The 123,306-nt window shown below is 41.6% G+C and overlaps 1 protein-coding gene across 2 annotated transcripts; it reads right to left on the bottom strand.

Annotated features, from left to right (window-relative positions):
- Positions 1–10,105: 10,105 nt before the first annotated feature.
- F13A1 (coagulation factor XIII A chain) lies at positions 10,106–76,326 on the bottom strand. 2 transcript variants are annotated; one of them, XM_032182264.1, is made up of 16 exons: positions 76,244–76,326; positions 75,116–75,280; positions 70,844–70,995; positions 64,458–64,646; positions 53,402–53,653; positions 46,820–46,938; positions 41,109–41,216; positions 38,726–38,900; positions 32,382–32,520; positions 25,611–25,714; positions 24,684–24,772; positions 23,579–23,732; positions 22,694–22,981; positions 18,870–19,030; positions 16,231–16,367; positions 10,106–12,342 (listed from the first exon to the last, which is right to left on the bottom strand). In XM_032182264.1, exons 3-16 carry the CDS (start codon positions 70,992–70,994, stop codon positions 12,198–12,200), a joined length of 2,211 nt encoding a protein of 736 aa, XP_032038155.1. In that variant the 5' UTR covers position 70,995; positions 75,116–75,280; positions 76,244–76,326; the 3' UTR covers positions 10,106–12,197. The 2 variants fall into 2 exon arrangements, with proteins under 2 accessions (XP_032038155.1, XP_032038156.1); XM_032182265.1 differs by lacking the exons at positions 75,116–75,280; positions 76,244–76,326 and adding an exon at positions 71,893–71,912.
- Positions 76,327–123,306: the final 46,980 nt, after the last annotated feature.

Here is a 123,306-nt window from a genome sequence, read left to right as displayed (position 1 = left end):
GGAACATGGAGATGTTTTTTCACTGTACCTGAGACACACCATTGCTAATTTGATCTACTCCTCTGGCAAAATTTCTGAGTCAAAGATAATACAGCAGTGTCTTAGTTCAGCATTTGCACTAGCATTAAATTAAATCTATCAAAGATTCATTTAGGATACAAGCATCCAACCTGGGCTAATTAAAAGTAGATCCCTGTTTCAGTCAAATGGTATTTCTTAGTCAATAAAGAGCATAAAGCCAAACCAAGACCTGATGTAAACTACTCCAACTCTTAACACCACAGCTACTCTCCCCCATTTTACTATGAACAAAACTTAGTTAATATTTTTTCTTTTAAAAGTTGGCACGTTATCATTGCTCTTGTACGTGCTTGGATAAGATGCATGTCTTCCTGAGAGGGGCAATGTACTTTCATTGAAGCCAGCTGGAGCTAAGCACTTTTTACTTGGTACCTTTCAGAAACAAGTGTCTTTTACTTCCTGAAAGACACCGATCCACGCTAGCAAACATTATGATGGCTGTAAAACCAGGGAATAGAGAGCTGAATAGAGAACTGACTTCCATGCAGATGCTCAAAAATCAGTTTCAGAGATAAGTCAAACTTATCCTAAACTACCTTTCAGATCCCTCTTTGGTTGATCTTACCACCTTCCTTGATTGAATGATTTATAAGCAAAAAAATAAATAAATATAAAAAATTCCCCTTTCTTTGGTCTCAGCAGTGGGTTCAGTTTTCTACCGTATGGAGTTATGGTCCCGCCCTTTTCACAATCTTTGATTTTCTTCCAATTAATGCCCTTGATTTTCTTTTTTCCTTTTTGAAATCAACCTAAAGTCAGGATATGTGACATCAAGGGAACAAACAGACTTCTGAAGAATATTTACCAGTTTTTCTTTGTGTCATTATCTATCTTTTCTGGTGTACACTGGCAAGACTATTGCTGCTCCTGTATCTGACTTCGATGACCCCTGTCCTTTACCAAAGGTGGCTTGCAAGAGTGAATGAGACCTCCTGTAGCTGAGTCAGGAACTGATAAAAGATCTCAAAATTTGTGATGCAGAAGAAACGAGGAAGAGGACATTCACTGATATGTTTTAATTATTTGATGTTCTTATATGTTTCTTAGTTTTTATTTTCACGGAACAGAGACAGAAGCCCAGAGTCCAAGCTCTCTCCTTGATGATTACAGTGATGGGTGTTTATGGCCAAGTAAATTGGAGGGGAATGGAATTTCTGATCCCTGTTGGGACAGGTACTTGCCAAACTTAATTCAGTTACATGCCAGACACAGTAACTTTTAAATCCAGGCTTCAACTCCATCACCACAAATTTCTGTCACAACCTAGCCCCAAGCTGGTAAGCTTGCTGTGGGGCTGAGGGACTGAACATCTCTGGACTCTGCTACATATGCTCAGTTGGACTGTGTGAGCCCGACAGCCTTGCCATTGATGACTTTCCCTAAGGAAGCTCACTAGGCTGAGATTTGTCTCAAAGTGCCAATCCTACTGGAAGAGAAAACTTCTACTTGTGTTATGACTGTCTGGATACATAAAATCTATGAATAAGTAAATAAAATAAAATATAAGAACCAGACAGAGTCCTTCTGAAGTTAGTTATTTCAATGGCCCACTGCTTCAGTCACTGTTATCACACCCAGAGCAGAATGGGATACTCCAAAACTGCCCCACAGACAAACTACACTGTGTGCATGCTGCCACAGAATTTGAGGGCTGAAAGAAGGGATAACATCACTGGAATCATGTCCACAGATATCCCATGCCTTGGCCAGGATTTCTGCCTTCTGCCCTTTATCTCTGTGACAACCCCTCCTTCTGCTTTTTGTGGGGACTGCAGCATGCCTGAGGTTTCTGCCCTGCATTTGGTAAGGCCGGGGAAGGTGAGGTAGCCTCAGTCAGGGCTGGGGGAAGGCTCCAAGGAGCACCACAAGCTCTAGCTTGCCCTGCTCCTCCTCCCAGACAGCTCTTCAAGCACTGCTCAGAAAGCAGTTACTCTCTCTTCGCTGGCTTTCTGTTGTACACCTCCTGAAAAAGTCCAAATAGCTCACAAATCTTCATGACCCAGAGTGGTGAGAAGTCAAAAGAGTTATCTTCAAACTTGGGATGCTCAGTTAACAGCAGATTTTTGAGAGGAGTTAGATTTCCTGCCGCACTTTATGGATTCAGTGTGTGACCCTCATTAACTTCCCCAAAGCAACGAGTATGCTGCCTCTGCAAACGGGAGCCCTGCGCCTGCAATCAATCACCCAGAGCTGCAAACACCTAATCAGTCATCCCAGCTGGAACCATCAGCCCTCCACCAGAGGAGGATGGTGGCAAAGAGCACACGCAGCCTAAACAGTCGTTACCCTCATCTTGTTCTTCTGCTAATCCCTTCCCTCACCCACTACATTTGCTCCCACCCCTGCAGGAGATGAGGTGGGGACTCAGCAGGCAGGGGCTGCGTGCACTTCACCATCCTCCTGCAGGCCCCACCACACTGTCCACCCGTCCTGGCCTATTTCTGGAAGGACTTTCTGGGGGAAAAAAGTGTGTGACTGACATGTACAAAAGCCATGATAGTGCTGCAAAGTGGCTGGCAAGATCAGTCATGCACTCTGGTTTCTGAGCACTTGAATTTGTAATCTGCTAATGTCTCCTGTGTAGATACAGAGAGATTAGGGGAAGGTGAATATACAGGAAGGGCAAATTTCCCAGACCCTCTACACATGCTTGGATCTGTCAGCTCAGAACTGCCATCCATGCACAAAACAGACAGAACCAGGGGGAACACAGCTGCTAAAATCTTGGGAAGATTGTAGCTTTATCCTGTGTCTGACTGGGCAGCATGTGGCCCAGCAGCACTATTATTTTAGCCTGTGGTTTGTTTCTCAGTGCCCCCTAGCTCATTCTTTCTGCAAATCCTATTAAATGTTGCTTTTCATAACTGCATAGGATCTAGTTCAAGATCTGATCAAGTAGCACCCTATTTGACAAATCAATCCACTGAGTAAATTGTGCAGTAGCATCCCAGTCAGCAGGTACAAATTGGGCTCTCAGCAGTTTATTTGATGCAGTAGAAAAGCCAGAACAGAAGCAGAAATCGTGCAACCTGTTTCAGGAGTTCTCAAACACAGGCCTGCTTAGAATCATGAAAAGCAGTGAAAGGAAAACCGAGTAAAATTATTGTTGTCACGGAAAAGCATTCACACAGACAAAAGGAAAATACACACCACTTTCTTTTGAATCCAAATTGGCCTATTAAGATCTGATGCTGTAGGTACTGCTGAATGTGCGATGCTGCTCTTGCTCTTAAAGCCAGAGCTGCCTCTCTTGGTGGTTGCTGCTTGGAGGCTGGGTAATACACATTCTGTGTTCGATACAGAAGATGTGATAGAGCAGATTCACACTGCTCTAACAAGCTGAAGTACTCAAGCTATCAGTAATGGCACTTGGCCAAAACCTTGCAGCCAATCTGCTTGAAAGCAAAGTGAGCACACTCCATGGGTTCTGCTACTCTGCTGTAATGTTACTGTTACAATGTTCTGCAATACAGTGGAAGAAACCTGAAATAAAATGAAACCACCTTCACCTTAAGACAAAACTTTCCCACACAGTTTACTTGATCAGAGAAAATCTTTAAAGATTTGCATTTAATTTTGGTGAGCAAGAAGTCCTCTGAAGTGAGTGAAATTGGACTTGTGCATCCACTCCAAATGTTGCACTGCTGGTGACTTGGATGCCTGATCTGGGACTTCCCAAAGCATAGTGTACTTCTGGCTGCAAAGGACCTACACTGGCACCGCCCAGGAGAGGAAAATAACTGTTAATGGAGTCTGGTCAGTTCCAGTGACTACTGAGCCATTGGAGCCAATCCCTACACAGATGTCCAGAAATAGGAATCCAATTAATTCCTGATATCAGAATTGCTGTCCTGGCAGCTGCCTAGTACCTCTCTTTAGAGGAGAACTCCAGCTCTGACAAGGAGAAGAACAATATTGCCAGGGTGGATTGCTTCCTATGTATTTCCAGAAGGCTTGGGGGAAAAACTGAATTTCTTCTCATAAACTCCAGTCCAAACCTATTATGTCATCTGCATGAAGAAAGGAGAAGATGAACGGGGCAGAAGGAAATAGATGTGTTTGCTATGCAAGAAGCTGTGTGAGCTTTCAAGTCCCTTTTGTGATTCAGTGAGAGAGATACCAATGTTTGGTGTCACTGGTGACATAAAGGAACCAAAGTTCACTTGGTGACAGATTATGGACATCAGAAATAAAACTGCATAACCAATTTGCCTGCTGACCTTTGTGTTGTTTTTCATACAATCTGTTCTGATCCTCTCCCCATTTTTGTCCCTGGTTGTATTATTTGTTCTCTGGCAATCAGTGACTAATACTTAAAAATCACATTGTATGGATTATCAGCATTCTGTGTCATATAGGATGTAACACCCAAACTACTGAACATGAAAAGAACAGAACCAAACATCTCAAGTTGGAAGGGACTCACAAGGATCATCAAGTTCAACTCCTGGCTCCACATAGGACCACCCAAAAACCAAACTATGTGTCTGAGAGTGTTGTCCAAACACTTCCTGAACTCCAGCAGGCTCGGTGCTGTGACCGCTGCCCTGGGGAGCCTGTCCCAGAGCCCGATCACCCTCTCGGTGAAGAACCTTTCCCTAACCCCCAGCCTGACCCTCCCCTGTCCCAGCTCCATGTTGTTCTCTTGGGTCCTGTGACTGTCCCCAGAGAGCAGAGCTCAGCTCCTGCCCCTCTGCTCCCCTCATGAGGAAGCTGTAGAATGAAAGCAAGACACCTCTTAACAACTGGCCTACACTGCAAGCTATTTTCTTGGGCCTTTAAAAAATGACTTGTCGTGAAGGGGTCTAGTTGGTCCTCTATACTGGCAGAAATCGTTTACTGACAAAAAGGCAGTGAGAAGGATCTCCTTCTTCATTGCACTGAGGTCATACTCCTTTAAGAAGAGTTGCAAAATATTTTAACTGGTGTGAGGAACTGGAGGTGCACCAGCCCCCAGCACACCTTCCAGTATGCACAGCCCACCGTGCCTCAGGGCAAACACAGGGTGCATGACACTGGAGTAGCCTCAGGGCCACACTGAAGAGACAAATTAAGAAGGAAGGAGCTGTGGGAAATGTGATGGAGAGAGAAAAGGATGGTTTCATTTTGCTTGTACCAGTAAGGTATTAAAGTACTGCAAAGATGAATGCAGTGTGTTTACCTTGACCATTAGTTCATTGGGTTTGCAGAGGTCAGGCTAATTAAAGGCTGAACAAACTAAATGCTCTGTCCTAGTAAAAAAAGTAAAAAAAAATAAATAAAAAAAATCCCCAAAATAACTATGTTTTACAATAGCATCCTGATGTTACACAACTTCACTAGAAAGACAGCAGTAAGACACTGCATATTTATTTTACTTTCTTATATCCCTGACCCCCCGCAGTGTGAAGTCTGCTTTCTTTTTTTTCCCCTCCTTTTTCCACTTAAATGATGGCTTTTCTCATTTGCCTAACCTCACACTTTCAGATGTGACCACAGTTGGATGCAAGTTAATTTGCAGCTTGATGATGACACTTCCCCAGTGCTAAGTGTCTCTGAACACAAGGGCAATTTTTTTTTTCCTTGGACATCAGTAAGTTTGATGAGGCCAACAGAGCTTTGGGAGCAGGGTTTATTAGTTAAAAGCTCTTCCAGAGCTAGCTGATTGGAGCACATTGTTTTATAATGCGAAAACTGTGTCTACCTTACTTAACCAGCTCAAAAGCAGAAAATAATTCACTAGCATGTTGCACTGGGATTTATAATGACCCTATGCGAAGCTTACCTTAGTATATGAAAATGTCTTTCTATAAACTAAACTGTTTAGGCAGCAGAGGCTTTGAAACATCTTTATAGTAGTAACTAAATTAGCTCAAGTTGTTTGCTGTATAAAGGACAACAAACCCAACAAACTTAGAAGTTTACCTTGCTGTTTGCTTAAAGTACCACTAAGGCTGCCAATGGGATTTGGAGTCAGTTTGCATCACTGTTGATGTACATTGTATTAGGTTAAAAGGAGGCAAATTCCCAAAAGATGCATCTTGGTACAATCACAATCATGGATACAGCTAGATTCATGTAAAGATGCCTTCAAAGCTCAAACTTGACTAGAGTATGCCACACTAGAACAGCATGAGGTTTTCCTGCTGATTAGAAACTGGACTTGTGGGAGAGTAGAGACAGTTTTCCTTAAAGCTGTGCTATTAAGAGTTCACACCATGGCTTCTGAACACGTGTTATGACTGTTGCTTACAGTGTACAGTCTATTTCTACCTCCTATGAAGTGAGCAGTAGTGGTATGAGTACCTCTGTAGCAGTACGCCTACACAGGAAAATATCAAAGCCTTCAAGACACAGACTGAATTGTCTGTACAGCTCTTGGCCATGCAGCTACCACAGATGATGGTCTCCTGGCCACCTCTCACACCTTCTGACCAGGAACATGTGTTTGAAGTAACAGTGTACAGTGCTGTGATTTGCATCAAAATGGTCTTGCAGCATAGATTTTTTCAGCTCAGTTTTGTCTGAAGAGGTGACTGAAGAGTGCACCAAAAGCTCTGCAAGTGCTGATAGCCATTCAGATGAGTCCAATAAGAACTCTCTGAAAAGCAGTATACCTATCAGTTTTTCAACGTGAGCTGATTCAGCCTACAGATCTGCTTCTGTTAATCTTATTAATGCAAATATAGCCTAAGCATACAAAGATTGACTTATATTTCCCCATAGTTACCCTTCACTCCATGAGGTCTTGACTGTTCAGTTGTCAGAAGTTCATATAGCGTATTACTATTATTCTGTAGGCTATTTCCAAACAGAGGAATTCTGTAAGGAGAAAAAAGCCACGTGAAGGACACCACACAGTCCTTGTGATATTGAAATGTACTTACTTTGAAGAAAAGCAAAATACAGGTAACATTAAGAGCATCTCAGAATCCTATGTATCTACACAGTGATGAAAAGTCAGATGTTTTTCAAATATTAATGCCCTATTTCTTACCAGTAAGTTGTTCTAGAAAGCTGACCCATGGTCTTTTCAAGGCAGTCACATTGGTGGTTGTGTGAGATAGCGGGGTATTTCATGAAATAATGCAGCAAAAGATTAAAATGTGTTCAACTCTGAGCTTTTAACCAGGGCAAGTTTTAAATCCATTTGTTTCAGCTGCAGTTTAGTCCCGGTTTAATCTAATGAACTTGGATCCCAACAGAACTGCCTTCTACCTGCACAGGTAGGCAACTCACAGGTAGGCTACTACTACTACTCATTAGTAGTGTCCTTTCAAAATACAGATACTCAAACCAGATTAATTGATTTTAAATGGTACTTAAAATTGCATGATGCCAGAAGAAGTTCCAAGGACAGAAGAAAGAACAATCACAGGTGTGGAACAGCTTCTATGCACAAAGTGACTAAATGAAAAACACTCAGGATTTGAGGGAAACACAGTATAAAAGCCTATGAAATTACAGACAGCAAGTCAGAGAGGGAAGTTCTCCCTGACTCTGCCATTACCAGAGCTACACAGTGTCAAAAGAGATTAGTAAGAGAACCAGGTTCAAAGCAAATATGAGATGGTTCTTTGTATCTCTTAGTAGCATACCTGGGGAAATCTTTGCTCAAGCATGTGGTATATGGTAAAAGCCAACTAAGCTACAAAACCTCACCAAAGGGAAAGACATCAAAGCTACTAAACCAGAGGCAACAACGCATTTGTGCCCAATAAGGGGGCTACCACAACATAAGCAAAACACCGGCATCTGCAATGCCACTTGCTGCTGGTGCAGTTTTCACTATACCAGACATTTCCTACTTCTCATGTTTCAGGGTGTCATGGTCCACTTGGGTCTCTCAAATTTACTGGAGACTTTACTTTGTAAATTAAGTACTTTGTAAATGTACTTTGTAAATTAAGCTTTATTTTATGAGGTTATTGGGAAAGAAAACAAACATCAGACAAGGGCTCAGTCTCCTTTTGTATGGACTAGTCTAATGTATTCTTTAACTCAGCACCTAATTCTTGAGGCTTCTAAATCACAAGTTCTGTAATTCATGTAACTCATGCACCTATGGGCAAAATAATTTCCTAGTTGAGAGCAAGAATGCTCATTCTTCTTCCTTCTCCCCTACCCACAGTTCAGGTATGCCCTGTATCCCACCAGGAAGCACAAAGGCCTCTTCTGTCCTGCTGCTGTTGAATCTGCTTCAGAAGATTTTTGAATAAGCTGACATATTAACACCTTCCAGTTTGGAAGTTGGTTTATACAGTTTCCATAATTTAGTGGATTCTGAAAAAAATGCCAGACAATTAATATGCAAGGCTTATGGCTGCAGGAGACAGCAAGCAGCAGTTGACAGTGGCTGCATAATAACCTTTAGACCTTCCTGTCCATCATGCCTTGCCTACATATTGCTCTGGCCTCAACCTAGCGCACGGCTCCCAGATTACTTCAGCTGTGTGTTAGCCGAAACCAGAGCAGAAGCTGTGTGAACAGTCACAGGGGATCACTTTTATTCCCTGACCAGTACTGGGGAGGCCAGAAAAACAAAACCACATTTGGGCTGGGCTGCAGATGACTTAGGGAAACTGCCAAGCCCAGCCTGGATCTTCTCCTAGCACATACAGCTGGTTTGCAACTACTGATTGCCTTGCAGTTCCCAGTTTTCCAGCCCCCAAGCCACCTTCTGAGTTTCCTTTCTCCATGTGATCTGCCAGATTTGCAGACAAAGCTTGTTTCTAAGCCTAGCTGTGGACCTCAGTGTGGGCTTGCAGACTTACCTGCAGAGGGGATGAATCCATGTGCTGCTAGCCTGTGTCCAGCTCCAGCGACTTCCAGGAGGTTTGCTTTCTGACACTTCTGCTGCTCTCAGTCACTCACTCACTGCTCTTTCAGAACCCTGCGATGAATCCCATCAGGACTCAAAGACTTATATGCAGGCCCCATAGACTTCTATGCATCCAGCTGGAGCAGCAAATCCCACACAAGTTTGAGGTTGACTGTGAGTTTATGGTTACCAAAACCATGGTACTCCAACATCATCGGTGTTAAAGACAGAGGCAAAGAAGGCATTAAATGTCTCTGCTTTGTTTACATTCCTGTTTGTGAAGTGACCATCCTCATCAAGTAATAGACCAACATATTCTCTAGTCTTCCTTTTGATGTTAACATATTTGAAAAAGCCCTTTTTATTGCCTTCCACAGTACTGGCCATCTTCAACTCTAATTGAGCTTTGGCCACATGAATTTTCTCCCTACAATGGCAAACAGCATCTCTGCAGTCCTGCCACCTCGCTTGACCTCACTTCCAGCGGCCATAAGCTTCTTTTTTCCACCTAAGCTCTAGAAGATCCCTGTTTGGCCAAGCTGACCTACCGGAGCACTCACTGCAACTCCAGATTTTAGTCAGGTACCAGCCCATGTACAGGGGATGAGTGGTTGAAAACCTAAAGGCCATCCTCTGTTTGTCCTTAGGTTTTTATAAGCAGCTCTCTTCCAAGCGAGCTGGCCAGCAGTGCTAAGAGCTGTTGACATCACTGGCCTCCTTCACAGTCATCACTGAACTTCTCTTTGCTCCCACATAACCCTCTGTAAACTACCTTAAAATATTTCCAATCTCCCAGTGAACTTTATTCGGTTTAATGACTGTTAGTAAAATGCCTCAAAATATTTAGCTGAGAAGAGCACACTTTAGAAGTGGGATGCAGGTAAGGTTTCATTAGGAGCACATCGGCCTCTTTAATGGGCTCTGACATGTTAAAGTAATTTCCAGGGGAAACTAGGGATTCTCTTTGCTGGCACAGTGTTGTGCTCTTGAAATCGTCAGCTCTTCCAATTCATTTGCAAAGGCAAATAGTCAAACCAAGCCTGTACATTTATTTATTTATATTTAAATAAAGCTAGGGCTTTCTCCCTAGCACCAAAAAGGCACCTTCAACAGCATGGCTCAGAAGCAAATTTTTCAACTTACTCTTACACTTAGGATGCAGCAAATAGTGTCTATAGTGCTATAGCACAGAAGAAGTGACTGATTAAAACACAGAACACATGATGCAAGTGCAATCAGATATGCTTTATTTTAAATTCCTATTACACTGTAGTAATAAAAAGTCTAGAATGGAAAGCAGGTTTATAGGCAAGAGCAAAAAATGGATAATTTTATTAGGTGATGTAGACTGTGGTAGAACTGCTTAATTACTTAACAGAGATTGTCACTGTGCATTTACAACATACTGTTCAGTCCCTCGTGCCCCAGAGGACTTCTGTAGGAGACACTGACATTGCAGAGCGTATAAACGTGGTCCCGTAAGCTGTACACAATACAGGTGTAACCATGCTTGAACAAAAGCCCCAAAAGGTCTGGTGTTCCTGGATCCGGGGTTACTCACTGAGCATGTGAGGTGGTGTGATATGAATCTTTGCTTTGCTCCACATACTTTAGCAAAAGAGCAGCTTGCATTTCTCCTCCCCTGGGCTTACTTATTTTTAACAACTGGTCACTGGTTTTGTAGAAAGCAATGTGTGGCAAGAAGGGGAGCAGAAGGCATGCCATCTCTCCTGCTCTCTCGCTAATGAGACCATAAAATGACATGGCCATGCACAATATAGCCACAGTGTTTAACGAGCACAAGGCTCCTTTTAACTTCTTTGAAAGCTCAGTTATCTCAACCACGTTCTTAGTATGGGATATGCTCTTACACACTTTGGCCAGGGGAGAGTCACCGCACCCGGGCATGTGACTGTGGCTTGCACATATTTGTCTCATTTGAAAAAATATCCTGAGAAGGATTTTGGGAGAGATAAGAAATGGCCACACATACACCCCTCCTTGCCTAGCACATGGGAGTTCATGGCTAAGGATGGAATAGCACCTACATGGGAGACTAATGGAAAACATAGATCCAGGACAGTCTCTGGGCCAGAAGGGCCTCAGGAAAGGAATGAAGCCATAGCAGGCCCTACTGCATCTCACAGAGGAATATGCTCCAAGCAAGGCAGGAAGCTGACCCAGCTTACAGAGTTTCTGCTTCTCAGGATGCATGTTTATTCCTGTAAGCTGAGCTTCTGTCCCTAAATCTTCCGGGGGTGTTCCATGTAACAGGTCCTGATTTTACAGTGGTCATGATTCCCAGGGAATGCTTGGGCATGATTTAATCTAGGTTCATCCTCAGGTGGCAGTTCCTGTGCAGGACATTTGTTAGGCTTGTGGGGCTGGAAAGCTGCCTCTCAGTCCCTTTCGCTCCTCTCTCCCTTGCCCCATGAACAAGTTGGTGGGGCCTGGACTGCTCTGCAGCAGGGGACACCCTCAACACACACATAGAAAATGGAACTATGAGGCTTAGGAGAGAAGAAAAGGCAGAAAAGTATGGAGAGCACAACCATATGCAAGAGATGTGACCAGGAAATGCAAGAAAAACTACTTATTTTCAGCAATCAAAGGAACGGAATAGCAAATTAACAGCATACAGGATGGGCAAAGGGCATGAAACAAAGTGAGTATTGTATGGGTGCAGGCATGCATGAAAGAGCAAGAGAAAAAGCATAGTGAAGCAGCAAGTGAGAACAGGAAGCTGGAAATACTTTGGAGATATCAAACCCTGAGAGATGATTCCAGCAAAGCATGCAGTCCATGAACTGGAAAATTATAACACTGTAGGATAAAGCAGTCCTGTTAGCTAGAAATACCTGTTTTTATTGCAGCCTGAATGATCTACCATAAGGTTGTGTAATTCACTCTAAGAATTTATAACACTGGGTTCTTCCTTTTTTCTTTTCACTGAAATATCAGGCCTTAATTAAAACTAAAGTTCAGACTACTTTGGTGAATGAAGCCTTTCAGATTCCCTTGCAGCACTAAAGCTAAAGTCCATAAATACAAGTGAACTACAGCAATAATATGTCCTAGAATTGCCTTTGATTACGTGTGTCTAATTTTGAATCATTCACCATTCAAATCCTTTTTCATTCTCTCTTCCCAGTGTTGTTGGTTACTTTTTCATATCAAATTTTGTGCAACACAAATGACGACCAAAAAAAAAAAAAAAAAAAGCAGATTTCTACCTCTGTCTCTATTTTGCTCCCTCTTATGTGATATTTTGAAATATAATAAGAGCTAAATGAAGGGATGAAGACAGCACCTTGGTTCATGGTTTCTGAATCTGGATGCTCAGCTCACCATACACATGCCTCAAAGCATCACAATTCAGGCTTGCAATCAGCTTTCGTAAACCTGGCCGTTTTGGGATACATTTTACTTCCCAGATCAAGGTAGAGTTCGATGGGATTTGCCTGTAGGTAAAAAGGAAAGTAACAATATTGTCATCAGTCAGCCAATGCTCTCAACCTGACCCAGGTTTGGAGAAACTGAAGTTGGGCAGTATTACATTTTTTTTTTTTTAATGTTTCACTCATTATCACAAATGTCCTATAAATTATTCTCTCTATTTTCCATTCTTCTCAGTGCTTACTCTGTCAAAACCTTTTCTAGCCTTTCCTCCAGGCTGATTTTAAATTTCCAAAATGAATCAGGGTTCCTCTGCCTCCTGTCACTTCCTCTCATGATCACTTTCAGAATGATCTTCTTTATAGGCATGATATATTTTTTCTACTTTAAAATTCCATTTTACCTGTATATTATAGACCACAGCCTGTTGGTGATTCCTTAAATGGTTAAATAAGTCCTCACTATGAAGTAGCAAGGGCATCCCCATTGTGCAAGTTTGGCTCAGTGCTGATGAGCTGCAGAGCCCCTCTGCCATAGGCACAACATCAGGGGATCTCCTTATTAGCCATTTCAGATGACTTCTTCATGTCCATACAAATAGGCTAAAGTGTTCTTGGGAGTCCTGCTGTTAGCAGTTACTCTTTTATATTATGTATGACTACTGATAAATCATAGTATAAATCAACTGTATTCTGTACTACTCTTGATTTTCAGTTCTCACTACAATCAAGACGCACAGAGAGCCTTGAATATTGGTATCTGTGTTTTCCCAGAGCTTTTACTACCTTGTGTGCAAGATTTCGAAGGCTGATATTGATTGATTATGTTTGGGGGATGTCAGGATACAGCTGCTCTAAGGGAACCAAAGGAAGAGGTAGTGTACTGGGGAGCTAGTTATAAAAATGAATGTTCTTTTCCTCAACATTAAGTAAGAGGATTATGAATTGAGCCAGTGTTTTCATCTCACATGGGTATGGTACTCTAAACGGCTAAATAAAGTGAGAGTAAAGTAAGCCTAAACTTTAGTCACAGTTGCAAATTCTCATCTTGTAGGATTTGGCTATTAGATGTCCTGTCCTATGCCAGGATCAGAACAGAAAGGACTGCTCAGACTTAGCACAAGTTGCCACAAGATAAGGAGACCTATTAACTCTAAATGAGCAAGCCTGGGATCCTCCCACCTGTATATTTGTTTCAGTGCATGTCTGTCCCTGCTAAAATAAGAGGCATTCTAATTCCTTAGAGGTTAGCATGGGTATTTCTACATGGCACTACATTGCATTTTGCATATACAGTCATAGGTATCCTGGGGCATGTACCCAGTTTTAGAAAAGAAAAAGCAGAGGAAGCTCACATTTTTAGTCTGCATGTGCAGACTGCTTCTAGCAAATGCCTCCCCTCTTTTTATCTCTGTTCTTAATGAGATATATTCTGTTCCCCTCAGCTGGCCTGCTTTATCAGATGCCCACTAAAATGATAGTATGATAAAGCAATGGCTTCAATTGCTGTGCAAGGTTAAATACCATTTTTAATTTAGAATTTATGGGAATGATCTGCAAGGGATGATCTGTACAGAAAGTGATGAAGGTATTAGAAGTTTTCCCATGCAGCAAGGTTCAGTCTACCTTCCTGAGCACTTGGGGGCCAGATTCTCTAAGGCTGGAGGTTTTCGACCACATCTTCCCAGTACCCCAGTGGGAGCAGTGCTATTGTCTCTGACTTACAGTCATCTCTATTATCTCTACATATGTATATATGTGTATATATATGTGTGTATATATATATATATACATATATATATCTGCAGGAAGACAACAGCTGTGCTGGGAAACAAATCCTACCTTTTCCCATTTCTCTACTGTCCTACTTATAAAACAACTTGCTTCTCTCTACAAATACTAATACTAGCTGAGGTCTGATATGTAGAAACACTCAAAGTGACTTACAATATATTGTGAATGCTTGCTTGCCTAAAATCCTTTTAACGATATCCATCACTGCCTGATTAATTCTCATCTGTCATGTAAAGACTGTGCCTCATGTAGAGACTGCTGCTGCCACAGGCTTTTCTGTAAGTTGTGTTCTTCATCTGCCCCCAGCTGATAGCTAAATATCACTATAAATACATTCCTTGTAAATAGCCAAGGCAGAAGCCCCCAGGCCACTTAATTCCTAGTATAAAGTTGTATCAGCTGGATCACACATCCCTATTTTATGTAATCGTCCATATGATATAGAAAAGCTACTTTAAAAATACAGTGAAGTCAAGAGTCGCATACCCACAAACAATTGCAAGAGATACATCCCATATATGACAGTCCCTGACAGACATGGAAGAAGTAGAAGGGAAAAGCCTAGAATAGGTTTAATTCTCTTTGCAAGTGTAGTAAAGCCACCCTAATCTGATTTTCCTGGGAGAGATTTCAGTGATGAATGGTTCTGTGTAATATGCTGAGCCATCACACACCGGAGCCATTTATCACTCCGAATGCACGGAGGCAAATGTGATTATTATTTAAATAAACTACAACTGCCCCCTGTTCTGTCCTCTGTGTGTATAACCTGCAGCCTTCATTCATCTCAGAGAAGTTAAATCACAGATTTTAAAATGACTAAGCTGATCCATTTCCATTTTAAACGATGCCAAGGGCACTACTACAAAGGGGAAAACATGGTGACTTGAGGGAAAATGACGTTTGTTCCATGAGTCATGTTTCTCCCTAACTTCTGTGCCTTTGATGCACCTGACATTTCCTGCATCCTTGAAGGTGAGAACAGCCCACTGCATCTTTTGGAACAAAAAGGATGCAGAACAACAGGGGAGGCTGGCACATCTGTGCAGCAATGAGGGCTACTGCTGCAACTTGTGTAACTCAGGTGGACCGTGCTGAGTCATGTTCAGCAGCATCTGTGACATACCACGTGCACAAAGCAAGCACAGTATGATGTCCTTCCACAGTCATTCTTCTGTCCAGCTCCACTCTGGAGACTGGTTTTGATCTCTTTATTCCTGGCCCAGGTGCCATCAGGCTCAGACCTCCCCTACTGGCTGCAGATAATACTGACAAATTATGCAGCTGCTGAAGCACAGGCAATTTTTCAAACTCCTTTTGCACACACCTGGGGACCATCAGCACAGGTAATGATAGATAGCATCACTTCAGCTGTCCAAGAATAAGCAATGGCTGCAAAATTTTCCAACGATCCCAGTTATACATCCTGGAACTGGCTAATGCCAAACTTATAACACTGAACTTAAATGGAAAGAGGGTATAGAGAACTACTTGTTCATCATAGGAGTACCCCTTTGTCAGCATGAAGTGCAATTGTGTATAATGAAGGCAGCTGACAGACTTTCTTTTTCCTTAGGCTTGGGAAAAAGTGCTTGCAGACCTGCTACAGCTATCACAGCAAACTCCTCTCTATCCAACACACATTTTGTGTCTTGACATAAGCTTGCAAAGATCATCTGAGGTACCTGAACATCTTGTATAATCATGATTAACATGAGTGAAGAAAAGCCCTATTTGAAAAGCAGCACTGGACTTGATTTACACATACTGAGTGAGTGGCAGTAAACACTTCATGTGTAGGATAAATCTGTCTTTCTTTCTTTCTGTGTTAGCAGCTCATAGGTAATATTGTCAAGCACTAAAAATTATGTAATACAGTGAAAACGTAAACTCTGTCTGCATTAGCAGCTACCCACAACCACGACACTGCTGTCCAACACCAGTACTGAACAGATGAAATGCTATCATTGCCCCTCATTGCACAAGGGACAACTTGACTCCTTCTGACTGTTGAGACCTATGGCTCCCCTGTGGATTGAATTTTAAAGTAAGGAGAGCATCTGCATTACTCAGCGCTGCATTAGTTAAGTGTCTCTTGTAAGCTGTCTCCTATAAGCAAGAAGGTGATGAACTCCCAGCCAGCTGTGCTTGCTTCCCTACCTGAACTCCTTTTTCATTGTCTTCAGCACTCCAGGTCCCTCGAGGCGGAGCGTGACGTCCTCCAGGGTTTTTTTCAGAGGATTGGTGAACTCCACAATCACAGACATTTCTTTATCGGCCACCATCTCACCTTGAGTCTGCACAACAAGGGAAAGATAAAGCTCCACAAGCTGATAATAATAAAATGTCTCATGGTGAAATAAGTGGGGTTAAATACACAGTACCTGCAAGGAAAAAAAAGGAGGGGGAATGAAGCATGTAGCAAAACAGCATGAGGCAGAGAAAGTCTAGTTAGAAGAAAATTGGATGGGCCCATAGGCTCTACCACTACAGGTGTTTCTACCCATTGCAATTTCCCTGCAAGGCACGTGACAAGTCAAGAGGCAGGCTCTTGTTTCCAGAGGAAAAACACAAATCTGCTTGCAGAGTCCTGTGGCTGAGGGTTCAACTGAGGGTTGAGGCTGGCTGAGCAGGGCCCCTCTCTCTTATTCTTACCCCTCCCCAGGCCCTCTGCCAGCCCTGAAGTACATGGCTCAGGCAGGGGTTTTCATCTGACGGCTGGTAGATCCCAGCTGGTCCATGAAAGACTTTAAAGGGCCTTCAGAAAGGTAGCTAAGGTAAAGAAGTATCTTTGCAATCAAATTAAAGCACTATCCTGGGGTCTTCATCCCTCCTGCAAATACTTACAGAGTCTCACATTTGCAAAAGCTGGAAAGGCTCTGGTCTAAGGGATTGTTCCATGACAAATACCAATAATACTGACTGGAGCAACAGATGAGACACTCACAGCTAAACTCTCAATAGCTTTTAGCCATGTGAGTTAAAACAAACAAAACAAAACATACAAACAAACAAACAAAAAAACCACAAGTGGTATATTCAGAAGTTCTAGCCCATTAGGGGCCTTATATCGTCCTTATTTCAATTGCCCATTTAGATATGTGAAGATCACTGATACATGGGGTGGATTCAAAATCATCCTGAATTCCCATATATGCAACTGAGAGCATGACCTGTATTTGCCGAACTTATTTTTGTAACCTAATGTCAAGCTAAATTATAAGGTGTAATTTCCTCAACTGCTAATTCTGACAATCTCTTCAGACCACCAGAGAAAGATCAAAGCTGTATCTGAAGACATGAGAGGAAATACGCTTTTCAATCTTCTCCCTTACTTTCACATTAAGAACTCCAATCTGACAAACATGCCCAATGAAGAAATCTGAGAAGAAACCTAGGAAGATAGTTTCCTCAGATTTCTTTATGAAGCAGTAAAGCAAAGTTTCTTATATAAATACATATGTATACACACATGCACACACAAGCATGCTTAAAAAAATCCATCTATTAAAATTTCAGATTGTATTCACACAACACAAAGAAGCAGAGAAGAAACAGTTTTACTAGAAGACATGGTTATTGCATATACTAAGCATCCTTTCTTCATAAAAGCAGGGAGGATAAACTGTTCTGAAGCTGAAACTGAGGATCCTGTATAAGATGTTCTGTTTACATAATGAATTGAAAGAACTTTCTACTTTTAACATTTGGTTATTGAAGATGGGTATTGAAGATAGCATTTATCTATCTTGTTCACCTCCTTTCTGGAATGCTCAGTTAAACGAAAACTTGTATTTGAAAATGCCAATAATCTGATCAGATCATTTCTGCAGACCAAGAAACGGAACAATTTTTTTTCAAACTTCGCTGTAGTTTTGACCAACATTCTTTTAAAAGCTTTTTTTCTGCTGAAGGATGCTGTTTCATTTTACTACATATATTATTATATGGAAACCTGAACACTGTTTCAAATAAATATATGGGAGACAAAAGCTGTATAAACTTAGATTCCTTTCAAGGTCTTGAGTTTTAGGGATCTGCACTCATGTTTATATAAAGTTTCCTGAATAGGTGTTCTGATATTATTAATTTTTTGTACTAGCAGGTAAAAAAATGACCCAAATGACATCATTCAGAGCAGATGAAGGCTCATCACTGTTGAAAATAAGGCATTCTATTTGGATGTCCAGTTATGAACTGAGAACTCAGCTAGACTTTTTGCAGTCTTTGCAATACAACACAGGGTCCTTGTCCTATCAGAATCACCACATTTCTGTAATTTCAGAGTTACCATGCCACCAACTGCAGAAATACTTGAAACTCCACTAGCAGTGCATTCACAGAGTGGCAGAAAGGAATATCATGAAAGTATCATTCCAAAGGATGTTACACACTCAATTTTGGAGGAAGCTTCCCCAAAACTTGCACAAGCCAAGCAAATTCTCCTCAGCAGTAGTGTCCTTCATTTTTCAGCAAGAAAAATGTACTGCATTGCTTTAAATATAACAGACTTTTCAAGTTGTCAAAGACTTGAGGAACTTGACTGAGTAATCTCTCTTCCAGGTTTTGAGTTCCTCCAACTTTCTCAGGCCTTTTCACCTCCTTCCTCCACTGAGATCACTTTAGCTCTCTATTATAGGTGACGCTGTCAGCCTCAGTCTTTAATGTAGACTACTCATACACTCCAGGTGGTAACTGAAGGTAACTGAAGGCAAAAACACAGTCCCCTATCCCAGAAGCCAACCAACAGTCCACGCACAGCATGGTGGTCAGTCCCCTTTACCGCAGCCATGAGATACCTTGATCCGCAGGGAAGGAATTTCGAGGACCGTTGCCTTCTGGGCGGCCAGGATCTTCCCTGTTTCATTGATCCGTGCTGTCACAAAGAAATGAAAGGAGGCTTGGTCCAGCAGATCACTGAGGTACTCGCTTGATGTGATGATAACATCGAAAGCACTAGCTAGGGGAGAAAAAGAAAAGAAAAAAATGCGTCTGAAGCAATCTAATGGCTAATTGCTCCTCCTCTCATGGCAGTTACATGAGTATCTCGGAGAAAGGCGGTCAAGCACCAAAGAAGGACTTTTCTTCTCTTGCCCAAACTACCTTAATTTCTTTACCTCATCATTCCCTCTCTTGTTTTTGTTCTCTTTGCAATTAGGCTGCTCCCTGAGGCAGCAGTTAGGTTTGTGTACAGCCTCTGCCCTTTGCCTGTCACTGCAGGCCCAGGCCACTTTGGAAGGTTCCCAGGCACCACCACAAAGTAAGTGATAAGCAACACTGGCAATAATTAGCTGCTGGACACAAAGGTCTAAAACAGTTTTTAAGTACTGTCCTTGTATATTTTTGCTTTTTCACTTCATTCCTGTACTTTCTCTGCCTCTCTTCCCAGCAGAGAGATGCCACCAGGAATGCCACCAGAGCAGCCATTTAGGGACGTGCAGACTACCTGGGAGACTACCTAGCTCTCCAGGATGTCTGGATAACTACCTTTGTCCTACACTGGGCTTGCCTGCAACATTTAGCAGGCAGGGCCTCCTGTCACCAGCACACCCTCCAGAGAGCTCTCATGTGCTCCCTGACAATAATTATTGGAAGGAACAAGTCCCCCTGGGCTAGATGGTTGAGATGCAGGGAATCATTAATTCTAACCATATTGAACTGCAATTCCCAGGCCAACAATGGTGTGAGAATGTGATGCAAAGAAGCAGATCTGCTAACTAAGTGACCAGGCAGGATATATAGATCTGGAGCTCTTGCCTCTATAAACATTCATTATAACCCTAGTAAACATATCAAAATCTCCCACCTGTTAACTATGATTATTACTGTTATCTGTTATTTGTATTGTATTTGTGACATACACTGTACACACTGAGATAATTGAACTCAATTGTGTAAATCACATTCACCCCTTTTCACTCTTTTGATCCACTCACTTCAAAAACAGTTCCTTGATTTGGTTTCAAAGCTATTCCCTAGGTAACCACCTGACCTGGATTTACCAGGCCAGCCTTAAATTTGCTTGATGTGCTCCCCCTCCCTCCCTATCACTCTGTATCTCTTTTAAAGGAATTTCCCATAATGCCACAAATCGTAAATTATAAATGAGGCAAGGTATTTTTCATCCATGTAAATAAATAAATAAATTAGTTACAACCTAAGTGGAATTTACAGTGGAAGGAAAGAAATTTTTCTGTTTAAATTTAATTCTTGCAGGAAAAAAAAAAAAAAAGAAAAAGAAAAAGAAAAGAATAATAGACTTCCATTTCCTTAGCACTGGCTGTGTTGGTAAGTTGCCAGTACCTCTCATTGCACCTGGGAAAGCCAGGGGAGACACAACACCAAGCTGCCTTACAGCCTCTCAAAAAAAAAAAAAAAAAAAAAAAAAAAGAGAAAACTAAATATAACTGAATAGATGTGAGAGCACCTTTGAAGGCACTGGAAGGTTTAAGCTATTCAAATCCTCAAAGATGTTTTCAACCCACACAGTTTCTTTAATCATTATTCTGAAAATCATGCATTCACTTCCTGTTTGAAAACTTAGTTTGTTTCATTTTTTCAGTAGCACAGTCTAGAAGAATGCCTTTAACACTTCTTTATTATATTGTAATAGTTTGATACCTCCAGATACATTTACCCTTAGTGCCATGAATGAAGCCTACAAATTCTGCTCAAGTGCCTCAGGAGGTATCCTACCACAACTCCTCTGACAGACTGTTCTCACACAGCTGCAAATGATCACACTGCCACCCTTCACAATGTCCATCTGCTCTGACACGATTCCTGCCTGTACACTCCTTTCCAAGGCAAATGCAAAAGAATACATGTTTGAGTTTTATGTAGCACCATCAGAGGTAACTTGTGAGGGATCTTTTTGTCCTGTTGCTGGACAAAGTGCTGTGCAAGTTGATGACTGTAGTTCAGCTATATGTTAATTTCCACTTTGAAAGGTGGTAGAAAGATGGTTTAATACCTTAAAATGTCACTTTGGCCAGAGACAGTGATGGGGACACACTTCTCTATACATACAAAATAAAAATAAAAAAAAAGTCATGTCCTAGTGTCTTAGGTGCATCTCTCTGGTCTGTGTTCACTCACTATCGGTCAATTTAGAGTTTACAGCACAGATTCAAAAAGCTTTTCAGAAACCATTTACTTAGAAAAAATGAATGATGTGGCTCAGTGATGCTTAAAATATCACCTATTCATTTCACTTCTTGCACAGAGGAGACAGATGAACCTCAAAACACTACAAAAGCTGTATTTCAGGTGATAATAGCTTACAGAGACCTTTAGTGCAAGAGCACAAAGACAGACCATTTCCAAACTACCTGCAAGTGAGTTGGAGGAGTTAGAAAGAACCTGACAGCAAGTAGCAGTCAGAGCTTTGAGGTAGACTGGAGGTGGAATTTTTATTAACTTTCACGTGCAGATCCCTATAAATGGACACCTAGCTTACGGAGATTAATAAACGCCAAATCAAAATGTGCAGTTTTAGAAAACACTTAAAGTGAGGGAGAAAGCAGAGGGGCTCAGAGGCTTCTCACTGAGATGAAACTGGGCCTCTTTGAGGTGAAAGGACTCACAGAGCCTCCAGAGCTGGGACAGATAGACAGGACAGGTGAGGAAGCTCAGAGGTCAGCCAGAGGTGCTGTGATCCAGCACCAAATCCAGACCAGGTGGCCCACCCTATGGGCTCCTGACATTTTGCTACTCCTGCTGTGCTCAGCAGAGATTGCATTTGCCCAGTAGCAGCATCAAGAAGGCAAAATCATTGCTCTCGACTTTCTCAGTAGAAAACTCAAGTGGAGGATTCTAAGCCTCTCAATTAGCTTGCTTAAGGGCATGCTTTTATTAATTTTGCTGAGCTGCAGGCACTGACCCAATAGCACGGGCCTGTCAGAAGAAAAAGAGATTGGCAATCACTTGCTGCTGGAGAAGCCAGGGCTCTGACACCAGCCTGCTCCATAGTTGTGGAGAACAACAGATCCTCAGTACTTACTGTTTTCCAAATGGGGCTGCCATGGCTGCCATGAAGTAGGTTGGTTACATCCAAAATAAAAAAGCAGAACATCCCTCTTCCCTACTTTAAGCAGTGCAAACTCCTTTCCTAAGCCATGTGAGCCAGGCTGCCAGGAACTGTTTTTCTCATGAGAAGAAGGCGGCAAGATCTTCCTTCAACAGTCCAGAGGGCACTGGGAAAAGCAAATGCTGCATATGGAAAGAACTCACCTAACTTCAGGGTGCGTGTGCAGCTGACAAATACCCCTGATGTGATGTATAGTGTCTTAATCCAGTTACAGATATACGTTTTAGATTGTTGTAAATATATAAATCCTGAACAACCCTGTCCTCCAAAGCCAGATGGACATTTGGGACAACTCAGACATGCAGCTCAGTGTAGGAGGGCATTATGCAAAGAGCAACAGCCTGAAGAAAACAGCCTCATCTCTAAATGACCCTGCTATTGGGGCCAGAGCTGGAAGCAGGGCTTTCTGATACCCGATAGTGTATCCTACCCCTAGCTACTAGAATTGTTTCTATCCATGGATAGAAAGACACTAGTGACAGTGACATAGATGAATAAAGCTAGCAGATTTGAAAACAACTATGTGAGCCTTACACATAAGGGGTTCCAGTTTCACAGTGAAAGAGTGCTTCTTGAACTCATTCTTTGTGACTCCTGTATAAAACACGATGTTGCCTGAAAGGTATGTAGTAGCAGTGTAGGAGTTGCGGCTCTTGTTCCTGAATGTTATAGTGACTTTAAAGTCACTGCCAAGGACTGCCTTTTGCACTTGGAAATCCATCTCAACATCCTTTTGTGGCTGATACATGGCATCTTGGGTACTTTGCTTTTTAACACCATACATAACAGCAGTCTCCAGAGCCAGTCTTTCCTCCTCTGAGCCTAGAAACAAAAGAAAACCAAATTAAGAAGAGAAGCAGAAGTAGTGCGTTAGTCCACTCACAAGGATTCATTTCCCACACCTTTTGGTAGTTGAAATGAATGGATGAGGTGTGAATGTTCTTGTGGTAAAGTTAGTGTTAGGAGAACTTCACAACTTCCAAGCAAGATGGGTCTTAAAGATTCAAGCTATATCCAAGAAACCGATGCAGCTTAATTGATAATAATGGAACTACACTGATTTACTTCATGCAAGCATCTGACCTTTTTTGTCTCAAGCCTGAGTAAGAGATGTCTAAACAGCTGTACGTAAAGCCTTGAATTGTTTTGTATGCTCAAGCTACCTCATGATTGCCCTTTGTTTTCACTACAGCTTACTCTTTCTGAAACATTTCTGACTAGCAAACAAGTTTTGTGCTCTTCTCAAGGCATCTGCAGTGTTGCTCGGGTGAAGCTAGGAAAAAAAAAAAAAAGAGTTCCAGAGGGCAAGTCAGCAGCTTTCCATGCAGCAACCTCAGTACCAGAGGTCTGTAAATTTACAGTTCAAGATCTGATTGAGGTAAATCTCTGTTGGTATGGTCCCACCTCATTTCAGGTTACCTTCTTGGAACTTGTACTCCTCAGTAATCTCTACCATTTCATCTGTCCCGACTCCTTTGGTCACAATCATCTTCCCAATATGGGTCGTGTCAATTTTTTCTATAATTTGGGCTCCATTTTTTTCCCTTCTTGAGTAAACAACATCACTATTCACCTACAAAATTAAACCAAAAAGGATTGAGATGCATGGAAGTATATGAAAGCAGGGAAGCCATTCTAACTCCCACCAAAACCATGAAATATCAACTTGAAAACCCACTAATTATTCACACTGAAATCCCATGTTTAAAATTAGACATATGTTACAATAATGACTAGATGCATTTTAGTATTTGTAACTCCAGAACAATAGCCTGTGTAAACCTGAGTAGGCTGCAGAGATACCATTTGGACCTGGGGATCATGATTACATATTCCTTGCATCAAAAAGCTTTATGCCAGAGGGGAACAGTTCATAGATAAAATATCCTTATTCTCTTCTGTCCAAAGCTATATACAATTCAGTTAGAGAGTTGCTCTACATCTGTTACAGTTCTGGGCACACCAACTCTGGTGGTGCAAGAGGTTAAATCACCATGCCAGGCTCTCTCACTGTTCATGGAAATATACTCTTCTCAGATCTACCAAACTGCCTCAGATCTACACACTGCAGCCAAAAGAAATGTGGTGAACAAGGACCTCTTTAAAGTCACCAAATTTTGACTGAAATAAGCAAGGAAGCCTTAACATAATCAGGTTTTCTGGCAAGCCTGAGAAGGAGGTCACAACTCCCAAAGGATGAAGATGAGTAGCTAGAGCTAGTGACTCATTTCCCAGCACATCTGGAATCTGGGAAGGATAGAAGACCACAGCCTGAAATTCGATCAGAACAGCTTTTTCTGCTTACTACATCGGTGAGCAGAGATTAGAGAAATCTCTGTCATTCATTAGAGCCATATCACACCTACTGGCCTGCATGTAAAAATATAATTATGAGATTTATTTTAAACTTGGTGCATATATCAAGTAACTTCTCAATCCACAAATTGCAGTGGAGCCCTATCTTCTGTCTCACCTATTGTCCCACTGATACCACTCAATGAACTAAAATTTTTCAAGTACATACCTCAGCAAAGACAAAAGGAGCATCAAATTGGAAGCAAACGTGACCATGTTTAATGGCTTGAACTGAAGCTGGGCCACATCTGTACATACCTGGTGGGGGAGCGCAGGGAGAAAGAAAGATAAAGTGAAAGTTATTTTTATAATTAAAAAAAAAAAAAAAAGTAAAAATATTATCCTTTCTTAAAGAAAAAGAATCCTTGGGTTTTGGTGAACACTTTCGATAGTTTACTGGAATTCCTGACCAAGAAGTGAAAAGCTTCATTTCTGTTGCCAGCCCTCTAAACAACACAGACTTAAGTCTGAAACTATATAATGACTCAGTACCTTAGTGACATCATGAAGCCCACTGTAAGTCTCAAGTACTTTAAATGAAGCTAAAGCTGGTTTTGGTTATAGCAGATAATTTTGGGAGAGATCAGTTAATCTATAGACAGAGAAAGATCTCACTTCAAATCTGCTAAAAATGTCTTTCAAGAACTGGAAAATTAAAGACTGGGAAGAAACAGCAGTGGCTTTTCACTTTTTCTCTCCTGCCCACAGCCTGCTCAGGCATTTTAACATGGGATGCAGAAACTGGCTGATATATAATGAAAGAGAACTCATTTGATTAGGCTCCTGTATAGGTTCTCTAAAAATTTGAAAGCCATCTTTCAGCAATGGAACTACATCTCTTCTGTACAAAGCAGGACTCTCCTCATGTAAGATTTTGTGCACGTGTGTCATGAGCAGTGTTGTAATAAGGACAGATCTATTTTAGAGCTCAAAACAATTCAGGAGAAAACCCTTAGTGAAGCTGAGTGTGATTATCTGGTTAAAAGTTTGTCACAGGCAACATACTGGCACTGGGTCAGCTATTGTCACCTCATCATTTGCCACAAAGAACCCAAGTGTTGGAAAGAGTGCTAAGGAGGACCTCAAGCAATATTACCATCACTGGTTTCTTGGGGTGTCCCATCAACAGCCTGCCATCCTCCAAAACCAACAGGAAGATCAGGTCTGGTCATCCAAGCTTCATTCCAGCAATGATAGTTCCTTATAAGAGATGAGACCAAAATATTAAATTCTTGGAAAGAAGCATACACACCAAAATAAACTTGTGTCTTTATGATCTGCCATTGCTTCAATAGCAACATGTGCCAATTTAGATGTGAAAAAGTCTTCTCTTTTTAAAGAATATATTTTTAAGTCTAACAGTTTGAGATCTCTCAGTTAAAACATGAAAATCCTTCATTATAGATCCTTGAATGTAAGTTGAAGAAGATTTTTCGTTCTTCTATTGTGTGTTGAATGCATATATCTCTGAGAAAATATTCCAGTGCTTGGAGGTTGTTGGGGTATATGAAGAACTACACACACTACAATCTCTTTCCAGCCAGATGTCCCTAAAAATGGAGCTATGAGATGGCTATAATCTTTTCTATCTATGGAGGCCATCTCTACTTCAACTTGCTCTCCAAATCAATCTTTGAATCTTCTTCAAGCCATTGAAGTTTGTTCTGCTTTCTAACTAGTAAGACTAAAGCTTTGGTACCTTCACTGAAGAGATTTCAGGATCAACTCAACAGTATAGTGTGTACCTTTGTTTTCATGGTTGATAACAAACATGCTCAACTGGTTTCCATGTTGTTTGAGAAAAAGACCTCACACAGGCTTCATAAGTCTATACTCATTGTGGATTTCTTATAAGGCCTCCCCAGTCTTTCACACCAATTAAAGAGGGCAGATCTAGAATGCACAGCTTTCCATAACACCCACCTGTTACTATCATGGACCAGGTGTTCAAAAAACCTTTAGAGACCAAGACAGTACTGCTGGAAGGTGTATTTATCAGAGTGATTAATCTATGCATTCAGTCTGTAAATGCCCTCATCTGATAGGATGCTCAGCAAAAGAAAAAAACACACTACAGTGTCATCCCAGTTTGCCCAGAATATGTCAAAGATAAATGGACAGGACAAATCTTGTCACTCTCTTCCTGCAATGTTACCCATGCTCAAGGGAGAGCACGAGCTAAGAAGAAAAGCAATGTACAAAGAGGGTCTTGCAGTAAAGCCAGCAAAGTGTTTTAATTTCATTACTGCAGGGAAAAAAAAAAAAAAAAAAAAGAGAAGGAAGAAGTAGAGAAAGGGGCAATTTTGCTTGCAAATTATACATATCCTACAGCAGATATGAATAAAATTACATCTGTGTAGCTGCTGATACAGCCCCTAGTACATGCAATGATATTAGCAACAGAAACGGGGATTGTTAATCTCTGACCATTTCATTAATAATAGGTGAAAACCAGCCACAAAGCAGAGTCAGAAGGATCTGAAGCTTGTCTAACAAGACTTTTCAAAGTGGAAATGAAAGCTTGGATCAGGGTAAAACTTGTCAGTTAAGAGAGTTAATGAAGCACCACTACAGAAAAAGGAATTATTCAAGGAAAATGACGCACACTCAGAGAATTTTTGATGCTGCTGAGAGTAGTCAATGCTGAATCATGCTCACAGAGCTTAGCTGAGGGCTACCAGAGGATGGGGATGCACTTTATGGTAGGTGGGTTTTTGAAAGCTGTTATGCCAGCATGTGAGAAAGACAATACCTGCCCTGAAGCACTCACTGGTTCACTTTGAATCAAACTTAGATGTGTCATTGGTTTTATGTTCTGCAAAAGAACAACCTGAAGAGCAGACAGGAGGGAAAGATGATAAAAACAAGGTGGGGGGTAGGAGAGGTGGGGAGAATAACACTGTGGAAAAAAAAAAAAAAAAAAAAAAAAGCAACTCTGCTTCAATTCTGTAATTAGATAATGCAGTATCTTATCATTCTATATTCTCTCTAGGGGATTGGCCTTTCTCACTGGTTTCTATTGGTGCAGTGTTGAGTGCGACAGGACAGCAATCCTTCTAGGTCTGCTGCCATGCAAATAACAAATACACATCAGGATATTGAACGTGAATGGACAGAAATGCACTGTTTGTAAAGCACAAACATTAAGGAAATGAGGATGAGGGGAATATTTCCCTCTCCAAAATGTAGCAGAAAATTCACTTTGGCAGAAATGAGCACAGCTGAGGATCTGTCTCTGAAGCCATAATTTGTTAAACTGAACCTGTAGTTCTTGTATTCTACAGCAATCCTGAGACATTAAAGAAAGCAAGAATGGCTATACAGATCAATGTAGTGACCATTAAATATTTACAGAGATAATTACGAATAGACTAAACAAAGCAATGGGGAAATTAATAAAAGATGACCGGGTGGGTTTTATGCCTGGAAGACAATTTAAGAAAGGTACTTGGTATTGCTTATGAGGCAGCCACATGCTGGAAACAGTTGTTGCCCTTTCATCAGCTAATAAGCTTGGGCATTGGGATTGAGATAGACTTTAAGAGAAAAGTGAGTTGGAAGTGAATGGGAAAGCAGAGATTTCAGAAAGGCTCTCTCACAGGACATGGGTGAATACACATGGGGCTGGGTGACTTCTGAGGTACTGATGTTGGTCTGTTTGAACTTCACAGTAGGAGTGAGTCTTGATTTCCATCCAAGAGAAATATTCTTTAAGTGTCTTTCTATCATCATTAAGAAAGACAAGGAGAACAAAGTAAGGGGACAGAAGCAGTACTGATGGGCCCAAATCCGGCCAGCTTTATAAAAATAACTTTTTGCAAAGTCTGTGTAATTCTGTATTTGTGTTTTGTTGTTGTCGTTGTTTCCTATCCCAAGGGAAAAAATGCTCTTTAATAAAAATAAATAAATGTCAGATAGCATTCAGAGGGAGCCCCACACTCAGAGATGGATTGGACTGAGAATTCTGGCTCCAAGTGCTCCTGAAGTCTGAGAGTATTTAAAACCTGAAGACAGATTAGCTTCAGCAGTACAAAGCAATAGAAATGATATATTAATAAAGAAAAAGAGTTTTGTTTCCAGATTGCAAGAGATTATAAATAAAAGTGAGAAATCCATTAAAAAAAATCATTATGAATCCCTTGACCTTGTCTTCTTAACAATAATAATAAAAAAAAGTAAAAGAGACATTAAAAATAAAATCAAGGTTAAGACACGAGCCATATAAGAGTCTGCATGTGGGCAACCATGGAGTGTTACAGAGTAATGAAGAGAAAGGACACAGAGGAGAAATGAAAAGAGGTATGTAATATATTAAATTATGCCCAAAGGGTTATGTGCACCATGTACTAATAAATGCATCATGAGGATAAAAAGGAATGAACAAGGCAGTTCAAAAAGTAATCACAGAAAAAAAAAAAAAAAAAAAAGGAGGATGGGAGGGCAAAATGCTGGTGTGAAGTTGTATATGGATTTCAGTGGAACAAGGATGACTTTGGGTGATCTGTCCCTGCCCCAAAAGAATGGAAAAATACAGGACTGAATTCAGAAGCCTTGGAAAAAAGCTAGGAAAAGGAGAGGTAGGGAAGGACAAGGAAATGTCAAAAGTGGGTCAGAGTTGTTTCATGAATCAGTTAGGAGAAGGGAAGAAGAAGAAGAGGTAAGATAGTGAAAGTCTGAAGTATGGCAGTGATCCATTACTGGGTGTATACAGTCTGAATGGTGAATCATTGCTTGCTTCACATCATTTTTAGGCAGGTTTAAATGATTTTAAATGATTGGCTGTTCCTTTACAGCTCTTTGAGCCATAGGAGGACCAGCCTCATGAGAAATACTGAGGTCCTGCTGCCACACAGACCAGATAGAGCTTAGCAGGCTGGGAACCCCTAAGGATCCTGAGAGGAACGAACAAGTCAGACAAGATAGCAGGACCACAACCCTGGACTTCAAGAGAGCAGATTTTGGCCTGTTTAGGGTCCTGCTTGGAAGAATCCCATGGGAGGCAGTCCTGAATAGAAAACTGGTCCAAGAGAGCTCATTTGTTTTCAAGGATCACCTCTTCCAAGTTTAAGACTGGTCCACCTTCATGTGCAGGAAATCAACCAAAAGTAACATGAGGCCTGCAAGGTGGTCTGAACTAAACTTAAACATAAAAAGAGAGTGCATGAGCGGAATCAGGGACTAGTTACCCAGAAATAATGTAGAAACACTGTCTAAGCATGCAGAGACAAGTTTAGGAATGACAAAGCACAAATCAGAGTATGTCAAATCAAACAGATGTGAAGGGCAACAAGAAAGGCAAGTGCATTGGTAACAAAAGGAAGACTACAGAAAACTTGGGTCCACTGTTGAATGAGGTAGCAGACCTGGTGACAGTGGACTAAGAAAAGTCAAAGTACTCAATGTATTTTTTTTTCTTAGTTACTGCTAAGATTTGCCTTCAGGAATAATAGGCATTTTGAACCCGCTGTGGAAAGTCTAGTGCAATGATCCTCTATCAGCCACTGAGGAGGATCACAGAATGGTTAAGGTTGAAAAGGACCTCTGCAGATCAGCTAGTCCACCCTCCTTGCTCAAGCAGGGTCACCTAAAGCATATTGCACAGGATCTTGAATATTAAAGATTCAGACAGGTCTTGAATATCTCCAGAGAAGTAAACTCTGGACAAAAAAACTCTTGTAAACTACTCCTCTGGAGAAGTAAACACGGTCTCTCTGGGCAATCTGTTCCACTGCTATATCACTGTCACTATAAAAAGTAAAGAATCAAGTTTGGGAATATTCAGACAAATTCTGTGTATACACACAAGTCCAATTGACCTGATGGGATGAACCCACAAGTTCTGAGGGAGCTGGCTTGTGGCACTGTGAGGCCACTCACATTTGCCTTTGAAATGTCTTGGTGACTGGATTGGTTCCTGAGGACCTTAAGAAAGTAAATAGCACTCTTTTCTTCAAGAAAGAGAAACATCATCAGCATCCAGGGAACTACAGATGTATAAGCCCCTTGATCCCTGGAAAGGTGATAGAGCAAATTCTTCTGGAAAATGTTTTAAAAAATAGTAAGGACATGATGATTGGCAGTAGTCAGCATGCATTTACAAGGGGGAAGCCATGTCTGACCAACCTGATTGCCTTCTGTGGTAAAATGACTGAATGGGCAAGGGGAGGCCAAGCAATAGTTATTGGTTATTTTTTGTTTGTTTGTTTGTTTGGTCTTTAGCACTGTTTTCTGTAACATCCTTGTGGACAAACTACTGAAGTATAGACTAGACAAGTGGACAATGAGGTGTACTGAAAACTGCTGGGTTCAGAGGGTTGTGATCAGTGGCATGAAATCTGCCTGGGGCTAGTCACTAGCTGTGTGACTAGGGTCAATGCTGGGTCCAATAATGTTCAACATCTTCATTAATGGCCTGGATTATGGGACCAGCTGCACCTTCAGCAGGTTTGCAGATACAGAAAACTGAGAGGAATGGCTGATACATCAGAGGTTGTATATCAGAAGAGGCTTAGAGGGCTGGGACTGTTTGGCCTGGAGATGGAAAGTTTCAATGATAGTCAGACCTTCTAATCAGGTATAATATGGCTCTAATCAAATATAAGTAACTGATTAGAAAGAGAGGGTGCTTGGGCGGAAGACAAAAACAGACTCTTCTCAGTGGCCCCAAAGACAAGGCAAGAAGTAATGCACAGGAAATTTTGTCTGAACATAAGGAAACATTTTTACTGTGAGTATTTGAACACCGGCACGGGTTGCCCCGTGGATGGAGTGCCCATCCTTGCAGGTTTTCAAAACCCAGGTGGAAACTGCTCTAGCAGACCTTGCTTTGAGCAGAGTACTGGATGAGATGACTTTCAGAGGTCTCTTCCAGTCTCCCCTATTTCCAGTGATGGTGTGATATAGGCTACAGATGTAAATGAACCTTAGATTGCATTTTGGTAACAGATTATGGAAATTACTTAGTTACAGCAACAAGTTCAGTCATTTCATCCACCACAGAATGGATTTATTACAGTTTTAATATAAAGACTTCCAGGGATTAAGTTGTTAATGAAACAAGCTGATGAGTAGCTATGCTGATGAGGTGAAGATATCATTGACACAAATCAAGTAAATTAACACTGAATAGGACAAGTATCTCCTGAATATAGCAATATATACAGGGGTCACATTCACTGCTTCACTCTGAGGAGGAAAGGCTTGAGGCCCAATAACCCTCACATAATTTTTACTGAACAGAGCATATAATCAATATGTGCTACGCTTCTCCTGTCAGATGAGAGACAGTAAGAGTTTGAGGAGAAAGGTAGAGGACTTTCTTCTCCAAAATTATATGTAGTTTCCTTTTCTTGTTCCCAGGGAGTTTTCTTTTTATAAATCTGGTGGTAGCATTTCAGTAACTTGTTTGATAGCTTAGCTTGTTTATTTTTCAACTGAATTTGGATTTAAATAACTGAATTTATTTGAAAAATATGACAACTGGGTGGAAGCAGAACAAGAAGTGTGCTTTACCATAGATAGTGAGGTATCTCTTTGTAGCTGGCTCAGGACCGATGGAAGTGCTCCTTTCCATTATGAGGACCAGCCTGTCCTTAAGGAGCACAAAGTCATTTCAAGTTTCCTTCAGTGTGGTTAAATGTGCACTACTGAATGGTAATATTAGTAGTGATCTCACAGATACCCTAGGGCTTGTCTCTTTATATGACAAGCACTTTACATTCATCTGCCTAACAACAGTCTATTCATTCTATTTTCATAAATAAATCACAAATATTTCTTCTCTCTCTCTCACACACACTTTTTTTTTTTTTTTTTTTTTACTACATATATGGTTGACATATTACAGGTATTTGCCAGGAGAACTCACCAGATGGAGTCTTTTGTCAATTTGGCATCCACTTGCCCTTCATCATCCAGAAAGAAGTCCAACTGTAAATTTGCATTGTTGTCATGGGCAGAAGAATAGTTGGTAATGAGTCTTGCAGGTATCCCCAAGCATCTCAGAACTGTGGCAAACAGAGAAATGTAACGAGGACAAATATGAGGAGCAAATCCTGTGCTCATGGATGACAGGATAAGTAGAGAGAACTTATTAATAACTGAAATAAAATAGGAAAACTCAGTTAAATCAACCCAAATTATTCCTCCTATATAGCTTTATATAGAATATTTTAAATATTTTATTTGACCCCAGAATAATGAGCAAAGATAGGTAGTTGTACAATCACTATAACTTAAGCACCCAGTTACTAATTTTTTTCAAATAGCCCTGCATACTGACAACTCTGCAGCTTTTCAGGGCAAATCTGGATGCAATAGGTCTGCTACATGATCAAATGTGGTATGAAGAAAAATAAGTTTGAGATTCCAAGACATGCAGAATATATTATCAGTAAACCAGGAGAATCAGGAGAGACTGTGCTAAAACGAAGATGAATTGAAAATGTCTCCTTGTGGCTGACTTGGAGTTTCCCTGTTTGACATCTGTTATCAGAAGGGATCTGGAGAATACAAAGAATAAAGCAGAAACTGATTGCTAACAAGGGGGGAAAACTGCATTATTTGCAAGTGAAACGTCAGAGTCTGAACAAAATGCATTACAGAATTTTTATTGATTGCTAAGTAATAGTATCCTGTAGTACTTTGGAATCAACAGTCCCTTCCCACAGAAGATCTTAAAAGGTGGATTAAAAAAAAAAAAGCAAAAAAAAAAAGCCTTCTACCCCTAAATCTCAGATAATCACAAAGTAGCTGATGACTCTTTTCCCCAGTTGCCAAGTGGTAAAGTTGGGGTATGTGGAATAGCTACGGCTATATCTGAAGTACAACAGTGCATCATTAGACTTGTTTTGTGGTGCACCCTGGCAGATAGGAACAGACATGGGGCATAGCCTCAAGGAGAAAGTGGGGCTGCAGAGTGACGTATCATCTCAGCTTGTTCAGATGAAAGATGACTTTCATCCAAAAAGAAGTTAGAATCATAGAATCATAGAAAAATTAAGGTTGGAAAAGACCTTCAAGATCATCTGGTTCAATCATCCCCCTACCACCAATGTCACCCACTGAACCTGTGCACCAGATCCAACCTTTCCTTGAATGCCCCCAGGGACATTCAATGGAGGTGCCTCCACCACCTCCCTGGGCAACCCATCCCAATGCCTGACCACTCTTTCTGAGAAGAAATGTCTCCTAATTGTTTTAATTGTTGAAGAGTAGTGCTCTTTGTTCAGTTCTTTGTTTTAATTGTTGAAGAGTAGGGGCATGATGTTTCCATTTTTCCACTCACCAGGGACATCACCCGAATGCCAGGACTTTTCAGCTATGAAGTAGAGAGGCTTGGCAACTACATCAGCCAGTTCCCTCAGGACCCTAGGATTTATGTCATCAGGTCCCATAGTCTTGTACCTGTTTAGATTCACCAGGTGGTGTCGAATCTGCTCTGCTCTTCATTTACAGTGGGTGGGACTTTGCTCCCCCAGCCTCCATCTACATAGGTGTTCAGGGAAATGAAAGACTTGGGAAGCCTGTTTACCAGTGCAGACGGAGGCAAAGAAGTTGCTGAATACCTCAGCTTTCTCCATGTCTGTCGTTACAAATTACTCAGATAAAGAAACTCCTAACATAAGAAACCAGCCACCTATAATTGCTTACACACTATTTTCACCCCTCAGTCTATTTTCACAAATGTTAAAGGCACATGGTGACCCTCGGGGACTCCTCCTGTCACCCCAGTGCAGCAGCGCGAAGGAAGCTGGGTTCTCTCTTGTGCTGTTCCTCGAGGCTCTGTGCAGAAGGGATGCCACCTCGGGCACAAGGGCTGGGGGATGGGAAAGAAGCACTCACACAACCCCTGAGAATTGGCAAGAGTGGTTTATTGCCGGGACGTCTTGCAGGAAAGCCTGTAGGATGTCCATGGTGTTCGGGGGCTCCAAGCTAATGCTTGGGAAGGAGCCTGAGTGACGACGAGTAGGGAGCTCGCCGGGCCCTGCTGCGATGCGGTTGGTGCGCATTGATGGCACAGAGCAAAGACATTCTGTGGTAGTCCCAGGTCTGATCTGGCTGAGGTGGATCTACTTCCATCGGTTCCTCCACCTCTTCTTGTGGACCCAGCTCCATGGGCTCCACAGTGTTTGGCAGAAGGACAAGCCAGTCCTTGCCTGGGACTGCCCAAACGGGATGGCTTCCATCCAGAATGTTCTCAGGCCAGAGTGCCGAACCAGGGGGTCATCGAGTTCCTCATTTAGGTCCCATGCCACTGTCCGCTTGATTTCCATGCATGGATTCAACACTGCTATCTGTTTTATGGCCATAGCAGGGTCCCACACTGTGTTCCAGATGATAGGCACACCGCTGCTCCCCATGGCTGTCTGCCTGACACTCCTGCCTTTGCTCCACACCACCACTGCACCAATGGTTAGGCCCAGCCCCCCGTCACTGTATTTTTGAGGGGCTGGCCTGTTCCCCATGTCACTGCGGTGCCAATGATATTGCTTATATTCGTCTGTGGACTGGGCGCCGGAGGTCCCTTGGGCACTGGTGTCTTTTGTGCCGCAGGCGCTTTCCCTCTGCCCATGACACTTCTCCTTAGCTGCCTTCCTTCTCGGTGCTTCCTCAGACCCCATCGCTGTCCTCACACTGAGGAGGGCCGCCGCTCACCTCGCTCTTTTCTCTAGCCTTCTTCCTGCCGCGTACGCTGGCTCTCAGATGACTGAGTAGCTGAGCAAGTGGTGGGCCAGCTGCAGGGGTCCTGTTTTATAGAGCCTGGGGCGAAGTCGGGGCAGTGGTGGCCACTGTGACCTCAGCAAGCCTCTGGGATGAAGTGGCCCACACATGGCCAAAGGTGGCTGTGTTGGGAGTGGCCTGGAAGATGCCCTCACATGGAAGAAGGAGGAGGGCTGGGGGGCTGAGGGCCCCTTTTCTGGGGCTGTCTCTTTGGGTTATCTCTATGCCCTGCAGTGCACCCTTTTATAAACCATATGCTTGATTCGCCAGGGGGGTTAGGAGCTTCAGCTGAGAAGAGGTCCTCTGGTGGGAGCCATTAGATATTCCTCAACCTCTCAGTAACACAACAGCATTGAAATGAGTACAAGGAAAGAGACTGAAGCGCTAAATGGGGGAAACTTTTGTTTAAAAAGATTTTAGCAAAGCCAGAAACAGCAGTCAGGGTGTCTGATCAACAGAGAGAGATCAAGCAAGCAAGGTTGGTCTTGTGTTCTAGCCTGCCAGGGCAACAAGAGCCACAGTGAAACACCCAACTGGGTTTTATTTTAAGTGGGAGCAAAAAGGGCAAGATAATGTGGAACTAAAAACCTCTCTCCCTCCACTGGATATCAGAGTGCGACTGAACTTGTCCTGCAGAGCACCCCTTGATCAGCCAAGAAACCTGTTTTCTGATTTAGGAGCCAACATGGTTCTGCAGAAAACAGAATTGTTTTTTTATTATTATTATTATTATTTAAGGAAAACATTTAGGTTGAAATCTTATTTTAAAATAGTTCCAATGCTGCAGTGTTGAACAACCCTTTCTGCTACTGCTTGGTTTTGTATATTCATTAGCGTCACTACCGTGACTCTCCATACAGAGTAGCACTGCACATTCATTTCAAGTTACTGGATGACAAATTACCTGGATGCATCCAATACCATATGTACCTATTGATTAAACTTAATTCAAGTGTCCTCCCAGGCTTCCACCACATGAGCCATCAGGGCTCATTGAAAATAATTTGTCTGACAATTTCAAGATTAATGACCATTTTTCAGAATGTTTTAGCATTTTTAACAGAAGACTATCCAGAGTGTAAAATATAGTAACCTTGGAAAGCTGGACTGGTCACAATGATAAAACATTGGCAGCTGAGAATGACTCAAAACACAACTCAGAACAATACTTTAAGTTCAACGTGCTTGCTCAGGCTTTTGCTGTCCTCTCTGTGGAGTGTTCAGTAGCTGGACATGTAAACAGCTACATAGCAGATGAGCCACTGGACAGTGTTTTAATTTCATAATGCTCACCAAACTTTACTCATCAACAAGCCTTACAGTACAAAGTCCCAGATCTCTGACTTCAGTAAATTAGCCAGCACTGATCCTAATTTTGCCCCAGATAGATATGCCTCTTCGTTTAATATAGTAGGCTCCAGGCCTCTGTGGCATTGCCCCAGTTTCACAGTGGCCTACAGGCAAAATACCATGAAGCAGTGATTCACGCCCAGTGCAGGGAGAAAGTCTGAGAACCCATATGTGTGTTTGTGATCTAGAAAAAAGCCAGAAGAGGCACTGGTAGAGAAGAGAAAGTAGCCTGTGGAAGTCACTATGATGAACTGCATCTATAAGAAACATTTGTAAGGGCCTTTTCTGAACTCATTGTGTTGTGCAGAGACTCAGGAGTATCAAGGGCAGACCGTATGACCTCAGGCAATAAAGGAAGTAGACATCTCTCAGGTTCTGTGGATGTACATGATTGCTGATTTTCCCATGGCACCAGAAATAAAATGAATTATTTCATGTGTCCAAGGATAGAGCCAGAGACTCTCCAAAATAAAGCATGAACCTCTCTAGATGTCTGAAAGAAAAGCAGAGAAACCTGAAACTTGAAATTCTCCTATAGCTGTAAGAAGCATGTACTAGCAGAAGGCTGGGTTGTCAGAACGGAGCTTTATTTCTGAGGTCCTTACTGTTTTGAAAAGCTCTTAAACTACCCCAGGTAACTGAGCTATGAAATTCTGTTAACCAGACTGGAGGAAAATTATGCGCTGAATGAAATATACGTATGAGGGACAGGCAAAAATAAAATGAAAACACAGAGACACTCAGGGCTGCTTGAGGGTGAAGAGCCAGTCTTGTAACATGTTAATTATGTAATTTTCACATTTGCTGCAGAAGATGGGACATTAACATCTTTCATTTTTGTTAGAAGAATAATGTAAAGAAAAGTACAATGCTACTCCTGGGGATAGCAACATGTGGCAATATTGAGAGAGATGAAAAGGGGAAAGGTTTCATGGAGAGTTTTTCTGCAATTTCATCTTCACATCTAAAATACAAGAAGCAAAGCTTAGATCTTCATCTGTTGCTGAAAAGTACTTGATGCAAAGTAGAGCCCAAGCCTGCAAAAATACCCATTGTGTCCCCCGGTCCTAGGCTGATCTGGTCCCTACTCCAGTTTGATATTTATATGCATGAGCTGTAGGTGCCTGTAGGGGAGATCTCCAGGCTTAAGCCAGACTGTCACTTTTAGTTTCTGTTCAACTTCTACTGGCTGGTGCCATGAGCATAAGAACTATGTGACTGGCTCTATATTTGCAAATGGCGCTTGACACAAGCATTGTTTCCAATGCTTGGTCACAATTATCCATATAAAGTACATCTTTTACACTACCAGCATCTTTCTTGACCACTATTACACTCCGGCATGTTCCAGAGTTTTAGGAGTTTTCAATTGGGATGATGCTGTTAGCAAGTGCTAAGTGCTAGACAGAAAAAAAAAAAAAAAAAAGGAAAAAAAAAAAAAAAAAAGGACCAATCCATCAATGCTTTCCCTACATGGTTTTCAAATCTGATATGTCTCTTTTGCTGAAACATTGGAAAACACCTGCTCTCTAGTTTGAGCAAGTGTATTAAGACTTAACCTTGTAGTGCTAGACAATTCACAAACTAGGACAACTTTTTCCTGATAACTCTGGCTTACAAATTCCATAGAAAGTATTAATAGTGCTCAGTAGATAGGTGCTAGGACACTGCACATGTCTTACTAGGAACAGTTCTTGACAAGTAAATTTTTAACTCTTAGAGTTATCTGTATCTTGGAGTAGATACACCATCACACACCCCATACTGGGTAATAGCTACATGCTGCAGACTTAGATAACAAGCCTCCCTATTCAACTCAGATTTCCTAACAGAGATGGGGAGCATGCCAAAAGACTACCTTTCTCTCTCCCAAACTTACCCTCTGTGACTCAATTAATATATTTTGCTGTACAAGTAAATAGTTAATATATCATTGTGAAGGTGCAGCCGAACTGAAGGAAATGCCAGGTATTTACATGTATGTAAAGTGCATCTATCTTAGCCATGTATTTTTAAGTATCTCTACTATTTACTCCTGTATATCACAGAGCCACAGTGTTTTAGCTAGTTTGACCTAAAAGCTCATGCTGTTCTGTAAGATTTGCATAGCAGTGTGCAGCTTTTCTCACTGATACTTACATGTGTTGAAGACACCAGCAAAGACCCAGCACTGGCCATATCGCACTGGCTGCTTAGAACTGTAATATTCCAAGAGGATGTCCACACTTCCTGTCCAGGCTGAAGGTGCAACCCCGTAAGTGTAGGTATTGTCCCAGGATCCAGCAATAACACCATTATCATCCCTGGAATTGATCTAAAGATAGAGAAAATGAATGTTAGGGACGACAGATACTGAGCAATAAAGAACTCTTTAAGCTAGCAGACAAAGATAGGATGTGAGAGACTGAATATAGCTGAGTTTAGTCTAGAAATAAGACAGAAATGTTTAATTATGAAGGTAGGAAATGAACAGAACAATCTTGCTAAGGGCTGTAGTAGATTCTCCATCACCAAACAATTTTGAATCAAGGTCAGACACTTAAAAAACACAGTGAAATTAAATCATCACAGCGAGTATTCATGTTGCTAGTTTAGTAAGTTTTATTAACATTAAACATGCTCACTGCTATGTATTTTTAGTAACACGATCAGTTACAAACTGCTAAACAAGTTTCAGAAATATCAAGCTGGATTCTTTCTCAACATCATCTGTTTTCCTGTCCATATCAGCCCAGATATTTTAATAAAATCACTTCCAACTCAGAGTGGATTGGGAGGAGAATCAGTCCACTGTTATTTTTAGAGTGGAAACTAATTTCTTCGGTCCAGCAGACATGAAAACAAGAAGGAATTTGCTGTGTAGGTTTTCTGTTGGTAAGATTACACAAAAGTGCAGAGTTTTGCTGACTAATGGCTATACTGATAGACATTAACGAGCAATACATCTCCTAGCTGCAATTTAAACCAAACCAGTTGAGGCTGTGCAAAAAGCTCATTCGCTCTGTACCTTTTAATTATGTTAATGTGGAACAGCTACATGCCAGCCAAATAAATCACAATTCTCATTTGAAAGCTTTTGGCTGGATTAACTACTGTTTTATAATTAGAAAATCGACTTCCTGTGAACCTTAGAACTGAATGAAGATAAGTATTCAGAGTCATAACCAAAGGGTTAAGGGGTTGTGCCCATCTCACTGTTGTGGGAAACATGCCAGGAAAAGAGGCACTTCAAGGACAGGACAGTGTTTTGATCTGGCTGCAAAGAGAGGAAGAGAGGAGCAACTCTGCTTGCTCTGCAACTTCAGCAAGCCTCAGAAGGATCCCAGCATGGGGGCACATCCCTAGATAAGCTCAGCTCTAAAATGCCACATCTTGAGCAAGAATGAGAGTAAGGAACACAGGTGAGATTTCAGCACGTCTTAGCCACTTCTTACTGAGGTCCAGAATTCAGAGGGCCAAAACTCCCACGTAGCTATAGCCTAATCCTGCAGATACCTGAAGTCCACTTACTCCTGGATTTCCAATAGCAAACTTCTCCACCTACCTAAAGTGGCTGAGTAGCTCAAAACCTAAGTAGTATTTAAGACCCTTTTGGGTTCATCAACATTGTGGTCTTCTGCCCAGAGGGCTTCCAGGGTCTCTGCATAATGAATCTTTTGCATCTACTAGCCCAGTGGTTAATGCAGCAACCCAGGTTGCATTAATCCATTCTTACTTCTGTCCCAAGAGGCCTGAAACTACATTTCTAGTATCTATTGTGAAAGAAATAACCAGAAGGCTAAAAGACAAAGAGAAGTGATGGTACTCTCAATCTTTCTTGCTGAAGCTATTCTACTTAACTTGTGTTATGCAAAAATCAGCATGTGGCATTAACTGAGAGGGTAGACATCCCATTTCAATTCATATTTCAAAATGCTGTAATAAGTGGGTTAAAGGATCATTCATCTTCAGTGACCATCTTTTGTGGAGACACTACTTTAGCAGCTGGCCTGGAAGAACACCTAATAATACTGGCTCAATTACCAGCTTATTATTCTGGGAAGCAGAGGGCATCAGTTCAGACCTCCAGAAGGCAGAGGCAAAAACTCAGCCTTTTCTTTTCACATCCTGGTTGAGTAGAGACTCCCACTACTGCAGACACTGTTGGAATCCATGTAAAGTCTCTCAATTCCTCATCTCAAATTCTATCCAGTATGCTGCCTCAACATCCATGGAAGAAATAACTTTCTCAGTTATTTCAGCTACCAGAAAATGAGCACAGTGCCACAAGAAATGCCTGAAAGTGCAATGCCTAAAAGTGGCCTTCTCTCCAGTGAGGTACCACTCTCAGGAAAAAGATGATGAACTGACATAAATATTTCACCTTTAGTGGAGTGAAATAAAATGCCAGACCCAGAGGTCAGGATGGAGAATTGATCTGACACCTGTCAGAGTGAGCACACAAGGGCACAAGGGCCAGTTAAACCAGCATGGCTTTGATTAAAGAGTCACTTCTGACACTTCTTGGGCATCAATTGCATACCACTGCAGAAGCAACACGGCAGATTTTGATTGGGTTTCCACGTCCAGACAGCTCCAGTTCTGCCTTATCCATCAGGAAAAGGCACGCATCCAGAATGTTTTCTTCAAACTAGATGAAAGGAAAGATAAAGAGAAACAGAGGAAAAGTTGAGTCACTTTTGTTCTGGAAAGCAAACACAAGGCTATTTTTCATTATTATAATAGCTGATCAATTTCAAAATTATCTGGTCAGGTCGAAGTTCTGTGTTTAAAAATACAAGTTTTCTTCTAGAATAATTGTCCATGTACAGCAAAAAAATGTGAGATACTTTAAGGGAAAAGAGTGTGTCATTTTCAATTCAATCTCAGTCTGGTTTCTAGAAGGTTAAAATGACGACATAGCCTTTCTGACAGGACATAAAATTTTAAGTGCTAACAAGTACATAATAGGAAGGTATTATTATAATAACTACAAGAAGCTAGTCTGCTCACTAAGGACTCCATGTCCTTCACAGATTCCAGACCTGTTAATTTCAGGACTTCTCCGACATAGCCAGTACAATGCTGTTGACCAATAAACTGTTTGCCAATGTTAATTTGAAAACACTTAAATTTTAAACTAAGATATTAAATATGTTTAAAATTATCAAGCCAAAAGCTGATTATATTGATTAATCTGGGTCTATGAAACTTAGATATCAAAAATACCAAGTGACCTAAAGTAGTCTTCTTCAAAAATAGAGTAGAAAGGTACAGTTTCTTCGATCCAGCATGAACAAGCATGGGAATGAATTGAGGGCAGAGGTGCCTAAAGAGACCAGAAACCATTTGTCACAGAACCTGCCCTGTGATATATTTCATTTTTCTTAGGAGAAACTGCATAGCAAAGGAAAATACTTCTGTCCCCCAGAAAATGGTAGGGGACAGGGAAACACGCATTATTAAAAAAAAAAAAAAAAAAAAAAAGTCTTTCAGGTTCACTGAAAACACAATACTATATTAGCATTCAAGTCTGTAAGAGAAACTCCACTCAGCTTGTCCCGTCGCCATGTTCTATGTTTATGTTCTATGTTTGCATTCTTAGGGATGTGGTTCATGCAAACAGGATTTTTGCTCTTGGGCTGAGCTGCAACTACAGCTGCAACTGTCTCCAGCTTGGCTTAAGGTTCCTCAGAAGATGAGGGTGATATGAGTTGTGTCTCCTGCCAAAAGCAATCAAATGCCCAGGCCAAGTTGCTGCCTTGGCAGCCCTGGGAGAGGCAAAAGAGGAGGAAGCATCAGGCCAGAGAGCTGAAAAGAAAGCCTGGAAGAAATAAGACTGCTGTCAGTGCTGCAGAAAAGATGGGATGGATGGGGGTGCCGTCCTGGAGAGCCCATGCACCCTTTGGCCTCTCTCTTATAGACAGCAGCTCAGCAGCTGAGCTCTGGCATAAGCCCCTTCACTCAGGGGCATCTCTATGCCTCTGTGTGAAGGAAGAAGCACCTTAATCACTCAGCCATCTCCTGCCCAAGGCAAGTCCTCTTCTTTTTTGCCTGACTATCTCCCATTGTTCTGCAAACTGCTGCGGTATGGATCCTTTTCAGCAAAAATCCTCCAAGGAAGCACACCATCCTGCTCCTGGACTTTGCTATGCACACTGTCACTGAATTGCTTTCTCTGGAGCAGACGTTTGCTGCTTAATAGCACCTGGTAGTCTTAGTGAGCAAAACTGAATTCATGGTGTTCAGGCAAGCAAGGAAAGGGGGGGGGGGGGGGCGGGGGGGGGCAGTGGTTCCCAGGGACATACTCCTAATATTGTATCATTCCTGGGAGGCTGAAAAATTGCAAGTAGGCTCTCCATTCTGCTCCAGTGGTATGTGCTGTAAATCAAGTCAGGTGAATGGCTGTGCTATGGAGACCCTCCTTCCCAAGGAGAATCCTCCCAGTGTAAACACTGGGTCCTCATAGTGGTCCTTCCTACTTCAAATTCATTTTTCTTCTGTCCTTGTCCAATGATTTATTACTTCCACCAGGATCAAAAAGAGCTTTCTGCTCTTCAAGTCATCAGCAGTGCCTAAGAGCTGAGTTAAATCAATAAGAAGTTTAGCTTGCAAATTAAATCTCTCTCATCTACAGTTTATGAGACACTGTCAATCTTGCCAGCATATACCCAAAGACTAAAGAGGAAAGGAACTGCTAACAGAGTTGTTACCTTCCGCCTTGGCATTTATAAAATTATATAAATGACTGTGAAATAACTGCATTAACAGGGGGAGGGTCACAGGACAAGCTGTAAAGTTGCCTTGCAATATCATACATGCTCCCTTACACTATATTGCATCAGCGTAGGATGCAGAGTACCATAACATGGGCAAAAGCCAGTTTCACCATCCTTCACTGTCCATTGATTTAAAAGCACTAAATCAAACTAAATCAATCTCCTGCTCTCAATCTTGGCATGAAGATGCTATCTAGAGGGAAGCAGAACAGAAATATAACACTTGTAAGGCTGAATACCCCTGAAATGTCAAAGGAACCAGAGCAGCAGTAAGCAGCCAGAACAGATCAGCAAACTTGGGCTCGGCATGGGCACTGCCTGCTTACACAAGCAGCAATGGGAATAAACCAAATTCAGGGCAAACAAAGTTTGGCAGAGCCACCTGAAGAAGACTGCAGAAGGAAGACAAGAGGCTCTGTCTGCACACACACATTGCATTATAGAGCATTGCATTTAGTGAGACTGGTCTTCAGCAGGCCCTATCTTTTCATGCTAACTGGCTTGTAAGAGACAACCTTTAAAACTATTTAAGTCCAAGTAAGAGGGGCTGCATCACCTTTTGCACTGGCTGAATTAAGTCAGTGCTATTTCCCACAGTTGCTTGTGGTCTGATCTTACCAAATTCACATGCCATAAAATTATATTTACACTGTAATGTACACATTACAATGCTAATGTGGCTCAACATGTAGACACGAGCCAGCTCAAGATGGCAATGACAACACTATGCCCACCTGTTTTATTTTACGTCTTTCACTGTGTTTTAACTGTGTTAAAAGATCAATATAACATCCAACTTCCATTTCTCAACTACAGAGTTCCTATGTGCCTAGATTTCTTCAAAAGCCAAATTTGTCCTGATTCCCCTTTGGGCTTTTCTTAGTGACTGGCAATTTGCACATTCTTAGAAGAAAGGAATCACAGCCATGTTACAAGGAACACTTCCATCCTCATTCATTACAGCCATGTTTCAACTGGTCTGTTGTTTTTTCCTTCCTGGGTCCATTTTTCTTGCCTTTCCTCCTCTCAAGTTGATGTTGCTCATTAAAGACAGCAGCTGGGAGAATTATCTCCCACTAGTAACCCAGTTTTGAACTGCAAGCTCCTTTTTGATTTACAACTGGAGTTAAAACTTTCAGCTGTCAGTGTTCAAAGCAATTTTTTTTTTTTTTTAAATTTTTTTTTAGGCTAAGAATGTTACTTTACTATGCACAATTCTATCTGTAGTTTTGTGTAAGACCATATACCTTACACCTCTATGACTGTATGTGGCCATGCGCTTTTTACTGAGACTGTTGTACAGGGCCATATATCATCTATACAAAATGCATATATGTAGGATATACCTGTAATATGGGATTCACTGCTAGTACTTTCATTCACTCAGAGCTATGCTTTTAGTCTTAACATCCAGGATTGCTGAAAATGAGAAAGGCACACATATTTAGTGGTGGGGAATTGGTAGGGTAAGATCAGGAACATCATATCCTCCATCTCACTGAACCAGGAGAATATTTTTCCATTGCTTTCAACTTTAAGATATCTGTTACTCCTCTATAAAAAACAATGGGCTCCAGGAAAACCCTGGGCTCGGCCCCCTTTGATTCACCTGCCAAATTCAGCTTTCACGTGGACAGGGGATAACAAAAGGTGCACCACAACACAGAGTGGAAGTCAAGCTCTCCAGTTCCAGTTCAGCAGTGGAAGGAAAGCACATGACAAAGGGATATGGAACAGCCCTAATCTCCCATACAGAGCTGCCTCTTAGCAAAACCAAATAAATAATGCAGTTTCTCAAGGGAGGCTGGTGTTTGTGTCAGGAAGGTGCCAGATTTGCAGAATATAAGCACCTCAGGCCAAACCACTATAGGCCATAAATTCAGCATTTTAGGACATAAATCCAGCAGTCGGTTGAAGCTGGCTTCCATCTCCAGCCACTCATTCCCCTTTCTCCCTCCCCTACATCTGTCACAGAGTGAATCCCACATCTAGGAACAGAGCAAGCCTGAAAAATAACCCAAGGGAAAAAAAAAAAAAAAAAAAAAAAGGAAATAAAGGAGGTGCATGTTCAGCTAGATCAGCTTTCCGGTCTGATTCATTGCACGGCTGCACAAACACTTGCAGGGGGAAGGAAGGGCCAGGAGGGGGCATTTTTGGTCAACTTAAACGCACACCCAGCTTTGGCCTCGGGATCTGGTTCCACGTATCTCTCTCAGAAGCGCACTCCGCTTATGGAATTACCTCCCCCTTACTTTATTTGAGGATTATCTTTAGCTCAGACAGGATCGCTCTTAGACCCTGCAAACAATGGTGCTGAGACAACAAAAGGAAAGGTGAAAAGACAGAAGCTTCCTAAGGCAGTGCTTCGGCAGGAAAAAAAAAAAAAAGAAACCCTTAAACAAGGAAACAAGAGATGTGACTTCAAAGAGCTCTCTACGGCAAGCACACTGTCAATCCATCCAGCTAAAGCTTCAGCTGAGGGACAGAAAGCAAAGCAAGAAGGTTCCCTTCTGCAAGGCTGCACCAGGGAGGGGCAGCAAAAAACTGAATGGATCCATCACTGTTGCATGAAGGAAGTACTTCAATACTTTCTTAATTGTGCTGTTGTGAAAAAACAGGAGGTGAGGTGAGCCATGTCCAATAACTGTCCATTGGAGTCCCCTTGGGTGACAGTTAGGGTTAGTTTTGCTAATTTTGATGTTGCTGTTGAATGCGTTTTCCCTTTTCTCACACAACAACTTAACTCTTTAATCCCACAAATCCCACAGTGATTTTCAGGCTGGCTAGTGATTACAAATAGGGTGAGGTAAAACAGGCAAGCAATAAGGGGTTGATTTTATTGAAGGCACATCAACACCGCACACCAGCCAGCCAGGACTGTGCTTCTCAAAGGCTGCAAGAAGCCACTGGAGACCAGTGTTGTCAAGTCCAGGCAGCAAAGGGAGAAGTTATGCACTTGTCACTGTAGTGAGGAAATTTAAAACTCTGGGATCAAACCCAGAAAATAGGAAACCTATGAAAAGCTGACCCCCAATAAGATGATAATTATTTTCACCAAGTTGCTAGAACTGAAAGGAAGAGTCAAAAAGGAATGCAACCTCTTGCTAAATAAATAACTAAAAAATCTCTTTCCCCAAATCAGTTTGATCTTGAAGTAGCAGTAATGTAGCAGCAGAAATGCTGCTGTGTAGTAAAAATCTCAGCTAATGATTGTAACTTTCAACAGGCAGCCTCTTAGTATCTTAAATGTGTTCCTAGAACAAGACCTTTAAATATTAGCTATTATAATGTTGCTTTTTTGAATTAGATATACACCTGCTTCATACAATTTTAAATGCATGCCTCTTGTGTTTCTGAAGTAGAGACCAATAATGCACAACAGAGCAAGAGCCCACAGTCTCAGCCACTGTCTGTTGTCAATTAAATTCATTTGCTGTCCTATTGGGAGCAGCCACAGAAAGTCTAAATAGCTCACCTGACCGTAACTCCAGCTTCTTAATTTTATTTCGTCAATGTCTCCATGGAAGACAATACCAACATCATTCAGGACATATTCTTCCCTTTCCTTCTCGTCATCCAGATACACGGCATCCTCTGCATCAATTTATCCAAAACAAGCATTAACACAGCCACTTAGTTTCTATATAGGGCAGAGAAAAAAGCTTAGCATATAATGCAGTCATATTTGATGAGAAGTGCCCATCATCCATCAAACAAAGCATCACTTGCTTCAGCAGAGCACAAATATAAGGAGATAGTGACCCCAGTTAGAAATAGGATAATACAACTTAAAAACACGCGAGATGCAAAAATGCTGACAGCTCTTGCCTGTTTTCTCGAGATCTGCAAGGTATGATTAAAATGTCACATCTTATCAAGAATTCCAAGATTACTGTGTACCACTAATTTAAAAGTTCGAGCACCGTGATGCAATTCTGCATCTGTACAAACAGATCAAAGAACAATTTCAAACCTATTAATGTTAATGGAAAACAGTTCAAGTCAAGAGATCTAAAGAAAAATCTGTAGTGCATTAAAAAAATTGGAGTATAGTATTTATAGAGTATTAACAGAAGGGTGTGATTACTTTTTCTGTACATAAGATATTGACTGTGGTGTGCCGCCCCCATGTAACTCGACTGACCAGCCAATATGAGGAGAAATCTGAATGTGCAAGTGAAAACTGCAAGCAATTGGAAGAGGTCTTCATTAAAACATAAACAAAGTGTACATCCTAGATTGGTCTTACATCATTCCAAAGTGTACATGTGGAACCTCATCCTGCAAAGGGTATTCACATCCTTAAATAACCCATTCTTAATGTATGTAAATTATTGAATTTACATGAATTATGTGAAACTGTTCAGATGCTCACAGGCAGGTATGAAACAGGGATTCTGTGGTGCTAGAACAGCTGAGGATTTCTTTCCCGTGCCAGTGCTAGTGTTTTGTGACTAAGAGATACCACTTAACATTTAATGGTCTGGGAATTAATTAATTAGAAGAATTCAGTAATGTTGCACCAGAGAGCAAGTTAAAGGGAAGCAATAACCTACAATAGCATGATACATGCAAATGCAAAACTACCACTGACCAGTGCTGTAGTAGATTTCTTCAGGATCTCGCTACAAATTACTATATGATCATTTCACATTTAAAAGCCTACTGATTTGTTGTATTTTTCTGAAATGCAAATCAGATTTGTAATTCCTTCAAAACCTCATCTAAAGCTTCTTCACTTGCCATAAAACTGCAATTCAGCTGAAAATCACTAAAATCTGAGCCTTCTGAAAAATCAATGGCAAAACTCACACCAACTTCAGTTAAGTGAAGGGTTTTACCAGTCTGTACACCTGACACTGTTGGAATTTTTATTTTATCTGCAAATATATTTATATCCATGTTGCTATACATACAGAAGGGGTTACATGTAGATACATAACATTGTGACCTTTACATTGGTGTGCAAAGAATGATATGGAAGCAGGTGTTAAATGTAGGAAGGTTTTTATGTATTCGAGGAGATCAGTGCTTGCCATTATGCTTTCAACAGGGCTGCTGTACAAGCTCTGCAGGCTACATCAAAATCAGAGTAGACGGAAAAGCAGCAGGTTTTATCTGCTTTTCCCTAAGGCAGGCAGGTCTGAGACCCTTCATGCAGCAGCATGGTGCTACCCATGTGGCTTCTAAGGGCTGGGTCATAACAAGGGTTGTTTGTAAGCCTGGTACTGCCTACGACCAAGTCAGCCTGCACCCAGGCACAAAGCAGATCACAGGTTTACATTGAGAGCCTACACGGTGACAGACAGTGTTAAAAAACCTGACAGCAAATCAAAAAAGCTGCAGTCACTGATGCCAGAAGGGGCTTGCATACTTCAGAAACCACATATCACATGATTTTATTGAGGTCCAGCTCCCAGCTCTAAATAAGTTTTGCACAACATCCTACCAAAAATGTTGCAGATGTCACAGATCACGCAGGCTCTGTTTCATTAGGATGGATCTGCTTGATTTGCTGATTGAGCGATTATATGTATTGACTCCCTGAGCTTTGGGTTTTATTGAAACACATGTGTACAAACACTACAAAGGATGCATTTCAAGGAGGCGAACCCACACCTTCTGAACAGTTATGTATTCAGTGGAGTGTGTGCACATGCTTTCTTGACAGCTGTTGTTTTCTTTCAGGGATTATAAATATCAATATTGATCTGGTTGATATCAATTGAGACGCTTATGTTATTTCAAGACCGCATGATCTTTGCTAAATCAGATGAAAATTGATTAACTTCTCTGTCAATTATTTTTAAATATTTGTATTTTTTGATAAAGTAAAAAGGGCCTCTGTTTCACAGAGAAGCCAGCTGCTTTGATTTTTGACAGCTTTCACTACCCTTGAGACTGTTTAGAAGAAAATACGAGGCATTTGTGACTACTTTGATGCTAAGCGTACTCTACATAGTACAACTCCTAATTATTTGGTGCAAGTAGAGGCTCACATCTGACAAACCGAATTCCAAGGAAATGTTCTGGGTTTCTTTGTTCTTTTTCTCTAGCAGTTTAAGGCTTTTCTCCTCACTTTTTATCCTGGGAAACTACTAAGACACCAGCAGTGCTACAAAGAAGCAAATTAGCTTGTATGCTTCTCTGTTTGAAGATGGATAAGGTGAAAATACACTTCATACGAAGCCTGCAGGTGAGGTATCCCACAGAACATGGGCTCCCTGTGAAAAGTGGAAGAAGTGCAGAGAAGTCCTGTCCCTTTGGAAAAGTGAATGGGCATGGTAGGTTCCTGCCCAGTACCAGGGGACCTGAGGAACCCCTGCCCCAGCACAGCAACCAGCTGGAGCTGGAAATGCCATTTCTTCCCGTACACGGTGACCGCTGAGTGCAGCAGCGCAGCAGATGGGTGGAGGTGGAGGCTTGCCCTCAGCGCCCAGCCTCCCTTCATCGTGGGAACTTGGCAAGGCTCTTGCTGGGAGGAGTACAGTGCTGTGGCAAACACAGAGCTTCAAGAGCTAAAAACAGATATCTGCAAAATCCACTTCACTCAGAACCAAGTTCAGTGTGCTGCCCTGCAACTGCCAGTGCTTGCCTACATGGATGTAGCAGAGATATGAAGCTCTTTGTGAATTTTAGTCATATGGAATCTATGATACAAAATGTAAAACTTAAGATATGGCTACAAACACCAGAAAATGTTAACTTGGCCAAATTTGGATGCCATATAACACATAAGAGGAGACCAAAGTCAACCATATGTTACTAATCCTCAAACTGTATTAGAACACTTGAAGGACATGAGCAGAAGAAATATGCAACTGAGTCACTAAAGATGCAATATATTTAATTGATTATATCTAAAACACTTTGCAGAAAATTTGGGTGAATGGAATACATACTCTTGGCCTGTGGAGTCTGCAAGTTTCACATACCCTAGGCATCTCTACCTGTGAGAGCCACAAGAGGCCATGCAAGGTCTTTTCTTGATAGGCACTGAGTGTTCATAAATCAGAAAGTCACTGGGCTCAGCACCTCCTTGGAAAGAGCTCACAGATCAAAGGAGCCATTCTTTGCTTTCATGTAGTCTGATATTGCTAAGAGTGAAGTTAAACTCCAAGAAGTTATCCTTAATGACTTACCATTTGTATCTCCTATTTCAGAACTGAAGAGGGCTCTGCATGCCCAAAAGCATATCTTTTTTTTTTTTCCTAGCTATGTCAGCTGGCTGAAGAGATAATGCTGCCTCTCTTCACAGGCTTTACCTTGCTTATTAACTGGCACAATTTTCACCTGAGCATCTGAAATCTCAGTCCACTTGCTTGCTGAATTCCCAAATGTTTGGCGTTGATGTATATCATTTTCCAGGATCAGGCCCCACATCTGCATGTCTATTCTTAGTGATGAGCCTTAAATGTAGCTAAGGGGATTAAACCATATGAAAGCATCTGATGGTTTTGGAAGCAAAATACAGAAGCTACTCTGTAGCTTTACTGGTAAAGTATGCTGACTTGTTCTGAAACAGCAGAAAAAAAAATGCATCCCTGCCTGGGAAAATATGTCAAAACTGAACTACAGTGAAAAAAGAAGTAATAAGAAAGGGCACAAATGCCTATGACTTAAAGAAAAGCTCATACAGACACATTGATGTTTCTCTAAAATGATGAGTCGGAGAGCTGTGCTAGACACTGATGGAGCCTGTACTCTGCTCCCTGCGATAACAATCCCCATTCGTTCCTGGCATCAGCCTTCTCTCTTTTTAATGAGGCTTTTCACTCAGACTCTTCTGCTTAGCTATTAACCCAGCAAACAAGTCTAGGAGATTTTCAAACTATTGTTTTCTGTGCACTTTAACTGCCTGAGTTTTTATACCCTTTTGTCATTCCACTGCACAATCTTTCCCAGCCAGGGGATGGGCCATGGAGAAACACTGTCCCTGCTTTTCTAATGCAATGAGGAAAAGGCAGGTACAGGAGCCAATTAGTCCAAACTACCTAGGAGTGAAAGCAGGGACAAGAAATGAAAGTAAATCTTCATCCAAATGAAATATGCAGAAAATAAATCCTACGATACCCAGCAAGGGCCAGGACTTGAAGGCATACTTGGATATGTAAGCAGGGACAAAGGCATGATCCTCTGGGGGTGACCCTCACAGCAGGCTCTTGCTGCCCAGAGACTCTCCTTTGCTTTCTTGCACCAGAGCTTCCCTGTCAGCCTTGATAACAGCTGCTGCTGCATATCTGGAACTCTGCAGGTTTGCTCACATGCTTTGGTTTTCATCTTGCTCGCTTTTGGCCCCATTCAGCTCAGGTGTGAGGGAAGGAATGCACAGAGAGCAAAGCCCTCGTGCTGTGGGTACACAGAGATGGAGGAAGGAGGTGTGAAGGGGAGATTGATTTTCCCCTTCTTCCTCCTTGCCTGGCACCTTGAATCGGCCTGTGTGGTCCCCATCACACCACAGTGGGGCAGCCAAGCCCACCCACCATTACATTTTCTCTCCAGTTTATGGCTGCATACACTCCTAGCTGATTGTATGCGAGTCATGAGGGAAGTTGAGAAGCTTTTTCTCTAGGTTTTATCCCTTTCTAAAGAGGTGCTGACCAACTGCATCGTCACCATGCTGGCTAACACAGTGGTTGTTGGGACAACAGGACTAAAACCAAGGGATGCTTTACTTTAGAGTGGAGAATCACACCTCCCTAGCTGGAGCTGTGACAGGCTAATGATGACTTTACAAATGTTGAGCAGCTTTGTCTGCTCACCAGTGAGTCACATTTGCTCACTCACCTTTGACTCCTTCTGTAACCCACTCTCTCTCCTTCCAGAATAAATTCTGACCATGCTTCTCTAAGGCACCTACCTCTACACTGCATTCAAAAGTCCCTCATGGTGTCATGGGGCCTTAGGCCCTGCCCTTCCCTCCTGTTCCTGCTTAACTAACTCTGCTTTACTCAGCATTAACATATATCTTCCTAAATAATGCATAAGCTAATCATTGCTTATATTCCCTTGGACCAGGGGCAAGTAATGAACTCAGCACAAATCATTCTAGGTACTGACAGTAGTGCAGCTGAATAATGGGCTCCATTAATAATGCTAAACTTACTCGTCACACAGTAAGATGGCCCTTGTTTGGCATGGGATTATTTGATAAAAATACTCTGGTAAAAACATTGAAGGATGAAGGAAGGATGGCAGGAGGATATTAAAGTTAGCTGGTGACCTAAATATATTGCAATATATGCGGCAGACTTGGAGCCTTACAAGAATCAGAAGCTGAGGCACAGTGCTACAGCCTGTCAGAAGGCTGGTGAGCCAAACTTCACCAGTCCTCTTTGCTTTCTCTTTAAAAAGACATGCTGAGTTCATTGGGTAAGGTCCATTTCTGTCAGCAGAAGGGCTGATTTTACCTGCGATCCAGGATGATTTGGATTATAAAAAGAAAAGAAAAAGAAAAGGCTCATTCGCAAAATATTATTTTCCTCGCAGGGGACAGGGTTGCTGGTAATTAGTCACCACTAAGGGGAAGTTATAAGCTCAAATTTTGTGTAACAGCAAGGTGCCACCAGTCATTCTGCAGCAGACTGAGAGCATCCGACCTGTGCAGGAGCAGCAGCTCCCACTGAGTTTCTGCAACCAGCAATGTAACTCAACAGTTGAGTATGGGACTCTGCCACATCCCGCCCCATGCCAAATTCTGGACAAAAACATGTCTGTATTGACTTGTCATTTTAAGGCACACGAAGGCAGGCAGAAGGCTCACACTGATGCTTATTTATTGAGTCAGAGCAATGCCTTGGGATGTGTTTACTATAAGAAATGCTACTTACATGGGTAAAAACAGACTTAGCCTCATAAAACTACAGAGCTACCCCCAAGCCTGCATGACTTGCCTCTTGGCAGAGCTAGGTAAGCTTAACCGTACCCTTTCCACATCCAAACTGCCTGGTCTCCAACAACCTTGGCTGCAAGTTCCCCTTCTCAGACCACCCTTTCCCACAAACCAATGAGCCTGGTAGCAGAAAGTGTGAATCTTTGACAATGATAAGCTACTTACGTTGGCACCACGGGTTGAATAGTATGTAAGTGTCAGTTGCCGAGTTTCTGTGTGTCCGGATGATGCCAAAAGGAGTCCAGATAGCAACATATAGGCGAAATTTCCCAACAATGCAGGTGGCAGAGGACATGATGGACAGGCGAATGGAATTGTTTTCCTTGTGGATAATCTTGGCTCCCCACTCCCCAGGCTTCAGAACATCACCTACAAGGATCGGGATGTAGGTGCCTTTGTTTGGCTGTGGATAGCGACCTGGAGAGACAGGGGGTTAACTCTATGAAATGGTTCACCTTGGGAAAAAAAGACACTCTCAAAACAACAGTCCTCTGTCCCTTTGCCTGTTTTCAGCAGAGATGGCAAATGTTAGCAGGCAGAGACCACCTACCTCCCTTAGAGCTTCACACAGTGCCTGGTCACTTGTGTTGCTGCCACCCAAGCACACACATCGCCTCCCAACAGGCAACCTATGCAGGCACCCCCTCCCATCTTGCTCCAGAAAGCTTCAGTCCATCTGGCTTGGGCACTGCCAGGAGTGTCCCTGTGGCAACAAGAGCAGGGGCTGTTCCAGGCTTTCCTGGCTCAAAACTGTTTATCCTAGAACAGTGAGCTGTACTCCAGCCTTGGAGTTAGCCATGTCGTTGGTAAGCATGAATAAGAGTTCCTTCCAAAGTTCAGATGCACCCATCACCCTCTTTGCTAATGTGCAAGTGCCCTACTGGGGCACAGATGTTGGCTTTGGGGCTCTGTAGCAGAGCAGAGCCCTGCTTTTCTCACTGCACTACAGCACCAACAAGCAGTGGCTCTTTCACACATACCCACGCAGATGAGGCAGAAGAAATACACGTACAAGTCTGTCTGCCAGTGGATGCCCAATGCTCAGTTCTTGCAAGCCCCTGCAGTGGGAACTGACTCTGGATATCCAGAGTATGGATGAATGCATCTGGACTGCATAGCCAAATTTTCTCTGCAAGCAATGGACCCCAAAGCATGACACACCTCCGAAGTGCTGTGCATGATGTTCTGCCTCATATCAAAACAAATCATGCCCCAGAGAAGATTATTTTACTTGCCAAGTATAAAAAGCATCTAGATGGATAAACTATGTACAAGCATGTACACTGCCAGAATTCAAGTTAGGTGGGAAGGATTACACCCCTTGAGCTGGAGGCAGAGCCAAATTTTATCTGGAATCCAACCAGTAGTGTAGACAAAAAGATACTTGTGAGAAGACTCAATTCCTTAAATCATTCTCATATCTATTCTTCATTTCAGGTTTTAGGCTTAAAGTTATACTCTCATTCACAGATATAGTAGCAAAAAGCACGAAAGTAGAGACAGACTTCTCTATTTTTCGTAAGTGTTATTTAAGAGCTTCAAAATTAAATGCAAAGGGACTTTGATTTTCTTGTTTGCTTACTTTTACACAGTTGATGTAGAGATAAATACAGAACTGAACACTGCTACATTTTGGAAAAGGGCAACTCCAGCTTTGAATTTGAAGCTTGTGAGCTGCCATGAACTCTGTGTTTCTAAGAAATCTGGGCCTATTGCACTTCATCCAAAATATTATTCAGTACACATAAACTTCCATTTTTCAGATTTTCAGTACAAATAAATAGCCCAGTTTCTCTGAAGGCCAGGGATGCTGTAACCCATGAAACCCACTCAGATCAGTGAGGGATGCAACAGAGGCAAGAGACCTACAGAAGAAAGAAGGAGTAGAATAAGAGAGCAAAATCAATAGAAAACACTAGAAGATAAAGCACAGGACACTTCAAAAATAAGCCATCAAAGGAAAGACAGTCTAGAGAGAAGAGCCTACAGAGGTAACAGAGAGTCTTGCGTCTGCTAACAATTGTGATCTGAGAGCTGAGCACATTCTTATTCTTTGTAGTGGAACTGGGTATGACCCAGCTTGCCTCTACAGTTGATGTTTTGCTTCTAGATTTGACATAATTGTTGTTGTTTTTCTTTTAATTTATTTTTTTATAAGCAGTCCACTCTAACAAAGCTGCAGAGCAAACCAAGTAATTGAACTGACACCCTCTAAAACCATTAACAAGTGTACTTTTTAAAACACCTTATTTTCCTCTTTCAGACAGGTGGGAGGAAGGGAGAGATCAGTATTTTAGCTTGTTTAGGAAATGACACTGTCAGCCTCTGTCCCTACTGGGGACAGAAGGAGGTGTGCTGTAGTAGGGGCTCCACTCCAACACATCGTGTCCCACGTGTGTTGGTAATGGGGAAGTTGCAGAATCTCTCCCCAGTAAATCTGCCCATAGGAACTAGACAGGATCCCAAAGGGGCCATGAGGTCTTTGTAATGCATCTTTATGGAAACCTCCTCACCTGCACTTCATAGGTGGCTTAGCAAGGTACCAAGCCTCTGGCATCCTCACTTTTCTAAAGCCCCTACGTGAAAAACCCCATTTACCCTTCAAAACAACAATAGCCCCTCTCTTATGCAAAGCTACAAGACACCCTTATCTATCTGCTGCTTGGCAAGGGAGCACCTGTAGCTGCTGCTGAGGAGTATGCAATGTCCTTTCAGCCCAGCATCCATGCATGCACCCCACAGCTGCACCTCTGCAGTAAGAGAAGCCACTGCACTGTCCTTCAAGAGAAGGTGCTCTAGGATATCGCCTGCAACCCTAGCAGGGATGCCAGGGAAGGGATATCCTAGAAGTCAGGATGATTTGCAGGTGTTACAAACAGTATATACAAGCAAATATTATTTGCTGCTGGCAGGCAGGGTTTGGGTGCTTGCTAACAGTTGCATAAAGCCTGAAGCCAGAAGGAAGGCTGGGAAGACGGGCAGAGCCCTCAAGAGCATAATGAGCAATTTCCAACATTTTCTTTGAGAAGAAGACAGCTTCCCTCATCTTCTGAAATGAATACCAAAATGCAAATGGAAGAGCAAGGGAATTGTTACTTCTGAAAGGAGCTTGTAGAGCTGATTTGTAATCACACATCTAGACACCTGACAGCACCAGCCACACTAGTCTCGTATACACACATCTGTTGTCTTGATACTAGAGGACTATGAAGCTGAGTATCTTTGGCATTACATGCCGAGGTTGCTGGCAAAAACATCCCTGTGTAGGTTTAGTACTATGTTTATCAACACTGTAGGGAAGTTGTCTCAAGACGACTTGGCCATTGGAATCTATTTACATCTTGAGCACACATTTTTGACTGCAATGTCAAAGAAGGGCCAACTTTGGCTCATAGCTGGAATATCTGTGATGTCAGGCCTCTCACAGAACGGATAATGTGCAGTGGTGATTCCACTCTCTGGTTAAGAGTCTCTAAGGAATGAGATTCAATGATATCCAAATACTCATTACCAAAAGCTTGTGAACGCCTGGCAGAGTACTCCCTGGAGGATCTCATGCTAACCCAACCCACAGAGAGGCAGGAGGGTGTGTTTGGGTGCATGTCAGGACCAGGAGCCATGTAGTGAGGATAAACTCTTCTTATGCTGACAGGAGGGCGTTTCTGCCAGCAGCATCAGCTGGCTCAGCATCCCTCAGATTTGCTCCAGGAGTTGGCAGCCTATACCATGCTCTGCAGCCAGTTCTCCATGGTTGCCTCGTTCCCTGGTGCTCACATGTGTTTTGGGTGTAGGAGGCCCTGGCCCTCACATGAGGACATCTCACAGCAAATTGTGAAAGACAACGTTGTTGTATGATACGATGCCATTGGGATGTCCCTGTCTCTTCTCTCTAGCAGTACACAGAAATGGGAAAACTCAGTCTGAAAATTCAGAAAGCCCAGAGGTTACTGCACTATTACCGTCAGGCATAGTGTGCCTTTTTTATAGGCTCCTTTTGTAGCTTGGAAGATATCCAGTACTGAATGACAGCTGCTGACTGTCCTGCCTTCAAGGACAGTCAAGGCCCTTCTTCAAGGCAGGACAGGGCAGCAGAGAATTCACAGTGACCCTCTTTCAGGGGCCTCCAGCTCTCTGCATTTCATTGCAGAGGTAGGTACTGAGCCATGATACTGCCAGAAACCTGTTCTGCTTCTACAGAAAGCTCCTTTTTACAGAAGCTTTAATGACACAAACATATCGATTTCTCTTGCTGCACAGTTCACAGGCCTTTGGTTCTTCTTTCCTCCTTTCTTATCCCACCTGGGTTCCTGTAGCTATCCAAGCTTGGCTCCTAAAGCTCCTACTCACTTCAGTCACAGCTCAGCTCAGCTCTGTACCTCCTGGGGTTTGCAGGCATGCAGGAAAAGAGGAGCAAAATAGGTGCTATCACTACTGAAGGAGCACTGGTCTCTCTCGGTGCTGCATCACCAGGCTTTAAAAGTAAATAAGCATGTGAGCGAAGGTCTGTATGGTGAAATGTACTATTACTAAGGCATGTGTGGTTGTAGGCATGTATGGGATTATCCTCCCCACTCCCAATGCACACTTTACAGGTGCAAAAAGAAGAGTGCACTGTTTGTTAAAACCTGCCAAAGTCTATTTATGCAGCAGTGGAAGAATGAGCCATTTAAAACAGGACTGTGGCTACACACACATGCACTCAAAATGAGTTATCCTTAACATATGCCTCAGCTCCTTAGCATGTCAGCTCCCGGGCCTGTCAGGCACGGAGACAAGCTGTGTTTAATTCTGGATAACACTGCTGCACCAGAGAGGGATTTACAGCAACAGAGGGAGAGCGAGAGAGAGGTACAGCAAGTTCAGTCGGCAAAACACAAGCGCTCCTCCTCCAGCTCCCCAAGTCTGCCAAGTCCCACTGCTGCTCTTCCTTCCAAGTTACTAACAGGAGACCAGGGCTTACTCGATCGACTCTCTTCCTCCTCTCTTGCCCAGCCACCTGGAAGCTCCTGTCTCCACTGAGTTTATTTTTTCCCTTGATTCCCAGTGGCCATGTATGTGTGTGTGTGCACTTAATAGCTCCTAGATATTAGCACAGCCTGTGGAGAGACTGACGGGTGCTCTCAGGCCCTACACAAGTCTGTGGCTGACTTACTGAAGGCAGGGAGGAGAGAAAACTTGGTAGCACAGAGATGAGAGATATGGTTAGTGTCAGGGGACTTTTCCTTCTTGATGGAAGAAGATTACATCAAAAGAAAGGGAGGTGAACAAACTACTTCTCAACAGCCTTTTTAGGGACCCTTGTTAGAAGATTGTCTTTTAAAGGAGTTGAAGAATCTGTCTCCTTTTGAGAAATACATCATATACAGTAAGGTTAACAATTACCCTGATAGCTTCGTTTGTTTTATCTAGATACATTTTTCAACACAAACAGCAGCAAATCTATCTCATTGCCAGCTTTGGAAATAAAATAATTGTGACAGGTTGATAAATATATTGGAGCTTGAAAATACAGTAAAGAAAAACAAGAAGGAAAGGAAGGAGAAGGAGGAGGAGGGAGAGAAAAAGACATAAAAAAACAAAAGAGAGGAGAAAGAAGGCTGTGGGATGACAGGGAAGAAGAAAGGAAAAAATGAAAAAAGAAAGAAAAGAGATGCTGTAATAAAAAAAAAATCCCAAATAACAAGCAAGAACGATAAACTTTAAAAAATAAATTTTTAAATAAAAATAAAAATAAAATAAAAATAAAAATAAAACACACACACACACAAAACAAAAACCAAAACCAAAAACAAAACAAACAAACAAACAAAAAACAGCAGTGTCTCTAAGTCACTGCTTTAATATTGCATCTGGTTCCCTTCCATCATCAAATCCCATTGCCTTCATAAGTGCTGCATACAAACTTGGAAATGTAGGAAATTTAAATATCTTCAAATAATTTTTGCTTATGGCTCCAGATAGGAATCCTTAACATCTGACCACTTTGTCCCAGGAGTGTATGTTAAGAGTACTTTACAGTTGTAAAATACACATTGGAGTCATGTGCCTTAGCTATTAAAAAGCATTGAAAAATACAGCTAGATTTTTAAATGCCACTTGATATTGCTGCAGCAGTGCAAAAGAAGAGCAGAATGAAGATCCCTTTGAAATAGAGAATTCATGGAGCATCTCAAGGAACTCCCTCCTCTCTGCTCCTCCAGGACCGGGATGGGAATTCCAGAGGGGAGAAAAGAAATACCCTAATGCCTTCACTCAGCAAGTGGAGAGTTCTGTTTTTCTTTGCTAAGAGCTGACAAACAGGTCTTTTCTCTCCCTGGAATCAATTGCTAGGAAATGTGCTCCACTGCTAATAAATTACTCTTTCTTCCTCAAAATGGGGCCATCTTGAGAAAACAGAAGTCGATGTGAGAAAGGCAGCAGTCTCTGTGTTCACATAATTTTCTATATCTATTCTTTTTTTTTTTTGTTGTTTTCTGTTAAACAGGAAAATAGGGTACCACTGATTCTGAGGTGATCAGCATTGTACCCCTGGTTACTCAGTTGAACTCAAATGTGCTTCTGACTATAGGTGGGAATTTGGTGTCACCTAAATATGGGATCAGCTCTAACACCTTTTATTCTTAGCTGCTTTCATCTGTTTATAGATATTCCTATGGACCTGGCCTGGGATTGTAGAAAAAGGAACAGTACATCTCCAGTCTCATCTTAGTCCAGAAGCTGACGATTTATAGCCTGAGAAGTACATATGGGCAGGTACGTGGGTGCCCAAATGTGTGGAAAGGTGATAGTAGCTTAGAGGACTGGGATCTATGATTATTTGAGGAGTATGCCAGTGAATAAAAGGTTCATAATAATATTTAGGACTAGACCAATATATATGGATTTATGAAGCCATTTAAGGAAAATGCAAATAGACAACAATTTATGAGGGTGTGGGAAAATATATCATTAGAGTAAGGATGTACCATATAAACTCATCAAGCTCTCTAGGATTTACAACCATGTACAGGAAACTACTATTAAAAGCAAGATTGAAGGCTGTATAAGCCCATCTAATCATACATCTGCTTTTCAGAGAAGTCACTGCCAGTGCAGCAGTGATTGTGGAAACTGCAACACTCATGCCAGGCTGGCTGCCCCAGGTATGCCATGCTCAGACAGGCTGAACCCTGCACAGTGTACAACCAAGACCCGCACAAAGTAGCCAGTCACCATGCGGGTGGGAGCTGGGAGGGATCAAGATGGGTGAAGGATTCATTGGCTCCTCTGGATTCCCCAGGTCTCCAAGCAAACCAAAATTGTTCAAATTGAATGGCTCTTTTATCTCATCCCCAGGCCAATAAAATGAGTATTTCCCAAGAGGTAATGTTCACCTTTCTTCTCATTAAAGCCAGGAAGCAGGCTGCAAGAAAGGAAATATGTGGTGATGGAGCAGCTCCCAAACCACTGGTACTGAAACAGGGCTGCAATCCAGCGAAAGAACTTGGATAATATCCCATTGCTCTTTATATGTGGATATTTTTCCATGTGGATTTTTGGTACACTCATTTTTTTCTATACTTTGGCAGACATTTACAGTCCTCATTTAATGAAGCATTATATGAGAAACTGAATTACAGTAATTCACATGTTAGCACTTCAGCCAGTTTCACTGATGATTACTCTATGGAAAACATTCTGTTAAGGCAAAAAGGACTTTAGTCTTAAGGAATCCTCCCTGAAGGAAGTCAGTCAAAATTTCTTTCAAGAGATTGGGTGAAGTATTTATATATTTACACACATATATTTGTCTGTAAATTTTATCCCATGAATTCTAGTCTCTGTGTGAATGGTTTTTATATGGACTGTGGATTAAAAAAAAATATACTAAAGATTGTTCTGTGAGTGTTTGAGACCCAATTTCATATGACGCAAGAAGAATTTGTCCCAGGTACCCTTCATTCATTATCTATTAGAAGGATTAAGCAGTCTCTACTTGCTTCATTAATCATCTTTTTAATGATGCAAAGGAAGCAAAATTAGGAACAAAAAAAGAAAAAAAAAAAAAAAAAGAGATGTAAAAACTAAATTTTAGGGAATAAAGGAAATAGAAAAGCTCTGCATACACACAGTACCAAGCCATTACCATCATTGTATTTTTTCAGGAGCAAAATTAGTCTTCAATGGATAACAATTCTGTGATGGATTAATGTCAGTGCTGGGAAACTTCCAGGGCTGGGGACTAATAATTTCTGAATAACTTTGTATAAACAGTACTCGCTGCAGGCACAGCCCAGCTAAAACAGATGTTTTCTCAGCTCCAGCCAAATTCCCTGGGAGCCAGCGCTAGCTGTCCCTACCAAAAGTTTCTTTGTACCTTAAAACACATTGAAACACACCAAAGATCCTACATCTCATGGACTGTCTGGTCCACATTGCCAGGGGTAATCTCTTCACCCTTGGTATACAAAAAAACTGAGCAGCCTGAGCAAGCTGGACCTGCTTTGAGCAAAGGCTTGGACATGAGACCTCCAGAGGTCTCTCCAACCTAGATATTCTACAGTTCTGCTATACTGTTTGCAATCCACTGCTTGGGCACACCAAGAGCTCCTTGGAAAGCTGATTTTACAACAGCCTGCCAGTACTTCTTCATGTCCATCACTTTAAACTCTCAAACTCAGTACTTTCCTAGCAGGCATCTCCATGACTTCTTTGAAAAAACATTCAAGCTGCATCTACTGTAAGGCTGTTGTCTGAGCCATTCCTTAGGTGTAGCTTCTGCCTGATTGTATGGAAGGGTAGGATTCACCTCCCCTGTCTTTAGTGATCTTAAAACCAAACTCTAGTCTGTGGAGTAGAGTCAACACAGGAAGACAAAATATCCAGAAGAGAATTCATCCCGTTTCAAGACAGCAGGGCTAAACTGCCACCTGGAGGTGCCTGATTGCTTCCTCTGCTTACAGAGGCAGCCTAGGCAACGTTTCTGGACTGGGTGCTAGTTTTCAGGCAACTGACATTATGGCAGGTGAATACCCACACTTCAGGCAGACAAACAAACAATACTGGGTATAAACGAGGCACATCTCTGTGCAATGATCTGACAGCACAGCACTGAAACCTTCAGCATTCAGTGCCCATTCCTAAGCATGAGAAATCTCCTCCTTCTCCCCATAAGGGCACTAAACATTGGACTTGCCACTAGGAGAGGTAGCAAGAGTCAAACAGATCACCTCTGGATGAAGTGATTGCAGCACCCTAAATCTCCTTCTCATTGCAGGAATGTTATTTTGCTTTCTGTTACTAGCCTCTGAGGACAGATGTACTGTATTTTGACCACATGTGCATAAAGAGAAGCAATCATAGAACACTACATATTAACTGATTCCTAGAAGAGGAGCTTGAATGTCTCAGCTCCTAGTTGAATATCTGTGAGCTAAATTCCTTCCAGCAAGAGGGCAGTGGTGCTCACAGAAGCAGACACTTAAAAAACAGGAGAGGGCAATAGTACTGTATCCTAGCCTGATTATGCAGCACTTTTCAGATGATTCCCTGTCACCACACATGGGACATCAGTGCTGCTGTTCCCATTTCACAGAAGGGAGAGTAACGGTGAAGAATGAGGAGGGAAAGAGAATTCAACTACACACCCAGGGCTGGCTCCAAAATCATCATTCATTACTGAGTTTGTTGCAAAATCTGTCCTGGCTAAGGCTGTGTTTAATGCTATTTCTAATGTGGCTGAGGATGCAAGTTTTTTTATTCAGGTTTAGAGATTGAGGGCAAAAACTGCAGACAAAAGTGTGTTAGGAAAGAGCAACACAAAAATAAACAAATAGCTTGTCTTAAGTGGACTGTGCAACATCGAAAGAAATGTTAAATTTCTTCTTCCAATATAGAATATCGGATTAAAACAAATGCAAACAGCACACAATGCAATAAAAAACAAATGTTCCATTTTCCACTTCTTGCTACAGCTGTTTGTTTTAAACATATAAAGATTAAGGGAACAGTCTTGAATTTAATTAAATCCCAAAAGAACTAATGATATTTATGCATATTAAATTTTTAAAGGCGTTTGTGGCTGTTCAGCCAATCACTCACTGGACTGTCATAACATGCCTCCCAACCCTAATTTAAATTAGAAAGAAGAGACCCATGGAAAAAAAAAAAAAAAAGTGCAGACAGTAACCTTTTCTCTGCACATATGTTTAAGAGATAAACGCCCATCTAGCTTTAAAAGGCAACAAATCTAATAAATGTCCACATCATCATAACTCAGTGGTAGAAAAAAAAATCGATGTTACAAATTTTGGAACTGTATCTCTCAGGAAAGTAAATTGCAACATCAATTCAAACCTATTTTTAAGAGTTTATAGTTGGAACATTGATGTCTTGACACAGAAACTCACAGATCATTCTGGATGAAACCAGGGCTTTCCCAGAACTGTGATGTATGGAACAGCATTTTGTGGGGCCATCTTTGTACACAGCAATAAGCCACAGCCTATCATATACTTTTCCCCTTCTCTAGCTATGTTATGCCCTTAGTCCTATAAGTCTAGTCCTATACCTTCAATAAGCCAACGGGTACATTAGGATCTAGATCTCTGAGGAACATCTCCTGGTAAGAAGAAAAAAAAATGTTTTCTTGGCTCTTTTTGAAGTAAATCAAGAAGGTGTCTGATATGATCCCAAGCAGGTTTCTGGTCTAATGCTACAATCCCTAAATCTTTTCCTGGTTAGCAGGTTGGCTCCAAATGTAGGCCATGAAATCATAAGGCCTTCAATTCTTCCACTCTGCTTAATTTTTCCCTGTTGTGTATTCAACATTGTGTTATCTCAGTTCATACACAGCATCTCTCCCACCTCAAACAAGAGACTCCTCCTCCCTGCATCTCCTAAACAGTAATGATAGATGTTTCCTGTTCCACCTACCTTTCAACATTGCCATATGATATTACACAGATATCTTTGAAAGCTCAATAAAGTACAGCTTCTTGCTAAACAAATAGCCCCAAAATACTGCTCCTGCTTCTCTCAGAAGTAATTCAGTTTATTCTTTCTTGATCAAGGGTTCACAGCCTGTTTAGAAAAACATTTCTTTGCCTTTGATTAAACATATTTTTATGGTTTATCAGTCATAACCGGAAAAGACCTAGACATTAAGTACTGACGTGTTCCTGTTAATGAGAGGCTCTTCAGACTTACTTTGCTGAAAAAACAGCTTTTGCCAGGCACTTACCTATCAAATACTCCAGCCAGAATTGGTCTGTCTCTGGCTTGTAGGGTCGGTTGAAGTCGATCTGGATTTGGAAAGGCTGCCCTCGACGCACTATCAGTTTAGGGTTGTAGTACTTGTCAGTATGGTGCTGCTGCTTGTTAATCTCATAGGGTTCCTTGAACATATGAATGTCCATAACACGCAGGTAATCTGCAGAGGCATACAAATGAGCAGAGAGAAGAGTCACAGTCTTGATATCACCATCACTAAAGGCCCTGTCCTTCACTTCTCCAGCACTGCCTCGTTGAGAAACAACAGCAAATGGAGCACGTTGGATCTGCTTGAGGCTCACACCTTCCTGTCCAAGCAGGGTTTTATGGATTGAAACTTCTCTGTCCACCTGCTGTTGTTGCAGAGGCTGTAAGGTTTCTAGTGACTGATGAAAGCAATTGTGGAAAGTGCAGGTTCCTATGGGGTGAAATCTGAATGCCCCCAGGGAGAGCTGTGCTCTGTCTTTCCTTTGGCATCAGCTTTCTGAGAGTCTGCACCTCACTGACACTAGTTTGCCAGTATAATGAGTGGGCCTTTGACAGCTGTGGCTTCATGTCTCCCTTCTTGCAGCTCTCCATTTGTAAAACACAAAATTCACTTTTTTTTTTTTTTTTTTAATGCCTAAATACATTAATGTTTATAAAGTATGACTGCTACCAAGTGCTGCAGAGCATGAGAGGCAGTTAATGATCTTACATTCAGATGAGAGCTTGAATGTCTGTATTAAATAAGGCTTTAGTGTACTGTATGTGTCTAGACTCAGCTTCTCAGAACACCTCCACCGCTGTTAGCATCTTTTATGAAAACTCAATATGACATTACAGTATATAATTACAGTATAAAGTTATAGGCAAACAGCAGTGGGTATCTATAACATGCACAGGCAAAGTACACACCTCGCTCCCTTCAAATCAGGGCTATCTGAAGGGTTATAGATGCCAGAAGTTAGCCTGCTCAGCTAATGACCAGTGTGAAGAGGCACTGGGATAGCCAAAGGCATTGGCAGTCACCACCAGCTGCATGACTGCTACACTGGGAATCTTCACACTGGGAGGTTTCTCACACAACAGCTCTTTGCATGCACACATTTAAGTTGCATGTATTCGCTAGTTTCACAGCCAGTTCCAGCAAACAGTGAGCAAGCACATCAAAATGAACTGGACATCATTTCTCCTACATGTTTGGATAGATAATCAGGAAAACTCTGCCAGGAGGACCATTATTGCCACGGAGAGAGAGACAGAAGAGTGAAGCTTGATTTGCAGCTCTCGGCTTGCATTTCCAGGTGCTGACAGTTAGAAACTAGCTAATTTCTGCATTTTATACTGATGCTACAGAGCCAAACTCATGCCTGGCAAAAAGAGGTGCACACTTACAGCAGCTGGTAGAGCTGTGTGTACTCACAATGGTGGCTAATTTGGCCTGCTACTGAGTACACTGTGAGCAGGAATGATGCACTCAGCGAATGAGTCGGATATCCAAACTGCTGAGAGCTAAACATGGCCCATTTCACAGAACCTCAGAAAATGGCTTTGTGCACAGCTTTTCCCTGGAGGCAGGAAGACACAGTAGGCAGGCAGGCTCTGGGCAAGCAGTAGAGCCGCTGCCTATCTGGTGTGTAGCCTCCAGGCTGCAGTAGCGTGGGCATTAGCCCTGTCCTTCTGCAGGCGTGTGTTCAAAACATTAGTGGAGTGCATGGGCAGCAATGCCCTGGGCAGCAGAGTGGTTCTTCTCTTGCCCCAGCCAAATCACCCAGCCTGGGCTCTGGGTGACAGCTGTTGGAAAGGAGGTAAATATGGGCAGCAGGATCTGGTCCCTCTGGTGCATTGTCACCGCCAGCTGCTCATAACCTGCCCTGTGGGAAACAAAAGGAAAGGAAACTGCCCGAGGACATGCCAAGATAAAGATCCTTTCATGGAAAAGCTCTATAGAATTGAAGCAAAAACCATTTGCCTCCTGTCAACCTCATCTGCAGAAAGCCTGAGACAGGCTTAAAGTCCCATGGCAATGTTATTGTTATTCTCTGCTCAATTCTCTAGGCTTCTGGAGTAACTTTTGTAGATCCCCACTGGCTTTAGTGCTGGCTAAAGTAATAGAGATGGTTCTTGTGTGAAACTGTAAATGCTTTTTGCTCAGAAATCACTCTCATTGACCCCCTATGAAATGGGGAATGTCTTTGCCTCCCTCCCTGCAAAACTTACCCATGTTCCCTCATAATAATGCTGACAAAGCTCATAATTAAATTATGTGAGGCACAAATTTCCTGGAGGGCTGTTAAGACAGGGCAGGGGGAAGTCTCTCCTGTTTTCTCTCCCAACCCCTCTCTGGCTGAAAACATTCTATGTAAAAGTTTCATATTGCAGCTCTGTGAGAAGTGAAACTATCAGTAAGTTTGGCTCAGATTCTTCTTGCTTCCAGGGAGGCATAAAAATTCTTTTGAACATTTGTTGTGTTTTTATCTCGTGTTCTGAAACAAAAGACCCTGCCCTTCGTTTGCAAGTTTGCCCCTTCAAGGAACTACAAAGCTAAGTCACCCCAGGGTGTCAGCTCAGCGTTTGCTTCATTTTTCCCAGGACTTTACGAGGCTCCTGTCAAAACACAGCTATGCACATCTGCATAAAACACATTTCACTCCCACTCTCAGTGTTAAAATGAACTTCTCTGAGCTCGCCAAATGAAGATGACCTGTGACTGAGCCCATGTTAATTACAGTAATGATAATTACAGAGGACAAAATGTGAGCAGGGTAATGGGATGCGTGAACATCATCACCAGGAGGGGAGATGTCATCTAAAGGAAGGGTCCAGGCACAGTGTGCTTCACTGCTCATCTGTTTGTGAGGAGTAGGCAGCCATCGAGGGCTCCTTTTGAAATCCAGACTATGTGACTGTTTGCTCACAGCCTCATCCACTATTTCATGCAAGTAAGCTCCCTGCAAAAGATGCAGCAGACTAATGTTTTCTTAAAGCTTTTGTAATGTTAAACTTGCATGGAAAAAAATGAGCACAAGCCTGAGCTGCTTTTCTATACCAAGAATAGCCTTCAAACATCAGGGTTTCTGGGAGACCCAGAGAGAAAGGGCTCTGGATTACAGACCAAGCAGTAGGAGTTTCCAAAGGAGGTGTCCATCACTCTGCTAACAGGAGAAGCACGATTCCTTGGTGAGTCCCTAAACTTTGCAAAAGTGGGCGCATGTGGAGCTTGTGGGCCGTGCGGCCGCAAGGCTGTGTCCTCCCACCGAGCAGGCTGTACGTGTCAGGCCCACTCATAACACGATGTGGTGAGATGAGCTGGCTAGGAAGAGCCAGGGGGAGGAAGCAGCACAGGCGTACTCACAGACACAGGCTCTTTGCTAAGGGAGCCTGCAGCAAGCAGCCTGCAGCAGGCAGCCCACTGACCTGGCTGGGAAGACAGCTGTCCCTGCAGCCTCCACCAGTCGCCCCGGCTGTGATTCAGCAGAGTAGAAGTGGGTGTCAGCAGAGAGCTAGTCAAGCTCGGCGTTTACCTCATCCTAGAGTAGTAGCTAAAATAGGTCAAATGAATCACACCCTAAAAATGCCTGTTTCTCTCTGTTGGCTGTCAAGGGAAACAAGGGTGACTAGCTCAGCTGTAGACACCTACACCGCACAGATCAAGGGCAGGATTCAGCTCAAGACTGAGTCCTTTAAATTTAGGCATCTGAATGATGTGAGCCTGATACATAAACCAGTGAGATCTGGTTGCTGCAGCCAGTGGAGCTGAGAGAAAGGTACCCTGGAAGCAACACCAGGGCATGATGTCCAGTCAAACTATGTCCTCACCTTCACCTGGGCTGCCTGTGTGTTGGCTGTCATCTGACACAGCTGAAGACACCAACATTTAAATGTTTACAGCAGATGTCTCATCCTACCCCAAAGATTATAAAACACCTTACTTGTAAAAGCTGAGATAAAAGCATTTGCCTGCTTTTATCAGGGTGTTAGGGAAAGGAGATATGAGAATCACTACAAAAGGCTTGGACAACCCAGAAGTAAGAAGTATAGAAGGAGAAGGGAAAGAAAGTGGCACAAGCAATCCTCTGCAAGGACATGCCTTGCCCTGCTGTACCCTGCTGCTCCAGCTCTGCCTGCAGACTCACTTTATCCCCAAGTGCTGCAAGTACTCTGGGCAGGTTCAGCTCCTGAACGCAAATCCCTGTCTGAGCTGCGTGTGGAAAGCATTTGGCTATAAACCTTTAACATGCTCTGACAGGCAACTTAAACATCCTATCCCAAAATGGTGTGTCCAGGGACCACACATACATCAGCTGGCATCACAGGAGTAGATCACTGCTGATGTGCAGTGAAACAGGAATGCTGCTATGGTTCATTCTCTCCCCTTTCCTCCCCATTCAGGTCACCCTTGCATGCTATTGCTACAAGCATCACAGAGCTGGACTGCATAGCAGAGCTGATCCATCCATATAGTGAATTTTGCCATTATGCTCAAACTTTTTCTTTTTTTTTTTTTTTTTTTCAGCCATACCAGTCCCATAGTCAAGCTGATCCTATGCCCACACAAACTCTTGCTTTGGACAAGGGCTGTTTTTCTCACCTACCTGACCTTAAGCATCACCTTAAGCACATGGCAGGCTTCTGTCTCAACACACTTGACCTCATATTCCTGTTTCCATTGCATTTCTGAGAAGCAAGAGGTTCCTGTGTACCAGCACCACACATCTTTCAGAGCCTCATATAAAGCACATCAAAAAGCAATATGAATCTTTCCCCTGGTACTGGTGGGTTTTAGCTATAAGCTGCATTCCTTCCAAGGTACCACACACCCTTACACATCTCCAACCATGGTGAGCATAATGGGCTTGATAGGATACCCAGTCAAGACCTTACATTACATTTGACACTTTAAACACCCGTACTTTCCCCAGAGCTACAGGGTTGTTTGAAGAAGTTCAAGCAAAGTTTCTACAGTCTTAACATGCCAGTTGGTTTGCTTAGGCATTTTTCTAAATAAATGGTTTTTAAAGATATGTGTGTGTAATAAAGTGGGGGGACATGTGTTTGAGGCATATTATTAGAATTACAGAAATAATGATTTTTAATAAAATTCTGTCCTTGTCACTGAAAATCTCTTTGCCTGTTTCCCAATGTGTAAAATGCAGTACTTAATGCTTGTCTACATTTATTAAGCACTCTTTTAACCTTGGATGAAAAGTCCCATATGAGTACTAAGTATTATTACCTCTTGCTACTATTAGTGGCCACGTTCCATAGGTTCTGCTGTTAACCTCAAACAGGCCAAAAATTAATATAATTTGCTTGGTGATTCATTCAGAAGCCAATTCTATATTCTTCTAAACCAAATATTATTTATGTTTTTTCAGTTTCACTCAAAAAATTTGGCATCAATAATGCATTCTGATTTACCTATTCCTCGAATGATACTGTTTTGTCTTCCCAACCAAAAAACTGAGACACTTTTCACAGGAGTATTATTAACAATTTGTGGATTCCTTTTAGACCCTCAGTCATTTTTATGAGTGAGATGAACATCTAGAACATCTAGCAAAAACATTGTGCAGCAGCTTCACAGTCAGTTCAAGACTGTACAAACCAGAAGAGCCATTAAAAGGTGAAGCTCCTGCTGCTCCCTTCACCCCAGTGCTGCTACAGCCATGCCTGAAGCCAACAGATGAGCCAGGTGAAACTGGAACCAGACCGTACTAAATTAAATTCTACATCTTCTCCTGTCAAAAATGCCTGGTTTTAACCCAGTGTCCTGACCTGCTTCACCACCAATTTCTTGGAGGAAAGGGGCTGGCCAAGAGTTAGGAAGAACAATGACAGGACCACGTTTACTGGCAGCAGTGACAGGTAATGATGACTTTGGTTAGGAAACTACATTCATATTTGTATTTTCCAAGTACAGATGTTCAATGACACCCTGCTGCAAGCTCTGCAAACTGGAGCCTTCACCTAGCCCAGCCCTTGAACTGTCACCCACAAATTTAAAAGACTTGAGGAATTCCTCCTAAATTTACTCTGTGATTGCAATCAAACTGGGAAAACCTATTCTTGCCTTTTAACCACTCACAAAGTACAAGCTGAAAACCAATCACTCAACTTCTCCATGCCTAATTTTCCCTGCCCATCACTTAAGGTAACATTTCCACACAGACAGGTGTTTTTACTTTTTTTTTTTTTTTTTTTTTCCCTGGGCAGCAATATACTATCTGAGATCAAAACGTGTAAAAAACTGTAGAAGTATGTAGGACTCAGATTACAATACTATGAAAGAAGTGTTTCGGTTGTGATTCACAGACCTAGACAGAGGCAATGGAAGACGTTAAAGTAGATTTATGTCTTAATTGTACACTGTACCTTTTGGATTAAATCCTCTAGGTATCAATCCAAAAGCATCCATTTCAGGGACCTCATTTTCTTCAGCATTGGAGTTGTTTGATGGGAGGGCTCTTCTCCCATTCAATGGAGGTTTTTTCTTCTCTTTGTCGGTGCTCGTTGGTTCAGACATCCTGTATTAAAAATGTTGTAATACCATGTAAGAAAGAAAGAGTGCAAGGAGAAAGCAAATATGAGACAGCATGGCACATGTAAGATGGGAGAAACCAGAAACAGTGTGGGGTGCCAGTGAGCTACACATTTTTAGAATCACATAAATAAAAACTGAGAGGCAAAAAACATCAGTCTAATGATGGAGTACAGCTCTCTAAGGATTGGAAAGCATTTTGTGTTTGTGAAAACACATGAATAAGAGAAGAAGGGGGTGGAAGGAAGAAAGGAAAGCCTTACACTGAAGTATTTGTCTAAGAGAAGCAAGGCATTAAAAACATTTGGGAAATCCAGGTAAAAATGTGGAAAATCATCGGCTTTCCCACCCTCCAAAACAACATTATTGCATCCTAAATTGCAAATTATATTCCCAGGAAATACATCACACACCATCTTCCCCTAATAAAAATTATATTCTAAGTTATATTGCAATCATCCTAAACACTACAGCCCACAACAGTCTGTGGATGATTACTGGAATATTGTATTTTTGTCTCTATGCACATAAACACCCTAAAGGCTAACTTCTGCATACAGAGAATTTACTTTTGAGAAAGAGAGAGAAAAAAAAAAGAAAGAAAAAAAGCACTTATCCAGTTATTTCTCTCCCACTAACAACCTTAAGGGAAATCTCAGATGTAGGTTGATCAGAGACTTCTTTTTGAGCTAGTCAAAACTGCTTTCACATCTATTTCAGTGTGAGCATGTAGCAATGAAAAAGCCATGCCAGCCATCTAAGAAAATATTCATGGCTGAGAACATAGCTTCTTCCCAAAGCTCCTGAAAACACCAATTCAAAATACAGCAATTATTTAATAGCAGCAAGCTCTTAAAGGAAGTTTCCTAGTTAGCAAGAGTACCTTCTTTTCAGATAGTCTTTTTTTTTTTTTTTTTTTTTTTGTCTTCTCCTTTGCAGATTTTCTGATGTGAAACAGAAGCTTGGAAAAAGCTGAGGGCTTTTAAGTAACCTCTGTATATCCTCCTCCCTCCTGTTGCAATAGGACAGTGCTGAAAGTGTTGCCAAGCCCTCCCCACACCACCTCCGAGGATCTGCCACCACTGCTGGCACATCTTTGCTTCCTCCCTCCCTCTCTCTGCCTATCTTACCCCAACCCCACTCATCAGGAGCATTTCAGAGCACTCGGGCTAAGGAAACAGCTTGGGCACTGTAGTTTCAGTTCTTAGAGAGACAGAGTAGAGTTTCTCAAGGCACAAGAGCATATGAAGCGTGAGACTGGAAGGGATTTTCTGTGGGACATAGACCAAGCCATGCTCACGATGTTGCCAATCTTTAATGGTATCTCTATCTTGGGGTGCCTGTACTGCAACTTTAGATGCTCATTTTCAGAGTATTTTAAAGTAGACACAGTGATGGTTCCTCTGCCTGGTGCCTCACAGTAGTCCTTTCAGACGACTCTGGGGCACACAGGCATGTAGAGCTCATTGGTGGCTCAGCAGAAGGGACCTCTTCCTTGAACCCATGTGCAGCTCAGAAGAGTGAAGGCACTTGGCACCAACCAGCTCTGTCTGGGGCAGATGACCTCCTGCTCTTACACATGATAATATAACCTAACAAACTGTGTCTGGAGCAGTACCTGGGGTAAGCATTTTAGCCCTGTTCCAACTTTGTTCAGTTCCACTAAACTCTAATATAATGGGGGACTGTCTGACACATCCTCTGTCAGATGTAGCTCCACAAACCACTAGAACTGCATGGAATAAAAGAGGTCCACCAGAAAGAATTCAGGCCCACTGCTCTGTTAGCTGTTGCTGCTTGGTAGCAGAGGCACAAGTCCACTAGGAACATGGAGGTATGTACACAAACCAGGCAGAGGAGAGCCCCTCTTACACATTCATGAGTAGCCATGGGCACTTATTTGCCTCAGTTACAGATTAAGGAGTGAGGAGACACAGCATGGGACTCCATCCTTTTTCAGCCAGCTATGGCTTCTAGACACATAACATCAGTGAAGCCTCAAACCTCTGTTCATTTACTGCCACTGAAATCAAGCCAGGAGACAGAAGAGGTGAGCATTGAATGGCATTCCTGTAATGAGAAACAACAGATAAAAAAATCTGAAAGAAGACCCCATCTGAGCTCCCTGTGAATTTCCCAGTAGAGACCACAGCCAGAGGAAGGTCTGGCTGACCACACAAGCCAGGACAGATGCATGGCACAGCACAAGGCAGAGATGCCCACAGGGGACCTGGAAGCAGCACTGCTGCACAAGTATGCTGTTGCAGCCAGGCTAGCAAGCCTGCTAGGTCTGATTGCCAAGACTCAGCACCAGACTGCAATGGTTTTGGAGCCAGCTTCACTATCTGCATGTGAGCATTGAGCTACACTGTCTGATAGCCAAAGAGCTCAATCTCTCCCCCAGTTCCTCCAGCAGGCTGTTAGGCATACAACACAGAAAGCAACCTCGCCTGGAGACTCCACTTCTCCTGCTGTGCTCCTCCAAGGGTGCAGACACCCCATGGGGAGAGACCCGGTCCTGTTGTCATCCTGAACTGCAGTTTCCACGGGCTCACTTCTATGCAGATGGTCCTTGCAGTAACCATCTGGTGGGCAAGCAGTGCCCCCGGCACCCAGGAACACAATGAGCTTTCTGGGGGAGAAGGCTGGTTGCTGAATTTCTGTTTTTTCAGTCTGATTTCTGTGTGGCGTGCTTGTGCCTCTCCTTCCACTTCCAGCCAGTGCTTCAGTTCCCAAAACTGCAGCTGCTGTGATGACGTTACAGAAACTGATGTAAATATTGCCTCGGTGCCATGCCTGCTGGAGGTCTGCAACACAAATAAGAAACACCATCTCCTGAGGCAGTCATGTGCTTCCCCGAGTGGCTGCGGTGCTGTCAGAGCTGGGAGGAAAACTTTCAGTCAGAGCGAGAAAGGCAGCGAGTGGATGCAGCTGAACAATCCCAGCCCAGCCGTTGTGCTTAAGCAGCCAGCGGTTGCAGATGTCTCCCTGCGCCCCTTCAGGTCTCTCTGGAGCTTTTGGAAGAAGCTGATGATCACTGGGAAAGCAGGGAGACCAAAATTTTTGGCAGCAGCAGCAGAAGCGGGGCTCTGTGTCCAGGGAGAATAGTGTTCTATAGGCTGTAATTTATTTATTTTGTGGGGAGTGATGTAAATTCGTGCCTATGACAGCTCCAGATGGCAGGTATTTTCTCATTACCTTGACTTCCTAGCATTTGCTCTCCCTTGCCTATTGGACTGTACTGGCCTTAATTTAACTTCCATGGTTCAAAACTACTGACGTCAGGGCTGCTGCAAGAGGGGAACGGAGAACACAAAGGCCTGTTTTTCCTGTAGGGCCTTATATTTAATGAATGATGCTCTGGAATGACCAGTGAAAGAGCACTCCTTCCTTATGAAGCTACTTCTGCACTGCAGAAGAGTTGAGTCCATGCCCATTTCTCAGAAACAGCCTTCAAACACTCTTGGCCTTTGCCAAAGACCTTTGCAGTTGTGGATGCTCTTCTCACTGACTGCAATGGACCCTGGATGATGGATGACAGAACCCTTCTTCCTAATCACCACAGAAAAGCCCTTAAATGACTGGAAAGCTTGCACTGTGGAAGGTTATCCAAAATTCAGATTCCTGTTATCATCAGAGTCAGCGTTGCTGTTTCAAGTACCCCCATGCCAGACACGGGTTTTGGGGGAAAATCCCACAAAACACAAGAGTCAATAAAGCTTTAGAGAAGCCAAACCAGAGAAGAGGATGTGCCAAGAACTGTCACAAGCAAACTGATCAGCCAGGTGCTCATGTAAATGGCTTGCTGTGCTGCGTGCCAATGGCTGGATAGTAGGGATATTTTGCCTACCACTATTTTAGCTACACTGAGCACTCCTCAGCAGCAGCTAAGCATTGTAATGCTCTGCAAGCGTGTCTTCTTTTTTTTCCGTTCTTGTTTTTGTTTTAATATTACCCTTGTGCCCATTTGCAGTCTAGATGGGAATTCAGATGCATTGAGACATTAAACTACAGCATGTGCATAATCATCCCTGGAAAGACATCATCCTTACTCCAATAAACCAGACACTCTCTACTTTAATTTTCTACATGCAATATACCCTTACCTCTCTCTTGTCTTCTCAAAACTTTATTTCTGATTGTGCACAGTTTCTTAGAAAATCAAGTCTGTCTTCCCCCCCCTCCACATTATCAGTTGTCTCCCAGAAACTGATGTCTCTCTTCCTATGATGCTTTGCCTTACCAAGGCTGCAGGCAGAGTAGAGCAGACACTAGAAGAAAATACGAATAAAAATGATATTTTAAACAGAAGCAAATGTCAGAAATGTTCATTTGGTGGTTTTGTTTCTATATTTTGCTTTCGATTTCTTAAAAACCAAAAACAGCTAATATATCTGTCTGTGTGTAACAGCTCTGGCTACCACTCATGGAGAAGTATATTTTGAGTTAATGCTGAAAAATTCAGAAGGCCCAGCTCTGAAACATGGCATGTGTATACATGACTGTATGTGTGAAAGAGGGGCAGAGGCAGGGAGAGATAAAATGGCAGCTTTTCAGATGGTGGAACATTTGGAGCAGGGGATATAGGGCCAGTTTTCAAATGATATTGTTGCAAAATGTTTCTGTTGCAGGAAAAAATATATATACATATCTATATATTCATACACACATTCTGTTAGGAAAATGTGGCTTAGGAAATTTAACTCTACTCTGAAAAAAAAAAAAATGAAATTGTTCCAAACTGCAAGTCTAAATTCAAACTGTAGATCCATACAAGCATCTACATCTGAGCTGGCCATCTTAGGCTCCCTTTATCTTCCACAGAGATTTACTCTAGGCAATGATTCATCTCCTCCTACAGCAGACATGTAAATAGGTCAGATGAATCATGGCCTAAAAGTGCCTGTTCCTTGTATTGACTGCAAAGGGAGCCTGAGGTGATGGGTCCTACCATATGTGGTAGGACTATACTGAAAATGTCTATAGTGAGGTGAGATGAATCCTAGCCCTGACATGGAAAAAGAAAAGGATTTTATCTGGTTTTGAGGCATGACTTTTAAGTGCTAAATTATCCTTTTGAGATACTGCTCAAAATCATTAACAGTGATACACGGTATACAGTTCAAAACACTTCTTTTTTTTTTTGTTTTTTTCTCTCAGAATATGTGGCTGCCACTGCCAATTATGTAAAATATTTTCCTACAATAAGTATCAGATCACACTAAAGTACATACCAGTTCATGAGTTTAGTGTTTTTGTGCTCATCTGTGAAGGTTTCTCTCTTCCACAGACCAAAACATAAATGTAAATGTAATAACTGCAACAAAATATGAAAAAGAATCACATTGTTAGGAACATGCAATACAGGTTCCAACTCCTATTCCTACTAACCTCTGAATACAAAGCATTCAGTTGGTTTGGTATTAGGGCTTGCCTTAGTTTCTTAAAGAAAGAGCAAGACAGAAGACAAGCTAGGGCAAAGAGGTCTTTCATAAGAGATGATCTTCATGGGCTCCAACTAAGTTGACTGTTTTATGTTTTGCTGAAGCTGAGGCCCTAAAGGATGAAGGAACATCTCTCAAAAATTGGAGCAGACATCTTCTCTGCTGTGGCCAGTTGACACAGAAGCTAACAGAGATACAAAGGCTGAAGCCCTTAGATTAATATTTCTGCTCCAAAGAAAAGGATAGGATATCAAAGAAAAGCCATGACTACCCATCGACTTATGGAGGGAAAGCTATTTCAGCTAAAACACCTGTCTGAATAAATTTCACCATACTCACCATATGTCTGGGGCAAAGAAAGATGCTCTTGTTAAACAACCAGCTCAGTATCACTTTGTGTTTTCAATCCCATGTTCCCAAAGAAAAGCTCTTGCACTAGGGACCAATCCTACTTGGTCTATAGGGTAATGAGACTAAGAAAAGGAACAAGAACTTGAAGACCAGGGGAAACTGATGATTTGTGTGATCCCCTTTCACAGACTGTTGGCAGGTATCTACTCTCTTTCAAACAGCTATCACATCTAGAGACAGGGAGAGCAAACAATATAATCACCAGACTTTGTCTCACCTTCTTTTTCTCTCCGGTTCCTGAACCTCAAGGCGGGGATTTGGGGAGCTAAGTCCCTCCCACTGTAAGTGAAGAGCAAGTTCAGGACCACCTGATGAAAGTAAACATGCATAAGTCTCTGGGGCCAGATGCCATGCATCCCAGGGGAATGAGAAAACTGGCTGATGGAGTTGCCAAGTCTCTCTCCAACACATTTGAAAAGTCATATGGCAGCCAGGTGAAGTCCCCGGTAACTGGAAAAAGGGAAACATCACTCCCATTTTTTAAAAGGGTGGAAAGGAGGATCTGTGGAACAGGTCATGGAACAGATCCTCCTGGATGCAATGTCAAGGCACATGCAGGACAAGGAGGTGATTCAAGATAGCCAACTTGCTTCTCCAAGGGCAAATCATGCTAGTTGCTTTCTATGATGATTACATCAGTGGACAAAGGAAGAGCAACAGGTATCATCTACCTGGACTTTTCTAAGGCCTTTGACATGGTTTAACACAACATATTTGTCTCTAAATTGGAAAGAAATAGATCTGAGGGATGGACTCTTTGGTGGAGAAGGAACCGGCCTGATGACCACATCCAGAGAGTTGCATTCAACAGCTCAGTGTCCAGGTGTAGGCTGGTGACAAGTGGTGTCCCTCAAGGGTTTGTACTGGGACTGGCACTGTTTAATATCTTTGTTAACAATTTGGGATTGAGTGCACGCTGAGCAAATTTGCAGATGACACCAAGCTGAGTGGTGAAGTTGATACAATAGAAGAAAGGGATGTCATCCAGAGGGACCTGGACAGGCTTGAGAAATGGATTTGCATGAATTCACAAAGTTCAACAAAGCCCAGTGCAAAGTCCTGGATTGGGGTAATTCCCAGTATCAGTACAGACTGGGGGATGAATGGATTCAGAGCAGCCCTGCAGAGAAGGACTTGGGGTTACTGGTGGATGAAAAACTAGACATGAGCTCACAGTGTACACTTCCAGCCCTGAAAGCCAACTGTAAACTGGACTGCATAAAAAGAAGCATAGCCAGCACATTGAGGAAGGTGGTTCTCCCCTTCCACTCTGTGACTGTGAAATCCCACCTGGAGTACTGCGTTCTGGTCTGGAGATCCCAACAAGAAAGACATGGACCTGTTAGAGTGGATCCAGAGGAGAGCCAAGAAAATGACCAGAAGGCTGGAGCACCTCTCCTACAAAGGAAGGCTGAGAGAGCAGGAGAAAAGAAGGCTCCATGGAGACCTTATTGAAGTCTTTCAGTACTTAAAGGGTGCTAATGCAAAAGATGTAGAGAGACTCTTTACAAGGGCCTGTGGTGATGGGACAAGGGGTAATGGTTTTAAATTGAAAGAGGGTTGATTTAGATTATACATAAGAAATACATTTTTTACTATGAGGGTAGTGAGACACTGAAACAGTTGCCCAAAGAAATTTTGGGTGTCCCTCCACTGAAAGTGTTGAAGGTCACATTGGACATGGGGCTTTGGGCAACCTGATCTAGTGAAAGATGTCTCCAACCATGGCAGGGGTGGTGGGCTAGATGGTCTTTAATTGTCCCTTCCAACCTAAATGAGTCAGTGATTCTATGATTTTCTGTGTACTCCTAAAGCTGCATGATTTTTTTTCTAGAACAATGGTCTCCTTCTACTAAACACTGATTTTACAACACTGAAACATTTCACAAGAAAATGATTATTGATTATGGAAAAACAGATTGTGAGAAATTAACAAAACCTGCTTAACTTTGATTTGGCTATTTTAATTTCTGAGTTTGCAGCCAGGCTGCAATCCCCCAGGTATTGGGTGCTATGATGTCAGGACAGTCTTGGGGAGCACAGGGAAGGGAACCTCAGAAGTCTCTGCAAAAAAAAACCTTGAGTCCAGTAGCTGCAACTCGGTCCTTTACTCATCCTGGCTCCTACAGAACTGTAGCCTCCACTCCAGAAGGGTTAATTTGTCACATACAGCACCAGATACAAATGAAGGTCAACCATTTGTGCTATGCCCAAACTGCCATGGCTCCTGGACTGTGTGGAGTCATCTTGGATACAGCCAGGCCAGAGCTGAAAAGATAAGGAAGACCCAAAGCAGCTACAGCACAAACACAGGGAATCTTGTGTTCTGTGTCCCTGGAGCACTCATGTCAAAGACAAGGAGCAGGACACTTGAAATGTCCCTACATGGAGCACTGGGGCAGAGTAGGGAGTAGCAGTTCCAGATCTGCATCATGCCTAGATGAATATCCTTGTTGTGGTGCTAGGCTGAACAGTGTTAATGAAGCACTGCACCTCAGCTAAAAAGCTAGAGCTCTTCCTGCATCCAGGGTGCGGGTTATACACAACCCAGACAATCCCGGCATGCTTGGTTAACAGTTGGTTCTCATTAATTTAGTACCATATGTGGTCATGTAATATTTCAATCTTCATGTCACAAAGCATTTCAATATTACTGAAACACAATGTTTCAAGTATGCTCAATTACAAGATTTCTAGAACTAAAGATTTCCTAAATTTCATGTCAGGGTAAAACTTCCTGTTCCAGTTCAGAACAAAAATACATTTTAAAATGCCCAAATGTCTTGTAGAACAGCTTTTCCTGTTAATACAAACACAGATGTAGTGTAGGCCCATACACAACAAAACACTTAAGCACATCTTAACTTCAAGCTTGTAAGTAATTCCATCTTCAGGCATATGCCTAAATTCTGTGATGTGCTCAGCTCAATCAAGGCTGTACAATATCTGTGTACAGAAACACTTAAGCTGCCCATTGTTATTGCATTTCTGCCCACTTCAGCAAGTCTCTAGTGCAACTGTTTCTTGATTTGTTTCAAAGATGGTTGCCAAAAAGGGTTGTTGATTCATCTTTCAGTCCCAAGACTGACCATATCTTTGTGCAAATGAGCCGAGTAATTGCTTATTTAAGGAAGTGTGTAATGTTTTGAGAAGTAGGTTCGAATGTGGATTGTACAACATCACAACTGGTTGGTTTGTTAATGGCGGATGTTCTGGAGGGAGAAAGGAAATTGAAAGGATGAATCATTATCCAGATAAATTTCAAAAGCAATTTAAAAGTCATTTCATAATCACAGATGTGTGCCAAATATACCCATCCAGCACAAGCTGTAGGCTTTGGTTTTTGTGAAGTCTGCAAGTTTTTTCTTTTGCTATTCCCACTGTAACCTTTTGCAGTGTGGTTTGAAAAGGAGAACGTAAGAAGAAATTAATGCCTTCCAAGCTCTCCACATACCTGTCTCTTTCTATAGTGCTGTGCTGCATCCACAAAATTACTGTCAACATGCACAGTGGAATACAAATAACTTTTCACTTTGTGTTCACAGTGAGCTCATGGTTGAAGTTAAGATAAAAGCCTGTGTAGCTGAGAGACACTGCATCATGTAGGAAGCTCCAGCACTCACAGCAGGGTCCCTCACAGCTCAGCTGATGTCGTAACACTGGAGTAAGTGTATAAGGAGTAGGTCTGCCCAGTGTTTCTTTCTTCTGTCCAGAAGCTCTGTAAATTCTGTCAAAGCAGTGCAAAGTCCAAGTTAATAACCACAGTCAACAAGTGTGCTCTTTATTTGAGGTTTGTCCCTCCTCTCCCAGGATTTCACTGCTGGTTGTGTGTCCCCACAAGATCAACCTCCTCAAAGTTCTAAGCTGTAAGCCTGCAAGAATGCATGCTAGGATGAAGCTCCTTAAACAGATTATCTTCTTGACATTCCTTCTGTAGCTACAGAGCTTTCTCTGGCCCATCTCTTTCTCAGCTGTAATCTTCACAAACTTTTGAAGCTATCATTGCAGTTATATAATCTTTCACTCTTTACTTTTCAAGCCATTTTCTTCAACTTTATTTTTTTCTTCAACCCTTACTTTGTTTTTGATTTCCTTTCAAAATATCAATGGTTGATTGCATTTCGAGCATTTGCTTTTCTAATAGATTGGAAAGTCATATGGAAAAGAGCTCTGCAAAGAAAATGGAAATTGATCTATCAGTTTTATATTAAACAATTATTTTCTCAAAAAGATACCCTAGAATTCTTAATCAACAGACCCATGAAAAATTTTAGTTTGTTCAACTCACACAAAAAGATGTTGGGAAATTATGAGAAAAGTGGTGGCAATGTTAGGATGAAGCAGAAGCCAATGTATTTTCAAGAGCACAAACATGCTTCAAAGGAATCCAGCAGAAAACACAGACGGAAATGGATTTATTCAAAATTCTATCCCTTAAAATGGTCCGTGTCACCATTTTGTAGTCTGATTTCCCACCTCCTGTTTACAAGTCAGACAGCTAATCAATGAACAGAAACAATATCATGAAATCATAAAGAGCAGTTACTAGTTAGGGATAGTGAGAAACAAGTAAACTGTGTAAGTGGCTTTTGAGCAACCAATAAGCTGAATTTGTTTGCATCACTGAACAATAAATTTTAATCAAGACCATGCACTCATAAAAAAATAACAAATAAAAAGTAAAAAAAGTTCATTTGTGGACCTTTGAAGGAAAAATTTGTGTCAAGTAGGCAAATTCTTATGAGCTGTTTGTTTAACCTTTCCCATTTGTAGGGCCACTGGCTGACTAATAATTCTGTTCTGTACCTGATGAGAGCTGGTGTTCAAACAGTGAATCTATGGCTCTCTGACACCACTGCTGCCAACTTTCTCTGATGCATGTGATGGCAAATATAACTTTTTGTGTCTGTTACTTGAAATACCAATAGCACTTCTTTAAGAAATGTGTCCCAAAATAAAATATGTGATTTGTGGGCATAAAAAATAGCAAACCCTTGGAACGTCTATAGAGACCATTGTTGCAAGTCTCATCTGATGAATACTACTTTAAGGTTTGTGTTTATTCTCACAAAAGCACAGCCTTTCATGAAGAAGACTGAAATATACATGGAGACCTTCAGAAATAACGCAATTTATGATCTAAGCTCACTGTAGCTATGCTATCTTTCAGAATGAACACCCATCAGAACTCTTCATCTTCTTCACAGCTCTGAAGGCTGAAAACATTACACCTTTTCAAGACTTTAGCCGTGCCAAAAAAAGAAGTGCAATCTCACTGTAATAATGTTGTCTTAATTATGTACAATACTTAGCACTAGTTTTACACCAGATGAGTCATAGTAGAAGCTTGTACTTTGCTGTTTGACTAAATTCCACAGCACTTAGAACTCCTTGCAGCAAAGGCTTACCAGCTTGTGCTCAGCTTTCCTCCCAGACTGGATTCTTCAGAGAAGGATGGTTTGAAGGACGCTGCAATAGGATGAGCAGACACTGTGGTTGAAAATAAGAGCACAGAGTCACTAAGAACATGTCAAAGAAGTGCCTCAAAAGCTCATCAGGTGTTTATGCTTCTACTATCATGGTCATTTCAATTAATTTGGGTCCTAGAAATTACAGATGTGTTTTCTTTCTTTCTTTTTAAAGGTAGCTTATCTCCTGAGTAGACAGGTGCTCATTTTTTGTAATCTTGTGCTGTTTGTTGCAATTACTAAGACAATGCCAAACAGGCAATTAAAATACTTGTAGTCATTTAAGAAATACCTGTTTACTTGTCTAACACCACCTAATCTTGTCCTAATAAAATAATCCTATAGAAAGAAGTATCTTTTTTTTGTGTGTGGATAATTTTTACTACTGGGATCTCTGAAGAGACAGCATAGTTTCATGGGCACTTCTTCATTTGTGCAGATTTCTCCTGCATCACATGTTTCAGTGCTTGTTGAGCTCAGAGAAATCACTGCAAAACACTGGATTTTCCCCCAGTTTCCTTCATATGCTCAACTCTCAGCGAAAACTGGCCATTCTCAAATCAAAAGTTGTTACCTTGATGATCCAGCTCTCTTATTGGCAGCATGTGATAAGAGCTACTTATCTACTGCTTTCAAACCTTCATAAATGTCATTGGAAACTCCAAGGGAAACACACTATTAGATAGATCTTTTTAAAGGCTCAAGAGCAGATGGACTTGCAGCAGAGAATACTGCAGTCTTCATTCACAGTCGGCAGAAGTAGGCTCCAGCCACAGCTTCTTTGATTCTCTATCTGCAAGACCATATAAGAAATTTAAAGTTAGACACCAAAAAATGTTCCCATCTGCCTTCCTCCCTTCCATCCCTCAAATACAGAGTGCCTACATAGTCACTGGCTGGCTATCACAGATCATTGAGAGGCAGCTGTTGAAGACTCTATCTACACAAAAGATAAATATTCTATTCATTAAGCATCCCTGTAATGAATGCCCTATTACGGCATCTTCCAAGAGACTCTAGATTAACTGAAAGAAATAAAGTACTTCGTGTTGAATTAACAGCTGGTTATGATACTTACCAGTATCAGCTGACAGTCTAGAGACGTGCATTTCATCAAGAAGCTTTCACTCCTACACATCATTTAAACATAAGTTGGGTTTTGCGAACTTTTTGCCTGTAAACTAAAGTTCGCTACATTTGAATAGTACAGTCCTTTTAGGTAGCAACCATTTTTTCCAAGTGTCGTAGCTGTCCTGTCAAAGCTTTACCCAGAAGAAACCACAAGGAATATTGTGCACACCACAGCATTGCACGTCTAAGTGAAAGGACAAACAAATCATTCTGCACATGAAGTAATTTCATTTCCATTTTAGCCAGGAATGCACTAAATAATGCATCATACCACAGCTACTCAAAAGGTCACCTTTTGGTCTATGAGCAGCTGCAGCAGCTGCGTTCACCCAAGTCCCTACTGCGAGCACAGAACAAAGTGTGAGAGATGAGAAGAAGCTCAGGGATGCAGGTATGGGACCGGCCTCCAGAGGCATCCCAGTAGTCCAGCTGTGAACCATCATCAAATTGCTGCTCAATCCCAAATAGCCTCCTTCTTTACCCTCCTCTTTCTAAGTAAATTAATGATATACATAATATGAGAAAATAAACAGCCAAGTCATATTTTGACACCATGCAGAGAGAAGTATCCATGGAGATTAGGGACCTCTTATTCATTATTGATTTCTCATCATATTTTACAGGAAGGTACAACAGAGAGAATAAAATAGCCCCCAGGAAGGCACCCCATGAGGCTGAGTTCAGCTTAGTGGCTGCTGAGTCTTGTTCCCAAACCATAATACGAGCAAACTGACAAAAATACATACTCTGTAGAAACATCTTACCCACAGGTGGTCTAGATAAATCCCTAATATTTGAGCCTTTCATCTGTAGTGAAACTGGATGAAAGACACCAGTGGCTTCTTAGATGTCATCTCACTATTAGGAAACCAGACATGAGGTTTGGAACTGGGAATCCATGCAGCTTTCTAGACCAGGGTGTTAAAGGTCTTTTCCAACCCAGATGATTCTATAATTCTATACAGACCTTAGTTCAGAAGGAAGGAGTTTCAAGGTGAAAGAAAATCAACATGGATTATTGTTTAGTCCAGAATCTACATCATGAATGGGAAATCAGGGTGGTACACAGAAGACACCCTGCCCAGACCTTGCTTCAATGGGGTGGTGGTTGAAGCAGCATGCTGTTCTTTTAAGATTTCCTCATCGATCTTTTCCACAGACCTAATCCTGTTCCATTTTGTGAACACCTAAATCAAAATTTCCTACAAACACAATGGCTTTTATTTCAAATTAAATCAAACAAGGGGAGAAATAACAACTACACAAGAGAGAAACAAGTGAGTAACTCACTGTAAGGGCCATCTTGCACTGATGCATAGCAATCCCTCCTAGACAGCAGCCTGGGGAGCACTTTATTTTTAAAGATCCAGCACACAATAACAGAATCCTAGTAGACATTCATCTAACCGTCTGCACCACTCATATCTTTCCTTACTCAGAAAAACAAATGAACCTTAAAAAAAAAAAAAAAAAAAAAAAAAAAAGATAGGGAAAAATCCTAATGTACAAGCAGCAAATTAAATATAATACAAATAAGTAAATAAATAAATAAAAATAAATCCTTGTGCATATGTATTCCTCGGCCCATCCAGACCTGCTTTCATCTCATCCAGTCACTCACACATCAAGACTGCAGCAGGCCTCCATGAAAACACCCTGAGCTCTGGGATTCCTGTCCTTGTTCCAGGGTGGTAGAGGATTCATTAACTTCAACTGCTGCTGTTAGCTTTCTCCCACTGCAAATAGTTCAGTGTCACTGTGAGCCAGGACAAAATCCTACCCAAAAGCATGTGCCATGTGGCAAGTCTCCACAGTTCAGCAGGCTGCCAGTGCTGGAGCCACAGTGGGAACAGCAAGGTGGCAGATAGCAAATGACACTGAAGAGACCATACAGTAGGTGTGTCCATAGGGTTCTTCAAATGAATTTGCAAGAAAAATTTAAAATATGCATTTTAAAAAAGAATATTACGGAGTAACCAACTTTGTCATAAATCACTCTTTACAGCAAACATCAGTTACAGTACCAACTGGACTCATCATTCATTAGGTACTCCAAATGGTGCTGGAATACGGCTGGCATTGCTTAGCTCCTCTAGCCAAGCTCAAGTCTGCACCAGCCTGCACAAAACAGAATTAAGAAAATCAAGTCTGTTAGCAGCAGGCTTAAATTTGTTCAGCAGCAGCACACACCTCCTTTGCAAAACATCTATGAGCCTGAACAGTATAAAAGGCTAAAGACAGAGATCATGCTTAGTTACACCCCATTTCTTTAAAATGTGTGGTTCTGGAAAAACTGAGGCACATTTTTAGCTAGAAACCCAAGCCAGAAAATGATGGCAGCTGCTGGCCTGTTGACAATCCAGGGTTTAGTACAGGACCAGCACAGCAAAACAAATGTTCTTCCTAACACCAGGAGAAACAGGACTTTGAAAAACCTACCAAACCCTGCGTGTCTATGCTTCAAAGTCCCACACTTTTGGGTTCTCTAATGATATTTTTGAGTCTTTGATGCATTCTGAGATTGCCAAGGATCTTGGCATCACTATCATTACTCTACATCAATCCTTGCTCTGGCCTGACCCTGAAAAAGCCACCTTTCCTCCAATGACCACACCTGCAGCCTGGTGAGAGGAAACTTCCAGTTCAGCCCTCTGCACAAGGTGCTTCAAGTCTAGCAGTGACCACACTGCTCCTACCCACCACCTTTCCATTCCTGTTCTTCCCTCCCTGGCTAATGAGATGATTTTCAGCAAAGCAAACCATACCCAACACAGAAGAACAGCTGCCAGACTGGAGCAAGAACGTGTCTGTGCTCCCAGACCTGTGTGAGCAAAGCAGCCATTTCCTAGCTTCACAGTGGATACAACCAAGGTAACTTTTTTCTCTCTGGGCTTATTTTTGGAGCTCTCCCCTTTCACATACATAGTTAACAGGCTGCAATCCAGTTAACACATGTGCACACACTCACAGACACACGCACACAAAGCTGATTATGTACAGCTTTCCTTAGAGTTCTGATAATCTGGTAATTTATTCAGGTTGGCAAAGTTTGAGTGTTTTTTTTTTTTTTTTTTTTTTTGTGTGTGTATTTTTTTTTTTTCACTTCCTCTGCAGAAGGGGAGCAATGTGATTGTTGCTGTGGTGATCCTTCCCTTAATATTTTTAGCCATGATCTGGCTTAAAGTCATGACTGGCTCTGGAAAGTGTTATTTTATTGCAGAATAATATTAAAACATTGGTGAATAGCCTTTTATTCTTTGCACTGAATATATATATACCTCTTGAAATCCGCATTTCATTCTAAGAGCATTTAAAAATGAAAACGTGCAGATATTCCTTTATTGTTAACAGAGCTGGGTCTAGCCTTTGTTCTAGAAGTGGAACCACCCCCAGCCCCATTGTTCTCCATCTCCTTGGCATCAATTTGCACAGTGGGAACTTCCGCTTGCCAGAGTTACGTTTTTAGGAAGGTACACACTTGCTCAGAAAAATCACTGCTAACATTAATAGTAGTTGTATCTGTAATTCCCAAGGAACATAATTTTTAAAAGCTACCTCCTTCCCCCTTAAAAAGGTTACTGACTGCTCTGCAGAATGGGAACAATGTGATTTCATCTATTTTTTTAATTTGTGAGGTTGCAGTGCCAGCATTCCTCTCTCTAAGGAGAGGACAGCAAATGTCAGCTCCCTACCTTCATTTATACCTTGATCAATGAAACTGTTGACGGAGAAAACTGTTACACGCAGTAAGAAAGCAAGTACAAAACTTCTCCTACTGATGGAAATGGCTGAGGGCAAGCAATTCCCCTCTGTAGCCCGAGCACATCCTTGCACAGCTCTACCGTAATAAGGGTGGCAGCACCACCATCACCACCATCCCCAAACCTAAAGCTCTGCCATTGCATGGCAGCAGCACACAGCACACAAGGAGGAGCTGATAGGGGGTGGAGGCCCAGCACCTGAGCATCCTGCGCTTATCCCTTTCACTCTGTTTGAACAGCAAATGGTAGCATCCTGAGAATGGCTGTGTTTTTAAGAGCTGCAAACCTTCTTTCATTAGACCAGTTTCCCATAACCTGCTTCACACTGCATTCTCTTTTGGAATTAATCATGGCAAAGGATACCATGCAGTATAGATGAAAACAAAATAATCTGGGACAATGGAAAGCTGTCCTCTCATTTAGTCATGATTTTATGAAAATGATTATGTTTGAAATGAGATTTTGTTTGTCTAGTTTAAAATCCAGGATTAATCATTCAGGAAAGTTGACAATTCCGTTTTTTCCATTTTGCATATCCTACGGGTGTTTTCCAGTGTTTAGAATAATTTACAGGTTATTATTTTTTTGAGGTGGGAACAAACAAGGGGGTTGTTTATTTTGCATTCAGGCAAATAAATAGTGACATTCCAAAGGTTTACAAATCCCATAATTGCAACCAAATGTGTTTGAAGTATCTAAATAAACCTGATTCAGGTATCTGTTCTTCAGATGCACTAACAGCAGCTACCACAAAACTTCTTTTTTTACAATGGGTTGCAAATACAGGTGATATGAAACTATACATTCTATTCATGCTAATAAGAAAATCTAAGAGTAGTAAGTAGAGAAAATGCTCAACAAAGAGATGTGTATATATTTACACATAGACTTACACACATTTACTAGGAACTGCGTCAAACATGATGACAGAATACCAATGCGTGAATGTGCCTGTGTCTTTCATTTCTGTCTCCTTCTCTAGACATTTCAGGATTTTTTGACTTCAAGTTTTCAGCAAGTGGTAGAAACTCATGCATTCCAAAAAAAAAGCAAAAAACAACCCTCTGTAGTCTTAGCACTCTCTACATAGTCCCTGGTAGACCCTGCAGCCTGCTGTTGCAGCAAACTGCATTGAGGTGAGAAAAAAAAAAAGCCAATGACACACAGGTGGAATTAGGATACAGCTTCCTTCCATCCCTCCAATCCTTTCCCAGCATCAATGGTTTGATGAGGGCACTCAGACTGTGTCTTCCCACTGGTCCCTACAGGTGACAGACAGAGATGACACCACTATGTGCCTATGCCACCCTCTGCATTGCATTTTGGGGATGCCTTGGATCTTACACAGTGGATGAACAAAGACATGGTGCTTGTACTTGTCCAAACCTGAGGCCAGCCCCAAAAGAGCTGCATGTAGCCCTGTGACAGAAAGCAGGATCAGCAGCACAGAGGAAAGGGAAAACCATGCCATAGCTCCTTGCGACACGGTGCCAGCAGGCCTCCCACAGCTGCAGCCTCCACACCACCGCCTCATGGCAGGGCACAACCCAGCCCATTTCCTTAACATGGCATGCAGAGGGCAGGATTTTGCAGCAGGTTTACTTTCACCTTGGCCCTTTCCATGCCATATCCCATAATGAGATACCACCACTGCCCAGTAATCTGCAGGCATGTGTTTATATGTATTGTGTGTGTGTATTTTTTGTATAAATAACAGAATTCTGCAAGGAAACAAAGTTACAACCCTGGGAGTTGAGAAAAAGCATGCTGGGTCTTCTGAAGCCCTTTCTGGGTTATGTTAAGAGTTGGATTTCACTGCCCATATTTACCCTAATTTAAACCAAGTCCCATTGTAACAGAAACAACACCAAAGCAAGGCAGACTGTGCTGGATGGAACCCAGACTGCCTGGAGCTACTTTGCCTTCCTCTCATTAGTTATAAATGCCAGGTCTTTCTTCTCACGCTCAGCTGAAGGTGTTGCATATTGGCTCACCTCCCCTTTGCGTGCACCAAGCCCAACCTAGCTGCAGCTTCACAGGACCAGACTGCGCCTTCAAATTCCCGCTCTGTCGCACTCAGCTCCATTTCCAAGCAAACACCCTACATTAAGGCAACCTTCTGACAGACATTCCAAGCAGTTACAAGCTTCCTACCTGCTGTAACGCAGCCCTATTGTGAATATATATTATAGCATTGCTGTAGTGTGTTATTCCACGCTCGCGTTGCTGCCTCTGCTGCAGGGGGCTGAGCTACAGCCCCTGCGGGAGCCATGAACTGTGCATTTGCAAGCAGAATGTGGGTTTCTGTTCTATTTCTGAAGCTCTGCCATTCACTTCCTGCCTTGCACGCGGACTGGAGTTTTGCTTAGATGCAAAGCTCAGATTGAGCTGTCAGTCACAATATACTTCTCTTTTTCCCATTTTAGAAAAGGGATTTATATCTGTAAAGGATGCACTCAGCTCAAAACTGTGTAGCCTTAACTACATTGGCTCTAGAGCAAAAATTTCAGAGAGAGATGAGAGAACTAACCCTGTACTATAACACAAGCGTAACTCATGTCCAAATCCCAGCCTTACTGAAGGAAGAACAGTGGTCTATTTTGGCTGTACTGGACTTTGAATCAAATCCCCACAGAGCTGGATAAGAAGCTGTCCAGGTAAAAACAAACAGAATTTTTAAACAGTGTATTTCTGAGCAATTTCAATGATTCCTGCTGACAGCTTTGTTTTAAGGACCAAATTCTCAGACACTAACTCATGACCCAGTTCTGAAGCCAAGACAACAGTTCACAGATAATTTTTCTCATACATCCCTCAGCAATTTTGGACAGAAAAGATGCTAAAAGAAGGCCATAGTAAGCACAAATGAGACAAAAACAGTTGGCCAGATATTAAAACCAGATAAACTTTAGTTAGTAATAAATATAGATTTTCAGCAGCAGTTTTTGCAAACCCGTAGACAGGAACATAGTGGCTTCCAAGTCACTGCAGGTAAGAAGTTGGAGAGACATCACTAGGTACCATCTTATCACACACACACCACCTGCTCAACTCCACCCCACGTGAAATGAAAACAAAATGTAACTTACTTCTAACTCTCCACTGAATGCCTTCCATTCTGACTGTTTTCCTCTCTCCTTCCCCACACTAAAAGGTATTAAGATGTTTACATATGTTTAATCAAATCAGTATCAAAAAAAGACGGAGAGAGCTTAATTTTGCAAAAAAGCACGACCAGGATATTTACCGCCTCACCTTTCCCCAGAGCTTACTTTTGAATTAGCTTTGCGACTTGGCTAATTAGCCTACACACCGATATTTTTAAATGATGATTAATTTTTCCAGCTCTTTAGAATACAGGCTTAATTCTAGTAATTGCAGCTGCTCATAGCTCCAGCATGTTAATGCTTATTTAATCTTTGAGGCCCCAACTCAGAGCCTCCATCTCTGGATACCTTTGAGAAGGGGTTAGACACATCTGTCAGGGATGATGTTGATATAGTTGCACTTGCCTTCCAAAGGAAAGATGGTTTAATGTTCTCTAAAGATCCTGTTCAGGACTAATTTTCCATGGAAGAGTCCCACCATAACACAACTGAATTACCTTATTTCAAGAGAAACATACCCCATCCCAGTGCCTCGCCCTACCCTCCCACTTCTGTCATGTTTTAATAAATTGATTTTCTGCAGTGCAGTTTGGCCATAAGAGAAGCATGAAGCAAAACTTTCAGAAACTTCCCCTAGGCCAGATAAACAACTTTCAGGGGGCAGATGTGGACACATCAGCCCTATCTTCCTATTCTATTGCCTGTTCTATGTGCCATAGAACTAGGATATTCAACACTGGGAGGGCTAGAATAGAGTCTCCCACATCAGCCACACATTCTGTATCTCACCACCATCAGACAGTACAAGTTTGATCTGAATTGGATCTGAGCAGAAGACTGCATTTCTATCAACCTTGTCACAGTACGTGAGATATCTGCTCTGGCACAAAATTTCTCATTGCCATTTTCAATCTCAGGCAGTCTTTGGACATTTGAACCATACCTGGAGATGCCTGAATGGCATCTGTAGCACCAGTGCTTTGCATTATGTGTCCACTATTTCTTTAAAACATTCCTACGGGCATTTCTATTGGGTTTTCTCTATTGCCAGATTCCAGTCCAAAAAGAAATTAGTTTCTCGGGCCCCTGACATTTCAGGACATTTTGAGAAAGGTTCTCTAACAATTGTGAAGCAGTTCACAACCTAAGTGTGCATATTTTAAGCGTAAAATATTGCAGGAATTCCTGGTGTATTCTCTACTATTTCTTACCTTCTATGCTGCTCCTTTTCCTTCCTTTTCTTATTTCCACTCTTTCACCACTTTCATAAAGATCAAAAGTCATTTTATTGTTCTGTTTGATGGATGAAATCCCTCTAGACTCATCTCTGCAATGGTACACAGACCTGCAGGCATATTTTTCTGGAAAAAGTTAAAAAACATTTGAGTATCATTCAGTATATTATAATATTTTGTCTGTTCATTTTTTAATTGCCTCTGGAGTGAGGCTTTATGTTTTTCATTTGAACACAAAGGGGTCTTTTATGCCCGAGATGAAAATTAGCAGTGGGCAAAGCATTCCAAAAAGAGAAAAGAGGGGCTGAACATTTCACCTCACATCAGGAAAGAATTAACCCATGCTGAGTTGTGGAGGACATATGCCCCCAGCTGAGGCCTTCTCTATCTTTTGTCTCCCTCCTGTGAATTGACATAGACCCAAGTCTACCCACCTCACACAAAACCCCCTTTCAAGTGCTCTGGCCCCAGAACCTGAGAAACATACAACAATTTGGAGACCAGCACAGAAGCTTTAAGACTCTCATGCTCAAACCCAGCCTTCCCATTTACTTCTTTGCCAAAATCATCTGACAGGGTTTCAGTGGCAGTTGTCTACAGATGCTGTATTCCAAGTTGGGCTGTACAACATGGCAAGCCACGCTAGCAAGCAACTGAAGGCATTTAACCTCCTGTGTTTGTCCATAGAAAGGCGTATGGCAGGGGAGCGGGATGGTGGGGTGAGGAGAGACAAGATGGAGTTTGACAACTCTTAGCCTGAGAGGAATTACCAGAATGTTGGCAAAGACAGGATGAGTTGAAGGGGATGCTTGGAAAAGGCAGTTTGTAGTTTGTCAGCCAGCCCTGGGAGAGGGAGCAGAAGTTAAAGGAAGGAGGTTCCCTGGCTGCGGAGGAGAAAGAGAGCACTGGGTTATCAAAAGCACGTGGACATCAGGGAACCATCTGGATCTCTTTCTGCTGTTTGCAGCTAATTGCCAAATATTTAGTGGAACACTGCTCCCCATGGGTGCAAATGTTTGCTCATCCTTACAGTGGAAACAGTAACACACATTTAGAAGTATATTTTATAATACTGTATTGTTTACAAATGCACTGACAAGGAAGGATGAAACTTTGTTCTGTTTTAAGTGATTTTGGTATGTATTTTATTTATATAAAATTAACCACGGTAAACTTGAGTGCATCTGACTGCCAGATATAATAAATTCCTCCACTGTCTTCAAAACCTTAATGTCTGTCTCTAAACCAAACCAAACCAAAAAAATAATCCTCTGAATCTGAATTTCAGTTCTCTCCTTTATAATCCTCTGGCTGCATTTGCCTCTGACTCCTTAGATTAAAAGAAAAGTCTGGTCCTCCACCATTGCCTGTATGCTTCCAAGAGACACTACATTGCTGAAGACTACAGCATTTCTCCCAGTGTGTATGACCAGTAGCAAAATCCGTCCAGGTGACCTCAGGAAGAGTTTTCTGAGTGGCATGTCTGTGCTGTATCTTGCTGTGGGGATCCACAAATCTCCCTACACTTTTGGTACAGCACTCCTGTAACACTGTCCCAGACAGATGCATGTTATAACGCTGTGCTGAGACTACCTACTATAGACAAGGTGATAGAGACAGGAAAGAGGTCGCAGACAATAACAATTTCCTTTTTCTGATCCTCTGACAGAGGCGCTGCCAGTACTGGGCTTTCCTTACTCAAGGAGGGGACCCACAACTAGTATATTGCTGGCCTCCCAGAAAGGTGTTCTTTGGAGAAGAGAATGGCAAGAGTCCACCCATCCCCAGCTTCCCTGCCACACTCCTGCCAGTACAGTGTTTTAAATTGTAAAGTCTTATTCTTAATATGCTTTGTAACCAGTCAAAAGCTCAATGCAAAAGCTCATTGAGCAAAGGCTCAATGTTTTCTACAAGCATCATTTCACCAAGATTTTTTTTCCCACATATGACACATTCCTTTACAGAATCCCTCTGATGGGATGTATCAATACTGCTGCACTAACAAACAATCATCATAGTTTTGCATAAGATCCTTAGTCTTGCTAGAACATTGTATGGTTTATGCTAAACCAGTGACTTCTTCATTCATTTAATGGGTATCACACCATTCTTCAGTTTTAAAATACTCCATGGTTTGTTTGGGAAGGGTTTTTATGCAATCATGTGCCCTTTCCTATTAGCTCTGCTCCAGCCTGAGGAGCTACATCTTTCCTGACATAGCACTGGTTGCACTAGAAAAAGATCCTGCATATCCCACCCTAAAAGCTGCAGTATTTCAATGCAGTGTGAAACCATTGTTGTGTACGTAACCCCCTCCCTCTGAGGACCTGAGGAATGGTGCTACTATATATATATATGTATATATATATATTAGTTGTACACCAGTTGAAAAAAAAAAAAAAAAAGACACCACAGGGGAAGTGTCATCACTGTGAACTGGATTTATAATACTGAAAGAACCAACAAGTGGATTGGTGATGTGAGGTACCTACAGACCCAGATGCTTGCTTCTCATGAGATGGAGTACTTTCTCTGAGTGCTGAAAACTGATCTCAATTATAGAAGAGCTAGTTTTACTCAGGCCTGACCACATACACACTTTCATCAGACAAGAAGTTACTGGATTTGTCAAACTTTTAAAGGAAACCAAATTCAGGAAGCTGGAGCAGGTAACCTAGTGGTGAGTTTCACAGCCTAACAACTGATGAGGAATCTGCTCTACACTGAAAAACAAGAGCAATCTTGTCAGGTCAAACTACAGATGGCTATCCTATGGGCCCACAACAGAAACTGCCATTGGGGGATCTCAGTTACAACCCTCTACAAAACAAAAAGAAAGATTTAAGCAAGCGCATGTGTACTGAGATGCTATGTATTTCAGTAGGGAACAAACTACAGTATGGTTCAGCTGCAAATAAAAGCTAACTGCTCTTAACAGCATTCTGCAAAGCTGCTAAGGACCTATACACAGACAGCAGGATCAATAGGAGGTAAACTTGCATTTCATAGTTGGAATCAGAGCCACTTCATGCTGACAAAATAATAAAAGAGCAAAAGAACAATGAGACACTCTGGCACATGTGTACATTCTCTAAAGCCACACATAATGAAGGCTTTAGCAATGCAGAACTCTACTTCCCAGCTCAAAGTTTTATTGGCCATTATCTCGCTGGATTTAGAGCAACAGCTCTGAATGCAGTAAAAGATATTCATTTTTCACAATGTTTCCCTACCTAACTGACAAATTTATTATTGTCATAAAAAAGGACACAATATTGAAATCCTCAGAGTCCCTGACTTGTAATGATGCCAAATATGTTTTTCTTTTCATTAGCATTCAGGGATCACTATACCAAAATCACCCTCACCTACTTTTTCCACTCACACAGATGCATCCGACGTTGGATCACCATCCATCTCAGTTCTGGTCTGAAGGAGTAGCTTTGGACCAGAGCAATCAGAGATACTGGGAAGCTCTTTCCCAATTAGGATGGAAACGACTAGCTATCCAAAACATAGCCTTCCAATGGGCCATTTTAATATCGTATAAACTCTGAAAATCCTGTGCCTACTCCACCTCGCTGGTTGAGAATTACGGGTACCTCTCTCTGTTTGTAGCATAACAAGGTAGATATATTCAGAAATAATAACAACAACAATAACAATAAATAATTAAAGGACACTCAAATGTTAGCTAACCTCTGGAATGTGTGTATTTTTCAACAGGCTTTGCACATCCTCCACCTCCAAGAAAATAAAGTGAATCAAATGGCAGCCCAGCATGTTCCAGGTGGCCGGTTCCAGGTTTGGCATTGCCTACGTCAGTTTTCTGTGCTTTCTCAGCAGTAAATGGAGATGGACAGCTCCAGACAGCCCTTCAACCCACCTTGTGGAGGGATGCTGGTGGGAATGCATCACTTTTTAGAGAGCAGGAGACTAGACTGCAGATTCTAAGATGAGATGTCAAATGTTCAGATGACTACAGTTTGACAGTCACCCTTACAGCATGGGTAATAAAGAAAAACGGACCGGGACTGATCAAGCACTTCAGTCCTCTGGAAGCCCAGATGTTCTCTCCTTTCCGCTATCACTTTCAAACTGAGGGGTGGCAGGTGTTTTTTTCTGGTGTCAGCAGAAGGTTGTGAGGACTATAAAGGGCATATTCAGCACTGGTCTCTGGGCTGACATCAGTTCTGTGCAGCTTCATGCTCAGAGCAAGGTTATCATTTGGGTCAACAGCCCCAGATATTTTTTTTTCAAACTTCTTTTCAGACTCTGCATCAAGGTTAAGCCTAGTTCTCCACTATCCACATCAGTGTCCATTTAAGTCACGGAAAACAAAGGAAACAGTTCCTTTGAAACTACTAATGATTGAAGCCTTTTAATTCTTTTCCTGTTTGCCATTATTTCTGCCCCCATGAGTCTCAGAGCTTGCTGCTTTATCTTCTAAGCCTTAGAAGCCTTGTTTTCCTCAAGGACACCTTGGATTTATGAACATTTCTTCCTTTATTCACTATGCCCTTCCACTTTTTTTTTTTTTTTTTTTTTTTTTTTTTTTTTTTTTTTAAGATTCAGGAAGTCATTACAGCACCAGTTGATTCTCTCTCCCTGACAAGTGAATCTTGAGGAGTTTGGAAAGCCGGTGTTTTCTGTATGCGGGGAATACTTTCTTGATCATTTTCTAAGTACTATGGTATGTCTACTATAAGAAAGAAATCTCTATGCTTACAAACACATAACATTAATTAAAAGAGATAAATCTAGATGATCCTCAGTTTCTCCACCCCAGTCTTCAAAACCATATATTTATATATATAATCTTCATCCAGTGAAAAGATTGTCTCTTTCATAAGACAACAAATTCACCTTTTCTCAAGCCTGGTTCTTCTTAATAATCTCTTATATTCTTCCCCCCACCCCCCTCACCTCCTTGCCTTGATTCTTCTCTCTATGCCCATTATCATTAGCAGTCCCATTCTTAACAAACATGTAAACGAGAGTCTTGAAGACTTTACTGATAGACACATCTTTAGTCTCATTTTTCCTTTATGTTCTTCCTTCTGAGTTCAACCTAAGCAACATACAGTTAAGTCAGGGACTGAATACCTTTATTGGCAGTGAGTCCTACTTACGGACACAAAAGAATTACAGCTGCTCTCATTACTGCACAAGTCTAAATAAAAAGATATTCCTTCAATTTAGGATATATCTGGATAACAGATTTAAAAGTCATTTCAGGTCTTTTAATTTCCCTTGCCAATTTTTGCAGCTTTTCAGGCAGACATTGTCCAAAACACAGCTCAAAATATTTTTCCCTGCTGTTGTGACAAACCCCATACAAATCAATAAATACCTAGCCAGCTGAGCAAACATGAAAAACAGTCAGTATGACAGACCACCAAAATATGTTGTCAGACTATCCATGCCAGCAGGGACAAAGTAAGTACTGAAATAATGAACCAGTGCTAGGCTGACTAACCATACATGGTTAAATTTTTAATTTAAAAATTTTTAAGCTGCCCTCCAATTTATATGCACAATCCAGATATGTAACTAGAAGAACTGTGCTAAGGAGGCTTTTTAGAGTATCATCTCTGTTTTACTGGGATGATTTCTGCAACATACTGTATATCTTACCTTCTCCACAGATCTTAGGAGCAAGAGGGCAATACACATACAAAAACAATAACAACAACAACAACAACAAAAAGAAAGCTAAAACAGTTCTTCATTTCAGAATCTTCTAGTGAGAAACAAAAACTGTACAGGATGTTGTAATGCTGGTAATCTCTCCTTTTCAGCAGTATTATATTTCCATTCCTAGCTCGTGCTCTGGATATTCATGGATTCTTCAGAGACTTAGCAGGTTTCAGACTGAGTAGAAATCAAGTCTGGTGCAGGATAAGTGCATGTAATTACACAGCTCTGCATTTTAGTATTTCAGTATTATTAACACTTATAGAATACAAATATTTATGTATCACCATGTAGAATGACTTATTTTATCTAGAATTAACATGTATTCAAGTCCAGGGCAAAACAACACTGCTGTTTAAGTACGCATAATCTTAGATCAGGAGGTCAAGAAGGGTATCACATTCAATTAATATTCCTTACAGTCTGAAAACGAAGGGTGGAATGTTGTCACTTAGCTGGAGGGAGCACCATTATTCAAAAAAAAAAAAAAAAAAAGCCAGGAAATTTCCTCATTACAAATATAGCAAATTAAAAGATGAATTTTCCACCATGCAATAAATGCCAGGTTACCAGTATTTAGATTTTGAATTTTGAATCAAGGAAAAATAAAACAAAAACTTTTAAACCACTTTTAAAGTGGTTTAAAACTTACAAATAACTTACAAACTTACAAATATTTCATGAAACAAAGTCCCCTGTAAATATTTCATGTGAATGATTTTCACAAAGCCTAACTGGACTGTTTGGATAAAATCATTATCTTTTTGACTTCCACAAAATTGAATGGAATATAGTAGATCTGGAATGAAAATGTCAATGGAGCCGATACCTGATTCTGTGAAACATTTCAGTTTGTCAACTGACCACTAAACAAAGTTTTCCACCACAAAGATATACAGGCAGGCATAAAAATAATAATAATAATAATAATAAAAATAAAAAGATTTCCTGTAAGGCCATTATTTCCTGGAAAAAGTATTATGAGCTTAGAAACAGCAGTTGGACATACTTTTCACCAAAAGGCAGTGGAATCGAGGACACATGTTTGTGCCCTTCAAAAATTTCCTACTCTCGTTCCCCACCTGTTACTCCTCCCGAGCTTTCTTTGAGGGGATGAGAAGGTGCAGGAAGGTCACAGCTTTCCCGACAAGCTAGCATCAAACCCAAGTCCACATGGCTCAGGAGAGCTGAGACTCACAGGCCAAAAAGGCTGCCCAGCCAACAATGGCCAGACACCTTGTCTTGCTCTCTCCTGGAGTTCTCATTCCAAGTCACAACATCAATATTAAGTCAAAAGTTGTGAGAGACAAATTCCCACTTGTTTCAAAGACCTGTAGACAGAAAAGTTGTGGAAGAAAATGCTAACCCTGAAGAAGCAGCAGCCTATTTGAAATTAAATTTTAAAAGGAGAGTGAAGCATATTGATCTGAGCTTTTCCAGAATAAGACCCTTTCTTCACAACAATCACAAGCATCATATTGATTAAAAAAAAAAAAAAGAGAGAGAGAGAGAGAAGAAAGTAATGTTATAAAACAATAAAGAAAATAGTATTTGCCCCACATGTTTTCCTAAAATATTTTACAACAGAAAAAAAAAAAAAGGCCTTTTCTTCCTTTTCTTGAGAAAACATTTGTAAATCAAATCGGAATAAGGTCAGCAACAGTCCCTTGCAGATTTGCAGGAACCTTCCAGTTATATATTACATGACCTGTGCTACCATGTGAAGGTGATGTCCATTGGGTTAGCTGTGATCACAACACAATAAATTGTAGAGATTCTTAATAATTGAGTCTCTCTTGCAGCTTCCTCTGTCCTCTATCTAGTCATCCATCTCTCTGTGATTTATAGGATAACACATCCCAATCCTACAGGTAACTCCAAATACCAGCAGTTTATAAATCAACCTACCTCGTAACACTCCTCTCCTTCCTGCCCTAAATGAGCTGCCTATACTCCAAACCAAGTCTCAGGACATTGTCACTGTTTTATCTTCTCCTATTCTGCCAAAACCAAAATAGGAGCTCTGTGACAAAGGATATGGGGAATTACTGTTTTTTTCCAGGGAACAGAAAGGACTTAGTTGAAGGCCCAGAAAGTTCCAAGACTTTGCATTTAGTGTCTTGAGGTTATTTAACTTTTTCTGCGATTTTATGGTCACCTTTTAACTAAAAATAACCTGAGCTCTAACCAAAGCATCTGTCTTTATAAATAGATAAAAGCAGCTGCACTATATATTTCACAAATATGTCTAAAATATTTCTTGATTCTTTCTACTGAGGTATGTTCTAGGAAGATTAACATGGCTTACAAGTATGATTAGCAAAGCTGCAGCCAAATAATGTGTATAAACCTTTACCAACCACAGCACCATGCAGTTTCTGAGTTACTGTGAGCATGTTTTTTGGCACATACATGTGCAGGACAAAAGTACTGCAAGTATCAAAATTATTTCAATACAGATCACATGTGAACATGCTAGTGACTAACACACAGTGGCCACATCTCAGCTTCTCCTTACGAGTCCTCCAAAGAAATGCCCATGTGATGGTGCTCAGTGTGCAGGGTACACTCAACTGAACACCCAAAGAGAGCAGACACCTTCCTACAAAAATTTCAGTTGCCTATAGCTCTTTAACCAGACCAAATCTTTTGGTTTACATTTTTACTGAACCCTCACTTACACAAGTTCCCAAAGATATTTCTGTGGGAGTTTTTTCCTAAATGAAAGCTGGGTAAGAATCTGGATTAGCCTAATTTGCAATTAAAAGAGCCGTGAAACTACAACAGGAGAAACTGCTTTTGGAAGGACTGACAGGGAGCACTGATGCTGTTGCCAAGGTAAGAAAGATCATTCAAATATACTTGATAAAAATCAAATGTAACTCTAGCTGCTTGCATTTCACTGTGATATGGTCCATTACTCTCAGAGGAGAAAAGTCCCTGTGAATTAATCTATGTGACTAACATCTCAAGGGTGGGACTTAGAACAAACATGTCTCATAAGCAACACACTTTCTGTATCCCCATACTGGAAACATAAATTACGTTCTATTTAAAAGTTGATTTAAAAAATAAACATGAACCTGCCTCTAACTCTTAACATAAGACAGAACGTGTTCTAGAGTGCTAAGTAAAGAAAATTTTATGATAAGAGGAAGATTTCCTCACTGCTGAATTATTCAGGAGTTCTCCCTTCCTATTCCCTGGGGTTCTTTGAGACACATCAGAACTCTAGCACTTCAGGGAGCATGCAGAGCTCTGATTCTGATTTTGAGTATGGAAGGAGTTGAGTCGCTTTATTCACAGCAAACGTCTGTGTCACCAACACAGGACCAATAACAACAGTATCAAAAGAATAACTTCATTTAGATCATCAGTTAAGGGATTAATTTTACCCTCTGAGCTGCATGGCTACTTCTGGAGTAAAACTTTGGCTGGTGCTTTCTTTCACAGAATTTCTAGGTTGGAAGAGACCTCAAGATCATCGAGTCCAACCTCTGACCTAACGCTAGCAGTCCCCACTAAACCATATCCCTAAGCTCTACATCTAAACGTCTTTTGAAGACTTCCAGGGATGGTGACTCCACCACTTCCCTGGGCAGCCTGTTCCAATGCCTCACAACCCTTTCAGTAAAGAAGTTCTTCTTAACATCTAACCTAAAACTCCCCTGGCTCAACTTAAGCCCATTCCCCCTCGTCCTGTCACCAGGCACGTGGGAGAACAGGCCAACACCCACCTCGCTACAGCCTCCCTTGAGGTACCTATAGAGAGCGATAAGGTCGCCCCTGAGCCTCCTTTTCTCCAGGCTGAACAAGCCCAGCTCCCTCAGCCGCTCCTCGTAGGACTTGTTCTCCAGGACCCTCACCAGCTTCATCGCCCTTCTCTGTACCCGCTCAAGCACCTCGATGTCCTTCTTGTAGCGAGGGGCCCAAAACTGAACACAGTACTCGAGGTGCGGCCTCACCAGAGCTGAGTACAGGGGGACGATCACCTCCCTAGCCCTGCTGGTCACACTGTTCCTGATACAAGCCAGGATGCCGTTGGCCTTCTTGGCCACCTGAGCACACTGCTGGCTCATATTCAGCGGACTATCCACCATCACTCCCAGGTCCTTCTCTGCCTGGCAGCTCTCCAACCACTCCTCTCCCAGCCTGTAGCTCTGCTTGGGGTTATTGCGCCCCAGGTGCAGGACCAGGCACTTGGCCTTCTTGAACTTCATACAGTTGACCTCAGCCCATCGGTGCAGCCTATCCAGATCCTCCTGCAGAGCTTTCCTACCCTCAAGCAGATCGACACACGCACCTAACTTGGTGTCATCTGCAAACTTACTGAGGGTGCACTCGATGCTCTCGTCCAGATCATCGATGAAGATATTAAAGAGGACCACCCCCAGCACCGAGCCCTGGGGGACGCCACTAAAAAGCCATGAGGAAATCCATGGTTACCTGATCAGACTGTACAAAGTGCTGGGTGCCATCAAATATGATGGAAGGAAATGGCAAGCGGGACTGTTGCTCAGATGAAATTTTCTAAGTGGAAATTCCATTAGAATTGTTCTGCTTTCTGCTTGGTTCTACTGCAAGGCTTCTTGCTCAAGGGATCAACAAATTCAGTGAGCAGACCCAGTCCAAACCTGGTTAGCCACAGCAATAACCATTATGAATCAGCTGAAATTTTCAGCGGAAATTTCTATTACATTTCCAAGATCAGTGTAAGAAGCCACAAACATGTATTTATTATATTCAGATTTGCATTCAAATGATCCAGTTCGCCTTGTGAATGTTCTGTCTACGTCTTCACAACTGGACTGGAGGTCATACTGATCACCTTCAGTGTAGCCAGGTAGCCAGCCTGCCAGAACCAAAAATGAGAACAGGCTTCAATGATGACACAACACAACTGAATCTTGACCTCAGGGCAACATTTTTTTCTGGTACAGCTAGAGATTTGTGAAATGAGCAATTACACAAGAGTTCTCAGAAGTCAGAGAGGAGAGTTCTCAGAAGTCAGGTTAAAGGAAAAACACAGAGGCATCTTCCAGAAATACATCAACCCTGTACCCTTGCAGGGATGCCAAACAAGAACTTTGACATCAGTTAATATCCTCTCTTGTGTAGCTGGACTGACTTTTTAATTTCTTAACCACCCATTGAGGGCTTTGCCCTTTAGGATTTGGGGGAAGGAGATTACAAGTATGTGTGAGTATGATGAAAGGGGGAAAAAAGATGGAGGGGATCATTTCCAAAAAAGTGTGAGATGTGTTTGTTGTTGCTGTTGTTGTTGTTGTTGTTTTTTTAACTTACAAGAAATGTCTTTTTCAACAGTTACAGTTCTCTTTCCTTATTTTTGCTATATCAGTGACGTACTGAAATACCACCACTTTGACACTGAAATTCTCTTTGGAATGGAAAGGTGGTAGTGAACGTATTGCCTGTGATTTCAGTTCATCCATTTGAGTATACTGGTTATTCCAACCAGTATGGGCTCCGTTGCCCATGTAGTTTTGAATATTTCTATTTCATGCATCCCCTCCCAGCATGATTTTCTAAGTGTCTGCAAAGTAATCACCTTCAGCTGTGGCTCAGAAATGTCACAAAAGTTGTATATAAAGCACAGGAAACTTCCTCAGGTTTTGGGGTGTCTAGATGGCAACTAAGAATAATAAATCTGAAGTCACATGCTGGTTTTGGAGATCAGACTCATGATTTTATCAATGTCTGTCATGGCACTAACAGGTTGAAGAGTCCAAATCTATTTAGGTGCTGCTTGGACAGAAACTGGTTCATACCCTTGAACAGCTTGGTTTCTCCCTCCATACATTTCCTATTCCTCCCAAAATACCACTCTTGTGAGCTCTACAAGCTGCTACATAAATATTTCTCTCACTGTGTCCATGTTTTTTTTTTCTGGGATAGTGTCTTGAGTCCTACATCAGGAGCACTGAGCAAATCAGAACAGCTACTATTCAGGCAAGGACATATTCGAAGACTTTATCCCTTCAGTTGCACAATTTGAGAGCAGGCAGAGAAACAGTATCACACCATATAGATCCCCATTTGTAATACGGTAGATTAACTGACCTGAGCTACTCTTTCTCAGTGTCTAGTCAAACTCTGGCTCTGCTCATTTCAACGGTCTTTTGAGCTGCTACTATCTCAAAGGATGTCACGCTGGCACCAAAGTCCTCTCCAGTTTGTGCCTGAAGTCTGGTTCTCCACTTCCCATCATAATCTAAGAAGAGCCTTTAAATCGCTTTCTCCTCTGGAGGGTTGCAGGCACATGTGAATTTCCAACTGCAAGATAATCTGAACAGAGAAATTTCAAAAGACACACTGAAATAATAAAGTGGTGATTTACACATAGTCTACAGTAGGGAAAGCTGGAGTATTTCTTTAGCACACTACTGAAACATCTCTCTTTTACTTTAGGATGAACATGTAATTTTGAATACCATCTTATGAGTCCATGTGTATGTGATAAATTCCTTCCTGATCTTCAGGGCTGAGGCCAGCTGCTCACCCCTCCTCTACAAGCAACAGAATTTTCCCAGATGCCATTCATCTGTGAAAGGCCTTTTTTCTGTCACTGATGACTGAGATCTAGTCCTAAACCAGCCCATGCTGTTTTTATAAAAATTTATCCTGAAAAAGTGCACTGGAGAACTGGGTACAGAGTTTTAATTTAACAAGCCTCTTTTAGGACACTCCATTAACATACATTTAATATTATGGATATCTTGCTAAAACATAACAGTAAATACATATACAATGAGCAAATCCACTGTTTTGTTTGTTTGTTTGTTTGTTTGTTTGTTTAAAAAAGGAGATATTTGGTATTCACTAATCTAGATACTTTCATAGCCCTTTCTTCAAACCTGAGTAATTTTTGTTTTTTCAAGAAATATAAAATATTCAGTTCTCCCTTTGAAATTTGAACAAATACATTCGAAATAATAGAGTTTCCCACAGAACCAACATTTTATTTCCTAAGAAAACAGGTTTTAAAGTTTTGAATATCTGTTTTGCTTTTTTTTTATATTATTATTTAATAAGATCAGGTAATATTTAGATGAGATATTGGATAGTAGCTAACTACTATATTGACTATTTATTTTGTGCCAAAATAGTCAATATAACAATAGTTGAGGAATTGAAAATGATTATGAGGCCTACTGAAGGTAACTGAATTTTATATATTAATCTCCAACAAAAGTAATAGTATAAACCCAAAGATACCACAACCCAACTTTATCCCTTCAACTATTCAATTTTCAGAAAATACTGTCAAATAGCTGCTACTGGATTCTACAGAATTTGCAAAAGCAAGCTTTTGCAAAGATCTCTAGACCATAAAAATACTTCCTTAAAGGTTTTCATGAGCAAAAGTGGCATTAATAAAATTTCTGCCTGTCCCTATCTCCCTATCTTAATAAAGATCCTTTCAAATGGACATCATTCTGCCAAATGGGGGGGAGGGGCGGGGGGGAGAGAGGGAGGAAGGCAACTGTTAAGAAAAAATTATTTGTGCTTATTTTTCCATTTATCATTTTGATATATGTGTATGCTTTTGGAACATGTGTATGTATAAAGAGGAGTGAGCAGGAAAAAAGGAAGGGAAAACAGGGATAGTTTTTAATAGTTTTCAAATTCAAAATGAAGTTTTTACAGAGAGACAGTTAATATTTTAGACTGTTCCTCAATGTAAATGTGTGAAGATATCTAGAAAGTAAAACATTTTAAAATAACCTTTTTTCTTTTCTTTTAGTCTATACTCCAACATGCTGCATAAAATAGCATGAAATATTTTCAATTCACCCTGTCAAATGCTTTTTCAAATTCTCTGTAAGTCTGCCCATGTAGACCATGACTAGAAATAGCTCCTTAATATAAGATAGGCCAATAAAAGTTCTGCCCTGTAACAGCATGTGTATTAAAGCACAAGTGCATGGCACAACTTCAACTGGTACAAACACAGAGACATGAGAGAGCTCTAACATGTGGCATGAAATTAGAGCCAAGGGTTTGTATTGACATGAAGGAAAGCAGTGACATATATGAAGACAAATATGAAGCAGTGACTATATAAATAAGGATGTTCTAGGAAAAAGACCTAGAACCTGCTGACAATAAGAGCGTGAGTCAAGGGAACAAATAGAGTCGCCAGATAGCACACAGTGTAGAGCGTAAAAGGAGGGAGGCGTGGACATAAGGAGACTTAATTCCTGAGCTAGCACCAGCCTCACATAATGTGGCTGAGGTTAAACTTTTAACTGCTCCTGGAAGTACAGTGGCTTGTGAAAAAAGACCAACATTTTTGTAATTGCACAGTGTTAGTAAAGTTTTGGGAAGTCTGCTGTGGTTACTGTCACATTGTCACCAGCTGGAACAGAAATCTGAATTGCGCAGTGGTACCTTTGCTCTTGTCAGGCATAACAACATCAGAAATAGATTTATCAAGTAAGTAATGGAGAGCTGCACAAAGAGATTTTGACAAATGGTGCTTAAAATTTAATGTTTAAGACACAAATGTTTCCTCAGAATTCCAGAAAACCTAAGCTAGTTTGTTCACCTCCACCTTATTTTCTTTCAGCTTTTAGAACCAAACAACTTCTCTGCCTGCGTGAGATTTTTATAAAATTACTTATCAGTCAGAAGAGGTAGTAGAAGGTTGTTTTTTCTTCTTTCAGCAATCCATGACAGTCATTTTTTTCCAGCTGTGGAACACTGTAATATTAAGCAACACAACCTCACTCATTGTGACAGCTACATTTTTTGTTTAATCGTTGAAGTCTGTTACTTTCTTCACTAAAAGGCCAAGAGATGCAATTTCTTTAAAGACAACAGTTTCCATTAGCAATAGCATTTGGTCAGCTAGGGACCTAGCACTACAAGGCCAGCCTTAACAAGCACAATTTGAATAATCTGGAGGCTCTCACTAACAGGTTATAACAAAAAATTTACCCAGTGACTGTGTATTTAAGAGAACTAAGATTTGACCTATTAGACAGACATATCTTCCTCATGTGAACCTCAAGTGTGATTGTTACTATCATTATAGTCATCCGTGTTCAAAAAGAAAAGTTTGAAGAAACACTTCAATGGTCAGCATCAGGACTTCAGGCTATTACGTTACTATCACACTAATAATTGGCCTAAGGCTGCTTTCTAACCTACATATACCACTCTGGAAAAACCATAAATGCTCTTGACTACATTTATGCAAGAAGAGGAAATTGAACGGGATATGCTCAGATATTTCAGATATACTTATTGCTGTTTATCAATTTTATATTTCTAAATTTGTCTCCTCAGAGAAAATGTCTCTATCTTAAGTCTGCTCCTCTCAAAATGATTTATAACCTTCATCTACAATAATGCCAGCATCTTTAAAAGATCTGAGACTTGAATTAGAAACCAGACATGATTGAATCATGGCTATTCCATAGAGCAATGCTGCATCGTATTGTTTGAAGATACATTCAGACCTTCCATGACTTGCACTACTTACAGACATGCTGCCAGGGTAGAACAAGAGAATCAGAAGCACGGTGATTTTTACTTATCTTCAGAGGTGAGGTAATGTTGGGATCACAAAGATATGCTATGGAATAAGTACAGGTTATCGCCTCTAACTTGTTCCAAAAGCATTCTGATCCATCCTTGCATTTCTAATCCCCTAGAACTGTTACTTGTATTCTGGTGCATGTCCGGTGCTCTCTACAAGCTATTCATAGTAGAGATCAACAAAAAGTTGCACAGAACAGCAACTTGTTATCTGAATGTACAAAATTGGTCATTAAAAAAATAAAAAATAAAAAATCATGGGAAAATGCCAATTCTGACAATATTGTCATCCGTGTTTCTCACTTGAGATTTCTTGACTTCCAGAGCAGCAGCTATTTGCTGATTTTCAGATGTCACCCAGAACATGAAAGAACACTAGAATAGAAACTTTACCATAGGTCTCCTTCACAAGCACTTTAGTGTCACACACAGATTTCAATATTTTGTCCAGCCATAGCGTATCTAAACAATCAATTCTAAGTACAAATATGACTCAAAGATTGCCAATACAGTTTGTTGGAAAGGAGTCATAAAATCATTCAGGCTGGAAAAAACTTCTAAAATAATCTAGTCCAGACTTTAACCTAGCACTTAAGTTCACCACTAAACTGTGATACCAAGTTCTAAATCTACACGTCTTGAAGACCTCCAGGGATGGTGACTCAACCACTTCCCTGGGCAGCCTATTCCAATGTTGCACAACCCTTTCAGTAAAGAAATTTCTCCTAAAACCCAATCTTAAACCTCCCCTGGTACAATTTGAGGTCATTTCCCCTCATATTATCACTTGGTGCTTGGGAGAAGAGCCCAATCCCCACCTCACTATAGCCTCCTTTAAGGTAATTGAGGTAACTGTTGAATGCAACAAGGTCTCTGAGCCTCCTTTGCTCCAAGCTAAACAACCCCAGTTCCCTCAGCCACTCCTCATAAGACATTTTCTAGACCCTTCACTGTCTTTGTTGCCCTTCTTCAGACACACTCCAGCACCTCAATGTCTTTCTTGTGGTGAGGGGTCCAAAACTGAACACAGCATTCGAGGTGTGGTCTCAGCAGAGCAAGTACAAGGGAACACTCACTTCCCTGGTCCTGCTGGCCACACTGTTTCTTATACAAGCCAGGTTGCTGTTGGCCTTCTCGGCCACCCGAGCACACTGCTAACTCATGTTCAGCCAGCTATCGACCAATATCCCCAGGTCCCTTTCCCATGGGCACATTTCCTGCCACTCTTGCCCCATCCTGTAGCATTACATGGGGTTGTTGTGCCCCAAGTGCAGGATCTGGCACTTGGCCTTGCTGAACTTCATACAGTTGGTCTCGACCCATTGGTTCAGCCTATCTAGATCCCTCTGCAGAGCTCTCCTACCCTCAAGCAGATCAACACTAGTGCCTAACTTGGTGTCATCTACAGATTTACTGAGTCTGCATTCAATCCCATGTCCAGATCATTGATAAAGATATTAAGGAGAACTGGCCCTGGGGGACACCACTAGTGGACCGGCCTCCAGCTGTATTTAACTTCATTCACCACGACTCACTGGGCCTGGCCACACAACTAGATTTAACCCAACAAAGCATACACCCATCCAGACATTGAGCAGCCAGCTTCTTCAGGAGAATGCTGTGGAAAATGATGTCAAAAGCCTTACTGAAGTCTAGGTAGACCACATCCGTAGCCTTTCCCTTATCCATTGAGTGTGTCACCTTGTCATAGAAAGAGATAAGGTTCATCAAGCAGGATCTGTCTTTGATACACCCATGCTGACTGGGCCTAATCACCTGGTTGTATTGTGCGTGCTGTGTGATGGCACTCAAGACAATCTGCTCCATGAGCTTTACCAGCACTGAGGTCAGACTAACAAGCCTGTAGTTTCCTGGATCCTCCTTCTGTCTGTTCTTGTAGACAGACATCACATTTGCCAGCTACCAGTTGACTGGGACCTCCCCTGATAGCCAGGACTACTGATAAATGATGGAAAGTGGCTTGGTGAGCACTTCCACCAGCTCCCTCAGTACCCTCAGGTTAATCCCATCTGGCCCCCTAGACATGCGTACATCTGAGTAGCAGGTCATTAACCATTTCCTCATGGATTATGAGGGCTTCATTCTGCTCCCTATCCCTATCTACCAGCTCAAGGGACTGAGTACCCAGAGAACAACTGGTCTGACTGCTAAAGACTGAGGCAAAGAAGGCATTAAGTACCTTAGCCTTTTCTTCATCTCTGGTCTCTCTGTTTCCCTCCACATCCAACAAAGGATGATTCTCCTTAGTCCTCCTTTTCTTGTTTATTCATTTATAAAAAACATGTATTATTGTCTTTAACAGCAATAGTCAGACTGAGCTCAAGCTGGGCTTTGGCCCTTCTAATTTTGCTCCTGTACAGCCTCACAACATCTTTATAGCCCTCCTGAGGGACTCACCTCTTCTTCCAAAGGTCATAAATCCTCTTTTTCTATATGAGTTCAGCCAGGCCAGTCTTCTTCTGTACCGGCTCATCTTTCAGCATGTGGGGATGGCCTGTTCCTGTGCCTTTAGGATTTCTTTCTAGAAGAGTGTACAGACTTCCTGGACTTCTTTGCCCTTCGGGACTGACTCCTAAGGGACTCCACCAGTTAGTCTTCTTAACAGGACAAAGTCTGCCCTCTGGAAGCCCAGGGTGGCAGTTCTGCTAATCCCCCTCCTTACTTTTCCAAGAATTGCAAACTCTACTAATTTGTTATCACTGTGCCCAAGACGGCCTCCAACCTTCACATTACCCATAAGTCCTTCTCTATTTACAAGCAAAATGTCCAGTGGGACACTGTCCCTAGGTGGCTTGTTCACCAGCTGTGTCACTAAATCATCTTTCACACACTCTAGAAAACTCCTAGAATACAACAAAGACCTTGGCACAGGCCTCAGGTTTCAAGAAAGTTTCAGATCAAGGAAATTTACATCATTGATTTCTGGTAAGTATACACCTTGAGAATAAGACCTGGCTTTGGGATTGGTTTGACCTCAAGTAGATTTGGATCCAAAAGAAGGAGATCCTATTATCCTGTAGGAAATAAATTCCTCTTTTTATAACCTCTTCTATTTAAGCTTCATTTTAGTAGAGTCCTCTTAAGTCTTTAAGTCATTGGCTGACTTTAGCATGACGTGTGAAGGACCAATGTAGAAAAACTGATGTGTGGTCAGAATCTAGTGGACCCCAGAGACCTCACAAAATCCCCAAATGAATCACGTTTTTACAGCGCTGATCCATTCTGCTCACCTCTGTCTTCTGTAACTCTCTTCTCCATGATTTACTTGCTTTAAAAACTTGATGCACTTTCACCCAGCATTTTTCTTCTCACTCTTCCATAACATATTTATCTCAGCTAATAGTGCCAAAACAGACACCAACACAGAGATGGCAACATGGAGAACTGAGCCATGAAACTGAGTCAAAACAGCAGGTGTTAAGATCATCCTTCTCCAGCAAAGAGGGTCGGTAAGAAATTCCCCAAAAATGAAGGCATTCCCCTGCACTTCACCCACTTGTTGAAGGTATTATGAAAAGAGTCTATAATTCAGCCCTGAAGATACCAATGCCACTAACTAGGAATCTTCATATTATTACAGTGCAAAGTGTCCTCCATTATGATGGCTATAAAATAGTTTGCCTTTACTATATTTCAACATTATGCCATTTTTGTTAAGTAGGCCGGATAACCAAAATGTGATTTTAAAAATGACTTGACACTTACCATATTAGAGAGAGTCAGAAGACAGTCTGTGCTTCAGAAAGGAAAACCTCTCTTCATACATCTATCATATCAACATAAACTTTAGCAAAGGCTACAGATTCACAGTAAGGCCCCAAACCCATGTTTGTTTAGAAAGAAAGAGAGTATGTCCTTTTTAAAAATTCACCCTTTATCTGTTTCTCAAAGAAATAAAGTGTTTCTGAGTGACTGCAATAGCCTTACTGCCAAAAAAAAAGTCCAGCACAGCAGATTAAAGGAAAAGCTGTGCAGAGGCAGCAGTGTGTTGTACCACCCAGGGAGATCTTGGGTATGCATCAAATGAGACCGACCTTCAGTGTGTGGGTGTGCTGAGGTTTTAAAGAGATTTCCAGTCAAGGAGAAATAAGAGTCTCCATTTCAAGCTACGTGCAACATTTCACATGTGTTAAGCAAGATAAATTCCCCAATTTTAGGGAGCTGGCCCAGGAAGCAGCTAAGGTATTCAGACAGGTAAAAACTTCTCTCCATGCTACATTTAAAACACAATTAACTGGGACACTGAACTGCCACCCTGCTCCCTGTCCCTGACACAAGCAGCACAGCAGAGAGTCTACATGGTGGAAAAAAAAGGTAATGCAGGAAACCAGCCACTGCTCATCAGCATAGCTGGAAAAGCAGTGCTGGAAGTCATTTATTTATTTATTGGCCTCACTAATTAATTAGCCACAGGTGTAAAACCTGGCCTACCTTCTGGCATACACTCAAAGCCGTGCCTGGGCTCCTTGTCAGCTTCCTCCACCACCTCCCAGAGAGCCCCCACATCCACCCGCTGTGCAGCACTTGGCTGCGGTTCCTCTGCATGCATAAATGAATGCACAAGCTGAGAAGGGACACATACATATGAAAATCCCCAGACCTGGCTTGCTGCCCCATGGCTATATGATGCTCTGCCAGCTGAGACACCACACTGCAGCAAGGCTGAGAAAATCGTCCTGTGTGTATCCTCCCAGACCTCGGGGAAACTCAGCCCAGCCCTGCAGGCGGGGGGGAGAAATGGCAAAGCACCAGCTCTTATTTTTTTTTTTTTTTTTTTTTTACTCTGGAGCTGGGGGTGGCTTTATAGCATTACATCACAGTAAATAAAAACAGGAATGCTACTGACTTCAGATATGACACCCATGAAGATGCTTGACAAATCATTTTTTCCCTTATCACAGCACCATGCAGAAGATAAGAAGGGTAAGTGCTTACAAGCCCTCACTGACATACAAGGATGTGACAACTGTCTCCCATCTATCTAAGCTACCAAATTTTTGATTTGTAAAACCAAACCAGAGACCTTCTGAGGGCAATATAAAGGCTACCTAATTAAGTAAGATGAGCCAAATGAGACAGATGTTTCAGAGTTGAACAGAGCAGTACATGTGTGACTTCAAAACATAACTAAGGTGACAGAAACTTTGGCTCTTTTCCTATAAGTACAGATATAATCTTCTAAACAATGTCTCCTAGTTCTCATTCATGACCAACCGATGCACCTGATCCTAAATATCAATGAGAAAATACTTGTGGACAAAACTGTTTGTTATCTTAAGACTATCTGTTACCTATTAACATGCTTAAGACATATCACAGGTCTGGATAAAGTTAGACTTTTTGCAGTAACCTTTCTTTGACTTCATTTTATCACATGGACTTTGCCCATCAGCTCTTCTCTTACCTCAGCAAGTACATGCAGCTTGTAGGTTTCTCTTTTCCTCAGAGTCAGAGGTTTCAGGCAGTAGCTGATTTCTTGTCAGGAAGATACCGTTCTTATTTGGCAACATTCGGATGGCAATCAGACTGGTAACAAAGCTGACTGAATTCATCATTCAGGCCTCCTCCTTGTCCCTATAGTGTATATATTTATAGTCCCTGTAGTGTATATATTTTATATACACTACGGTCCATCATCTGTTCCATTTCTCTTAGGTTTTGTTTTGTTTGTTTGTTTGTTTTTCCCAAAATCCAGAACTCTGGTGCCTCTATTTCCACACCCATGGAGGTTCTTCCCCATCCACCTCAGAAATGAATCCCAGAAAAAGGCTATATTTGGTGTTTCTGCAGACTGAATATGGGGCATCACCCGAGAAAGTTGCCTCCTGCATTTGCATGCTGCTCTAGCCTATGCCTGCAGTAACCAGGTGACTGAAGTCAAACACTACAATTTTGCAGCTTTTGCAAGAATGTGCAGAAAAAAACACTAATGGAGGAAGACATTGCACTTAAAAAATCACATGAAAAAAAAATGTATTTTTACCTAATAACAATAAAATTAAATCCTCTGAACTAAGCCACCTGGATGAACTGTCAATTATTTCATTTTAACAACTGGGGGAAAAAAAAAAAAAAAAAAAGCTATTAAAAAACTTGGTCTAAATAGTTGTTAGGAGATATAGAACATGGCACAAAATAAAAGAAAAACAAAACAAAAACAAACAAACAAACAAAAAACAATTAAAAATTACATTTGCTACCTTGCATCTTCATTTTGTGTTTACTCGGAAACTTCCAAAAATGTAGACTGTAGTATGAGCTTAAGCACTACTTAATGACTTGGCTCCAGCTGAACGTATTCTCATTATGTAAATGTATCTTAATTTGTCCTGATTAAGTAACAGTCATTGCAATTCATTACTGTTAAGTGAAACACAATTCCTAGAATGGTCCCCAGTAAAACACATTCCAGATGAACATACTGTTCTCCCCTTACTTTGAAGCCAGGATGTCTGGGCATTGGTCTCCTTTAATGTCATCAAAGTGTTTAATCTGATACTATGATTAATTAGAAAAAGCACTAAACTGCCAATAATAACATCTCATGCCCAAAACAAGGGCCCCAGATGAAGGAAAAGAAACTTCTCAAAACTTCTGACATGGCACTGAATAAAGGGCATTAGAGAAAATATTTTCAAGACTGACAGGGATTTAATCCTCGTAAATCCCATTAAAAAACAACAGGTAAATCCCTAGAAAGACTTCAAAAATTTTAGCCCAGACTATACGTCTCATAGCTCTTATGGAGGATAAGCCACAGGCCACGAAGGACAGCTCACCTGCATGAACAGACACTCCTGCCAGCCCTCTGTCCTGTAGGAGCTGCACTGCAGCTTCCACAATGCCATTATTTGGCACAATATTACTCAAAATGCAAGCTAAATACAGGTAATACATCATGGGATGAAGGCCTGGTATTAAACTGTCCAAGGAAGGAAACACCTCCCTCTGTGTTTCAAGAGTATCATGTAATTTACAGTCACTGTTGTGAGCTCTCTGGAAGAATATTAATGTCTCCCCTTCTCAGCCAGAAATATTAAAGAGTCATTATTAACATCTGAAAGTATAGTCTACAGGCTGAAAAGGGAGCTCTCTGCAAAGACACAGAGACATTATTTCCTGGCCAGGAGCTGAGTGTAATACACTTTTTCTTATGCTTTTACTGAAATGGGTTTCCATGCCAGATTTAGCCTCATCCTCGTACCTTATTCACAACTCTTAATCAAAGCACATGAATTTCCCTATTCATATTTAGAAGGGAAAAAAGACGGTCTGAAACGATTTCAGAAAAAGTATTTTGTTTACTTTTTTTTTTTTTTAAAAAAAAAGATATTTCTATACAAAATCTAAATTTCAAGGGCACAGATTTTTACCCACTATGAAATGGGAAATTTTAAGGTGATAGTAAGCAAAACATAAATGTACTAAGGAGGAAGTAAGGCTCACCAAAATTTTGAACAGACATTTCTACAAAAATATAAACCAATTATACTAGTTTGAAGCGTGGTTACTGTACCAGTCCTTGTACAGAGATGTTTCACATTAGCATGTTAATTCTTATCTTCTATCAGTAATGGACCAAACTGAGTCAAAAAATGCTGGTCTCACATGGAAAGATACTAAGAAATAAAGAACTCAGGCCACAAACTAATTTAGAATAAAAATATTTATATAGCAGGTATTTCTAGGAAGAGCTGGGAGTATACAAGTGAGCCTGGAGCCTTGCTTGATGGAAACAACCTGAAAAACACTTCTGAGGAACTTCTGATGGAAGTAGAAGGTTGTTCAGAGAACAGCTAAGTGCATGCATGACCAAGGACAGTTTGTACAGTATGATTCAACATGTCTGTAATGGTCAATACAGTCTTGCATGAAGATAGTGGAATCTTCCAGAACTTCAAGAAGCTATGGTTAAGAACAAAAGACATGTTCTGGGCAGTCAGGAGCTTCACTGGTAGAATTAATCACTTCTGAGTGCTTGACAGCTGCTTTGTAATAGACACAGAGGCTATGGCATTAACTGGGAAATGCAGAAGGACTGATATACACACTGCTGCAAACTCAAACTTCTCACTGCCCATGCTCCAAGTTGGCTGGATATGAAACACTGGGGAACTTGCATAGTTCTCAGAGTGTGACAAAAGAAACTGAGGCTGCCAGCCCTTATTTATGTGGATGTACCCCCAGACATTGCTTTGTTCACCATTTTACTCAAGGCAAGGTAAGGCAAGACAAGGGCATTAGAAAAATGGTGCTACGGTCATTTGTCCTTTAATTAAAAGTATGGTCATAAATCATTCAGCACTCTGAGATACTTGGCTCCTGATTCTTATGTATGTCTAAACCAATTGTAGCATTCTTGCAAGGCAAAAGGCCTTGTAAGTTGATGATGACACACCAGGTGAATAGAAGTGGGTCTATGTACAAATAAGAATCAAGTCTGCAGGTCGTTATGGTCAGCCTTGGCTCCTGATCAGAGGTGAATGACCTATTTCTATTGTAGCAGTTTTGATATGAGAAAACAAATTCACAGTAGATGATTGTGGCTATTCTTGTTGTGTACTTGGCAGCTTGGACCGAGGACAGAGCTGTCCAAGAAGCATATACCAATACAGAACATGAGACAAGCACTGTGAGTCTAACATACATGGGCAAAACTGTGAACAACAGCACTGGTTCTGCACATCTGCAGGGGACATGGTTCCAGGTTTCTACACAGTCTGCAGTCTTGTTGGAACTATTGTAGCTCATTTCTCTGGTGCAATTGCTTTTGATTCAACGAGGCTACAAAACCACTTAGAATCCTTGAAAAAATCTGGAGTCCTCCAATTCTGGGCACTAAAACCAACATAACTGAAGAACCTGAATGTAGGGCTATATTACCCAAGGGGTACATACAAGCATTAATCTAAAGAACTCACAACCCAGCTACATTTTTTTTTCTCCTCTCTGAACTAAATGACAGAACAGAAATCCCCAGTGACCTTCAGAAAGCACATCTACTTCAATGACTAAATCAAGATGCCCACCACTTGCAGTGGCTGATGGCAGGTGAAGCATATACTGAGCAAGAAATGAGAGTGTTAAAGATTTTTGGCCTCAAGTTGGCAGTATTTGTTGTTATTGTTCTGAAGAGTCCTTTGTTGTTCCTACATGGCATAAGGTACCACTCATCAAATATGTTTAAAAGGACTGAAATTCAGAAAAGCTCCACAACTAAGATTTATTGCCCTTAATGTTCCTATTTAAAGTGTTCCTGCAGTGCAGAGAGTCACTTTGTAAACAAAGAACTTTCATTCAATGTGCATTTCCCCCTTCACTTTTATGTAAGCTTTGCTAAATTTTATAGGGCTAGAATTTCAGTTAACCCCCAGCATGGCAATTTCAGTGTGGCTTACAAAATCTAATCCAAAAAAATATATATTTTTTCTTCTTAGAAGTATTCTTACCTTCTTTAGAGACCATTCTGATAGCAGAAGAGAATTCCTAATTTGATATATAGCAATTAAACTTATTTGTATACAGAACAGCAAGGATGGGCTTAAAATGGTGAGCCAAGCAGAGCAGAGGGCTGGATAAACATGTCCAAAATTCACTCTTCAAGAAAAAGAAGCCTCCCTTGGCAATCACATTAACCTGAACACCCAAAGGGACGTTTTGCCTAGGCCTCAGGCTGTGGAATTTCATTTAGTTTTTACTCACCAATTTCATCACCTGTTTTCAAGTTTGTGTTTGAAGTTACCTAACTCCATGTTTGGGCACACAAATAACTGGGAGGAATGACAGAAGCACTTAACCCTGCCACACTTTCAAAAGAGCCAGTGGGGTTAGGTACAATAAAAGCTGTAATGATGGAGTCTCAGCTGAAATATTCAAATATGAATTGAGGTACTTAATGACCATCTTAATTTTTCTGTAAGTGCTGAGTAGTCGCCTTAAGTAAAGCAGGCTCTTCTGAGAGCATAAGTTGAGCAACTGATATCACAGATGGTTTTTTAGCATGTTGGTCCATAGCCTGAAAAATGCAGTTTATATTTTTTAAAGCACGGATGTAACTAATGAACTTGTTTAAATATTAGGCAACACAGCAAACATGAGGTGGAAGTCACAGAGAAGATCATGATATGATACAAAATATAAACCCACGATGGGGATATACTCTGAGCCAACTCATATATTTTAGGCCAAAAATTAGCATTGCCTAAGAACGGAGTTTTTATTTAACTCATTGTAAAGATTCATAATGCTACAAGCTTCACGGTCAGATATAACCTAGGAACTTCCAATGAATTAAGGGGGTGGCAGAATTTAGTTTCCAACCCAGGTCTCTCATGAACAAATTACATGTACGGTAAACATATATGCATTGTTACATATTCACTTTTCACAACTTTAGTTGTACCTTAAAGTAGGAGAATGCTTTAAAAATGCATTAAGCTTGACAGCTGGAGAAAAATGAGGCTGTTCTAACATATCAAAGTACAGAAGATTTTACTTCAACTGTAGAGAGATATTGAACTTCTGCCATGGGAGATCAAGACCATCATTGCCAAGAGATGGAAAAACTAGTAGACAAAAGCAGATTGTTTTTGAAATATTGATAGATTATTAAAATCTTAACTACAATTGACCCACATGCCACACAGCTCATATTTCTAGGTTCTACGCTTGCAAAAACAGTGCATTTTGCTTTAAACAGGGCTCAGCATTACCTTTCTCTTTGGGCTAGTAAATTGACTGCACTGTTTCAGTATGAAACAACTTTTGATGAAAAAGGAGTTCGAGATTTTTGGCCTTGCTGTCATTCCTGAAATGAGAAGTTTGCTCTCCCACCCACTGTGAACTATGCCAGCCACATCACTTCTCATGCTTCCAGGGAGATTTCCCCTCAAGGTCACAGCGTTTTGTCACTCTGTGGTGGGGCGATGCAGCAATCTTTTGCTGCAGCACAATTAAGGCATATACCCAGAATGCAAGAATGTGGTGTAGCTGTGTCAACATCACAAAATAATTACTCATTCCCTGGGACAATTACCAAGAGATCTTAACCTCAGGAGGACTAGGACCAAACACTGGCAAGTAGGTTGTTGCTTTCTTCTGCTGCACAGCAGAAAATGTGCTTAGTAGATGTGGCCTGTCCCTTAGCCACTTGTCTCAAAGGCTGCACACAAACTAGTGCCACTCAAATATTCTGCTGTTCAAACTGGAGATAAGAAGATCAGAAGTATGGCCAAATTGAGATTGACTGAAAGAGCCTGAAAATGCACTCATACAACCTTTACCTCAGGTGCACTCACTTCCAAGCAAAATTATCAATCCCACAGGCAGCAATTTCAAAACATGCTTGAAAAGAATTCTAAATAGCAACATTACATCACGGCAGCTATTCCTGGGCTGTGAGATGTTAAAAGAACTAGAAATATCACCATCAAGCCTATTCACTGAAATGCCCTTTTCCTACCTCACCACGCTGTTCCACTTGGGATTAACACAGTGAGGTTGACAGGATTAGGACACTCACTGGGAACACGACTATCCTGTTAGAGCAAACACCATGAAGTGTTCATTCCCTTTATCTCACGCAGTTTCTTGGCATGTGTCTTGGATACAAGTCTGCTGTTTTTCACATCATTGTCGAGCAGGAGTAAACTCACTGAAATGCAGGCATCCCATTTTCAGTTCTCTAGCCCATATAAGACTCTCAAAACATAGGCTTTATTGCACTACTGTAGCTTGCTGATTTCATATGCTACCGTACCTGCAAGTACCACGTAGATGCTCTGAAGCCATGGGCTCACATAAAAGGACGCAAGTTGCTCCTAAGCTTGGTAAATGGCTTTTTGGTTTTGGACTGTTCCAGTTCCAAAGTAAACCACAGGAACATGCTAAAGGTATCCCACTCTACTCCTCAGCACAGCATCCAAAACAGCACAAGTGACCAGGATTTTGCATCAGACGGGGCATGTGGCATGGTTAGTTGCTGCAGCTCCAGGGGGGAAAGCAACTGATTTGTGAAAACTTAATTCTTTTACATCTTGTAAGCACACCGTCAAGCTGGCTAACAGTGCCAGGAGAAGCAGTGCTGGCAGCTGGGAACAGCCAAAGCTCCAAAAGACTTTGCCCTTACACCCACAGCCAACACCGTATTGTGTGATTTGGAAGCAGCACACAGGGATGAGGTCAATATTCCCTTTTCCTTCACTGTGAGGCTGGGTTGATCTTAATGAACCAGAAGGGGTGAGGAAGGCATACCATTCAGCAGAGAACTGGGCCCAATCATGCCTTCTATAAACTGGAGAATCACTGCATCTTTATCTGTTTGTGACTAGTAATACAGACACTTTCCTGAGAAAACACCTTCTGGTGGTGAGCAGACAGCTTACTGCAGTCATCTGCATGAACTGATTTTAAAAAGTACATGGGTCCCTTCCAGTGTCACTAGGATTTTAGATCCTTGCATTTGCTATTTAACAGGTCTTCACGACACATCTTCTCTACATGTCTGTAACACATACACTCTGGTTCCACATTTCTTTTTGCTTTCAGTTGCCATCAAACAGCCCTTTCTCCACACCTCCAAAAAAATAAAAATAACAAAGCCAACCCCACTTACTTTAAATGGCAACTTCATGCAAGGTTTCAACCCAAGGTTATTTTTTTCTACCAGTTGTTTCTTGAAGAACAGATGGCATTTGCAATGGTTCAGGATATATCCTATTTTTAAGTGTCATCTGTTTTTACTCTTCTGCAGTGGACTTAGCAATCAGAGGAAAATGCCATGAGACTTTTGGTTTTTTACATGCTGAACAAACCACACTGTTTCAAGCCACTCTGGACATTATCTCCCATTGCAAATGCCCAGCAGCCACCCTGCTCTGTGTGCCTTCTGATGCAATGTTTCCTGTCAGCACGCGATACGGAACAATCTGCTTCCGGCAGTGCCAACTCAGCAGAGCACTAAAACACGGACATAACAAAAATGGCAACGAGAAAGCTCAACTTTAAGTCGCACGCAATAGCGTGATCTTTCATACACGACTTTGCAGGGAAGGGTCCCCTGTTCCAGCACAAAATTCAATACAATGGGAACATCACGTATCTTGCTTGTTTTTCTCTTTGGTGTCTTCTCCCTACACTTTGTATTCAGAAAATGTAGCAGCTCCCCTGAACAGGAGAAGCAATGAAAAAGGGAGTCAGGAACTGATATGCTATTTAGGTTTGTTGGGTTTTATACTGCAAATTCATAGGATAAACTCAGCCTTACTTTGTAAGTAACTGCAAGCTCAGTCTGCCTCTATTTTGATCCATCTGCACAGGAACCCACTCTTATAATGGAAAGCCAGCTAGAAAAATCTGAGCTTGAGCTTTTAAACCCTGCCAGAGAGATCAGGCCAGCTTTTGTACCATGCTAACATGGCTCCTGGGTCAAAGCTGGCTTCTATCCAGAGAAGCAGAGAGAGTTCCTACAGATTTCCAAAAGCCCACATAGATGTAGTGTCTAAAGTTAGCATTTGGAAGGAGTCATATGAACAGGGAAAAAAATGCTGTTGTGAATGCTTAAAAAGGGAAGATGCAGAGCCACAGTGGCTTGTTCCAAAGAGGCACCAAAGAAACACACAGCTGACATCTCTAATCCCCTGCCAAAGGCCTCTGGCTTGCCTCTTCCACCAGTACCAGGAGCACCTTCACTTTGGTTCATGCTCCGATTCACTTCCATTTTGTTTCTCTGTCAGGCTAAGAGCTGACGTGGCAGCAGCTCAAAAGTACAGTTTTTTAAGGCAGTTCTGGCTCACTCCCCCACTGTCACCCCCTCGGGGCTTAGCAAGCCCTGCAAGGAGCTGAGCTGAAATGGGTTGTGTCAGCTGCTTGAGGAAGTAATACTCAATTAATTTGGGATAGGTGCACCTCAAAAAGACTTTGAACTTCAGGAGAAATGAAAACAGAATGAATCTGGAATCAGACTCCATATTCAAATCCAAGCAGGAGGAATCTGAAAATGAGAAAGGAGATGTTTTCACACATGTGCTTCACACCACACCAGCGGGGAGGGGTAAGTCTGTTTTCCACTAGCTCCAGCAGTGAAGACATTCATCTGGGACACTGAAGACCCATGTCCTCCTCTTTCTAATTAAATAGGAGCAAGATTTGATCTTCTTAAAAGAATTTCCTATATACCAAACTGTTCTGAAGGAACCTGTCATGGCTATAGCTGTTCCTCTTCTTCTAACATACTTAAGCCAGGTGTCTCTGTTCCCCCCTAAGAGCCCTAGCTGATATATCAAGTTATTCTCGGTCACCTTGGCCCCATGCATATGTATTAATTGCCAAACCCACAAACTGATCTTCAACTCTGTTTTCATTCTGTCTCCCAGAACAATCTGAGATACTAGATGCCTATAACATTTGGATAAACAGAATTGAAACATTTCAGAGAAATTTACTGTTTGTTTATTTCTGAATAGTTTCTTTAAACCAATACTTCTCATAACATAGAATTCTCAGAAGGAATTGAAATAAGATGTATTCCTAGAAATCTGAAGCTGCTTCACCATAAATATCATAGGCAAAAATAATAAAATTGCTTGGGTAACCTTCCAACCAAGTTATACAGTCCATTCCCTTAATGCCAAGGTTTAATGTTTCTGCCATTAGGCTGAGTCCCCAGGGCACATCACAATAAGCTTGAGTGAGTGCATATGAGAAATGCTAGCAGGATAAATGGCCTTCTGGTCTCACATACACTTATTTTCTTGCTATTTCTCTACAGCACTTTAAACAGCCAGTCTTGCAAGATACTGATCTCCATACGAGCACTGTTTTGTAGCACATTGCTTTGAACTTGTGAGGCTACTTGTCAAGGAAGATGCTATTCAGTTCAGAGATAAAGTCAGTCTTTATCACACAACCACAGGGAGCAAACAACTGAACCAAAGACCCATTTTCAGACAGTCTGCAGAGACTAGTTCTGTCCCTGTATGATAGACCAGGCCCATCGTCCATATCCCTCAGTGCAAAGAAACCACGTTGCAAATCTAACATCCACAAGTCAGGAGGTGCCTGTGCAAACCCTAATTCATTCCCAGGGACTGCATACAGCAGAATCCAATGCTCAGTTATACAGTATTTTCTCACACTTTCCACATTCATTCAGTGTGTATGATGAACTGTACTTTAGACACAAAGGGGGCATATTACAGAGGACTCTGTCCAACAGGGCTCACAATTGCAAAAGTTGGGTTACATATGCTTGTGCTTCCCTTTGATGATAAACCTGGAGGTATAGGGGCTTTATGCATGAAAAGTATGGATTGCCTTCCCAAATACCCACAAAGGAGCTGAAAACTTCACAGTACAGGGGAAGAGCCCCTCTTCTTGCCCTAACTTTCCTCCTGCAAGGTCATTAAGACAGTTTGACAGAGGAGGAAGGAAAAACTGCCCCTGTGCCAAGCCCTGAGGGTGGGATCCTCTGGGGATGACTATGAAAGGCAAGTCCACATGGAAGTTATGGAAATGCTCAATGTTTTGCAGAGGACTTTCTCATGTTCAGGCCCAGAGGTCCTCATCCTCAAACTCAGGAGCAGTAAAAAGTGCCCACGAGGTCATCCTCAGAGAGGGGAGCACAGTCCAGGCTGCTGACTCAAGACCAGCTGTAATTTCAGCAGCAGGCTTGACTGAAAGAAGCTGAGATATCTCCCAGATTGCCTTGAAAATGTGGGTTTGTAGTTGCAGCAATTCTGTGCCACCCTGAAAACCAGTATTTCTACCCTTCTCTGGCACAGCTTTCCTACATCACATTTTCTTAAGACCACTCCCTCAGAGGCCTAAACATGCCTAGACTTTCCAGGTCCAGTTTGGGATCCATTTGATACATGGGTAATGCAGGAGAATCCTCGGCTTCCACTGAAGTTCAACAGGAGACATGCTTTAAATGTAAATACAAGAAAAGAACGAAATGCTAAGCATCTCAGATACAGAATCCAAAAATGAGTAGACATATCAGGCAGTGATGGCTTTAAAAGCTGCATCCCAGAAGCTCACGTGTGAAATGGGACTAACATTAGCTCACCTCACTAGTGGCAAGGCAGACCTACAGCAGAAACCTACCCATGTTCATAAAGAGCTCAGAAACTATGATCAGAGCATTTGCAGTCCCTGAGGATAGTCTGTATTCAGTGCAGGGTTCAGAGATGTGTATTAAGGAGAAATGTAAAGAAAGAAAAAAAAAAAAAAAAGGAAAGGAAAAACACCATCTATCTTGACTAAGGTGAGAAGTCCACAGTGGGGAAAAATACAGTGTGATCACCTACTTGAAGAAAATGTTAATGCAAACACAGAGAGCACGGAAGGATGGGCGGACAAATATGCATTTGAACAGCTGAATTTAGATCAGGTACATCTAAACATTTAGCTTTCAGTGCACAGACATACCAACACATGCACACCTATGTTGAAAACTGG

The sequence above is a fragment of the Aythya fuligula genome, chromosome 2 (genome assembly GCF_009819795.1).
Source record: "Aythya fuligula isolate bAytFul2 chromosome 2, bAytFul2.pri, whole genome shotgun sequence".
Lineage (NCBI taxonomy): Eukaryota > Metazoa > Chordata > Aves > Anseriformes > Anatidae > Aythya > Aythya fuligula.
Note: the sequence above shows the minus strand (reverse complement) of the source record. Positions and strands in the feature narration are given on the sequence as shown.

What these genes read in the sequence shown, in the direction of transcription:
- F13A1 (XM_032182264.1), bottom strand. Translation starts at nt 70,994, where the DNA reads ATGTCTGAACCAACGAGCACCGACAAAGAGAAGAAAAAACCTCCATTG. An exon ending in GAAGCTGGAGTTACGGTCAG is followed by an intron (nt 41,217 to 46,819) that starts GTGAGCTATTTA and finishes CCTTTCATCTAG; the next exon opens with TTTGAAGAAAACATTCTGGA. An exon ending in GGAGTACAAGTTCCAAGAAG is followed by an intron (nt 22,982 to 23,578) that starts GTAACCTGAAAT and finishes TTTTGTTTCTAG; the next exon opens with GCTCAGAGGAGGAAAGACTG.